Raw genomic sequence first — 144,179 nt, 5'->3', positions numbered from 1 at the left:
AACTAAGCATTGCAGGACTTGGAGCCCATTGGGTCACTCGTAATTCATATATGCAGGCCTCCACCTGCTGAGAGCCTGCAACTCCCCCAGGGACTCACGTGGGCACGTGACATGGGGCATCTGTGGCAGCCGGCATGAGGGAAGGAGAGGGAGCATTTTTAGGACTATGAAGCCTTGGGAATGAACCAGGAAAAGGTGGGAGCTTACACAGTGTTTGTTTTCTTCTTTCTGCTGACATCGGGGTTTCACGGGAGCTAGTTTATACATCCAGTTCTTTCCGTGGAACCAAGGATTCTAAGCAGGAAGCATGGGGACTACAGGCATCTAGGGAAGATAGTCTAGAAGGGTAGGAAGAAGGACACTGCATGCACAATTTCCTCTTCCTGGGGCCCAAAGCCCTGGGACCTTCTTCCTTCGGTCTCCAGACTTCCCCAGAAGAAGCTAGTAACTGTACACGTTGGACATAAGGCTAGCTAATGCAGCTTTGAACTTTGAACTTAGACACCAATAGTACATTGGAAAGGTATGTGTGTGACTGGTTTGCAAAGTGTTTGACCAGCGCTGTGGGATGTATGGCGGCCCCTAGCTGACTGGGGCTCCCGAGCCCTTAAAATGTGGCTGGTCTGAACTGAGATGTGCTATTGGTTTGATTTGAAGGGCTCATGACAAAAGGGGAAAAGAATGTAAAATGTCTCTTTGATATTTTGGGCGTTGGTTACATGTCAGAATGGTAAGACTTGGGATATGTTGGGTTAAATAGAACAGATTATTAAAAGTAATTCCAACTGGGGCACCTGGGTGGCTTAGTCGGTTAAGCATCTGACTCTTGATTTCAGCTCAGATCATGGCCTCACGGGTCGTGAGTTCGAGCCCCACCTCGGGCTCTGTGCTGGTCGTGCAGAGCCTGCTTGGGATTCTCTCTCTCCCTTTCTCTCTGTTCCTCCCAGCTTGTGCTCTCTTTCTCTCTCTCTCTCTTTCTCAAAACGAATAAATAAAAACATGAAATAAATTTTTAAAAGTGTCCTTCAAAGAGAATGCTTCTTCTCCCTCGCCGGACTTTAAAACATAATAATAAATTTAAAAAAATAAAAATAAAAATAAAATCCGTTCCACTTAATCTCTTTTACTTCGTAATATGACTACTAAGCATTTTCGATTCCGTATGTGGCTCACAGTATATTCCTATTGGACGGCGCTGTTTTAAGCAAATTGATGGGTCCATTTGTTCAAAGAGTCCCAGCTCCTGAAGGTCCAGCCACCCCCACTGTGGTTTGTCAACTGGCTGGGGACCCAACCTCTGGCTGATCACAGAGGAGTCAGCTTCTGTGCTGAGAGGGAGGGTGATGGCTTTAGGCGAAGAGAATTGAACGTTCCCTTCATCCCTCATGGGATCTGTTAGGGAACTCTCATCTCTCTTCTTCCCAGACACGTATCCTCACTTCAGCAGTAGAGAAGCTCTCCTTGTCCTTCCCCACCCCCGTAGCCACCTTATGGTTCCTCCCTGTGTCGAGAGCCAGAAACTCTTAACTCCCTGTGTTCTTCCCCAGCCGGCACCGTGGAGGGATGGGGTCTCCGTGAAAGCTTCTCGAGCTTTTCTGTCTTAGTGAGCTCTGAACTCCGTGTTGAGATCCTCTCCTCTAGATCAAAACACCTGTTAGGGCTCTACCTCTGACAGTAGAAAGTTCGTCCCTTATTAGCTTAGTAAGGACACAGCTGCACCTCTCTCTGTAGTCACTCAGTGCATATTTGTATGACATCTACACGCCCAGCACTGAAGAGAAGAGCTAACAGAACCGACATCTGGCTCTGTCTGCCACATTCGATGAGCCCCTGGCTCCTTCCTTCTGGGAAAAACTTGCTTCACGGGGCCCCTACACATGACTTTATCTTGTTTCTTCCCCTTTTTACTGTCCAGTCCTTCATCCTCTTAACTAGCTCCTAGCGGCCCTGATCTCTGAATATTGGCATCCCCTCGGTCTGCAGGCCTTGTCTTTTCAATCGTCACAAAGTCCCCACGTTCTCGCTCTGTTCCCATGGCTATAAATATAATCTGTGCACTGACAACAGCCCCTCTTCGTGACTTGGCCTGGTCCTAACCTCTCCCTTGGACCCCAGACTGCCATATCTGTCTCTCTCTTCAACATTTCCACTTGGATGTCTCATGGGCCTCCCCAGTATCACATACCCAAAGCTAAATTCTGGTTTCTCCTCCAAAATCTGCTGCAACTCGGAATAGGGAGAGAATGCATCCTTCCAGCTGTTCAGGTTACAAGAACATTGGAATCGTCCTCGACTCCACTTCCTCTCACATCCCACTCCTAGTGTGGCATCGAACCCTATCAGCTGTACCTCAAAATATGCCCACGTTCTGACCATCCTCCTCATCTCAGGCCTACCCCTTGGGTCGAGCCACTGTCTTCATATATGCGGGATTCTTGCACCAGTTTCCTCATGCCCCCCCCCCCCCTTCTGTTCTCCTTGCCTTTCCAGGCTGTCTATTCTCAAGTCAGAAGCCAGGGCAACCCTTGAAACATGTAAGCTGTAGCAGATGGTTCCAGTGCTCAGAGCCCTTCAACAACTTCCATCTCTCTCCAAGAATTTATTGCATCTGCCAGGCCAACCACGTTCTGCCCTGCTGTCTCCGGTGCGGCCACGGCTTTCCTTAAGCACCTGGGCCAAACGGCTCCCATTTCTGAGGCTTTGAATTTGCTCTTGTCAGAAAACTCTTCTCCCAGACATCTGCCTGGCTTGCTGCCTTACTCTCCTCAGGTCTCTGCTCAGATGTCACCTTCTCCAGGAAGCCTTCCCTGACCACCTCTTTAAAAGCAACACTCTATTGGGATGAGCACTGGGTGTTGTATGGAACTGATGAACCATTAGCCCAAAAAACCAAGAGCATAATTTACACGCTGTATGTTAGCCAATTTGACAGTAAATTATATTTAAAAAAATAATAAAGAAAGAAAGAAAGAAAGAAAGAAAGAAAGAGAGGAAGAAAGAGACAAACTATATCCAAAAATAAATTAGGGGCGCCTGGGTGGCTCAGTCGGTTCAGCATCCGACTTTGGCTCAGGTCAAGATCTCGCAGTTTATGAGTTCGAGCCCCGCGACAGCTCGGAGCCTGGAGCCTGCTTCGGATTCTGTGTCTCCCTCTCTCTCTGCCCCTCCCCTGCTCATGGCTCTGTCTCTCTTTGTCTCAAAAATAAATAAAACATTTAAAATAAATAAATAAATACATACATACATACATACATACATACATACAAGAAAAAGCAATGCTCTGCACCAGACTGTTATATACCCTCATCCTGCTCACTTTTTTCTCTGTAGTGCTCATCACCACCTGGTACGTTGTATATTCACTTGCCCATTTATTACATGCCTCCCCCAGGAACGGGAGCTCTCTGACGATAACGATGGCACCTTTTCATTCATCGCTGTCTCCCAGCACCCGGTACGGCCCCCGACACATTGCGAGTGCTCAACAAATACTTGTTGAGTACGTGAAATCAGAGAAATGGCTTTCCTTCAAGAAGATTAGAAGATTACGAGACAGCCACTAAATAAGTGCGAGAGTAAATACGTGTCATTGCAAATGGTAACGAGTGCTTCGAGGAAGCTAGCTGGCCCAATGATGGAGGACCTACTTTAAATAGGGTGGCCAGAGAGGATCTTCTGGAAAACAATGACGTTGAGGACAGGATTAGAAGGATGAGGTAGGATCAGCCCTGCCCATGTTGGGAAGACCATTTGGAAAAACAAACAACAAAAAACAAAACAAAAAACAAAAACACCCCAGCACATCCAAAGATCCGGAAGCAGCACTGAGCTTGACATCTTCAAGGAAAGGGGGCCGGTGGGTGGGTAATGAGAAAAATGATAAGAAGTGATCTTGAAGAGGCATCCAGAGGCCAAATCCTACACGACCTGGTGGGCTGTGGTGGGGATTAGATCTTACTCACGGTTTTTTCTGAGGCCCAACATGTTAGTAACACGTGGAGGGCAATGTCTGAGGTGGCGCCCAGAGATGGCATTTAGGCACCTAGACCATTAAGTGAAGCTTCTGCGTGAGGCTTCTCAGTTAGGAATGGAGTGGCCTTTATGAGAGAGCAGACCAGTCCTCCAACAGCAGGCTTCTCCCTCTATCAGAAGCAGCCCTCAGCTGCTCCAGCTCTTGTTATCTCATCCCTCTTTGATTACGTAGCCAGTCTGAGTGCCCACTCTGACAAAATACGGGGGACATTTCCAGTCCAATCGGCCTTGTCTCCATTCTCTTCCCTACATCCTCACACCTGCCCCCGGGCCTTTGCCCATGCTGTTTCCCTGGAAAGAAATACCCCGTGCCTCATCTGCGTAGCCAAAACCCAGCTCTACTCCTAAAACAACCACGAGGTCAGATTTATAAGCCAGAGTCATGATTTTAAAATTACTTTGTTGATTACTGCAGTCGGCTGAATAAAGCCTGCACCCCCCAAAAAGACACCCGCACCCTAATCTCCAGAACGCGTGGCTGTTACTGTAGGTGGCAAAAAAGAAGATCTCTGCACGCGTATGAAATTAAGGATCTTGACATGGGGACATTATCCTGGACAATTGGGATGGGTCCTAAATGCAACCACACGTATCCTTATGAGACAGAAACAGAGGGTGAAAACACACACAGAAAAGGGGAAGGCGGTGTGACCGTGGAGCCGGAGACGGGAGCGATACAGCTCCCAGCCAAGGAGCAGCAGCCTCCAGAAGCCAGAAGAGGCAAGATTCACCCCTACAGCCTCTGGAGAGACAGGGGCCCAGGTGACACCTGACCCGGTGATGCTGATTTCTGACTTCCGGGTCTCCGGAACCGTGACAAAATAAACTTTAGTTGCTTTAAACTCTCACGTTTATGGCAATTTGCTACAACAGCCACGGGAAATTAGTATGTTTGCCTTGCTCTCTTTACCTGGGCCTCTTGTCCCTCAGGCCCTCACCGCTTCCCGGTTGGTTATTTCTGGTGAATTGCTACGGACCCCTGTCCGTCTACACCTCTTGCTGCTATGCCCACGCATATTGATGGCAGACGACTTCACAGGTCTGTGGAGCTGTCTTCTTCTTCCTGCCCCCTTCATCCTAAAGCCACATGATCAAGCCAGCCAGTCGCCAGGAACATCTCCAGGGCGACCGTCTCGGCAGGCCCGGGCTAGCTGGGAGGCTAGTTCAGTAACCCGCAAGTGAAGTGATGGGGTGTGGACGAGTGGGTGGCTGGAGCCAGTGAGCTTGTTTTGTTTTTTGTTTAACTTTGACAATGCCAGGTGCCGGGAATTCTGGTGAAGAGGTAACAGCCAAAGTCTCTGGGCATGATTGTCCCCAAGGCTCTGGGGACCTCAAGTGAGAGGTGGGAGCCAACAAGACCCCATGGCGAATGGCTCCAGGGGGTTGAAGAAAACAGAAACACCAGGTTTTACACTTAAATCGCTGGGGAACTGAATAGTAGTGCTATACAGCAGGATGGGGGAAATTAGGAAGCAACGTACGTTTTGGAGAGAAAATTATTAATTATTTATTCAAAACGTTGGGCCTTCGGCAGGTGCAAATGACCATAGGAAGGTCGTCTCCTGTGGAAAGTCCCTTCCCCAACTCCGGTGTTACTGTTCCACCCCCCCCCCCCCCCACAGTCTGTGAGCTCCTGAAGGGAGGAGATCATGCCTTACTGTATCTCCAGCACCAAACACACACCAGTAGATGCTAAGTAAATCCATTTTAAAGGAATTAATGAATGGAATTGGACTCAGAGAAGAGGTGCAGGCTGGGGAGGACAAGCTTGGAGGACGCAGGCTGCTTTCAGAGGTGAGAGTTGAAGCTTTGAGAAATAGTACAACTGAAGCGGGTGGCCGTCCGATCTGCCATTGGTTGGATGCCACGATAATAGGAGGCAGTGCTAGGGAAGGACAGTCAAAACAATGTTTTTAAGATTTTATCTTGAAGCGATCTCTGCACCCAGCGTGGGGCTCAAACTCACAACCCCAAGATCAAGAGTCACGTGCTCTACGGACCGAGCCAGCCAGGCGCCCCTGGTAAAGCACAACTTTAATCTTTGGCCTAACATTCAGGTGTCAGAGATCACGATGATCAAATAAGGAAGAAGACAGGAGTCTGAGACATTGCCATCCATCCAGGACTTTCACAAAATGAAAAGTAATTTTTCATTTGCCAGTCAGTTCAAGGTTCACTCACCCTTATCACGGTTGTCACGCAGCATTATAATAGGCAGCAGTCAGGGACATAAAGGTATTCTGCGTGTGACGTGTCTGACTTCTGGGTACTGGTAATTATATTTTATGCCATATCAAAGATCTGGTCTACAAGGAATATACTTTTTTGTTGGGTATCGCTACTCTTAAAAAGCTGCTAAAAGCGTGGAGTGTGCTTCAGAATGCATTTCGGGGCACCCGAGTGGCTCAGTCAGTTAAATGTCCACCTCCTGATTTCGGCTCAGGTCATGATCTCACGGTTCATGAGTTCAAGCCCGGCATCGGGCTCTGAGCTGACAGCACTGAGCATGCTTGGGATCCTCTCTCCTCCTCTCTCTATGCCCCTCCCCTGCTCTCTTTCTCTCTCTCTCAAAAATAAATAAACTTTAAAAAAAAAATGCACCTCAAGTATGATTGTAGAAGGCTGCCCCTTAAATTTCCAGCAAGATCTTTGTTTCACTTCCTGCCAGCATCAGGATATGGGGGTCAAGTTCTTCTGAATGCCGAGAGATAGATAATAATCCTGGCTGTTTTTTAGACACTGCTCTTACCTTCATAGCCTGGACCTGTAATTGAATTACCCTGGGAATTTTATGACATATTGATTGAGCCTAATTAAGTCAAGGACCTGCTCTCTATTATCTGCCTTTGCAGCCTCTACACAGAACTATTCGATTCAAACAACATTTACTAAGCTACTAAGTACAAAGCCTGTGCTGAGTCTCTGCTAGACACAGAGATAAATAAGACAGAGTCCCTGTCGTCCCCAGTCCTGGAGCAGTTAGCGTTTATATACAGATACTCTTGCACAGGAAAACTAAGATAAATACTGTAGAAGAAATGTGGAGGGCCATCACGACATTTACCATTAATTATTGGGTTGAGATGGTAAAGATCCAAACTATTTGTTTGAAATAGCATTGCCTCTATCTACAGATTGGCAAACACTTGTTCTTAAAACAGGCCATAAGGAATACTGACTCACCTGGTCTTCTGTACTTTAGTTACTTCCTTCATAATTAACCCTGACACGTCCTTCTGGAAAGCGTCACTCCTCCGCTTCTGGATCCCTCGTCTGAACGTACACATTCATCACCCCAGCGGGGGTTATCTCCTAGGGAAATGCAGGAACGTCTTTAGGAGGACCCGGGGTAGCCTTCCTTCCTCTACTTACAGAATCCCTGTTGCACATCGTGATTCCTTGATGTCCGGTCTGACTGCTATGGTTCAGCATTCCCGTGTGTGGCTCTCCCAGCACCTTAGCGAAGACCGTGTGGAGCTGAGCTAACACCTTCTACAGATCTGCCCAGCTCCTTCTTCAGGAGACAGACTACTGTTCTTACATACCTGCACCATGGCCGCGGCTATCAGCCAGGCGTTCGAGAACTGGATGAAATCACCTTTTCAAACAGACATCAATCTACCCTCACTTTAGAGAGAAAATTACGTTTAAGGAAAATCATAGCCATGTTTCTAGAATACCGCTTTACATAATCCTGTCAAATAACTTCCAGGTAAATGGCACCTGGTGTGATACATATTTCTACGTGTGTATCTGTGTGTGCATATCTTAATGCCTATATGTATATAATATTATATATATTCGGTGTGTGTATGTAAACTTGTAATTTTAAACTTCACGGTTATTTTCAGAAGCGGCACCCGCAATTAGAGCCAAATCCAATCCAAGTAGGCAGTAAGTGCTTTGATTGCATCACACAGACTTCCAGACTTCAACTGTATGTGTGGTTAATTTCAAACGAAATTACCATGCTTTCCTCCACATATTAGCCTGAACAAGTCACTTACCCTAAATCTGAGATACTTTTGCAAAATGGCAAATCTGCCCTTCTGAATCTTCAAAGTGGTTATGAGTAACAAATAGAATGATGTTGGGAAAACCACTTTACATGAAACAAGGCAGTCAGGATGATTATTAGTCAAAAGTATCTTCTGGACCTCTGGGTCCTTCCTTTGCTGTCTGGAAGCCACCAGGCAATTTAGCTATTGTTGATACTGAGGGTGGACTTCTTTGTGTCTTTCCATTAAAACAACTCATGGTCTTGGACCCCAAACATCTCAGTCCCTAAGTTATTCTACTCAGGAAATTCTAGAACCTAACCTGTCATTTCTTCAAGAAGGGTTTTATTAAATGTTCCCCTGTGCCTGGCATAGCAATAGACCTTGGAGATGCTAAGACAGATAATTCGCAGTCCCTGCATATAAAGGGCTTGGAACATAGCCGAAAGAAACAAATGAATGAATGCAGTAAAAATTTTATAGGTGCCATATAGAAGCCTGTACAGAGAACAAAGAGCAGAGAGGAGGGAGTAGTTGAATCTGGCGTGGGCGGGAGTGTGACAGACCTTGCTGATTGCCTACCTAACAGTCGTGCCTTCCCCTCCCCACACCAGCTTCCACTAAATAGACTTGAAAGTCAAATGCTCTCTTTCTCACCCTCCCTACCAACTAAGCGCACATGTGACCTAGATGGGTTCAAAGAGATAAACTGCACCTTTGCCAGGTGGTTTCTGCGAAAGTGTTGCTTTCTTAATAAAAGGGTTCGTGGTAGATTGCATTTTTCAAAGACGGCCACGATATCTCCCACCCAGTGTGCTCTTCTTAATAACACGACTGTAAAACGCCTCCCATTAAGAGACAGAATCAACGTCCTCCACCCTTGACCCTGGAATGAGTTTATTTTTAGTCTCAGCCAACAGGGTGCAGTGGGAATGGCACTGTGACATATGAGGGTAGATCATGAAAATGCTATGCGTTTCCACCTATTCTTTTGGTATACGTGCTTCTGGAAGCCAGCAGCCATGCCGTGTGGAAGCCCAAGCTAGCCCCTGCCAAGAGACCTCACGGAGAGACTGTGCCTAGATGTTCTGGATGACAGCCCCAGGGAGGTCCCAGCCAACAGCACCAACCACGAGACACAGGAGGCAGGACATCTCTCAGTGACAGTCCATGACTGAATCGAGACTTCAAGTGTTCCCAGCTGAGACTTCAGACATTGTGGAGTAGGACAATCTTTCCCCATCTAGCATTCCTCTTTCTCCCTTCTTCCAGCCTTGATTCTAGGAGCTGAGCAGGGCGGGAGTAGGGGAAATCTTACAACCATGTGATAAAAGCATGATGTTTAGCGTGACGTTGTTGATCTGTTAAACCAACACCTGCAACTGTCTATCTCCAGACCTCCTAGAACGTGAGAAAAGTTAACACACCCTTGTGGGTCTAGGACACCGAATGCCAGATTCTCTGTTACTTGTAGTTAGAAGCACCCCTAACTTATACATGTGATCCCTGCTGGTAAGATCTGGTGGGTTCGTAGGAGATTAAAATTTGATTTTAAAATGTGGATGTCTGTGTAATCAGAATAAAAGTAGACATAGCAATTGTAGCCTGGTCTCCTGAGAAGTTTGGCTGTGAAGGAAACGAGGGAAATGAATTGGTGGCTAGGGGGAGCCTATGGGCAAATTTTATAGTCCATAAGGAAATACCTAGTAAAGCCATAGAGATTAAAAGCAGGAAACAGGGGCACCTGGGTGGCTCAGTCGGGTAAGCGTCTGACTTCGGCTCAGGTCATGATCTCACGGCTTGTGAGTTCCAGCCCCACGTCAGGTTCTGTGCTGACAGCTCAGAGCCTGGAGCCTGCATCGGATTCTGTGTCTCCCTCTCTCTCTGCCCCTCCCTCGCTCATGCGCTCGCTCGCTCTCTCTCAAAAATAAACATTAAAAAATTGTTTTAAAAAGAAGTTAAGAGAATAATGTCAGCAATGACTGTTACAGTTCAACCCTGCTCTCGCCCTCTCTGTCTTCAGCTAATCTCAAAGACTCTCTTGGGAATTTTTAAAACAGAGCTGGCTTCATGAGTGTGCAACCTATAGATTCACAAGGGCCTCATGCTTAGAAGGTCTCCATGTTTGACTTAATGCTCTACAGTTTCTGTGTTGAAAGTCTTAATACATTTTGAACAAGGGGACTTGTTTTCATTTTGCACTGAAATACATAGACGATACATAGCAATACATAGACGATACATAGCAATACATAGCAAATACGTAGACGATCCTGCCTAAGAAAGTTTTCTGTTCCCGGGGCGCCTGGGTGGCTCAGTCGGTTGAGCGTCCGACTTCGGCTCAGGTCACGGTCTCGCGGTTTGTGGGTTCGAGCTCCGCATCGGGCTCCGTGCTGACAGCTCGGAGCCTGGAGCTTACTTCCGATTCTGTGTCTCCCCCTCTCTCTGCCCCTCCCATGCTCATGCTCTATCTCTCACTGTCTCTCAATAATAAATAAACGTCTAAAAATTTTTTTCTTTTAAATAAAAAAAAAGTTTTCTGTTCCCATTACCCACTCCTCTGCAGTGCTAAGAAACAACTCGGACTTTTATTACCCATGGATCTTTAAGGGCAGTATATTCTGTTTTTATGTAACATGGACACATCCTCAGACGGCTATCAAGTCAGTGGTCTTTTCCAGGTGGGGAATTTTCCAGCCCCGTGGAATCCGCAGAGACTCCTACAGATCCTTATTAAAACCCTGCCATTCAGGTCCAGGGGCCCTCCGCCCAGCACCTGCACCAACACGGTTAAATGTGCTAGCAGACTGGGAAGCAATTCCTCAAGAACTATACCACCTGTCCCCCAGATGACCGGGCGGTTTAGTGGCCCACGGCGGACTAATACCTTCCATATGACCCGCTCAAGTATTCCTTCCGCAGCAATTACGAATCCTCTCGTTCATTCTCCCATCTACCCCAGAACTACAACCGTACCTGTAGAATAAGCTCCGAATCAATCCTGGGTACACACTTCATGGAGCAAAGGCTTGGTATGAAGTCTCTAGGGGCGCCTGGGTGGCGCAGTCAGTTAAGGGTCCGACTTCAGCCAGGTCACGATCTCGCGGTCCCTGAGTTCGAGCCCCGCGTCGGGCTCTGGGCTGATGGCTCAGAGCCTGGAGCCTGTTTCTGATTCTGTGTCTCCCTCTCTCTCTGCCCCTCCCCCGTTCATGCTCTGTCTCTCTCTGTCCCAAAAATAAATAAACGTTGAAAAAAAAAAAATGAAGTCTCTAAACACTTCAGCCAGTTAAAGGGGATCCTCTACAGATGGCATGACCTTCCTTGCCACACTCTATCTTCAACCTGAGTGTAGTTGACATGTAATGTTAAATTAATTGCAGGTGTATAATACAGTGATTCAACAATTCTAGACATCATGCCATGCTTGCCACAAGGGTAGCTCCCATCTGCACCATACAATGCTGTTACAACGTCATTGACTATATTCCCTATGCTGTATCTTTTATTCCCATCACTTATTCATTCCACAGCTGGAAGCCTGTATCTCCCACTCCCCTTCACCCATTTTGCCCATCCCCCCACCTACCTCCAGTAGGTAGGCAACCTCCAGTAGGTAGCCTCCAGATGGCTGTGGCAACCATCAGTTTGTTCTCTGTATTTAATGGCCTGATTCTGTCGTCTGTTTATTCGTTTGTTTTGTTTTTTAGATTACACACGTAAGTACACCTGTAAGGTACTTGTCTTTCTCTGCCTGACTTATATTTCACTTAGTGTAATCCATCCATGTTGTCATAAATGGCCAGGTCTCATTCATTTTTATGGCTGAGTAATATTCTATCGACGGACACTTGGGCCGCTTTCATACCCTAGCTAACGCAAATAATGCTGCTGCAAACACAGGAGTGCAGGTATCCTTTTGAATTAGTGCTTCTATTTTCTTTGGGTAAATACCCAGTAGTGCCTATGATGTTCCTATTTTGAATTTTTTGAGGAACTTCCATACTGTTTCCCACAGTGGCTGTAGCAATTTGCATTCCCACCAATAGCGCACAGGTGTTCCCGCCATACTCTTTATATTTTCTCTCTCTAGCCACCCAGAGCACTTCAGGATGTCTCCCTGGGGTCATGGATAGCTAAAAAGAGTCAAGCAAGTGATTCGATCAACTCTCACTGCTGTGGATTACCAAAACCCCATTGTCTCTTTCCTGTCTACACCGAGACTGTCAGAACCTGGGACTTCAGCCACTGCTCCTCACAGATACTCCATTTAGTGGGGCCAAAGGGACAACAGAATGTTCTGTGAAGCTGTCATTTTCAAGCCATCAGGTATGTGCCACATCTATAGGTTGAGAATTCCGGAGGCAGAGTTCACTCCCTTTATAGATACAGTCATGGCGACCGGGTTTCCAATCAGTTGAGTGGCAGGCCTACCACAAAACCCAGGCAATTTCTTAAAAACCAGGAATGGCAGCAGGGGTTCTGTTGGTGACAGTCAGGGTTCGGGGACGTAGCGAGAGGGCCTGCAATGGGTGCCCGTGAAGGTGTCCATGGCCCCGTCACCCCAGAAACAAAGCAGCAGACTACTCCCAAGAGCCCTCATCCTCCACCACTGGGTGGTTGGGGAGCTGGGGACACACACGGCCTGGCCGGACCCTAACTGGCCCAGGGACTGGTTAGGGGGAGGCACACAGTCCCTTCTGGCAGGCAGAGGTGGGTGCTGCTGACAGATGGAGCCGGTGAAGGCCGGAGCTTGCCTCCTCTCCCCTTACCTCTCCTGTGCTGAGAGAAAAGGCCAGGACGAATTTATGTTTCCACTTTTATTAGCAGGGCTCAGTAACCATTAAAAAAAAAAAAACAAATCTAAGCATTTGTTTTTAATTACAAATGGAGAAGTACTTAGCAGGAAAGCAGAAAGCAGAAAATGGAATTTTATCCACCCAGAGGAAAAGCTGGTAAAACACACACACACACACACACACACACACACACACACACACACGGGTATTTGATATATATCTGTGTATCTTCAGGACCTATTTCTGTGTCCACGACTGAGAGGCCCCATGGTTCAGTGCCTGCATATCACAGCAGCCTGACATAATTTCAGCCCAAATACCTTGAAGAGGCATATGGCCCCAGGCAGACTTTTCCAAATCCCATTGTCCTTTCCACCCACCATCCCACAGGCAATGGCTCACCTCTCCTTTCTCAAAACCCTGCACAAAACATCCTCCCAGCCCCAACCACCATGCCTCCCGACTTTCTCCCCCTTTTCTTTCCCTCTCAGCTCTCATCGCAGAAGCCCAAGAAGCTTTGTCTGGCAAGGCAGGTCCTTCCACAGAGAATGAGGGAGAAGGGAAAGAGACCTAGAGGACACAGTTAGAATTCTTTGCAGGCGACGAGAGGGAAAGGCTGAGATTGTAGACACCGGTAATCATTTTCGTGCCTTACATGTGCAGTCCAAAAAAATGCATGGTTTTCTACATCAGCAATATTCTAAAATGTAATAATTTTGAACAGCTTCCTGGTATTCCATGGTATAAATAAGCTATAATTTCTTTAACTGAGCCACTAGTAGTTTATATGCAACTTTCACATAAGGTCTGTGATAAATTTCACTGTTGCTTAAATCTTTACATATATCCTCAATTACTGACTGAGGATAAGTCTCTAAAAGTAGGGATTCTGATGCATTAGTTAGGATATTTCGGGCCACATGTGTCACATGCTGTGACTTAATTAACATACATGTATTTTTATCTGGGATAAAGTCAGAGCTGGTATGGTGATTTTGCTCTATGATGTCAAGGACCCAAGTTCTTTCTATCTTGTGGCTTTGTCTTCCCTAGATAGTGCCCTTGTCCATATGATCTGTATTCCGGACGGCAGGACAAAAAAAGGGGGTGGACGGGGAAGCGAGAGACCTTACATCTGTCCTTTTGAAGCTCAATCTGGAGGTCACCACATCACCTCTGCTCTCAACCCACTAGCCAGAACTTAATCACATGCTCATTCTTAGCTGTGGGGGAAGCTGGGAATATGATCTTTATTCCGAGTAGCCCAGCTAAAAATTTTATTACCATGGAAGAAGGCATTAATGAGCATACATATTTTTAAGGGTTTTGATATATGCTACCTTATCGGTCTGCAGAAAGACCATAGCAATTTACATCACCCTTGCCAACACAGGACATTTTAAAATACCTCACCAAATTAATAACTGAAGAAAATGATCGTTGTGCTGTTTTATTTTGCATTTTCTTAATTCCTGGTGATGTCTGCGCCATTTTTTCCTGTTGAAATACATCTCAAAAGTGGCTTCAGCAACTTATCCTAAATGCAGAGCGAAGAGGGAAGCCCAGATTTCAAGATTATAGACTCTCAGTAGGGCACGCCAGCTTGCCCCCATCTTCCAGGTCTGCTTTGTTGCAGACGATTCCAATCCTGGTTCTCAGGGGTGGTCCTTTTTTTTCTTTTTTTTTCCACCAGGTATGGACCTACTGTTGCCAAGTAGGTCTGCCCTTGGGTTTTATTATTTCAAAGACTTTCATGGCGCAGGGAGGCGGCCCCTTTGAAGCTAAGGGGGAATTGGGGGGGAATTACTCAACTTGAAAGGATTGTTCCTTCTGGGAATTCTAGTTAAACTGAGTTCACTGTTACCTTTGTTCATTTGGTGTTACAGCTCACCCAGGAACCCCAGTCCCAACTCAGTCTAGATAACCTGTTTCGGGGCCACAAAAACTCTTGCTGGGTCTGGGAGAGGTTCGTTGTATCTGTCAGATTATGCTGAGGTAACAAACAGTCCCAAATTTCACTGGCTTAAAACAACAAGGTTTTTTTCATGTTTACATTCCTGTCTATCTTGGGTCAGTGTGGGGAACTGTGTTCCAGATCACCCTTATCATGGGACCCGGGCTACCAGAATGTAGCCTGTGTACAATGTATACAATCTGGAACACGGCCGGTCACTAACGTAGAAATTCACTCACTGGTTCATAAAGACTTTCTCAGGAGTGACATACGTTACTTCTGCTCATATCTTATGGGCCAAAGCAAGTCACGTGGCTGCTTTTGACTGCAAGGGGGAGGGAAGTACAATTGTACCATGTGCTCTAAAGGCAGAGAACCAGAAATACTGGGGAGTGGCACTAATGACCACTGGAGTCCTGCTCCCATGAGGGTGGGGAGTGTACTTCCAGAGTTACCTTGGGTGGCTCCCTAAAGGGGTCTGTTTCCCATGGTCCTTCTGAACCTGTAGTCTTCTTAAAGACAAATCTTGCCCTACTCGGTTTGGATCCCCAGCAACTGGCACATCTCTTGACACATGGCAATTTCTCAACAAATATTTATTGAACGGGGAATGAGAGGGAGCACTATGCCTGGAATAGCTTTCATATTAAGTGTACTGGAGAGCATCAGGCCAAAATGCTAGGGAGGGAGGCCCATTGCTTGGGGACATGAAAGGAGCCAGAAATAACATGTTCATGTATAACTAAGAGGTGTGGATGAAATGGTGGGCGGCTAGCCAGAATGCAAGGATATTGACCCGCCTTTCTCACCATCACACACCCAAGCCTGTATCACCTTGACTCACCCACTCCCAGTGTGTCTGAGTCCGCGTGTATATCAGCTTCAGTTCCACTTATCACACAACACCAAGTGTGTCCACACAAACATGCACACACCTCCACCCAGCACTAGCTGATTATAAATGTCCTGTTCATTCTTAAAAGAAGCTTGGTAATAATCACAACCAGCTTGAAAGAAGCAAGAATGAAAAGCCAAAAAAGTTTCCATGACTTAACTCTTCGTGGGCAAGAGGACAAAAACAAATTCGTTATGTTTTCTCTCATTAATCTTGTAAACTAAACAAGCAATACGTGTTGCGTTAGTAAAAAATAATTTTGTTGCAAGCCGCCAAATCAATTCAGGCTAACTTAAACCAAAGACAAAATGAACAGAAGAAACTGCATACCCCTAAAAGCAAAGTAACTCCTAAAGCCTCAAGAAAGACAGAAGCTGAGAAGCCTGGGTGGCTTGGTCAGTTGAGCGTACGACTTTGGCTCAGATCGTGATCTTACGGTTCATGAGTTGGAGCCCACGCCCGGCTCACTGCTGGCAGCATGAAGCCCACTTCAGATCCTCTGTGCCTTCCCCCACTCACACTCTGTCTCTCAAAAATAAACAAACATCAAAAAGAAAAAAAAAAAGAAATGCAGAAACCAAAGTTCCAAAGACTCTTTTTTTAAACCTTGCCAACAGATGATACAACTCCACAAACCATCCTGTGTACCTGTGTGGAGATTCGGATGCCAGGAGAGTATCTGACTGGCCAAGTTCAGATGATATATATCCACTTTTACCCTGGGTGGGCTGGGGAAGGGCCAGTAGGAAGGGAGCAGGTCTTAGTTCCCAGGACATCCAAAATCACATGGACTGAAGGCAGGGAAGTTACCCAAAGGGATGGACACTGATTAGTACAAAAATAATAGATGCTTATGGCATGTGCTTATATTTTTTATGTAGAAAAATTTTTAAGTAGAAATGTATTCCCATTACAATTCATATTCTGGTATATAGCCTTCCAGACATTTAGCTAATCACATAGAATTTTTTCCTTGCAAAAACTAAGCCATACTGTGTACCCTACCCTGCAATTTGCCTTTTTATCCTACTTAAAATACCTTGTGGGAGCACCTGGGTGGCTGAGCATCTGACTTTAGCTCAGGTCATGACTCACAGTTCATTAGTTCGAGCTCCGTGTTGGGCTGTGCGCTGACAGTGTGGAACCTGGAGCCTGCTTCAGATTCTCTCTCTCCCTCTCTCTCCCTGCTCCTCCCCTGCTCATGCTCTCTCTCTCTAAAGTAAATAAACATTAAAAAAAAAAAAATACCTGGTGAAAACTCTATATAAATAGTGACAAGTTTGAAATATAACTTTTAATTCAGAGAAAGGAGATTCAAATGAATTGTAACCAAAGATAGTGACCAGTAAACTAGTTAATCAATGTTAGAGTAGGAATTTTGAAGTCATGATGCCTAGACTTCGTGTCCTACCCATGAACAACTACTACCAGGATATCTGATTTTTTATCTCACCATCGGTATATCTGTCTATCTACATACATACCTATCCATTAGCTAGTTACCTACCTATTTAACTTACAGATTAAGTTATGCTCCGGTAAAAAACAACGCTGAAATCTCAGTGGCTTCTTAAGTGCATTTCTCTATCCTGCTACATGTCTGGTGCAGGTTGGGGACACTCTGCTTATCCACGCACTTGGGACCCAGGGTGACAAAAGCCCCATTTCAAGCCAGCAGTGGAACAGAATACCACAAAGCACACCCCATTTCCCAACGCTTCGCCCAGAAGTGATACATCTTCTCACTTCTGCTCACAACTCATTGACCAATGCGAGTCCCATGGCCAAACTGTCACCAAGGCAGCGATCCTACTATGCGCCCTTACCATGTCTCCAGAAGAGCTAGAATATTTGTGAGTGGCAAGTAGCAAAGATGACCCTTGGCCTCTTTGAGTTTATAAACAATCTAGTAGTCAAAATTGGGCTGGAATGGAGAATAAAATCTTTCCCGATTTGCAAATCCTTTAAGAGGATCAAATGCTTTAACCATATTAGTCTGAGTTTGCATCATAAACCATTTCCCTTTCTATCCTAAACTATATTTCGTCTCTCCCTCTAATCCTCTGTTCATAGAACATCAAACAAAACAGAAAGTAAAGATGTCGACAGCTGGTGCTGGTAACTCCCACAGAAGACGATTTTGTGCTATGTTAAAAAGCCCAATGGTATTAATTCTAGGTAATCTAAAACAAAATAGGAGTAGTTTTGATTGCTTAAACTGTTTTTAAAACTATCCTGAGGAATTTAATATTAATATGAGAGCATTATTATCAGTGAGTCAGACCAGGAGACTACGAAAATAATACTGGTAATAATATATAGCTTTGAGCCAGTTTATTTCAAGTGTTGCCTAGTGAATGTAGTAACTGATTAAATGTTTGAGATCTTTTTATTTTTTTAAATGTTTGTTTATTCTTGAAAGAGAGAAAGAACCAGCACGGGGGAGGGGCAGAGAGAGAGAATCCTGAGTCAGGGCCCCATCTCACGAACGGGGAGATCATGACCTGAGTGGAAATCAAGAGTCAGACACTCAACCCACTAAGCCACCCAGGTGCCCCATGAGATCTTTTTAAACAAGTAATAGATTATATAGATTATGGGAAACTGTAGGGGCACCTGGGTGGCTCAGTTGGTTGGGCATCTGACGTCGGTTCAGGTCATGATCTCGCAGTTCATGGGTTCGAGCCCCGCGTCGGGCTCTGTGCTGACAGCTCAGAGCCTGGAGCCTGCTTTGGATTCTGTGTCCCTCTCTCTCAGACCCTCCCCGACTTGTGCGCACACTTGCCCGCTCTCTCTCTCTCTCTCTCTCTCAAAAACAAATATTTAAAAAAATGTTTTTAGGTTTATAGGAAACTGTATCTGGAGCCACATTGGATGGTGGGACTCAGGTATATCATTCGGTTACGTTTATTGATGGGTCCCAAGGGGCTGTAGCCTGGGGGGAAGAAAGATGGCATAGGGTATCATTGGAGGCTCACTTGAGCCAAGGACAAGTTGGGGACAGCTGGAACCAAGTGTACAGTCATCTGACTTAGGTGGAGGCCGAGATGGGAGCAAAGATAGCCAACTCACTGCTACTGGGAGCTACAGATTTCAGGCAGACAGCCTCCAGGAAGGCCCTCTGATGAGGCCAGAGACAAACGCTCGCTTATAACCAATCTCATCATCTCACTGGTGAAGGTGCAGCAGACGTGGAGGGAGTGACAAGGGAGAGATGACAGGACTCCAGGGGCAACGGTCGGCAGCCCTTGGAAAGGTGAGCTGAGCCAGCGGTCGGCAGAGCAGAGGACTCCCTGAGGCCCAGGGAAAAGCGCATGAGGATCTGGGCATGGAAGGATCTCTGCCCATGGAGTAGCGGAGGAGGATGTGTTCTAGGGAAAAAGCTAGAAAGGCCTACCAAAGAACCGAAGTTCATTGCAGAGGAAACTCTTAGCTGGGGTTTGGGGGCTGGGGTTTAGCTTCCTGGTGCTGTCTTCTGCTCACTGAACAGACAGGGAAGGTGCAAATGTCCTGTGTCACACACACTCTCTTCCGCAGACAAGTTCTCCCAGTCCTAAAAATGGAGGGGACAGGGTGAGGGAAGCGGCATGGACGGGGCTAAACTGGATTCAGAAAAACGCCGCCAGTCCCGCTACTGTTTAGTCCATCCCCCTGTTGGAGCCCAGAGGGTGTACGTTTGGTGATATAAATGCAAGTTTTCATCAAGTCAGCAAGTATTTTCTCAGTTTAATATAACAAGCAAATTGGTTAAGAGTCACAATTTTTTTTATTGCATCCAATAAATCAGATTTTTTTTTTGTAATTACAAAAGCAACACATGCAAATTGCAGAAATTTTTGGAAAAGCAGAAAATTACAAAGAAAAAATTTTAAGGGCTCATAATCTCACTGCTGGGAGATAGTTACCGTTAATATTTAATATGTTTCCCTCTTGTCTTTGTCTATGCAATTTTTAGCAACTTAGACTTTTTTAAACATTTTTGATTAAATGTTATATACAAAATGAATCCTACGTTTATCACTTTAAATTTAAATTTTTTTTTTTCAACGTTTATTTATTTTTGGGACAGAGAGAGACAGAGCATGAACGGGGGAGGGGCAGAGAGAGAGGGAGACACAGAATCGGAAACAGGCTCCAGGCTCTGAGCCATCAGCCCAGAGCCCGACGGACGCGGGGCTCGAACTCACGGACCGCGAGATCGTGACCTGGCTGAAGTCGGACGCTTAACCGACTGCGCCACCCAGGCGCCCCTATCACTTTAAATTTAAATATGGACACTTACCCTGAGGTAAAAAAAACTGGCACTATCACATGATCTTTGTGGTTCACTAACATTTGTTTATTCTTTTTCCTATTGTGAGTCCTTAAGTTTATTTCTAGGGGTGCCTGGGTGGCTCAGTCAGTTAAGCATCCAACTTCGACTCAGGTCATGATCTCATGGCTCGTGGGTTTCAAGCCCTGCGTCGGGCTCTGTGCTGACAGCTCAGCTCGGAGCCTGAAGCCTGCTTTGGATCGTCTCTCCCTCTCTCTCTGCCCCTCCCCTGCTTGCACTCTGTCTCTGTCTCTCTCAAAAATTAACATTTAGGGGCGCCTGTTGGTTAAGCATCTGACTTTAGCTCAGGTCATGATCTTAAGGTTCATGGGTTTGAGCCCCACGTTGGGCTCTGTGCTGACAGCTCAGAGCCTGGAGCCTGCTTCGGATTCTGTGTCTCCCTCTCTCTCTCTCTCCCCTTCTCTCACTCATGCTCTGTTTCTCTCTCTCAAAAATGAATAAACATTTAAAAAAATTTTAAAATAATAAACATTTCTTAAAAAGTTTATTGCTAATATTTCATTATTGTAAATTATACTGAAATATATATATATATATATATATATTTGCACACAAAACTTTGTTCACATTTCGAGTGATTTCATTAAGATAAATTCCTCGGAGGTAAAATCTGGGTCATAGACATAAACACTGAGGCAGTTCTGACTCATGATCCCCAGACTCTCTGGCACTCTTCCCATGGAGGGCTGGGGTCCATTTCCCTTCTCCTTGGATCTGAACAGACTTGTGACAACATGAACCAACAGACTGAGCAGAACTGATGCTGTGTGACCTCTGAACTTCGATGGCCAGAGCACTCGCATTTGGAGCCCTGAGCCACCACAGAGACAACCAGACGACCACAAGGCCACCAAGCTGAGAGGAGGCCAACCCACATGGAGGCCCAGAAAGGCACCCCCGGAGACAGTCCTAAGACCAGTCCAGGCACCAGACTTGGGACTGAACACACCTTGAGAAGATTCCAGCTGCCCAGCTTTCAAGCATTACCTGCTGAGGCCGCACAAGTCACAAAACAGACTATCTATCACTACCGTTTGATTCCTGATGCACGGAATCTGTGAGCTTAATAAAATGGTGTGGGCTTTTTTTTTTTTAGTGTTTATTTTTGAAAGAGTGAGAAAGAGAGAGAGAGATAGAGTGTGAGCCAGGGAGGGCAGGAAGAAGGAGTCACAGAATCTGAAGAGGCTCCAGGCTCTGAGCTGTCAGCACAGAGCCCGACGCGGGGCTTGAACTCACGAACGACGAGATCATGACCTGAGCCGAAGTCGGCTGCTGAACCGACTGAGCCACCCAGGAGCCCCGTTTTGTTTTAATAATAAAATGGTGTTTTAAGCCAAGTTTCTGGGTAAGCTTTCATGCAGCAATGGTAACTAGAACAAACATTTTCAGGGTTCTAGATCTATCCTGTCAGACTGTTTTCCGGGCCTCTTGGCACACCGTGGCCTCCCACCCAGATCTTACGAGAGCTCCCAGCTCACCGCACATTATCCACACTGACCGTTCACCTCTTGTTTTGTCTTTTAATTTTTGAAATGCTTATTCGTTTTTGAGAGAGAGAGACACAGAGTGTGAGTGGGTGAGAGGCAGAGAGAGAGGGAGACACAGAATCCGAAGCAGACTCCGGGCCCCGAGCTGTCAGCACAGAGCCTGACGCAGGGCTCGAACCCACAAACCGTGAGATCATGACCTGAGCCAAAGTCAACACGTAACCAAGAGAGCCACCCAGGCGCCCCTCTTGTTTGTTTTTAAATTTTTACTATGGAAAATTAATATGCACAATAGTGAGAAAACGGTATACAAACCAAACGCCCATGTGCCCATCACACAGCTTCAGTGCTTCCCAGTTTTGTTTCAACTCTTACCCTTCCCACTCCTATCTCTACCAGCAGAGCGGTTATATTTCTACTTCACTCTTCCTCAATTAAAGTATATTTGCTCCCTTGGTCACTGAAGACCATTGCTGGAAATAGCTCAGTGAGACAATCGACGACAGAGTAGAAAAGATCAGAGCTACTGCATATACCAAAGAGTTACCATGAGCGAGGCACCATTTCGTTGAATTTCCTTTTTTTTAAGTTTATTTATTCCTTTAAATAATCTCCATGCCAAACACGGGGCTCAAACTCAACGACCCTGAGATCAAGAGCCACGTGCTCTACCCACTGAGCCAGCCAGGCGCCGGAGTTGGGCACTGTTTTAAAACCCATCACCTATAATCACTCATTTAAGCTTCACAGAAACTCTAACAGGTAAGAGGAATTATCATCTAACAGGTAAGAGGAATTATCATCATCCCATCTTACAGATGAGGAAACAGAGGCACAGGAAATTAAATGACTTGCTCCAGTCTGCACAACTAGCTACAAAGGGGTAGAGACAGAAGTGGAACCTGGGCAGTGCTTCTCCAAAGCAGGCTCTCATCACTCTACGGCGTCGCTGCTCTTGAGAGAGACTAACTTCTGTGACTGATTAGAGCCAGTCAGTTCGTATGGCATAAAAACGATTCTCTGCTCCACCATTAACCCAGTTACTGGGGAGAGATTTGAAAGCTAGAGATAATACATGCTGCCATTTGACCAGATGGCCCAGACCAGACGGGTTGCTGGTTTACGTGTAGAGCCCCGGAAAGAAAAAGCCAGGCCAAAAAAGAGACAAATGTGGCACAGCCTAACAAGGTCAAGGTTCCTACTGCATATGGAGTAGGTCTTGTTCATATTAAAAGGGAAAAATACAACTTCTGGATTACCATGGAGCATGAAGCTGCCTCAGAGATCATTCCTCAGGAAATTATCGAAAAAAAAATAACAGAAATTCACGAGCAGCAGTCAAATGAGGAAAGAAGCACGTTCCGATACTATAAACCTCAAAAAGTATAGTTCCGATACTATAAACTTGGTCCAGGAAGGACACAAGACATGGGAGCCAAGCAGGCCGGCATCTTGGGAGGCTTGCTGACCGCCCCCCACCCCAGCTCCTCTCTCAGGGGTCACGAAATGCTAAGCACTGGCATCAACACTCAAATCTGCAAAGAGCCAGTCTGTGTGGTTATCTTTATCTTTTCTGATTGCAGGGAAAGAAACTCGCTGCTGGGGAGAAATTGGGTGAGACGTTCCACTGGAAAGCCACGGATGGGAAAGCTTCAAGGGCCGCCTTCTGAATCGCAGAAGGGATCCCAGGCCTGTGGAAACGGAGTCCAGCAGGCGGAATGAACTCTCTGAAATAGCAACACGCACAGAGCTCGGGGTTTCTGATGAAGAGGGCCCACAGCCGCAGCTGAGCCCCCCTACCATGCCCACAGGGCGCAGAAAAACAGGAAACACCCAGCCTGCCAATTATAGCACTTTGGGGAAAACAAACTGGTCTCAGATAAGGTGGGAAGGCAGTCACGAAGTCACCCACACTCCATCAGAGCAAATAGGGGGTTTGACGGAGCTGCCCGAACTTGAGCAAGATGAAAAGAATCAGCCCTGGCAAGGAGGCACCGGTGCCTGCGGGGCTGGGGGTGGAAAACAACAGAATCTGATAAAAGACACACACCACAGCCTGCGTGAACACTTAACTCCAGGAAAAGAAAGAATCTCCCTTACCAAAGTCTCAAGGACAAGACAGAACTGCCCAGCGATCCACAAGAGAAGACCACAGACAACAGGGATAGAAAGAAAAGAGCAAGTGATAGGATACCCATGTGAGACATCCTCTTAAGGCTCAGCTCAGGAAGGCTGAGACCACATTCCTTTGTGTGGTTCAAGCTCCAGCCTTAGGAACCTGGCTGAACCCTTCCGAGAGAAGGCAGCTATTTGAGTGCCACTGTAAATAGGTACCAGGTTCTTTTAATGTATTAAATCGTTGAATCCTTAGAGCAACCCTATGAGATAGACACTATTATCACCCCATTTTACAGCTAGGGAAACTTCGCCCAAAGGCACACAGCTAGCAAGATGGTCGGGATCCAGATTCTGTCCTCTTATCTATCGTACTACTCACCATCGTTTACTCAAAGAAAGAAAAAAAAAAGTTTTACTCTTCCTCCAGGGCTGGAGAAGCCCATTTTGTTTACCAGGTAGAACTAACCACAGGCTGCCCTGCCTGGAAGAAGAATTCTTTGATTTTCCTCTCCACTCCCAGAGTAGCTGGGAAGGAGCAAGGGGCCTGCCATGTGGTTACATTTTTTTTGTGTGTGTGCTAACCTTACTTGACATGTAACTAACCAGTTGAAATTAATCTGATTTCTATTAAGTGTTCAGCTCCGACTCTTAGGTAAGTGAAAATCCCTTCACCAACAGGTTTGGCTTCCTAGGCTGTAGACTACACCCATACATAAAACACCCACACGGGCACACACAGCTTGCAGCAGTGTTTTAACACAGATACAATTATGACTCACAAATAAGCATGGCTGGGGCATAAAGCACTCAACCAGAAGTTACATAAGCATGGATGTCATTAGATGTCATTCTATTAGAGCACAGTAACATGATGCATCATGGACTGGAGATTCAATTAACAGAAGGCAGAATAGGCCATTTATTGTAATGAATTCCTGAAGGGGGGATCCGTCTTGTAATCACTAGTTTACTGTGGGGAGTGTAATATTCCACCAATTAACCATAAGCTCAATAATAAGCCCAAATATTGCTTCCAGAGAGCCATCTGGTCTACAAACCAGTGATTTAGAAGCTTTCTATCTGGACTCAGTGTCTTGTGTTCTAGAGCTGGCTACCCTTAAATAATTCACACATGTGAAGGATGATGGATTTTTTTTTTTTTTGATAGTTCCAAGAAAGTGCCTAAGTTGTATCAAACTCCGGAAAGAAAGGCAAAGACAGGACGTTCAGCTCAGGAACTGGAGGGAAACATGAACCATCTACAGCATGCAGGGCAGCAAAAGCATTTGGCCCAAATGTGACATTCTTCTCCCTATTTAGGCCCTCTATCTTATTTGCTTCTTGATCCTTTTCTAAATTTTTTTTTTCAACGTTTATTTATTTTTGGGACAGAGAGAGACAGAGCATGAACAGGGGAGGGGCAGAGAGAGAGAGAGAGACACAGAATCGGAAACAGGCTCCAGGCTCTGAGCCATCAGCCCAGAGCCCGACGCGGGGCTCGAACTCACAGACCTCGAGATTGTGACCTGGCTGAAGTCAGACGCCCAACCGACTGCGCCACCCAGGCGCCCCATCCTTTTCTAAATTTTTAATGGAAGCATGTACAGAAAACTTGTAAGAAGAGGAAGGGTAGAAGTTGATTATGGTCCTACCACCAATGACTTACGACATATCAATATGTATTGTTTATTATGATTATGTATTATTAATATTATTGCCTTCTCCATGGCACACCCACCTGCTGGTTCATGTAAAGGTGTTAAGTATGAAGATAAAAAGGTGGGGAGTCCAAGTACCCTCATAGGGAAGGTAGTGGCTGCAAACTATATGGGCACAGGTAGAACTCCCTCCCCAAAGCATGTAGGCTTGGTGCAAGAAACGATCTCCCGTCCTGGGAGCCTCTGGGGCCATCCCTGAGGCAGTCTTGAGTGTTTAGATTTAATTTAGAGCAAGTCAGTAAGAACTACTACTATTTAGAAACATGATGGGCCTATAAGCACGTTAGGTGTGCACGTGTTTAGGGGGCAGAAGATGGAGGTACACCCGATTGCCAAACTCACCATTTCACTATCTTGTTTAAAACTGTACAACTGCTGCCCATCATCCAGGGACACTATGGGACCCTAAGTGCCCAGCGATGGAGAAATGGGTAAAGAAGATGTGGTACGTACACACGATGGAGTATTAGCCATGAAAGAGAAGGGAATCTTGCCATTTGTGACAACATGGATGGATCTAGAGGGCGTTATGTTAAGTGCAGTGTCAGAAACAGATAAAGACCATTGATCTCACATGTGGAATCCAAAACAACAAGAACAAAACCAAAACACAAGCACAGTGATACAGAGAACAGAAAGCAGGGGCAGGGGTGGGGGGCGGAGGCAAAATGGTGAAGCAGGTGAAAAGGTAGAAACTTCCAATTATAACGTAAATAAGTCATGAGGATGTAGTACAGTGTGGTGACCATAGTTACCGCATTGCACTTGTGAAAGGTGCTGAGAGAGTAGATCATAAAAGTTACATCACAAGAAAAAAAGTGTAACTACATACGGTGACCGATGTTAACGAGGCTTACGTGGCAATCACTTATGTTTTACACCTGAAACTAACATGTTATAGGTCAATTATATCTCAGTGAAAAAAATGGCCTATTTGCTGCCCATCATCCATTAGATACAATTTATATGGGCCCTCCGTCATCCAACCTCTGCCTTCCTCTTCAATACGGCCTTAGCGCCGACTTCCCCAAACTCAACAATGAACTTCATGAGGTTCCAATCACACTATTTTATTTCTCTGTATCTCTGCTCTTGCCCCGTCCCTAAACCCAGCCTCGCCCAACTATCTCAAACCCAAACTTTAGGACTCCTCTCCACCTTGCTTTCCCTCCAAAAACTTATCTGATCCTTCCAGACTAGTTTCCCCCCGCCCCAGTACCTTGTACACTGTAGGGTTTTTTAAATCATGCAGGTAAAATACTCAGAATAGGGCCTGGCATATAGTAATCACACCAGCGTATGCTATGCAGCTACCCCATCACATCCCATACTGTATTAGAAGCACCTGTTTTTATTTCTGTTAGCTACTGATCTCCTTGAAGACTCACAGGATACCTTTTATTTGCCCATCTGGGTCCACTCTACCTTTCTCCTTCCAGCTCGGCTCCAGGAGGCTGGCATATACACTTCACCAAGTGGCTTCCTCCCCGACTGGCTTCCGAGTGATTGGAAAAGGGCACCGTAGGGTAAGGAGAGTGAGGTCAAGGTATTGATTCCCCAGCTCCCTCCTTGCTAGATTGCCATCAGCTGACTAATGGCTTCAGGACTGACTTCAGCCCTTGACTGAAGACCACAATGTCAGGAAGCATCTCTACATAGCTTGCTAGTCCTTCTTGTTCTCCCATGTTCCAGCAGCCATACCTCCCAGCCTCACCCATGTCAGGGCTCAGGATACTCATTCCCACTATCACCAGCCTCAGGGGTCTACGCTATCCCATGTCGTTTCCCTAAACTCTGACTACGTTCTTCTCAAATGACCCAATTTGAAGCTCCGTCTATCTTCTGCTGGGGTCCTAACTGCTACGAGGACAGATTCTTATGTGTCTCTGGAGCCTCACATCCAGCACAGCGCTTGGCATACAGAAGGTGCCCAATAATGGTTAAATGCATGAATGTGTCATCTTGGCAGTGTGCCAGGGTCAGGCCCAGCTATGTCTGAGATAACAGAATGTGGTGGTAATTAGCTGAACCTAGGCTCACGGGGAGACAGAAGGAGGTGCTTCCAAAAGCACAGGTAGGGAAGAGTCTCATCAGACTGACTCATACATAATTGATTAGGACTAGAGAAAAGAGAACAGGGTCTGAATCTTCCTGGTGAATCTAAAACGGAAGTTTGCCTTTGGAATGTGAAGAAGAAACAATTGATGTGAAAGATAAGATATGGAAGATACAAAAAGAATTGTCAGGGGGGCGCCTGGGTGGCTCCGTCAGTTAACTATCCGACTCTTGATCTCTGCTGAGGTCATGATCTCAAGAGGCCGTGAGATTGAGCCCCGAGGGCTCTGTGCAGACAGCACGGAGCCTGCTTGGGATTCTCTCTCTCTCCCTCTCTCTCTGCCCCTTCCCTGTTCATGCTCTCGCTCTCTGTCTCTCAAAATAAATAACTAAACTCTTAAAAAGAAAAAGAACTGTCAATTAACAAGGAAAGTGGAGTTGACGTTAAGGGTTTTTTTGTTTGTTTTTGGGGTTTTTTTTTTGTTTTTTTTTTTTTTTTGCATCTTCACATATTTATGTCAGGGCAATAATTCTCTGACTTGGATGCACGAATGGAATTCAAATAAGCATTGTACTGAGACTTCCCACGTGTCAGGCATTGTGGTAGGATCTGGAGTCCTAGGAATGATTGAGACACGATGTCTATCCTTGCAGAGAGAGGAAGATGAACATATAACCAGGTCTTTAAGGCCACCTGGGAAGCATTATAGTCTGTGGAGAGTGCAGACAGACACAGGAAGGGTTACCCAACCCAGTCTGGAGGAGACAATGTGAAAGAAATCCACAAAGACTTCCTGAGGAGGTGAGCTCTGAGAGGCGTCCTGAAAGACAGCCAGGTAAAGAAGGGCAGCCTAGATTAGGGTGTAATTACAGTCAGCAGATGACAATGTCAAAGGGGTGAGAAGCTCAGGACACACACACCGACACCAAGCCCGAGATTCAAACACTACGGCCTCTTTGGAAACGGTTGTGTTTCACCATAGTTTTCATTACAAAAGGTAGCATTAAAACACTTTATAAATAATCCAAAGAAACCAAAAGAAACTTTCAGAGTGAAAATAGTCTGCTTTTGCCTTGCTATCAACCCCCCTGTTCTTCAGAGGTAAATCCCACTAGCGTGTAGAATAACATTTTGGTATATTAATCAGTGTGGTTCTGTCCTCAGTACTCGTTGTTGATATTTCTGATGTTTTTTTTTTTTTCAATTTTTTTTTTACTTTTTTAGTCATACTCCCGACATACACACACCATTAAAGCAAGACTATGAGGCAGGGGCATTACAGGAATCAAGATGGCACATGGCGCAAGCTGTGAATTCCAAAGACCTGTACTAAAAGTATGCTTGGGAATCCCAATTCTTGATGCAGTGTATCAAAATCAAAGCCCTGGCATATTTGCAGCATAAACAGCAGCCTGGAAATCGAATGCATGAGGAAGCCAACTTCTTCGCCACCAGAGATAGCTAGGAAGTGGAGTAACGGAAGGGACGTGACATGACAGAGGGTCTGTGTGAGTCAAGGTGAGGGCAGGACAAGAAGCAACGCCTCATACAAGAGGAGAGTCCACCCTCCTCCCTAGTGAGCAGCAGAGCCACCGGGGACCAAGGCAAAGTCTGCAGAGGGCCATTTGAGTAAGCAGAGCCAAGGAACACTTTAGTTGCTCTTCGGGTTGTCCTCCGGCAGGGACTGTCTATAAACAGCAGCCAGTTGGACAGCCATCAACTGTCCAGTGGATGCGGTGGCTGTTCATGCCTTAGAACCTTGCTCTTTCCAAAGGTTCAGGTCATTTATAGACCCCCAAGATGGAGCCAGGATACGTAAGAAGTGTTGATGTGGTAAAGCAATCCTCTGCATCCACACTGGGTGGCCTGAAGACAGCCAGCTCGAGACCTCTCTACCGCCTGGCAGAGGTGACCACAGCCCAGCAGACATTTGTACACAGGTGCAGATTATTGTTCAACACCCATTGGTCATACTATGTAGACTATTCCATGACTTAATAATTTTAACTTTCAGCACCTGGACCAGTTTGGGCAAAGTAAGTCCCCAATAAATATTTGTTGAATAAATGGGCAATCTAGGAGTGATCTTTCCATGTAGAAGGTACAGACTTCCATTATGCTTTTTATTTTATTATTTTTTTTTTTTTAATTTTTTTTTCGTTTATTTATTTTTGGGACAGAGAGAGACAGAGCATGAACGGGGGAGGGGCAGAGGGAGAGGGAGACACAGAATCGGAAACAGGCTCCAGGCTCTGAGCCATCAGCCCAGAGCCCGACGCGGGGCTCGAACTCACGGACCGCGAGATCGTGACCTGGCTGAAGTCGGACGCTTAACCAACTGCGCCACCCAGGCACCCCACCATTATGCTTTTTAAATGGCTGCACAGTACTCTACGATATGAGGCAATCTATTTAACTATTTCCCCACTGAAAAACATTCTGGAAAGTATTTCTGTAGGTTAGATACAAAGTACAACTGCTGAGCCAAGTGCATAGATTTTTTGATAGATATTGCCAAACTGTCCTCCAGTAAGGATATACCAATTTATACTCAGCAAAGTTAAATGATATGATAGCAAATGTTGACTGAGAGTTCACGTTACCCAAGGCAACTTCCCAAATATTCTGCATGGGTTGCTTAGGTTATTCTTTAAAACAGCCCTTTAAGATAGGTATTTTTTGTCATCATTTCACATTTTAGTTAGAAATGGAAGCATGGAGAAGTCAAGCAACTTGACCGAAGCCATGGATTAGTGGACTGGACTCCAGAGCATATGTCCTTAACCATGTGCCTCTCTCAGGAAGGGTATCTGTTTTCCCACATCCTCAGTGATAATAGGGGATTATGCACTCTGTCCATCTCTTATGAGATAATGTGGGTGAACATACGGGATGAGCTCAAACGTGGACGTAAAGGATAAAAGATTAGAGAGTTATTCCATGTGGTTACTTCTCTAGTAGACCCAATTTTTACTATTTTTGTGACTAAACAAAAAGTTCTAATGTTCTTGCTGACAGCGCGAGAGTATCAGAGAGGGATCTGAGCAGCAGACAGCAGAATCCACGCTAGCTTATTTCAACAGAAATGGATTTATCATTTGCTATCTGGGCTTACAGAAATTCCAAGAAGGCCAGAACCAAGTTTGGCGGCCACACGGCCAGGAACAACGCCACCGTGAGAGATACCCAACCACGCTAGGCGCCTGTCTGATGCCAGGAGACCTCTTTTCTGCTGCCTGGAGCAAGGGGCATGACGCAGGTGTGTTGGCAAGTCCTGAAAAATCAATCTCCACTGTGGGACCCTAGCTCCCCGTGGGCTGCTGCCTCATCTTGTTCACCCCACCTTCCGAGTCTCTTGTGGACGCTACTTGCAGAGGAGCCTGGGAATGGACTGTTAGCTTGCTAGCTTCTGAGGTATAATCCAGAAGGGTTTGGAGTCCTACACAAATGGCAGATCCTGCTACGAGCACACGTACTTTTTCTGCCCAAGCATTCAATGAAGTTTTGCCCTCTGTGAATAAGGGGTGGGGGAGGTGATCTATAAATATCTTTATTTTTCCTGTATTTTCCCTCTTGCAATTTGTCCTGAACATGAGGGCAAGGCCATGAGTGGCTCCAGATGGGAAGAGAACAAAGAGCGGAAGTGGACCAGTGAAGATTTAACATCCTCAAAGGAAGATCATCGATCACCTATTAATATAGATGTAACAATGGTGGCTGTTAGTGGCATTCATCCCCCCCTCCCCCAGAACTGACTTCTGTGCACTCTCCACCATCCCTCCTGTCTGCACGGCTACTACAGGACCTTTCTGATTCATGCATTCTCCTTAGGAGTCTTTCACAACTACATTTCCCCTACCAAATGGGACTGATCTAGGGATGGGCACCTGACCCAAACTAAGACAATGAGTGCCTTAACTGGTAGCTTTGAATTTGTGACTGAATTTGTGGAACCCAGAAGATATGTAACTGAAGTGCCGTTGGCAGACCTATCTCTTGCATGTAGAGGAGGAAGTCGGTCTGCACTGAAAGAAATGAAGCCAACCCAAATGAGGAAAGATGGTCAGACAGAGAGTTCCAGGAGGGTTTGAGCTTCTGGTTCAAGTGCTTCCTGAGACTCAACTGCATTATGGCCTTCTTGTGACTTCCTATGTCTGACCAAGTTTAAGACACCATCGGTTAAGAGATGCACCACCTTGTTCGCATGTATTTTATGTAAATACACTTGCAATCAAACCATAATGTGCTATCAAGTGTTAGACTCATCTTATTTCAGAGATATTTTTAAAAATTGTAATGCAAGTTTTAGAATCAATGAAATAGTTATTCAACTCTTCCTTGGAGTCTAAGCAAATTCAAGTTGGCTTGCTTGAGTTACAATCACAACTAATATATTATGGACTTACATAAGTGAGTGTAAGGCAAAGATAAGTTCTGACCCGGGAACATGAAAAGGATATGGAAGTAAGTATTTCTTAAGGGAAAACTTATTTCATGCAAGCGTCATAAAGAGCATAAATTACCCTGGAAGTAATTGCGATCGCCAGTATCTTCAATGTCATTTGCTCCTCCCGTGTTACTTAGAAGCACCGTAGTGACCCATCTTGAGGTGAAGAATGACTGACAGTAACAACACTTTCAAGCAAGTCAATGAAGGTGTTTTCCTATAATTATTATTCATAGATACAATTTTGAATATTGGTTAATATACGTGAGCATCTTCTCAAGGTAAAAGTTAGAAAGTCCTCAGAACCCATCCTCCTAATAGAATCAAATTGTTTTGTAACAACTAGTGATGAATGAGTGATTCAAACTGAAGAAAGCTTTGAAACTCCACAAATAAGCAAACTCTTCTTTGGTAACAAAACAATTTGGAAACTCAGATTTACCTTCGTCAGTGCAGGTAAACAAGGTCCTCTCTGAAGGTCTACGGAAATTTACAAACTATTAAAGATGGCTGCCCCGCCAAAAGGAATTTCTGGAGCTAAAAGAGAATTCATTCTTACAGATCCAACTGTCCCGTAGCCCACTTTTACTTTAAATTTGGCTTGTGGTGTTGCTGCAGCCGTAGTGTGAGCTGTGAACTTGCACAGTGTGCCAGATGGCAGTGGGGAGCCCATTAGGTATGCATCACACATCCCAATCAAAACTGAAAGAAATTATGCTGAGATTGAGGAGAGACACTCGAGAGTAAGGCAATGATTAGAATTTTCTGTATTTTTACAGAAGATTTCACATAATCATTGTCCATAAATAAACTCATTCTTATGATCCTGCAGACCCAAATCTGGGATAACTTCCAGAGGAGCTCCTCTCGTGCTTTGGGTCAGAACGTGCACGTCCTCATGATATTCATTAGAGAACGCCATAGAACTGATGCCCTTTCAAGGTTATCTCGAAGAGTCTGAGACTCAGAGTGGAGGCTAATGCATTAAATGTTGTGCCTTTCAGAGGAGGGCTGTTCTTTGATAGGTACTGGAGAGGAAATAGAGGAATTCAGTTACAAAGGAAGCTTATTAGAATCTTTGAGAGAACAGGCTTGATGAAAATAAATGGGAAATGCAGTGCACAAATACTGCTGATAGGAAAAGTCTAAGTAGTATTTTGAAAGGGGCTGAGGGACCCAAAGTGTATAAAATAACATTATCTGATTGTAAAGTTTATCATCTCTGAAATAAGATCTAAGATTGTGTTTGTCTCTGAACAAAATCCTGAGATTGTACCATAATCATACATTCCCAGTTATCTGCGGAGTAGAAGACATTTATATTAGGGCTTGTTCTGATGTACTCTCGGGAGAAAAGATCTTCCTTTTTGTTGCTTAAGGAGAGACCATCACTGTCAATACGTCCATGGAAGCCAGTCCCAGCTCCGCCTTGAGTTGCCTTTTTGGCAAGGAGTAAACAAATACGTTTTTCTAGTTCTCGGTTTCCCCATCTATAAAATAAGGGGGGAGGGATGCTCGTCTATCCCCACCCACTGGGATGCTGTGAAAACAAATGTCAGAAAGAGACATTTCAAAGGGGGAAATCTCTGTCTCAGATGAAGGGAAGAAAAACAATTCTTTTCTGCCCTGTCCCCAAATTTTCTGAGAATGCTAGACTAAATAGTGTGAGTCTAACAGTCTTTGGAATCCAAAATCATCTCTGAGGGGAACCTGGAGGGCTGCAGACAAGCGGCTGCAATAGCAGAAGCACGGAAAATAGTGCTGGTGCCTAAGGTGAACGTGGCCCTCCAGTTGTGAGGGATACGGCGTGTGTAGACTCCCTGTTCTTGTGAAGCATGCAGTCTAGTGCCCAAGGGAGCCCTGGAACTGTGCTTTGCAAACCTGCCTCTGCATCAGGATCACCTAGGAAGCTTCCCCCAAAACACCCAGATCTGCCTCTCCCCAGGTCTAGTGAATTAAAGCCTCTGGAATGGAGACAGTAGACTGGTAGAGGTGATTGGAAGACATCTCTGGGCTTCCCATTTGAACTTGATTCAAGGGTGGCTCTGCCATTATTTATGTTCAGCAAGATGTTGCTTGAACAGAGAATTCGACTTCTAAAGCAAAGCAAAACAAAACAAAACAAAACAAAAACCTTTGATTTAAAAAACCATAGGTCTGATGTGTTTCCTCAGAAGCAGGAAATTATTTCCAGAGTTTCTTTCGTCCATTCAGCAAATATTTATTGCACGCCCGTTGTGGCCCTAGGGTCTCATAACAGTCTACACCCATTTCCAACGTGGGGGGAAAGGAGTTCAGCCCCCACCCCGTCCCTACTTCAGATGCCCATGGCGAGCCCAGCTTGTTACCTGTGCTTCTGACCAACCAGCTTATATATACACTGGAAGTTCCAATGACACCCTCCTCGGGTCTCATTAATTTGTTAGAGTACCTGACAAACTCAAGGAAACATTTTACTTACTAGAATACTGGTTTATTATAAAAGGGTGTAACTCAGGAACAGCCAAACAGAAGAGATACTTAGGGGAAGGTGTGGGGAAAGGGCACAGAGCGTCCATGCCGTCTCCAGACCCAGCATTCTCCCCACATCACATCTCCATGGGCTCACCAACCCAGAAGCTCTTTGGTTTTCTATGAATGCTTCGCTACTTAGTCATAACTGATGAAATCATTGGGCATTGGTGACTGATTCAACCTCCAACCCTTCTCCCCACCCCAAGGTCAGGGGGTGAGACTGAATAGGAGCTCTGCACCAGAAATGCGGACAAAGACCAAATATATATTTCTCATTATAGAGAAAAGGACAAAGTCCCAGTTCTTCTGAAGCTATCATCAACATCAACTGAATATCCAGGCCCGCAGGTTGTGTTTTTCTAGGTTTTATTCTTTAACTGAACCAGATGTTCTTCTCATAATTCGACACATTCTTTCTTACTCCACCCCCTTTCCACCACCCTGTCTTCCCTCCAGAAAGTCGTTTCTATTTATTTGCAAACACAGATTTTAACGTCTGCTCATCTGAAGTATATTAGTCCCTGCATATCTCTGCCATTGGTTCTGAACCAGGCAGTGCATAAAGCAAGTACGCCTGCATAACATGTGCTTGTTCCCTGGCTTTATTTCCTTCTGTTTTATATTCAATATGACAGGTCAGAAATATGTCTCAGAGCAGGATGTTTATATGTACATACCTTAAGTAGATATGATTTGATGGGCGATGTGGACGTAATCAATCAATCGACAAATATTTACAGAGACATTCCTGAATGTATAAAACAATGTCCTCATTCCCAAGAAGCATATCGAGCTTCCTGTGAGGGGCAACTCTGAAATTATAACAGAGACCTACCCTCTCCCTGCAGTCATCTGAAAAAAGAAGGAAGGATTTTAAAGGTGAAGGGCAAATTATCTCCTCTTGTAGCCCAAAGCCAAAATGATGACTGCCGCATAGTGAATAGTTCGACATTAGCGTGCGTGTGTGTGTGTGTGTGTGTGTGTGTGTTGCAAGAACAGAACTAGTGGGTTCCTAGAGGGATAAACTTTTCACTGCTCCTGGTGGATATCTCACCAGCTTTGGGCAGGATGAAAGTGGTTAGCTCTAGATAAAATCAATAAAAGGGAAGGCCGTCCTCTGTCCTTTTCACCTTTGTTTTTCCTGCTCCCTCTCAGCTGGGCTTTCTCATTAGCACTGACTCCCATCTTCCTGCTCCCAGAACACTGTTACTCAAGGCCTCACTGTGCATCCTCCCTCCTTACCAGGATATGAAGGTAGTATTTGTACCCACCCCCACCTCCACTCATCTATAGGGTGATGATAGACCTTGGTGGATGGACCTTTATTCCTACTTGTTCCAGAGCATCACTCCTAAAGCTGGCTAGCCCAAGGGAGAAGATGACCTTCCTATAGAGAGGAGGACCACTGTCCAAGTAAGAATGTGGTCCAGGTAAGAATGCTGTCCATCTAAGGACATTATCCACATAAGGACATTGTCCACATAACAAGTCTACTGGTTTCCCCAACAACATTCCAAGCTCTTATGATTGTACTTTCTTTACCACCAAATTCAGCCTCTCCAATCCAGATTCTTTGACATTGCTGGTAAATTTTAGCAGATCAAGTAAATGATTCCATGCAAACCAGCCAATGGGACAAGACTCACAGAGAATTTAAACACTCATCTTTCGTCTTTCTCAGGTGTTTGAATTATTACAGTCTCTAAAGACAATCTCCCCTCCTTTGTTCTCTAGCCCTAAGAAATGACTCTAAGGGGAGGAATTTCAGGTTAGGGTAGTAAGGATAGGGGATATATTAAAATTAGAAGGCCCTTCACCTCATACTATTACATATAGGTCATCCCCAGCACAAAACTAGCTCAATGAAAAAAATTCAGCCACCTTCTTGCAGGTTTCTTCTGCAAGGAGGGAAAAAAATGCTTCAAGCAGCATTCATGTTTTATAAATTTTCTACCAGAGTTTAAGTTGGAAAGGTTCTCATACAACAATAATGTGTAACTATTTCTCTGTATGTTTCCAACAAAATAACTTCAGAGTTATAAAAAAAATTTATAATAGAATCTTGAGGGATATAATTTCAGGGATTAAATATTGACTATTTGCTCTTAAACCAAGGACATATTGTTTTTCTTTGACCTCTTAAATCCTCATTGAGTAACCAAAAGATAAAAATCGTAGTATTTCTGGCATTTCAGAAAAGCTTCTGTTTTGTTTTGAGCAACTTAAGATACAAACAGAAAATGTCATCCTGACCAAAAGCCTATGATCATTTTTTTATGAAGAAGTTGTTAGCAAAGGCATATACCTCTGGTATGTAGAATTTACCTGGTATATTGGTGTCCTGGGACTGCTGTATCTTCATGGCTTAAAAACAACAGAAATTTATTGTCTCACAGACGCTAAAGGTCTGGGATCAAGGTATTGTTGGGACCGTGGTCTTTCTTAAAACAGTATGGAAATCCTTCCTTATCTCTTCTAGCTTCTGGTAGTTTCTTGGCAATCTTTGGCATTTCTTGGCTTATAGCTACATAGTCCAATCTCTGTGTTCATCGTCAGGTGATATTTTCCCTGTGTCTCTGTGTTTTCATATGACCATTTTCTTATATGACCACCAGTCACATTGAATTAAGGACCCACTCTACTCCTGTATGACTTCATTTAACTTAATTAATTATATCTGCAATGACCCTATTTTCAAATGGAGTCACATTCTGATGTGGTAGGGGTTAGAAATTTGATGTTTCTTTTTTAGAGGGACACAATTTAACCCACAACACTTGGAATCTGTAATTTTGTTTGAGAATGACTTGGAAACCCGGTATTGTTTTCTGGGGAAACTGGCTACTTTGAAAGTGGTCCACTTTCAGAGCTGTGTGGATAGGCCACTGGGCTCCCCTTTAGAGTGGCATGGGTTGCAGAAGGATCCTTGAATCAAGAGTGTGAACATCTGAGTCAGAAACTCAGCTTTGCCATCTAGCACGTATGAGACTATGCTTGACATTATATCTCTGTAATCCTCTGTGTTAGAGAGGGTAAAAATACCTAGGTTTTTCAGAAGATTAAAGACACCAATGTATTACAGAGGGCAAAAGCACCTAGTCTAGCTGTGTATTGTAAATACATATATTTTAAAATTTCTTAAACAAAGTATGTACCCATATATTTCTTGTAAAGTTAAAATATTTTAATGTAAAAGCATAAGGCTTTATAATCTATGAAGTACTCACAAATTCAGATGTTTTTACATTTGATAAATCATATCCAATGTCTTAAAATCTTTAATATTCCATCCAAAGTGCCTGCCACTCATCTTAGATTCCGTTTGTGCAAATTAGTGGCATTTCAGGCAACTGTCCATCACACTGCTGTGGTTCCACATTCTACCTCTTTCTTTTCTTCCTCTTGCCTTCCACCTTTTACATTTGCTGTTCTTTTACTTTTCCTGTTTGTTTCTCTGAGGGCTTCTTCTCCACCCAAGGGCATTCCCAAAAGCACCAGGATGCTCTAATCCACCTGCCCACCCTGGACATTAGGTTCTATGTACCATACAAGAACATGCACCGTACAAGAACAGGTCTAGTGAGTACCTAGGGGGATAAACTTTCACTTTTCATCATGGATATCCCTCCAGTTTGGGGCAGGATGAAAGCAAGGTCAACTTTAGGCAATACTAAATGAAGGGAAAGATGGCCCTATGAGTTTCCAAGTATTAAAAGCAAAGACTTAACTAAGAAAGGCTTGCTGGACAGGCCTGAGTCACAGTGCCACCCCTCGAGTGGGGGTAAAGGGGCTCAGCTTCAACTAAATCACAAGGTTCCTGGCAGCAGGCAAAACAGCAGATGCTTTCTGTATATCTATACGTGAGTGTCACACACATATAAACCCACAGACATCATTTATCCAGCAGACATTTACTGAACAAGTACAGCGTGCTAAGTACCGGGAGACAAGGTTAACTAAAGAAAAATATCTGCTCTGAAGACGTCCACAGTTTCATGGAAGAGAAAAAAAAAACCCAATAAGAAAGCAATAGATTACCATCATAATTCACATGCTGTGGAAAAGAGGAGACATCTACATCTGCCTGGGTAGCCTGGTCTAATTCACTATGGTATCTTACTCAGATCAGAGGTTGGCCAACTTATCCTGTGAAGGGCCAGATACATATGTTCAGCTTCATGGGTTCAACTGTGTTGCAATGACTCAACTCTGCCCTTGTAGCCCCAAAGCAGCCATAGACGATATGTAAACCAATGGGCTTGACTATGCTCTAATAAAACTTTATTAACAAAAACCAAGCTTTGAATTTGATTTACTTTTTCATGTGTCGTGGGATACGCTCTTCTTTGGATGTTTCTTCAACCATTCAAAAGTGTAAAAAGGATAAAAATCATTCTTAGATCACAGGGTGTATAAAAACACACCGTGGGCCAGATTTGACCTGGAACATGGTGTGCTGACCTAGATTATTGCCATAGTCCCGGCCCCTCCAACACATTCCTCATTCTGCAGCCAGAGGAGTCCTTCTTAGACCAGATCTTATCACGTCATACATTGTCTCAATGACTTCTCGTTGCCTTTAGGATAAATTCCAAATGTCTCCATACTGGTTTATAAGGTACTCCACGATCCCCTGCTGAACCACTTTCATTTTTTTCAAGAGGCCATGCATTCATGTTCCCTGCTCCCATGCTATATTACCTGAGCAATTCCTATTCATTCCTCTATTTCCTCCTCCAGGAAGCCTTCCCTAAATTCTCACTAAGCCCAGGTGAGGTGTCCTCCTGCAGCGCTTTAAGAGCCTCAGGTATTGCCTCACGTCACGGCACTTATTATGTATGATTATTAAATATAGCTATCACTATGTCATTATTATTATTATTCCCTACTTGCGACTCTCTGTCTTAAGCTTGATGAAGACAACCTCTAAGTTTATCTGCTTCTCACTTACAGCCGCAGTTTCTAAATTGGAGTCTGACACAAAGTACATGCTCAGTAAACACTCTCCGGATGAATGAAAAATATTGCAGGGGGCGGGGGATGTGATCTGAGGAATCTACACGGAGGAGGTGTTCCCTGAGCTGAGCCTTAAAAGATGAGTAACAGTGTAGAATTTTGACAGACGGTGATGGGCATTTTCAAGCAGAGTAACATCTGTAGCAGTAGCGGAAGTGGGAGAGGCCATCTGAGGAACTTCAGGCAGTTTGGTATGGCTGGAGTCTTGTTGCCTGTTGGAAAATGATGGGAAGTGAGACGGGAGAGAGAACCTGAGAAACTGTAGGCTAAGATCAGGAATTCAGTCTTAACTCCTCAGGTCACGGGGAGTCTCAAAAAGACAAAGTTTGTCAGATTGACATTTTAGCAACTTCACTTAGATCTCATTGCCCAGTAGATAGTCTAGATCCAATTAAAGTGTCTGAGAGAAAGTAGACAAGATCATTTTGGCAGCAGACCTGGCTGGAGTTTGATGCCAATTTCATATTACGAAATAAATTCAGATTCTGCAGCAACAGTTCACAAAAGAAATAAAGACACGCAAATCAAGGATATGTTCATGAAAACACAGGGGAAGTTTCATACTTGAAACTCAGGAAAAATGGCCAAGTCGGAAATACAGAATTAGAAAAAGTCACAGCCTCTAAGTATACGTCATCTGGTTCACTAGCCCACATGTGCCTTTTTTTTTTTTTTTTTAACATTTATTTATTTTTGAGAGACAGAGAGAGACAGAGTGCAAGCAGGGGCGGGCAGAGAGACAGGGAGACCCAGAATCTGAAGCAGGCTCCAGGCTCTGAGCAAGCTGTCAGCCCAGAGCCTGACGCGGGGCTTGAACTCACGAACCATGAGATCATGACCAGAGCGCAAGTCAGACGCTTAAGTGACTGAGCCACCCTGGCGTCCCCACATGTGCCTATTTAAATTTGAATTTAAATTTACTAAATGGATGAAGGGTGTCAGAAGGTAAACATTTCCAGCTATAAAAGAAATAAGCCATGGGGATGTAATCTACGGCATGGTGACTATGGTTAATAGCACTGTGTTGCAAACAATAGATCAATCTTAAAAATTCAACTTAATTAATATATTTTCTAAATTTACATGCTAGTTAGCATATAGTGCAACAATGATTTCAGGAGTAGATTCCTTAATGCCCCTTCCCTGTTTAGCCCATCCCCCCCCCCACTCCCTCCAGTAACCCTCTGTTCGTTCTCCATACTTAAGAGTCTCTTATGTTTTGTCCTCCTCCATTTTTATATTATTTTTGCTTCCCTTCCCTTATGTTCATCTGTTCTGTGTCTTAAAGTCCTCATATGAGTGAAGTCATATGATTTTTGTCTTTCTCTGGCTGACTAATGTCACTTAGCATAATACCCTCCAGTTCCATCCACGTAGTTGCAAATGGCAAGATTTCATTCTTTTTCATTGCCGAGTGATACTCCATTGTATATATACACCACATCTTCTTTATCCATTCATCCATCAATGGACATTTGGGCTCTTTCCATACTTTGGCTATTGTTGATAGTGCTGCTATAAACATGGGGGTGCATGTGCCCCTTCAAAACAGCACACCTGTATCCCTTGGATAAATATCTAGTAGTGCAATTTTTGGGTCGTAGGGTAGTTCTATTTTTAATGTTTTGAGGAACCTCCATACTATTTTCCAGAGTGGCTGCACCAGTTTGCATTCCCACCAACAATGCAAAAGAGATCCTCTTTCTCTGAATCCTCAACATCTGCTGTTGCCTGAGTTGTTAATGTTAGTCATTCTGACAGGTGTCAGGTGGTATCTCATTGTGGTTTTGATTTGTATTTATGTGATGCTGAGTAATGCTAAGCATTTTTTCATGTGCCGGTTGGCCATCTGGATGTCTTCCTTGGAGAAGTGTCTATTCATGTCTTTTGCCCATTTCTTCACTGGATTATTTGTTTTTCGGGTGTTGGGTTTGATAAGCTCTTTGTAGATTTTGGATACTAACCCTTTATCTGATATGTCATTTGCAAATATCTTCTCCCATTACATTGGTTACCTTTTAGTTTTGCTGACTATTTCCTTCACTGTGCAGAAGGTTTTTATTTTGATGAGGTCCCAGTAGTTCATTTTTGCTTTTGTTTCCCTTGCCTCCGGAGACATGCTGAGTAAGAAGTTGCTGCAGCCAAGGTCAAAGAGTTTTTTGCCTGCTTTCTCCTCCAGTATTTTGATGGCTTCCTGTCTTACATTTAGGTCTTTCATCCATTTTGAGTTTATTTTTGTGTCTGGTGTAAGAAAGTGGTCCAGGTTCATTCTTCTGCATGTTGCTGTCCAGTTTTCCCAGCACCACTTGCTGAAGAGACTGTCTTTATTCCATTGGATATTCTTTCCTGCTTTGTCAAAGATTAGTTGGTCAAATGTTTGTGGGTCCATTTCTGGGATCTCTATTCTGTTCCATTGATCTGAATGTCTGTTTTTATGCCAGTACCATACTGTCTTGATGATTACAGCTTTGTAATACAGCTTGAAGTCCGGGATTGTGATGCCTCCAGCTTTGGTTTTCTTTTTCAAGATTGCTTGGCTATTCGGCATCTTTTATGGTTCCATACAAATTTTAGGATTGTTTGCTCTAGCTCTGTGAGGAATGCTGGTGTTATTTTGATAGGGATTGCATTGAATATGTATATTGCTTTGGGTAGTATTCACATTTTAACAATATTTGTTCTTCCTATCCAGGAGCATGGAATATTTTTCCTTTTTTTGTGTGTCTTCTTCAATTTCTTTCATAAGCTTTCTATAGTTTTCAGTATATAGACTTTTCACCTCTTTGGTTAAAAATTCAATTTATTAATCATACTAAGCTACATTTCCTACAATCATTAGCCACATGTAGCTAATGGCTACTGTATCTGACAGTACAGAATTATAGAACATTCCCATTATTGCAGAAGGTTCTATTGAACAACACCATCTAGACTGTGTTGAAATTACAGTTAAAGTCAAGACTGTCCAGGAAGTTCCACAAAAAGTTAACCATAGAACAGCCCTAGTACCTAGAAATTCCACTACTGGTTATGTACCCCAAAGAACTGAAAGCATGGACTTGAACAGATATGTGTAGGCTAACATCACAGCAACATTATTTACCATATCTAAGAGGTAGAAGTGACCCCGGAGTCCATCAATAGACGAATGGATGAACAAAATGTGGTATATACATTCAATGGAATATCATTCATCCATGAAAAGGAACAAAACTTTGATATCTCTTACAACACGGATGGACTTCGAAAACATGTGGAGGGAAATAAACAAGACACAGGACAAACATTGTATATATTACTTGTACGTGGTACCTAGATTAGTCAAATTCGCAAAGACCGAAAGTAGCATGGTGATTACCAGGGACTGAGGGAAGGGTGGGGGATGGGGATGATTATCTAATGGGTACAGAGTTTCTGTTGGGGATAATTAAAAACTTTCGGGTATATATAGTCACAATGGTGACACAACATCGTATGTGTTTGATGCCACTGAATTGTCTACTTACAAGTGGTTAAAATAATAAATACTGTGTTATATCTATTTTACTATAATAATTATTTTAAAAGTATCATCCAGGGAGAATGTATAGAACAGGAGGAGGAGAAAGCTGAAAAGAGATTTTTAAGAGAATAAATAAGAAAATGAAACCATCGAAGAGTCCCACAAAGTCAGGAGGGTCGAATGGGAAACCGGAGGGAATGCTGTCCAGAAAACCAAGGCAGAAAAGAAAAAGCAATTTGCTACCCACGCACCCATTTGTGATGTGCTACAAACAACATTCCCTATCTAAAGCCCCACAAGAAAGAGGTACAACCAGACTACCACGTATGGAGAGGCAGCTTGTGTTCCTCTGCTTCCTCCTGTTCTAGATCTCACGGGAGTCACTGCCTAAGTAAAATTAAGTATCTTGACTCCACTTCTCCCTCTCAGCTCACGTTTTCAAGTTCTAGCTGATAACCTGGAAAGAAAACAGATGGGCGAGGTAGGTGATGGGGATGGTTGCGTTACCGTATTGTATGCCTGAAACTCCTATAACGCTACGTGTTAACCCAGCAAAATTAAAATTAAACCCTAGAAAAAAAGGAAAGGTAAACCTGAAGATGGTGATGCAGCAGCATTACTCTTCAATCTCTCTTTACCCTCGCATGAAAACAGAAAGGACACCTAGATAGGAAAACCAGAAACCCACGAGCGATGTCGATGACAAAATTTGGTGACGGAGCAACCCCATGAGTCTCAAAATACAAACGAGTGGGAACAAACCACCAACAGCCGTTAGGAGCTGCGTGGTACCAGCACCTGCATCTGAGAGAGAAGGAGAGAACAGAGTAGTGCCTGAGGCCCCAAACCAGGAGAAGCCCCCAAAGAGCCAGGAGACCTTCACGGGGCTGCAGGCGGGGTGACATGGGAATGGCAGCTACCCCCCAGGAGCAGCTGAGAGCAAGAACGCTGGTAGGAAGGTCCGGAGGGACCGGAGCCGGCTGGCCTCCCCCTATCAGGGCTGACCCTCAGGGCTCCCCTCTGAAGATAGGAGACCCCGAGCTGGAGGTGCTGGGATCAGATCAAAACCGACCAGGACAGGGACAAGGCAGAAGAAGGAAAGGGAAGCTCTAGGCTAGGGATGGAGGAAATCTCGGGAAGTGAGCCGCCATCATCACGACAACCATCGAAGATGAGCTCTGTGAAGAGGCACAAGCGTATCTGAACCCTTCTCATTCTTCAAGACGGAGAAAGCGATTTTCACATACAGAAAAGCATTGAGGACCAATATCGCGGGAGTAAAAGAAAATAAGGAGCGCGGATGATCGCCAAGATCACAGAACAAAGGACAAAATGACATCGTGTGCCTTGGGTTTGCCAGAGGAATCAAACCTGGGTCTGGCCCGTACTGCGGATCCAGCTGCAAATCTGCAGGAAATGCAGGAGACAGAGGAACACGGCTAACGGCACCAGGAGTGTGCATTCTGCCAAATTCAGGTCCTGATGTCTAACGGCCCAAACTCTTTGAAAGAGTTCCTGGAGCTGCTGTACAACAAATGACCACACACTAGGTGGCTTAAAACAACAGGAATCTACTCTCTCCTAGTCCTGGAGCCCAGAAAGCTAAAATCAAGATGCCAGCAGGGCTGTTTCCTTCTGAAAGTCCCTGAGGCAGAATCCACTTCATGTCCCTCTCCTAGCTTCTGGTGACTGCAGGCAACCCTTGGTGTGCCTTGTTTGCGGGCCCGTCACTTCATTCTCTGCCTCCTGCTTCCATTTCTCCTCTCCTCTTGTAGAATAACGGACATTGGATTTAGGGCTCATCCTAACCCAAGGTCATCTCATCTTGAGATCTTTACCGTAATTATTCTGTGAAGGCCGTTTTTCTAAACAAGGTCAGAGGTCTAACTCGAAGGTTCCAGTGGACATAGGGAGGGGCCCCCGTTCAACTCACTACATGCTTCAAGGTAAACTGTAAGGAAAATAAAAGGATAGAAGACGAACCATAGATTAAAAGAAACTTAGGGGTGCCCGGATGGCTCAGTTAGCTAAGCGTCTGACTCTTGGTTTCGGCTCAGGTCATGATCTCACAGTTTCGTGAGTGCAAGCCCCGTGTCAGGCTCTGTGCTGACAGTGTGGGGCCTGCTTGGGCTTCTCTCTCTCTCTCTCTCTCTCTCTCTCTCTCTGCCCCTCCCCCACTCGCACTGTCTCTCTCAAAAATAAATAAATAACCTTTAAACAATAATAACAAAAGAGACTTTAAAAACATATCAACATTTTTTTTTTTTTTAATTTTTTTTTTTTCAACGTTTATTTATGTTTGGGACAGAGAGAGACAGAGCATGAACGGGGGAGGGGCAGAGAGAGAGGGAGACACAGAATCGGAAGCAGGCTCCAGGCTCTGAGCCATCAGCCCAGAGCCCGACGCGGGGCTCAAACTCCCGGACCGGGAGATCGTGACCTGGCTGAAGTCGGACGCTTAACCGACTGCGCCACCCAGGCGCCCCTATCAACATTTTTTTTTAATGGACAAGATGAAACTACAGTTCCTAAAGATGCATATTTGGGTGACAACACTTCGAAAAAAAAACAAAACAAAACAGGGAAGCGAAGACTAAAAACATCAAGCTAATGGTTACTTTTGGTGGGAGGCAAGGGGCTGTGACATGAATGGGACTTCAGATCAAGTTCCAGTTCTTGACCTGGGTGGTGGTTACAAGGGTGTTCACCTGATAGTAATTCATTAATCCACACATTTGTGTTGTCTGGTTTCTGTGTCTGTACTTTTTGTTTCAATAAAAATCTGTATTGAAAAGGCAAGGAAACACACACACCTTTGAGATCATACCTTTCTTTTCCACTCATCTAATTTGTCTCCATAGCATTACTTGTTAAGTGACCAGGAAGAGCTTTTGTAAGAGGCAATTTGCAATCACAGTACAGTCTAAATAAATGCTTATGCTAACAATGGTAACATTAGCTACTCAAAAGATACTACCTACAAGGGAATTTTCTATGCCACAGTTGTCTAAGAAGCCAGTTTATAGGGCAGAGATTGCTAGGTCATAGATGGATGCCCGTGTGGCTTTCTCCAAGTGCGTTCAGTGGACCACCTGCATCACAATGGTCCTGATTATAAGGCACATCCCTGGACTCCAATCAGAGATACAGATTCAGTAGATGGGATTGACAACCATGGTCTGTGCCTGAAGTTCACCCTAGATTTATTTAAAAATGCAAAAATTCTATCCAAACAGTACCTTCCTGCACAAAGAGCTGAAGACAAGAAACTACACAGGTATCTAAGCCACAATCTATAGTAACTATAATGGTCAATTTTCTAGGATAAGCACCTAGAAATTTTGTTATTAGTGTTTGATGTGGTAATGGCTTAAGGACACGTTCCTCTTCCTAACCAGGAAGATAAAAACAGAGAAGCTTATTTCTCTATGGGCAACTACCTGAATTGCACTACAAGAACCTTAAATTCTTTTTTTTTTTTTAATTAATTAATTATTTATTTATTTATTTTCAACGTTTATTTATTTTTTGGGACAGAGAGAGACAGAGCATGAACGGGGGAGGGGCAGAGAGAGAGGGAGACACAGAATCGGAAACAGGCTCCAGGCTCTGAGCCATCAGCCCAGAGCCCGATGCGGGGCTCGAACTCACGGACCGCGAGATCGTGACCTGGCTGAAGTCGGACGCTTAACCGACTGCGCCACCCGGGCGCCCCAAAGAACCTTAAATTCTTAAACTAATCTTCTCCAGACCCAAAAATTAAAGCCATATACTCTAAATCCAATGTGGTAACCAGACTTGCTTGAACTGGAATTAGAGGCACAATTTCATTTATTTTTTTCTTTTTAATTTTTTTAATGTTTATTTCTGAGAGAGTGTGTGAGGGGGAGAGGAGCAGAGAGAGAAAGGGAGACAGGATCCAAAGCAGGCTGCAGGCTCTGAGCCATCAGCATAGAGCCCAGCGTGGGGCTCAAACCCACCAGCCACAAGATCATGACTCAAGCTGAAGTTGGACGCTTAACCAAATGAGCCACCCAGGCACCCCAAAGAGGCACAATTTTAAATGTTAGATGTTCCAAAGATTTTCTAGGCTTACGATCAGTTTCTTTAATTTCCTGAACCTACAATTTTTTATCTGAAGACTTAATAGTGAATTGCCACAAAACTGTTTAATAGTACTGTTTCCTGGATATTACACATATCGATCTTATGGATGTTGGCAAAATTGTATTTTGAAATTGAAAATGAAGACTTTTGGGACACCTGGGTGGCTCAGTCAGTTAAGCGTCTAACCGGCTCAGGTCATGATCTCATAGTTCATGAGTTCGAGCCCCGCATTGGGCTCTCTGCCGTCAGTGTGGAGGCTGGAGCCTGCTTCAGATTCTGTCTCCCTCTCTCTCTGCCCCTTCCCCACTGGTGCTTTCTCTCTCTCTCAAAAATAAACATTAAAATTTTTTTTTAATTTTTTTCAATGTTTATTTACTTTTGAGACAGAGACAAAGCATGAACGGGGGAGGGTCAGAGAGAGAGAGGGAGACACAGAATCTGAAACAGGATCCGGGCTCAGAGCTGTCAGCACAGAGCCCAACACGGGCCTCGAACTCACGGACTGTGAGATCATGACCTGAGCTGAAGTCGGATGCTTAACCGACTGAGCCACCCAGGCACCCCAAAGAATTTTTAAATAAAAAAGAAAACGAAGACTTTTAGAAAAGATTGTAACATCAAACTTTATATATAAAGTACGAGCGTGTGTGTGTGTGTGTGTGTGTGTGTGCGCGCACATACGCGTGAATGAATAGGAATTCAGCGCTCGTTATGTTAACTGGCAGGATGAGAAGGGCCACGAAGATGACAAACACCCAACAAGGCGTTTAGACACAAGAATGGCAACTCCAGCTGTAGCTAGAAAAGGAAATAATGGAAAGAAGTCCAAAGTCATACAGCTGACTCTGGTTCTCCATCTCTAGGGCTTGAAGAAATTACCTGGAGGGTCTTGTTAAATGAGATTCTTGGGCTCTGCCTCAAAGGACTCTGACTCCTTAGGTTTGGGTAGAGCTCAGGAATCTGCATTTTTATAAACTCCTTAGGTTAAGTCTGGAACAAGTCATACTTTGAAAGATCTTCAACGGGGGTTACAGCCCAGGCTGACACTTAGTGTCACTGGTGTCCAGCAAGGAACGGTATCTTAGTGGCGCCACAAAACAAGGTGAGTAGCAGCTAAGAGGTCTGAGACTCAGGTAGGCCGGTTAACAGACCGCATTAGTTCCCCAGGGCTGCCATAATAAATTACCAAGCTGGGTAGCTCAAAACAGTAGAATCGTATTCTATCCCAGGTCTAGAGGCCAGCAGTCCACAATCTACAGGTTGGGCAAGGGGGGCTGCTCCCTCCAGGGGCTCTGTGGGAGATGCTACCCCTTGCCTCTTCCAGCTGCTGGTGGCGGGCGGCATTTCTTGACTTTCGTTCCAACCCCTCCTTCCATCTCACAAAGCCTCTCCTCCTCTCCGCACCTTTCCTCTGGGCGTCTCTTGTAAGGATACAGGTCATTGGATTTAGGGCTCACCCACATCATTCGGAACGCTCTTACCTTGAGATTCTTGACTCAGTTACATCTGTAAAGATCCCTTTTTCCAAATAAGCTCACAATACAGGTTCCAGAGATTAGGATAAACACGTGTTTTTGGTTTTGGTTTTGTTTTGAGGGGCCACCATTCAACCAGCTACCCAGGCCAACTCCGCAACAACCAGCTGTTGGGGGCGACTGTCAGAGCAAGAGGAAGGCGAGAGCTATCTGGCTCTCGTGCTGGATGAGCCTAACCTTCAAGGGAAGGTCAGGAAGGCTCAGACTTCGGAACCAGCCAGAAGTTAGCCACTAACAGATGAAGTGGGTAGTGGGATGCGCAGCGGAGCTCACTTTATTTTATTACCCGGAACTTCTGAGTCAGGATGCTGTAATCCCTACTAATCAGGACACGACTGTGCTCCCACTCTGGGACAAAGCCACGCTGCCGCAGCATGTGGACGTCCAGGGACAACAGGAAGACCGGAGGCTGGGAGTCAGACTGGACGACACAGAACTGCAAACCGCACCATTAAGTAGAAGCATAAACAGCTACCACTTACTGCGCACCTGGTCTATGCCTGGCACTTCACATTTATTATCGCCTCTTTTCATCGCGACCTTGTAATATGGGTCCTGCAACAGGGGTTCCCACTTACCATAGGAGAAAACAGGCTTTTAAAGATTAAAGTTATAGAACCAGTAAGTGGCAGAGCTGTAATTTAGCCCCACATCACTCTGGCTCCCAAGCCCATTATCTTTCTATGAAAACATGCTGCCTCTCCACAAATCAATAGACCTACCTCAAAGTTTCGCATCTCCTTTTCCAACACCTTCTCTTCTCTCTTCGGACCCTTCTCTCTACCACTTCATCCTGGGGTTCACCACCTGTTACCATGTCAAAACGTTTGTTTTCTACCAAACGCCCTGCATTAAAAAATATAACTTGGCTAATGTAGAGTAAGTATTTCAAAGCTTTCTAAATGAGAATCACAGGTGAGGCTCTGGATTGGGAACGTTTGCTCCTTTGTGATAGGGCCGTTATTCATCTTGACGTGACCACCCGTGGGGAGCTCTCGCAGGGATTTTGGCGCTCAGTTCCAAATCCGGGGCTTGTCTCTAATCTTAGAACTGCGGGTCCCCTCTTTCCCACCACCGAATGCGTGCCACCAGTGACGTTTTACAGGTGGTATTATCTGAGTAGGTACAGCACTGGGTTCCTCAGCAGGGACCCACAGCGGAAAGCTACAATGATGCAACAAGGTCCAGGAAGCTGCTGATAACACTACGCCTCTCGTCCAACCAGGAACTGATGCCCTTCGAGTACCACCTAATCTGCCCTAAAGGTTTTATGAAGTTTTATGAAAGAGCATCCATGAATGTCTGAGTACTAGGCCGTGTCCTGCACTAGCTTGCCTCCTTGCGCACCTGAGCCGGGGGCAAGCTTTAACAGTACTTTTAGCTCATTCTGTTTCAACCTAGGTAACAGGACTGAAAGTTTTAAGAAAGTCCTAGCCTGGACTGACAGATCTAGTCAGGCCTTTCCTAAGACTGAGTCTGTGAGTTTCTGTAAATTCTTATTATTAATAACAATAATAAAGTTTTGCATATGGGCTTTAAGAATCTCGGCCCTCATCACCCCCTGAACGCCAGTTTAGCAGCTATTTTGTACAATTCTCAGCGACTGGAATCGTAAACGATGACTAACTGACGGGTACACCTTTCCCCACAATCCTGCAGGCGTTCCTTTTCCTGTCCTGTCTCACAGAAGCAGTCTTCAATTTTAAGACCCACGAATAGCTGGCATCAGTACAGAAGTCCGTTTGACAGTAACTTAATGGACTTCTGGTGACAAATTCTAGTTTACAAAAAGAAAGAAAGAAAGAAAGAAAGAAAGAAAGAAAGAAAGAAAGAAAGAAAGAAAAGAAAAGAAAAAAAAAAAAAAAAGAAAGAGAAAGAGAAGAAAAAGAAAAATCTTTTAAAATGTTTCCGAATAGGTCTGTGTCGTTGCGTGCGTTTGCTTTTAGTCAGAGAACTTGGTAGGAAACCGAGATTGTAAAGCGCTTGGTGGTGCCTGGGCGTGCAGCGTTTGCTGGGAGCAAGACGTCATCGTGGGAAGCGTGTACTTCTTCGGATTACTGCTTGGCGGATTAGAAACCTGCAGATCAGTCCCAGGTTAGCCTTGATTAACTGCCCTGGGTGCTTCTGGGCCAGTGGGGGGCGGGGAAGGGAAGGGGGGTGTCTGCCGGACTCAAAACCCATACTCGTGGTAAGCTTTCGCTCAAAACATTTCAGAGTTTAATTTTTACTTAAACCCAGTCCCGGCTAATAATGAAGCTACCAGGAATCATCTGGAATGCTAACTAAACTGGTGCCCGCAGTCACGTCAGTCGAACCTTCTGCCCCCACGATCCCTGTCTGCCCACATGCTTCTGTCTATCAGGCTGGGCCTAGGGATCAGCTCTCGCGGCGGCATTGGTTGGATTTCAGGAAAAGAGAAACCCACGATTTAAAGGGCTCAGTTCCCACCTGCCAGGCATCGTCCGCATGGTCCAACTTGCCTTTGGAACATATTTGGGAGAATCTCCAGCTTTTGTTCATCTATTACACTGACTGGCCAAAGGAAAGAGAGTTCCCGCAAGTGTCCCCTTGGTCACCTTGACAATTTCTAAAAGCGAAACTTGCGCTCCAGACCGGATTGACACTGAGTCTGCGGGGCGCTGAGCGCCTGCCCAGGTCAGCAGCCCCCGCCCGGCGTGCGGGCGGGGACCGGGCGGAGCTTGGACAAGGCGTGGCTTTCCGTGGGAGAGAAGGAAAGGCTTTTGCCCCACCTCCTAAAGACCCTGCTCTCCCTTAGCCAATCAAGGAGGCCTATGCAAATGAGGCCCCTGTCGCCCCGGTAACCGTGATGCAAGACAGCCAATGGAAACCAGCCAGCCGCGGCCCTGCGCCACGATTGGGACTTAAGTGAGGAGCTAGAGGCCCAATGGGCTGTGGGAACGGTCCTCGGCGGGTTGAAGGGCGGGGATATGCAAATATGGTTTGAAAAGCCGGCGGGAAATCTGAGTTTCGCGGGAGGACCTTGGCGCGTAAACCGTATCCCTTCATTCATTGTCAGCAGCAGCTTCCTGGAGCCATTTTTCAGCTGCCGGCCGCAGCACCCGGGCTGCCGCCGCCGCCTCGCAATCCGTTGCATCGGCCGCCCCCGACGCCTCCATCCCCCCTCGGGGCCCGATATCCGTGCGGCCGGGACCCTCCTCTCTCCAGAGCCCCGATTATTTTTGGCCCCCGGTGCCCGTGCGGTGCGGAAAAATAAAAAGAAACGAGACAGAAGGGGCTCGGAAGCGCCGGGCGGGGAGGAGAGAAGGAGGAGAGACTTGGAAACTCCGACTGCAAATAATAAAAGAAATTGAAAACAATACATTAATATACCATAGCAATAAAAAGAGCAGGAGCGAGAGATGAGAAAGGGGATCCAGCCCGCCCTGGAGCAGTACCTGGTGACCGCCGGGGGTGGGGAGGGGGCGGCTGTCGTCGCCGCCGCCGCAGCAGCCTCCATGGACAAAAGGGCACTGCTAGCCAGCCCCGGCTTCCCCGCCGCCGCCGCCGCTGCCGCCCCGGGCGCGTACATCCAGATCCTCACCACGAACACTTCCACCACCTCCTGTTCCTCTTCCCTCCAAAGCGGCGCCGTCGCCGCCGGCCCCCTCCTCCCCAGTGCCCCCGGCGCGGAGCAGACGGCCGGCAGCCTCCTCTACACCACGCCGCACGGACCCTCCAGCAGAGCCGGGCTGCTGCAGCAGCCACCAGCGCTGGGACGCGGCGGCGGCGGCGGCGGCGGCCCTCCGGTAATGCCCTCCGGTTCCCACCGTCCTCCGGTTCCCACCGTCCCCAGCCCGGGCGGGAGGTGGGCTCGCACCGCGCGGGGTGGTGGGCGCGCTGCGGGCCGCCCCGGGACGGCGCAGGGCCGAGCGTCGCGGGCCTCGGCGGCCGCCCCTCCAACGGGGCTTTATTGTTAGCCTCGTGCACTGCCCCCCTGCGCCCGGAGGTCGGGGGGCTCCGCCAGGCGCGCGGGGCAGCGGGGATCGCCTTGGCGCGGACCACGTCAAACACTCCGAAACTTTTCGCGGTCCCCCCTTCTTTTCCTGCACTTTTCCCTACCCCCACCCTCCCCTCCCCTCCAACTCGAAGCTTCCTCTTTCTCGGGCGTAGGAAGGGGTCACGCCCCGGATGGAGAAGGGGGTGGGGGGGGGAGGGAGTAGTGAACTGGGGAGTGGGGGACTCTGGGGGCTGGAAACCGGGGGGACAGTTGGGGTGATCGCCCCACCCCCTCCGCCGGCCTCAGAGGCCCGCTGGCGGCCGGGGGGTCCCTGAGGCGTGCTCGGGGCGCAGGGGCTCTGCCAGGCTGCGCTTGACACATTTTGGGATCTGGAACTCCCGGCAACAAAGGGGTGGGGGAGGCGGAGAGGGGCGGTGGGGGAGGTGGGGCTGGAAGCCGGGTGCGAGCTGGGGCGTGGGCTGTCTGGGGGCGAGGGACCCGCGGGCAGGCGACCCGGCCTGGGCGCATCCTGGCGGTGGCAGCGGCGGCGCCCGCGTGGCCCGAGCGCCCGGGCCTTCCTCGCCGGGCCCCGGGCCTGCCCTTGACCCGCCTCTCCCCTTGCCCCTTCCTTCCCCGCCCTGTCCCCCTCCCCGCCCCCCGGCGACGGAGGGCGGGGGCAGCCGTGTTCCCGTCCCGCCGGCTGGGTCTGTCCCTCTCCCCGGGACCCGCCGGTGACGTTTCGCACACGTGCGCGGAGGACGCGCCTGTGACTGGGGAGGAGGCGGCGGCGGGAGGGGGCGCTGGAGGGGGAGAGGGGGGCACCCACTTCCTCCTGCTCGCCGGCTCCCTGGCCTGGGACGGTCCCGGCGCCCTCGCACCCGCCCCCGGCGCGGCCACCCTCCCTCTGCTCTCCCTAACCCCCCCCCCCCTCACCACGGGCGCCCGCCCTCGCCCGGCGCCGCCGGTCTGCTCGGCCCTCCGGGCCCCCTCTCCAGCCGGCCCCCCCACCTCCCCCGGAGCCAGGCTGGTTTCGGAAATGCCCTTACAGCAGCAGGTTAGTGACCGGGACGGCTCGGGGGCTGCCGCCGCCGCGGGGGGCACCGGATTCTGTTAGGGGCTGGAGCCGTGGGGGTAGGCGGTTGAGCGGGGTTTTGGAGTGGGAACGGGGGGTTGGGTGCTTGAGGGAAATGAGTAAGCAAGAAAAATCTAAGTAAGTAAATGCCCCGGCCTCCGGTTCTAGGAACCTCGGGCCGGGAGTGTCCGCCCCGGGGGGTGGGTATGGTGTTTACATGTATCTTTTTCTAGGGGGCCGATGGATGGGCGATTGAAAACCGGAGGGGGGGGGGGCTTCTCGCCAATGGCCGAGTTGAGCTCTGTTTTCTGTCTTCTTCCCTTGTGCTGGAGGGGGAGGGGGGCGGGTCAGAGGGTAGGGTGTCTGTAGGATTCCCAGGCCACCCGCCACCCCCTCCCTTTGTCCCTGTAATTTATAAAGCGCCTTTGAGAGATGATTTAGGTCAGTATGCGGCTTCTCTTTTTGTTGATACTCGAAAGAAGTGTGGCCCGGAGGTCTCTCCCCTTTCTCCTTTTTCTCCTTCATTCCCTTCCTCCATGGCTCCTGTCTTCACCCTCGTGGTGAGGCTTGGCCCCCACGAGGCTGGCAACCAACGAGAGTCAGATAAATGGTTGATAAATACCAGTCGTTGACCTCACCTTGTGTCAGTTCCAAATGGGTTTGTTTTTTGGAGAATCAAGATTTTGCACGGGTCTTTAAGAAAGTCAGCACATAGGCAGCACTTGGGGAAATGAGACGGGTCTTGGAATAACGAAAATTTCTTATTCCCATACTCTTTCCAGTTTCTCCCATGGCTGGGTCTTAACTGCTTTCCAGCCCCAGAGATACTTGCTGAGGATGTGTGATAGTCTCAAAGAAGCTCCTGGTTTTTAGTGACAAGGGTCTGCCAGCAGGGGGGAGATAGAGTTCAGTACCTACTTAGACACACTGTATCCAGTATGCTGGATCTCAGTCACAAGAATATTCCATGCTTTTGGCGTTAAATACTGTTACTTGGCCTGACCTAAACATGTTTGGATATATTTTAAGCATATTGGCCCCTTACACAGTTGTGTTACTATATCATAAACTTAACCCGAAACAACCAGCTATTGACATAATTCTTGCATTGGATTCAGACTTATGGGAGAGTACTTTTGACAATGGGAAGTTATCAGACCACCACCAGATTGCTGGTGTTTTGTTTTGTTTTGTTTTGTTTGACTCTTAGCCTGCTCTTGGAGCCTCCAAAACTTGTCTAGCCAAACTTCCCTGGACTTCATTGTATTTAAAGTGTAAAAATTATCCTCACTGGCTTTCAAGTTCTTTCAAAACTTTATCTTTTTTGCCATGAGATTATTATTCCAAAGTCATGAGCATTGAACGTGAAGTGTGATTTTCTTCTTATCAAAATTGTATTAGACTGTGATTCAAGTCTTGAAATTTTGTTGATCTTCTTTCCCTAAACCGGGAATGACAGCATGGGGATGGCTGAGTGATTGGCTGAGCAAAGAGACCATTTAAACACTTTGTGTCCAAGAAGAGGTTGAGAATTCTGTTCTGGAGGCCAGAGTTGCAGACCCAGCTGGTTCTAGTTCTCAAGAACATCTAAGAACTTAACGGGAGCAGATCCTCACCTTTTGGGGAAGAAAATAGGAGTACTACCTTACTGGCCAAGTCGCCTCTTATCATTTACAGGTTTCGTGCTCTTAGGCAAATAACTTAATTTCTCAAAACAGTTTTCCTCTTTTGTAAAATAGGAACAACAGCAATATTGCCGTTAAGGTTTTTTTGAAGGGTTAAATATGAGAATCCGTGTAAAACGCTTAGCACAGTGCCTGGCGAATAGTATAGATGCCCAATAAAACTACGATCCAGAAATGTTACTTCTTTTATAACTTAGAGCAATTGTATGGGACCTCGTGTACAGCCCTCCTTTGTTTACATGTATGAGTAAAATGGTTACGAGTTTTCTAAAGGGATATGTCGTTCCTTATATCCAATTAGTCTGGGTTTTTAAATCCACAAAACATGGCTGTCCCAGCAATGGGTAAAACGGGGGCATGTCAGTAGGACAGGAATATATAGAGATGGTGTTGAACTGCCTGAGCATGATCTTGTGCCTTGGGTTGTGATAAATTTAGATCAACTCATCCCCACTTTTTTTTGCCTGGGCTCCGCTCCTCCCATGACACCACGGACCTGCTAACTTTTGGGTGCAGTCTGTGTTGGTGGCGTTTGTAGGACTGAGCTGTCCGTCGTCACCAGGTCAGAGGCACGCTCTAGGGAAATTCATGTTCAGATGGTGAACTGTTGGAAATGGAAGAACTGTAGAGAACCATAGAGGAGCTATTTTCTGGAGCAGAAAGGACTTCATCATTTTCTCCCTCGTGGATGAAATGATTTCATCCAAGGCCTAGAAAATTTGGGATATATTAATGCAGGAGACAGTGGCCTTTCACATCTGATTTAATTTAATCCAGTCACAGCAGCCTGCTGATTACACTTTGGGAAAGAACCCACATGCTTGAAATTTCTGTGTAAGAATGGAGGAACCATAGACCATGTATATAGCTGGGACTGGTTTTTTTCCTGTGCAAGTATAAAAGAAAAATGCTGGGTTCCTGTGGTTCTATACTCAATAATCTTGCTTCTGCTGAGATACATGATTGATGCCAAGTTTAAACTAGGAGAGAATTTTTAGTCGCTACATACCCCAAAATGGAAGTTTTAATATAATGCGGTGCCCAGACGCGGGCAGTGCAAATAGCTCCACTATAATCAGTACCAAGGGCACCACTCTAATCATCCTCTGAGACAAAGCACCCTCAACTGTGGCCCTGTGAGCTAAGGAACCCAAGCTTGCAAACAGGGAAGGATTTTTTGTCGTTGTTGTTGTTTTTCTATAAGTCGTCACCTTGGAAGAGTAGATTCGGAGATTAATGCTGCTCTGTGTAAAGCTGCCTTGAAAACAGAAAATAATACTCAAAGCTTAGACCTGAATAAAAAGCAGCACCTGCAGATTTAGAGGCTGTGAGGGGAAAGTTGCTTTTATTCTTGTTTTTCAGAGGTCTGATGCAGTAGTTTCCTTTTAACTCTTCTGTCTTTATTGCCTCCCTAGAGATCTACCACCCACCCCTTTAACCCCTTTCCACAGGACTGGGATCCATTTGGCAAAGCTTCAGATAGTCTGCGTTCATTTTCTGGCTGGTTTTCTGATTTCATGGGATTTCCTTGTCTTCCACTTGGCCGGGCCAACCAGCTCCCATTCCTTTTTGAACCACCTATTTTCCCACCAACGTTTTGAAACCAGGATGAGTGAAAACCAACACTGGCTCGTGCTCATGATATCCAGTCCCGTGTCGGTGCCCGCGAAATCACCCCCAAAGTGTGCACAGCACGGAAGTAGATTTCGGTTCTTAATCAGATTCTCTGTTTCCATTCAGTTTTTAAAAAGGAACTTTTCCTGAATTCTTTGAGGTAGGAAGTATGTGGTTTAATGCATATTTTCATGCTTGTTCTCAGCTTAAAAATTGTGTTGTAGGGACCATAGTTACAACTGCTAAGAAGCCTTTTTTTCTACTAATCATTTTCCATGGGACCAGGAAGGGACAGTAACTGGGAAAGCAGCAAATATAGGAAACCACTAACTGTATCTCCTTCCTCCTACTCTGATCCTCTCTGTTGGCTTCAAAGAGTGACTTGGAAAATGTATCTTAACACCAAGAAAAGTTACACAACAGAAGGGCTTGGAAAAGCAACAGCAGAGATGGGGACGGGAAGCTCGTGTGTGTGTGTGTGTGTGTGTGTGTGTGTGTGTGGAGGGGGGGGAATACAGAGGGATAGTGCACAAAGGTTTGCTCCAATAAGAAGGAAATTGGTTTATTTTCTGTTGTCACTTTTGCTTCAGACACTTCCCTCCCTCCCCCCTCCCCCCACAAAGCAGTGTGTTTTTAGAACTAGAAGAATGTACAGGTTACAAGATTGCATTCTCAGTCTTCCCCGAGCCCTAACGGGGGGGGGGGGGGGGGGGGGGGAGGGGAGGGGGGCAGTCTTGGGGCCATGGCGGCCACAGTCATCTACAAGACCGCTTTGAACAAGAAGAGATAACGCCCATTGGTTGCCAGATTTTATCATGAGGCCCGTGCGCTTTGCTTTGCTGGGGAACCTGAGCAAAGCAAGAAGCTACTACTTAGATTTGTAAACTAAGGCAGGGGTTTATGTCAGCTGGAGGGTGATGGGAGAATTGACAGCTGATGGAACAAGGAGAGGATAAAAAGAAAAGAAAAGTTGACCCTTGAACAGCTTACACACACACGCACACACACACACACAGAGTAAAAAATCTGAGTAGAGCTCTTGACTCCCCAAAAACTTAACTACCAGTGGCCTACTGTTGACCAGAAATAACACAGTTAACACATCTTTTGCATACATATTGTTCACAGTGTTACAATAAAGTAAGCCAGAGAACAGAAAACGTTATTAAGAAAATCACAAGGAAGAGAAAATACACTTAAGAGTACTGTTTTTAAAAAAAAAAAAAAAGGAAGAAGAAGAAAAGAAAAATAAAAAAAAAATCCCTCATACAAGCGGACCCGTGTAGTTCAAACCTGCGTTCAAGGGTCAACTATACTCTACTTCAGTCTGCTTTCTGTTGCTGTGGCCCAGCTGTCTGGGGCTATCTGTAGGGTGTAGGCAATATTCTTATAACTTGACAGTCTCTAAGAATAATGCTTTAGGTTAGCATAGGCAACAACTGACAACTCCTGAGGTCTTGGTGTGAGTCATAACACTGAGAGCTGTCTGACCCAATCTGCTTCATTTTGCAGGTGAAGAAATTAAGCCCCAGTGGAGTTCAGTTACTTTCCCAAGGTCACAAGCTAGCTAATGGCAAAGCCAGGACTGAAACTGGAGACTTTGAATTCTTAGAGGAAGCCTCATTCACCAAGAGAAAGTTAACCGCGTCTCATGTGCTCTAGATGGGGAAATTGGGATGTGTAGAAAACTCCCTTTTAGGAGTGGTGACATTTTTTTTTTTTAATGGGCACCCAGGGAAGTCTCTTTTGAACAGTGGGTCTTGGAGTAACAACCCATTCTCAAAGATTCAGGATAAGCAAAGCTATTTTAGATGTTAAATGAAAGGGAATTTTAAAAAAAAATTTTTTTTTTTAATGGAAGGGGTGACTGGCTTATATAAAACATACTATTTTTAACGTTTTGTTATTTACAAGTTTGTTCTCTGTGTACGTGATGTTTTCTGGCACTTAAAAGGTGAAAGATGGACTTTACGGAGAATAGAACCTAAAAGGATTTCTGAAACTTTGTTCAGGACAGGGGCACACCATGGAGCTCTGGTACTGGAAGTTCTCTCTGGGCCATCCGCACCCTCAGTGGCTTGGAGTGGCTTTCACAGGCCCCCAGGTACTTGGCCGGTGACGCTGGATTAGATGCTCTTCCTGCAGCAAGACTTCTGGTTTAACAAAGTGACTGGCCTGTTAATTCTTGGCAGAGGAAGCCACTGTCCCCTAAAACCCAGAACTAATTTCATTAAAATGTCTTCTTTTACGCGTGGAACCGAGAAAGCTTAAAAATAGAATCCCTTCAAGCGCTGAAGCCTAAAAGTGAAACATAATCTGAGGTGGCTGTGGTTCCTCCACTCGTTAGGGGCTTGGATCTGTGGCCTGTCTGTAATCCCCAAAACAGAGAGGGGCCGTGGATAGAGATGGTCTCCCAGCCAGCGAGCGGGGGGCAGCACGATGCTGGCAGTTGTCATCAGTGAGACTCCTTTTCCCAGAAGAATGTTTTGGTAAACGGAGCCCGTCTTTCAGGGAGCAAGAAGCTGAATGCCCTTGGTCCTCCGGGCCAGCTCCTCCTGCCTGGCTCCCCTGGAGATCCTTTTGGCTCCTCCGGCATGCTCCTGCCCGAACTTGCTGAGAAGGGCTTCTCCACGCTCTGGTTTTCATGACCCCAAATGCTGTGGCTCCCGACACCGGAGTGAACTCCTGGCCTTTTGGGCTCACCCCTCCTTTGCCCTCTGCCATTTCTACTCCAAGGCTCTAGAGATAGAAAACCAGAGCTGTAGCCCCATGGCCCCAAACACCATCCCTTTTGAGCCCTTCTGGGTCTGGCAGGCCTTGGGAGAGAGGGAGGCCCATGCGTACAAGACCTCACCCTCACCTAAAAGATGAAAAGTGAAGGGTCGGACGATGGAGTCTGGAGCCAGAGTCCCTGAGTTCTAATTGTGGTTCCACCTGCCGGCTGTGTGGCCTGGGGCTTACCACCTGCTCTGTGTCTTAATGTCCTCACCTGTAAAATGGGAATAGCACCTACCTCCTGGGGTCGGAAGACGGAGCACCAGCCTGTGTTCGTTTAAACCCAATTCCACCTCCACAGATGGCGGCGATGGGCAGGAGGGGTGAGGCACGGGGCTGCTTTCTCCTGACGTAGCTGTTCGGATCTGTGGCTCTTTATAAGCTGTGCACTGACTTGGGAGAAGGAACGGAAAAATAAGCTCCTTATTACAATAGAGCTAGCAGTAGTAACGGCATCGTGACTAAAATCTTTATTTCTGTAATTAAATGTGTTAATAAAGTTGTACTTTTAACACGATTTCACTTTTGCACAGTAAACCACGGCGTAAGATTGAACGGCAGAAATTGGGGTGCCTGGGCGGCGGGAGGCCCCAGTGTAGGGGGTAGGAGGGGAGGGCTGTGTTGCTCTCCAGAGTCAGGGAACCGGCCTCTGGGCCTCCGTTTCCCCTTCTCAGCTTCCTCTCGACCCTCGATTTTTGTGTTAGGTCTCTTCTTCCCCCTCATCCCTCACCTCTCCCTCTGCCTGGCTTCTAGAAGGATGCCAGAATTGCAGCCTTCGCTGGCTGCTTCCGTGACGTACCAAATTAATTACCACCTCGTTCGAGGTACGGTGAAACCTCGCCTTTCCCGTTCTGCCTTCCCTTCCTCCCAGCTCGGGTCTGACCTGGCACGTGAGAGGCTGCAGGTGTCCCTCTGGTTGGTGCATTCACTTGCTCGTGGGCTCTTTCTCCTCCCACTCCGTCTGGCCTCTCTTGCCGCCCTCCTCACCGGCCCATCAAGTGCACCTCCCTGTAGCCCCATCGTCGGTGCCCTTGACTCCCTCCTCCAAACCTGCGAGCTCCAAGAAGTCGGTCTCGGTCGGTCAGTGGTGTTTTCATCACGTATGTCCCCACAGTGCCTTCGACCCCGGAGACTCAGATACTTGAGAGGCGCGCGTTCGTTAGACACCGCAGTGTGCCGGCCCCCCGGGTCCGGTTGGGGATGCAAACAAGTGTGAGGTGTGACCCGCCCACTCGCGAGTTTACAGCCTGTGTGGGGAGACAGGCTTTAAACACAAGGTGATTCGCAAGCAAGACTAAACAGGAGTCAGGAGCGAAACACGACTCTTCTAGTCCTCGGTTGTGCGGTGCGGAAGAGGACGAGCCCGCCGGCCGTGAGAGCGGGGAGGCCTGGCTCCCGTGGTCAGCAGGCTCGGGGCACACGAGGGTGCGCACCTGAATCATCTGGGCATTTCCCCAGAAAACCCCAAACTCGGGCTCTGCCCAGATTAATTAGAACCTGTGGGGGTGGGATCCCCACATGGGTATGTGTCCCAGATCGTTCTCCTGTGCGTTCTCAGGTGGAGCCCCGGTGCTAGGTGCAGACAGAAGATTGAGGAGATTGTTCAGGGCTAGGGAAGCATCCCAAGGCAGAGGTAGGGAGTAGAAGACAGGTCACAGACGGAGAGACCGTTTGGACTGAAGGAGAATAGAACCTAACATTGGATATGTTGGTAGAATTGGTCGAGAATAGAGATTGGCCTTGGTACCAGGGTCAGGCAGGGAGTTCCCTGCAGGGTAGTGGGGTGGGGATCGTGATGTGCGGGCTTTGCTTGAACAAAGAAGAAATGCCCTATCAAGAGGGGGCCGTGGGACCCAGTCCTAGGCAAGGTCTGCCAGAGGGTAAGGCAGGCCCTGCCTGCTGCCCGTCCTTCAACCTTAAAATGCCAGAAATCTACCAGTTTTAAAATGTTGGCTCGCTTAAAAAGGAAAATGTGCAAGCCAAACAAAATAGGTCTCTAGGACAGATTTGGCTTAAGGGCTACCACTCAGCAGTCTCTGGTCTATGGGATAATAATAGCTAATGTTTATCGAGTGCCTGCGTGTATGGAGGGCACCAAATTGAGTGCTTCACGCACATTAGCCCACTATCCGCATAACAGCCTATGAAGTGGGCATTATATCATGCTTGTTGACGTGGGAAGGACTCGACAGCCAGGGGTTAGGGGGCTGGCTCAGGGCCCCCCTGATGAGTGGGGCCACCTAAACCTGGCTACAAAGTCTCCGCTCATTCCTGGATGTTCTCCTCCGTGGTCTCTGACGCTGTACTCATTCTACAGTAGAGACTCAAGACACCCGGCAGAAAGAAAGAACCCAGTGTTTCCCTGAGCTTCCCTGATAATAAGAATGGCCCGTGGCACTCATTCCACGCGCTACCTCTACCCTCTCCAGTGAGAGAAATACCGAGATCTGATCTCCCGGGACGTGGGGCAAACACCGCTGTAGGTCGGGAAGCACCGTTCTCCGAGCTGGAGCCGGCCGCAGAATCCGCGCGCTGGCGTGAGGCTGGCCTCCACTCGTGCCTCGGTCGGAGGGACTAGCCCGGAGGCCCCGGGGAAGTGGGGCAGGTGCACTGGTACCCGACGCCCGCCCCCTTCCGGCGTCCCTATGTCCCTGAAGATGGGTCGGTCACCCAGGGCGCAAAGCGGGCGAAGCGTGAGGGGGCTCCGGAGGCCGGAGGACCTCGGTCGGGAGCGCCGAGTGGGGGCTAGTGCTGCACGCCAGGCCCCAGCACAAGCTGGGAACGGCGCGATTTGATACGCGGGGCGCCGCGCCCTCCAGGGAGTTTCTCTGCCCGGCGGGAGGAAGGCTTCTCGCTCTGTGGGGCCGAGGCCTGCAGGGAGCAGGTTACCGAGAGGACAGAAAGCCAAGAAATCTCCCCGGGAAGGGAACTGGGTCACACCCTCTAGGCTCTGGGCGCCGTAGGTTGAACGAGCCGGGAAGCGGGACAGCAGCGGTGAGCGTGCGGAAAGGCAGCACGGAAGTGAGGGACGGGCCGAGAAAAGAAGGAAGACTTCAGACTGTCCGGGGGTTTCAGTCCTGGGGCTGCCTGGACGGCTGCGGTGGAGCGCGGCCTCGGCGAGACGGTTATTTGGTAGGGGTTGGTTGTGAGTGACGCCGGAGGCCGTCCAGCCTTCCAAGAGGCGAGGGCTGCGCACTGGAAACGTGGCTTTGGCAGAGAGGTCATAGTGCAAGGCTCGATGAACGATGGCGAACCAAGAACTGATCTCCCTAACTTCAAAAAAAAAAAAAAAATTAATGTGGTGCCACAAAAACCTTTGTGTTGTTTTCACTTCTTGCTGTGCAATATGAAAACGGGACATCCATCAGGTTGATTTGGGGGATCGATACTGCCAGGGCTCGCAGAGACGAGCCATCAGATGTTATTTATTACATGCTTTACCAGGTCCGGGCCTGGCTTCTGGCTGCTTCGAGAAAGCCAACGGTTTGCAACCTGTCAGAGCCCAGAGCCAGCTAGAGGGTGAGAGTACTGTGCATAAAGAAAGGTCACATAATTCCGTCTTGAACTAAGATGGCTCTTTGGACCGTGATTTCCTAGGCTCTCTGATTTTGCTGGTTACAAAAACCAAAGCAACAACAACAACAACAAAACTTGAATTTTCTTAGGCTCTCGCACATTAGCCTTTAAAAATCAGTCTTTGAGTACTCCTCTGGAGGAAAGACTCCCTCTCTTATTCTGTTCCTCCCTGGCTCATACTCTGTCTCTCTCTCAAAAATAAAGATTAAAAAAAAAAAAAAAGACTATCAAGGTTGCCTCTGGACATTGCCACATGTCTCCTGGGGGCAGAATTGACCCCCACCCCCGTTGTGGACTAGTGTACCAGACCTTGAAGAAAGAGCAGAAACGGGGAATCACGGAGATGCGTCTTCTATATAAAGTGTACATTAACGTTTTGAAGTAACAGTAGAGATTTTCAAAGCACATGGTTTCTCGTAGCTGGACTTTAATTTTGGCATGCCTAACCCCCAGTGGAACCCCGGAGCTGTGCTCACCCTCTTGGTCTATGATACAGAGAAAACGTGCTGTGCACAGCCTGGTGAAGCTCTGTCTGGTTTATGGTCGGGCATGCTGTGAATCGGCCACTCGAAGCTTCCCTGTCACTTGGAGAAGAAAGGATCAAAGTCTGCAGTTCAGGGAAGGCCTAGGAAGTGTTGGCATTTATCATTTACTTACCTGGGTGATTAAGACAGACCTGCTCAGGACCTACTTCTCGGCATGGTTGTTGATCCCAGCGGGACCACGTTGTACTTTGATGATTTGGGCACACCACTGCCCTCCCCCCCGACCCCCGTTTCCCTCACTGGAATTGGGGTTCCTACTTCAGTCCCTGGGAAGGTTGAATGCCATAATGTGTGTGAAGTGCTAAACGCGCTAAACCCTGAAGTGTTTGCTGTCGTTGCCTATCTGTCGCGAGTGGTACCTTTCATTGTTAAGTAGAGCTTGCCTTCCAGCGCACATCAGCTCTTAGCAAATAAGGTGAAGTGGGTGAAGAGGTACAAGTTTCCAGTTATGAGACAAGTCAGTCACCGGGAATGTAGTCAATAGTATTGTAGTCACTTCGTATGGTGACAGATGGTCACCTCACTTACTGTGGTGAGCATTTCGTAAGGTGTATAATTGTTGAATCACTATGTTGTACACCTGAAACTAACATCATACGTGTCAACGACACTTCCGTTAAAAAGAAAAATAACAACAAATGCGCAGGAGAAAATAATCGTAAATGTATATATCAAAAAACAAATTAAAAAGGTGAAAATTTTTAGAAAAATAATGGCAATCGTCTGTGGAGATTGAAGAAACATCTGTTAGTGTATTATTAAGAAACTAGCAGAAATGAATCAAATTCAACTGAGAAGCATTACTTTGTACGAAATACTCGGTAAGAGAAGAAATGCGTAATAAACATTATTCATCATATGTAGTAATTGTGCATTCCAAACATTTTGAAATATACCAGTCAACCGGGAAATTTATATATTGTTGAAGACTAGATTGAATTTATAAATTAAGGGAAAAAAATTTTTTTGCACCGTGTTTATTATCGTTTGCAAGTGACGATATTAACTGTGGTACGCACAGAAGCAGATAACAAATAAATCAGTTCTACCTCCTTTTGAAGTGCCACAATTTGTTCCTTTCTACTAACCTAAAGAAAATGGATGCAGAATTAATACTGTAGTTCAGACTTCCATTCACACCCGCGTACTAAAACATGGGAAATCTGAGTTTTGAATGTTCAGAATTAGATGCTTCGGAAGGAATATGTGGGTCATTTACCTTGGATTCTAAAGAAGTGTTGACAGGGCGCCTGGGTGACTCAGATGGTTAAGCATCCAACCAGCTCAGGTTGTGATCTCACGGTCTGTGAGTTGGAGCCCCGAGTCGGGCACTGTACTGACATCTCAGAGCCTGGAGCCTGCTTCAGATTCTGTGTCTCCCTCTCTCTCTGGCCGTCTCTTGTCACACTGTCTCTCAAAAATAAACGTTTAAAAAAAGTCATTTTTAAACTAAAGCAGTGTTAGGCTGCAGGACCAGAAAGACCTGAATATGCCATGAGGAGGGCAGCTGGGCAGCCCTGGTGTGGACTCCCAACATTTAGCTGCACCCGGGGGTGTGTGGAGACCTTCCACCTGCTCACAAGAACCACCTGTGCTCCTCTCTCCCTAAGTCTGCCATCAGTGATGCCAGGATGGTAGCTTGTAATCGACCTTGGTGGAAGAATTTACACCAAGGAAAATGGCACATGCAACAAATTAAGGCTTTTTTTTTTTCCCCTCCCAAAGATCTGGTTGTGAAATACTGAAAAATGTATTCTGTTGTGACCATGAAAAAGAAAAAAAAAACTCTTAGCAGCCTGGTGCAAATGCAACCACAATCTCTTGCCCACTCCCACCCACGTGGGCCAGTTTCCACCACGGAGCCTACGGATTCGGTTGACGTACCTAGTAGATACGTACAGCACACCAGGTACGTGCCAGCCCCCGTTCCGGACGCCGGGCACCCAGCAACAGACAAAATTCCCTGCCTTTGTGTGGCTCAGGTCGCAATCGATAAAGATTTTGCCACATAAAAAAACGCAGCCTTGTCTTATCTTCGATGGGTTCTGGTCTGGTCTCTTAGAATAGTGGTTCTTCAGTATGTGGTCCCAGACCAGCAGCAGCACTCGGGAGCGTGTTAGAAATGCAGAATTTCCAGTCACACCCAAGACCCAAAGAGTCAGAAACTCTGGGGGGGTGTGGGGAGGGGAAGGGAGCAGCAGTAGTAGGTTAAACAGCCCCTACCCCCAGGTCATTCTGGTGCACCAAGTTTGAGAGGCACTGTTTGAGAAAAGATCCCTCTCAGCATAAAAGGGCTGGGGGAAAGCTAAGGCCTTAGCTGTGCGATTCTAGTAACAGAGCTTATAAGCGATGGTCTTGGGTGTATCAAGACAGTTCACAGCTGGCAGAACCCCTTGATCCCTTCCTGGGCCTGGCGTCCCTCCCTGAAACCAGAGGACTCCGGGAGGATCCTGCACGCCAAAGCCCAGAACTCAGTAACAGAAATTCTTAGCCTTCTTTGGGCTTTTCATCATCCAGCAAACAGGGAAACTGCTTCCCTCCCTTTTCTCCAGAGACTGTTGACATGTTTGCCTGACAAATATTTTCCTCCTTTTAATTCCTTCTCTCTTACGGTCCTCTTATCTAGCACCATTAAAAATCTTTATAACCAAATTGCCAGCCAGATGTACAAGACTTATCTGGAAGTGAAATGGTCAGTCTCCTCACATGTCTGGTAATTTGGGTATTTAAAGATATTGTGAGTAGCAGATGAAATGAGAGACCACGGGAAAGCGTCCAGCCTGGAGCTGGGCACAGAGTGGCCAGCCACTCGGTCACTGGCCATGCGGTTCCTGTCCCCTAGCCCCAATAAAGGCATCAAACAGATACCACACTTCTTTGTGCGAAAAGCTCGTGACTACCCACAGTTTGAATGAGTATGAAGAACCATCGTATACATTATAATCAAAATCACGGAATCAAATCCTGATTAGTTATGACTTTTATTTACAAGTGTAATTAAACTTAGAAACTAGGGGGAAAAAAAGGTGTTAACCTGATTCTTTTTTTCCGTGAAGAGGAATGAAAAAAGACCCTAATCAGAATGGCAAAAATTTTTCACTTCTGCACCAGCCCAAACCCTGGTCTGCTCCTAAGCAACCTAATTAAGTACTACCATGGTAAAAGGAGTGTTTGGGACGGAACGATAGTTTTCTTGTGATAGAAGGGCTGTGTCCTGAAATGCGTGTGGAAGATTATGTGGCTTTATTACGGCCCAGGTTCGTCTTGGTGGTTCTTCTAAAAGCGTCTCTCTAGCTATCTGGTGGGCAACTCCACCCCCTTTCCGTCCACCTTCAGCCAAAACAACTTCTGGTGACAGTGACAGTTAAGTTTGCCATTTGCGGTTGATGATATTACAGAGGTAAAATGAGGCAGGCGGTACTCGTTTCTTGCTTCCTGCTTTGCTGAAGAGTGTGAGGGTCAGCCTTTCTAAGCCCATGACTTCCGTCTGACGTTTGCTGCTCTGTGTCACAAGTGTGGCCAAGGTGTGTCCCTTAAAACGTCCGCCACCTCTGAAGGTCTAGCATGACTCAGCTACTGCCATCCTTCCCCAAACTAGCTCTGGGTGTGGTCCTCCCGTCTTGCCTTGTGGAGTAAAAGAAGTTAGAAAAGAGCCATGCCGTCTGTGTACCGTAGTTGAAGTTTATAAATATTTTTTTAAATGGATCTAGACACACATTGTCCCATTTGACCATAACAAGTGGCCACGTGAAGAGCTCTTTTGGGTCTTGCTTCACCTGTTGCTGTTAATACAGGACTAATGGTGTTGAAATGGTCAGCCCATTGGCTGTCCTTTTTAGGTAAGGTAGGTTTCCTTCTATCTGTGCACCTAAGAGAAGAGATCTCCCCTAGGAATACATGTTGGCCCCAACTTGGTGTGATTAGGAGCCCGGATCTATTGCTCTGGGGGACTTTTTTGTGTTGTGTAAGGGTTCTGAAGACTGCCAAGCCAGCATGCGAACTTCTCAATACACCCCAAGAAGTGTAACTCACGGTTACAGATACTGCTGTTGCCTTCCATTCCCAATCAGATGGGCAGGTTATGAGTGGAGCCAGGTTCAAGTTGAACGATTCTGTTAGTATCCAGCTGTAATAGCTCCTCTCTGGAGCATACCTGCAGAGGTGGGGCTTCTGCTGGCTGTTGAAGGGGCACCGTGGACACTGTCATCTACTCAGGTGCCCACTGAGGACTGTTAAGAAACAGTGACTTCGTTGCCTTTTTTTTTTATTCAAAACAAATTTTCTTTTTGATGTTTGTTTATTTTTGAGAAAGAGTGTGAGCAGGGGAGAGGCCGAGAGAGAGGGAGACACAGAATCCGAAGCAAACGCCAGGCTCCGAGCTGTCAGCACAGAGCCTGACTCGGGGCTTGAACCCATGAACCGTGAGATCATGAGCTGAGCCAAAATCAAGAATCAGATGCTTAACCACCTGAGCCACTCAGGCGCCCCTACCGTTTTTGCTGTTGTTAAGAAAATACTTGTTTTTAGTACATGCTTGCTTATTTAAAGAAATCAAAGACCGTCAGTGGAGTAAAGTTTAAAATACCCGGTCCTCCCACCTAGTCCTGCTTCCCTTCCTAGACGTAACCACAATAACAGCTTGGCCTTTCCCTTTTTTGTTAATTTGCAAATACATATTTTATATGAAGGTGCAAATTGTGGCTTGCAGTTTGTGCTTAGCAAGGCATTGGACGCATTTCCACCCTGGTCTTCATTCTGTCGCGGCTGCACTCTGCCCATTATATGGATTTGTCAGAATATAGTTAGCTCTCCTATAGTTAGCTCTCCCCATGCCATTGTGGTTTCGGTTATTTCTAATTTTAACTGTCCTTATACATGTTTTTGTACACCTGCGTCTTTCCATAGGTGACATTTCTATATATTGAATGCCTGTCACAGGGCACAGGGAGGAAAATGCAGGTAGATGAGGCCAGATCGCCCTCCAGACAGGCCGAGCCAGTCCTGTCCCCATGTCCCCACTGCCAGAGCGGAGCGGATGCCTGGTTTCCCGTACTCTTTCCAGTATTGGATAACATACGTCCTTTTATGGCTTTGCTAGTGATGCTAGATGGTGATCTCTGATTTTTAGTTTGTGTGTTTCTTGATCCTTGTTCCTACCATCACTGCTGCTACTGTTACTGCTACTGACTAATATTTATTCAGTGTATTTATGTGCCAGGATTGTTTCAAGCACTTCGCATGGAATTTACTGATTTTAAACTTCAACATCCCTCCGAATTTGGTATGATTACTGTCCTCATTTTACACACATAAACGTAAACATCTCTGACCCGATTTGTATCTCTGTGAATTGCCTCTTTGAATCCTCTACCGTTTTTGTTTACAAGGCTATTTATCACTTTCCTATTGAATTATTGGTACTTTTAATGAGTTTCAGATATTGGACTTTCTCTGGTGTGTGCATGCATGTGTGTGCATAGTAAATACTTTTTCCCCCTCTGTCATTTTTCTATTAATCTTATCTATGAAATATTTCTCTCTACCAAAGTTTTGCTCTTTTCTTTTTTAAGTTTATTTTGAGAGAGACCGAGACACTGTGAGTGGGGGAGGGGCAAAGAGGGAGAGAGGATCCCAAGCAGGCTCCACCCAGTCAGCAAAGAGCCCCACTTGGGGCTCTGTCTCAGGACCAGGAGATCATGACCTGAGCCAAAACCAAGATGCAGACACTTAACCGACTGAGCCACCCAGGCGCCCCCATTTTTTAATATATAAAACTACAATCTTAATAGTTTATGAAGTTGGTGGCTTGTTTTGGGAGGGTCTTTCCTAATCCCTAAATTATAACAATACTCTGTATTTTGGGGAGCCTAAGCATCTGACTGCAGCTCAGGTCATGATCTCACGGCTCGAGAGTTCAAGCCCCACGTTGGGCTCTGTGCTGACAGCTTGGGGCCTGGAGCCTGCTTCGGATCCTGTGTCTCCCTCTCTCTCTGCCCCTCCCCTGCTCATGCTCTGTCTCTCTCTCTTTCTCAACAATGAATAAACATTAAAAAAAAATAACAATACTCTGTATTTTCTTCTCCTGATTTAATAATTTTATTATTTTGATCTTTTTTAGTCTCCTTGGAAAGGTGTGTGTGTGTGTGTGTGTGTGTTACAGATCTAACTTTATATTTTTCCTAGATGCATAGCCAGTTATACTAGGGCACTCTGTTGAATGGCTCAGCCATTCTCAAGACTCTCATGATTTTGAAATGCCACTCTTGGGGCACCTGGCTGGCTCAGTCGGTACAGCATGAGACTCTTGATCTAGTCGTGAGCTCAAGCCCTACACTGGAAGTAGAGATTACTTATTAAAAAAAAGAGAGAAAAAAAGAAATGCCACTTTAGTCATATGAAAGAGTGTGTGTGTGTGTGTGTGTGTGTGTGTGTGTGTGTACATGCACGTGGATCTGTGTTGGTTTCCTTTTGGACCTTCTACTCCGTTCCACTGATACCTTTGTTTCCTCCTAAGAAAATAGCACACTGCTTTAAATACGGTAGCTTTATAGTATGTTTTGCTGTATGTAGGGAAGATCCTGCCCCCTCTCCTCTCATACTTGTGGTGTGTTTTTCTTTCCTTCCATTAAAATTAATTTTCAACATTGTACTTTCTTGCAGTTTTGCAGCCTGGGGCTCTGTCGCCCCATCCACTGTGAATTTAGGGCAATAAACGTACCGTCCGCCTATTGGATGGTTTTGCACACCAGAAGTGGCAGCGAGCGTCTCCCATATATTGTGTCATTGGACACAGCAGCCCTCCGTCTGTAGATGAGAAAAGTGAGGTTCAGTGCTCACGCAGTTTGTCCCAGGCTACACTTCCAGACGGTCAGTGAGAGACGCGGGAGTCCAGACCAAGTGATTCCCAGCCTCCTTTTTAACCACAATGGTAGCCAGGCAGGGTGTCCCCCCCGCCCCCCCCCCCCCCCCCCCCCGCCCAAGGTGTTTCCAGGGCCTTTGTCTGGGATGGGTTATCAGGTGTCTCCATGTCCGACGGGTGGTCAGTGGCATTTATAGAGCGGGTACTGTGTGAAACGGAAGGACTGACAAGAGCTCTCCTGAGGACTCCCATCTTGGGGCAGCAAGGGTTGAACATTTCAGCCTTGCTAAGGGTATCTGTTCCCACTTAGGACGTGGGTCAAGGTGGGACCACAGAGTAGAATACAAAGGAGAGGGGAAAGAAATGGTTCAGCAGATGCTTCTTAGGCCAGAAGTTTGGCCGTCCCTCAGCTCTGGGAGCAGCAGCAGGACCGGTGTGGAGTGCAGCCCTGGACCTTCTGGGGCGTTCTGGCGGGAAAGGCCGTAGTTACAACACTGGGAGCTTCTAGCTGTGTAGAACACGTGCGGACACAGCACACGTGTTAGCTCTGTGGCGGAGGAACAAAGGTCTTGGTGGGTCTGGAAGCCCGTGGCTGGAGAGGAGCATTCAAAACTGTGTCTGAATCCGTCTACCTGCCAGGCTAAGCCTTCCCTTTGCAGGGAAGTTGCCCCTTGATTCGATTTCTCTCAGATGCCTCCCGTTCTTGAGGGCGAACATCAGGAAGGTAATTTTCTCTGGAGAACTTCGAAACGGCCTCCCAAACACCCGTCCAGCTGAGCACCCACCGGGAGCCTCAGAAAAGTAATCCTGTTTATTAGTAGGAGTCTATTGATTCCGTGTGTAAAATGGACCCAGAGGCCTGTGACAATGAGTCCATTTGAAATTATAATTTAAGACATCTAACAGACTAGCTGCACTGAAATTCTACTCCAGAATATAAATGATGAGATGCTTAGTGAATTTCTCATGTACACGTAATTAAATTGGCAATTGGTAGGTCAAGTTTGTTTTCATATCCCAAATCACTTCATTTACCTTTCCTTCAGCAATCACGGGTGGTTAAGGGTGGAAAAACCGCCACTAAATCTTACGGGCCTTCCTAAAAATGTGTCATTGTGCCTCATCGTTCATTTGTTTGTTTAATCAGCCCTCATTGCCCGACCTCATGTTAAAAAACAGAAGGCACCTCATCAGAGAAGTCTCCTCTTGCACTGCATAAACTACAGTCTTAATTTTGTGAAAGCTGGCAAGGTTTCCTTCCAGATTGAGAGGTAAATGTATAATCACTTTATTATTTATATAGCACAGGCCACCCGGCCTTGTTTCTTATATCTGCAGTTATGGCTGGTGCTCCTTCCCAGACCTCCCTGTGCCAGTGTCTCTCTCTGATCACCACCCAGTGTCACCCTGGGACTGTGGCCACAGGTGGGCCTGCCCAGGCAGTGCTGGTGGTGACCGCCATGCTGGGAACTGTGGTGTCCTGTCCGTGGCTTCACCTCGGCTGACCTGGGTTCTCTGTCCCTCCCGGGGCCAAAGCCTCAACTCTGCCCACTCAGGTAACAGTTTCTGTCCACATTTCCTTTAAAACGTATTTTCACTTCTTCCTTCCCACCCACCCCCCTCAATACAACGTGACCCCGGCATCCTGGGTTTTTCCATTCTTGACAAATGATATGTCCACTGTAACTGTACCTCCGCTGTGCTGATATCTGTTGAAATTAGACCCAGAATCTAAATGTGGCTTCATGAAACGGTGGGTGGGACATTTTTCTCTTGGAATAGTCTGTGGTCTTCTGGCCCCCAGACCACGCGACTGTGCCTTCTCTGCTGTGATGTTGGGGGAGAATGGGGTAACAGGTGTCTGGAAGTGATTTAGAATTAAAAGTTCTGTATAAGGTGCGGCATTGGCGGTTTCTGCATCAGTGATAAATTAGAGAGATGTTCACCCTCCCCAGGCCGTAGTGACCCAAACTGCAAACTAATTACGTTTCTTACAGAAAAGGAATCCGGAACCTCCCTAGGTTTGCTCTGACAGCCACTTCTTACCCTGATGAGACTTTGTTACCCAAAGATTAAACCTTTCATTTCGGCTTCATGGACTGAGTTACCGAAACACTTTGTATTTGCTCCTTTTTCTCTTAGAAGTTTCCAAAGCATAATTTGGTCCAGAAAGTACGGCAAAACAGGCAGGTGACAAACGTGACTCTGTGCTGGAGGTGAGGACCAGAGTGCGCGGTGAATACTTCACCCGGAACAGGGGGGCTGTGCAGGAGGGAGGGTTTAGCCAGGGCCTGGGCCGCGGCAGGTTTGCTGTGTGGTCAGACTCAGGGCGCCTGACATCTGGCAGAGGTCACAGCCTGGCTAGACAAGGTCAGTTCTTTGACCTCTAGGCTCCAGATCCCTATCTGTCAAAATGCAAGTGATCTTCATAGCCTCCTTGTACTCAGACCTTCGGTGATTTTGTCCACTAAGCCACAGGCACCCAGCACCGTGGCCCCTACGTCTTTGGGGGCCTCGGGGAGGCTTCGCTGCTCCAGGTGGCGACGCATCTGCCACCGTGCATTTGGAGCACCCCTGGAGGTGACTCAGAGCTTGTGCAAGGAGGGAGCCCCAGAGTGCCAGTCACCTCCCTCCCACCACTCGCCACACCCCTCCCCTGCCAGACTTGATGTCTCTGACTTCTCCACTTTTCAAAGTCCTAAGGGTTAATTATGATGTTTACTATTTACACTGACGTTCTTGATAGTGCTGTTTCAAAGTGGGTGGCACCAGTTCATTTTCAAGTGTGAGTAGATCTCAGACTCAGGGCGTGGTTCTCCTGGCCTTTGAGTTGGGCCCCCGCTCCAACGCGGTGAACCTTAGGTGAATGTTACACTCGCCCAGAAGTCGCTGAATATCATGGCTCACCGGTGGCCAGGACTTTGGTCCTTTCCCTCCCACAGCCCAGTAAACCGCCTTCAGGTTCTTGCAACAGTTCTGAGAAATACTAAGAAATGTCATTTCCAGGTGAGGAAACAGAATGAAGGTCAGAGGCATTTAGTGACTTTCTTTTTCCCTCCAAGCTGAGAGAGGTGGTTAAGGGGTTGGACTTTGGAGTCACTTAGGTTGAAAATCTCATGAGCTTTGGGAACGTGGGCAAGTTATTTCACTTTTCAGGACCTCTCCGTTCTCTCATCCCCAACGTGGGGCAATGAACGACCTACCTCCCGGGCTTGAGATGGAGGGACTGAATGGGAATGCATGTGTGGATCACAGAAAGTGATCAGAAGGGTTAGCTCTTACTCTGTATGGGGAGCAAGTTGGAGAGACAGGTTAAAGACCGGTCTCGGGTCTAAATCTCCTTCGTATTAGCCTACAACAACTATCTGTATACAGAGATGATAGATAGACCTATTTATTTTTAATTATACTCTACATATATTCAGGACCATTTTGATCAGCATGGCTTCGGTGCAGATTTTGTTGGGAGTTCTCTCTCTCTCTCTCTCTTCCTGTCTCGCCCTCCCTCTGTCTTTCATTATTCTAAGCCCAGCACTGGTATTTTAAAACATTGCTGGAACTCAGGACTGTACAATTGCCAAGGAAAAGAAAAAGCCGAGACACTAAAGGTTCTCTTTGGCCAGGGGATCTCAATGGGGGACAATTCTGCTCCCATTTTTGGTTGTTATAACTGAAGAGAGGGAAGGAGGGAAATGCTCCTGGCCTCTAGCAGGTAGAGGCCAGGGAACGCAATTAAGCAAACAGGAAAGCGCCCCCTTCCCCGCCCTCCCCCCCACAACCAAGAGTTACTGGGCCCAAAATGTCCATCGTGCTGAAGTTTAGAAGCCATGCTCTCAGGTGATGCTGTCCTCCCATTATTGCAAAGTCCTAAAAATTCCAGGACCGTTTTCTCAAACCGTAAGGGGAGGAGGAAACTGGAGAGGAAATTGTTTAGTTCTTCCATAAAGCTTGAGGTATAGGAAGCTTCCAGATCCAGTCAGAAATCTTCTCAACAGCTTTTTGCGCGTGTGTCCCCCCTCCCCATCCCCAGTGCCGTTGATACATTTAATTTTTGTGAGCACTGAGTAAACAGTGGCAGGCTATACACATGAAAATGTTCTTACTTTTTTTAATTGCTCTTTTTCATACAAATAATACATGAGTTTTTGTTCTTAGGCCCCTGATTTCTAGGGGAACTTGAATCATTTGTTTTTGAACTTTTATTTCTTCCATATTGAGCTACCCTAGTTGTTAGCATGAGCCATCACTTCTAAAAGAATCCTGTCTGTTAGAATAGCGGCTTGTTCTGACTAGTCATGCTTTGAATGGTCTGCCGTAGTTTATCAGAGTTAAAACAGGAAGTTCATATTTTAAATAGAAATTCTACTTTTAAATTCTAATTTTGCTAATTTTCCAGTCTGGAATATTAAGAGGGGCAGGACTGCCACATAAAACATAGGATGCCGAGTTCAATTTCAAATTCAGATAAATGACAGAGGCTTTTAGTGTAAGTATGTCCCGTGCATCATTTGAGATATACTTATGATGAAAATTATTTGTTGTTTGTCTGAAAACTACAATTCAGCTGAGTGTTCTGCATTTTTATTTGCTAAATCTGGCAACCCTAAAGATAGGGCTCAGAGGACTGGAAAATACCAGGAAATACCACTCATGTCTGGCATCTCCCTGCATAACTTTATCTTGGATGTTGGACTTTACAAAAGTGTTCAATAATAAATCTCAGGCGACTGTTTGCCAAAAGGAAAGAGAGAAATTTCTGAGGGTAATTTAGAAACTTTGTTCTGCAGTCACATTCCTTGGTCTCTGAAGGTGGCTCGAATACGAGTTAGAAATCTCTTACCTGATGTACAGAAGTGCCCTGTATTTGACCTAAAAACTCAATTCCGGAGGCGAAAACTGGACGGGAGAGAGAATCCTTTTTATGGTTTGGCTTCCAGGCCTTACCTGAAACTTAAGTGAGAGTGTAGAGTATCTAAACTCACTCTGTTTGCATCATTGGTAGGTTCATCTTAGAGCCCAGAGGCCAGTTACAATAATGGGAACAGGCTGATTGTAAAAGAATTAGATTAGCTTTGGAAAATAGCAAAATAAACAAAAAAAGCCCAACCCAAGTTCTCATTAAAAATACAGAATTTGGGGCGCCTGGGTGGCTCAGTCGGTTAAGCATTCAACTCTTGGTATCGACTCAGGTCATGATCTTGGGGTTTGTGGGATCGAGCCCCGCATCAGGCTTTGCACTGACACTGTGGAGCCTCCTTGGGATTCTCTCTCTCCCTTTCTCTCTGCTCCTTCCTCTCTCTCTCTCTCTCTCTCTCTCAAAATAAGTAAACTTTTTTTTTTTTTTAATTTTTTTTTTCAACGTTTATTTATTTTTTGGGACAGAGAGAGACAGAGCATGAATGGGGGAGGGGCAGAGAGAGAGGGAGACACAGAATCGGAAACAGGCTCCAGGCTCTGAGCCATCAGCCCAGAGCCCGACGCGGGGCTCGAACTCACGGACCGCGAGATCGTGACCTGGCTGAAGTCGGACGCTTAACCGACTGCACCACCCGGGCGCCCCAAAATAAGTAAACTTTTTAAAAATTTTTGCAAGAGTCTGCTGACCGTGAGCATGCCCAAGTGAGTGTCCCTCAGCATTCTCTGGTGACGTCCATGTTTACCTTCTGGGAGGAAAGTGGCTGTCATGGATGCCCATCTTCACATATGTGGCCTCAGAATGGCTCTATCACAGACTCTTGCTGCCTCCAGCTGCCTTATCCACGTTCTTGCCTTCTGGAGGAAGAACCAGCCCGTGTCAGCTGAGGTCAGGTAGCTGTACATCCCCTCTGGTCCCACATGACATCGCTGTGGCCTGCCTCTCTTCGCAGTCCCCTGTGATGGCATTGGCCAGTGTCAGATTCTCCTCCCCACTCTGATATCTTGCTTCAGGTGAGTGTAGTATCACTTTTTGCTTCCTCCCAAGGAGCCTCTCTCATACCACGGTGCACACACACTAACCTACAAGTCGAGGGATTTACCATCCCTAGAGGCGACCCTGTGCCCTTTGGGAATGGAAGGAAGCCAGTGGATAAATGTCCCTGCCTTCTAGAACAATTCCGGGGGGGGGGGGGCATTCTGCAGGCCGCAGCAGAATCGAGCCCCTGTGATCCATAGCCATGACCTGGTTCACACGCCCTTAAATCATGCACCTGCCTCCTGCTCTCTGCTCCCAAACTCCTGCTTCCCGGGATCGCTTCCAAATAAACTACCTGCACCCAAGTCCATGTCTGGGTCTCTGCTTTTGGGAAGTATCTAATTTGAGACACCTGTCCTATTAGTTTGCTGGGGCAGCCATAACAGAATGCCGCTGAATGGGTGGCTTAAACAGCACATTTATTTTTCATAGTTTTGGAGGCCAGGAAGTGCACGATCAAGGTTGGGTTTAACCAAGGCCAACAAGGGTTGGTTTCGTCCAAGGCCGCTGTCTTTGGCTTGCAGATGGCCGCCCTCTTGCTGCCTCTTCACACGGTCCCCTGTGCGTGTGCGCCCCTGGTGTCTCCCTGTGTGTCCAGATCTCCTCTTGCAAGGACACCAGTTTCTATGGACTAGAGCTCACACGAACAGCCTCATTTCAACACGGTCTCCTCTCCGAAGAACCTGTCTCTAATGAGTCACATGGTGAGGTATTGGGCTTAAGGGCTTCCCCATGCACATTTTGAGGTGGGAACAAATTCAGCCCCTAACACCCGTGGAAGAAGAAAAACTCAATCTAGGATACAGGCTACCCCTTCATAGGTCTCCAGTTTGTAGCTGTTTTCACAAAACCTGTGTGTCTTGTCTCCCGGAGGGCTTTGGAGAGGTGGATCTGTGAACTTGGAGGGGGATAATGACGTTAGTCGGCTGTCTTTAAATTTACCTAGCAGCCTGTGTCTCCACTTCTGCCCCACACGTTTCTGGAGAAGGTGACGGCGAGGCAAGGGTGTCGCTAGCCTAAAGGAGCTTGCAGGCTGAATAGGAAGACAAGACTGTTAGACATACATCAGCAGAGGCCAAAAGTCTGTTTTAAGACCAGCTGTAGGATGCAGATGTGAACTTGGAAGTTCAAAGGGAGTTCAGTGTCCTGTCACTAAAATGGTCAGATTATTAGAGGCATGGTTGAATTCGGTGATTTATGGAACATCCACCCTGAAACCCTGTGATGGAGAGAACGCTCTGGCCTGGGGTACGAGAAAATGCGAGAGATGGAAGGAAGAAGGGAAGGGTCTGTAAGAAAGGAACACAGCCTCTTGCAGGGTCTTGAAAGAGGCCAGAGGGTTTGTGTGGGGGAGGGGGAGGGAGTAGTGAACCCGGTGTGGTATGGTCAGGTGTGATGAGGAATAGGGAACTTTTTGTATGTCTGAGCCAGGGGCCCATCGCACAGAAGTGCTTAAGGAGGATGGACTGGGCGGCATTGTGTAGGAGGGGACCCGGGGACCCGGGAGGAGAGGAGCACTTCAGAGTAAAATGAGTCAGGAGGTAGGAAAGGCCTGTGCCGAGAAGGTTCTTCCTCCTGGAATGGCCCCGTGACTCCCCCTGCGACCCTGGCTCCTTCCTTGTCCTCGCGGACCCCGCTGACACTTCCGGAGGGCCCTGGCCACCATCCAGTCCCCTTCATCCTGTTTTCATGTTTTGTTTTCCCAACACTTATCGCCATCTGAGGTTAGCATCTTGTGTCCGCCCAGCGCCTAGAATGGTGCTGCCTGTGCAGAGCTCCCATGGTGCAGAGCTCACTAGGCGCTCTGTGAATATTTGCTAAAGGAATGAAGAGGTTGAAGTAGGCCGGCCATCGGTGGACCGGCCGAGATTTGGAGTTTGGAAGGTCACCCAGTAGATAAGTCAGACTTATCTGTTGAACCGGCTCAAACATTTACTGAGTGCCTGTTTTGTGCTGTGCCTTGAGCTCATCAGATCTCAGGGGTCATGGATGAGTAGGACCTTACGGGGATCTTTGTCCAGTGCATGGTTCTTTTTTCAGTCAATTTTTTTTTTTAATGTTTATTTATTTTTGAGAGAGGGCGCAAGACCGGGGAGAGGCAAAGACAGGGGGAGACACAGAATCCAAAGCAGGCTTCAGGCTCTGAGCTGTCAGCACAGAGCCCGGCGCGGGGCTCAAACTCACGAGATCATGACCTGAGCCGAAGTCGGACACTTAACTGACTGAGCTACCCAGACGCCCCTGTCCAGTGTGTGGTTCTTAACCTGGGTCCTGATTGGATTCTAGATCATACTTATTTATTATTACTCCCTTCTAACTGGAAGTTAGCATTTCCTTCCACTATGAATCCACATTCCCTGGAGCCTGCTTCGGATTCTGTGTCTTCCTCTCTCTCTGCCCTCCCCCACTCACTCTCTGCCCCTCTGTCTCTCTCTCTCTCTCTCAAAATTGAATAAACGTTAAAAACAATTTTTTTTAATTACAGTGGTTTTTTTATACCTGCCACTGAATCTTTTTATTTAATGCATTAAAAAAAAGTACAGGGGCGCCTGGGTGGCGCAGTCGGTTAAGCGTCCGACTTCAGCCAGGTCACGATCTCGCGGTCCGTGAGTTCGAGCCCCGCGTCAGGCTCTGGGCTGATGGCTCAGAGCCTGGAGCCTGTTTCCGATTCTGTGTCTCCCTCTCTCTCTGCCCCTTCCCCGTTCATGCTCTGTCTCTCTCTGTCCCAAAAATAAATAAACGTTGAAAAAAAAAAATATTAAAAAAAAAAAAAAAAAAAAAGTACAAAGATGACTGTATTATAAATTTCTTTTTAATGTTTTGAATAGCCATGTTTCAGTACAAAGTGTTTCCTTTGTAATCCTGTGTTTTGTTTTAAGTGCATAAAAACATGAGTCTGAGAAGGTATCTATCTGTAGTTTCACCAGAAGGCCTAGTCCGTGGCACAGACACAAAAAAAGGTTAAGAGTCCTGGTGGAATTGTGTAAAAATAGAGGTCCTCTCACCTTGGCTTATATTGTATTAGTGAAGATTCCTATCAACAATGATCCCATCCCTTCTCTGGGCCTATTGATTGCTTTTGAATCTCTTTCTCCTTTTCTCCACCCACTCCCCCCCCCCCCACCCCCCATCTTTTGTAAATTTTGGGATGGACTTTCTGTGAAAGATTCTTTCTGGTTGCCAGAGGCACTCGCCTGGTCAGGACTGTAAGAGGCTGTTACAAGCCTTGAAGATTGAGCACAAGATCTCAGGACAGCTGGTCAAAACAAGCCCGTCCTGCCTTGTGGGAGGGACAGAGGTTTCCAAACGATCTTTTGGTTAGGATCTTAATTAAAAACAGCCTAAATTCACTGCAAGAATTTATGAAAGGAAAATACCCGGGAGCACGTCCCTGTCGTGGTATAAGGAAAGAAGCGCTCTTGGGACACCTGGGTGGCTCAGTCATTTGAGCATCCAGACTTCGGTCCGGGTCATGATCTCACAGTTTGTGAGTTTGAGCCCTGCGTCAGGCTCTGTGCTGACAGCTTGGAGCCTGGAGCCTGCTTCGGGTTCTGTGTCTCCCTTTCTCTGCCCCTCCCGTGTTCACGCTCTGTCTGTCTCTCTCTCTCTCTCTCTCTCTCTCCCTCTCTGAAAAATGAATAAACATTAAAAAAATTTTTTAAAAAGAAAGGAGCACTCTCGTGGGGGCGATCAGGAGGCTTGACTTCTGGTGAGCTTGGCACAAAGGAGCCAGGAAACCTCCGACTGGTTCCCTCTGTTTGTGATTCATCTAACTAGGGCATGGAATGGTCACTAGGATCTAAGACTCTCTGAACTTGAGGACACTGTGGTTTGTGGCATAATTAGATGCAGTTTATACTGTGACGTCAAGGTGTCGGAAGAAAATTTGCAAGTAATGCATCTGTCTCACTTCTCCTGTGCCGCTTACATCGTTAACCCACTGAAAGCATCTGAATGCCTCAGTGGATTTGTCCGCATCACCCCAAGCACATTGCTTGCTCGTTCTCTACAAAGACTGTAGAGAAACACTGGTTTCTTCCAGAATGCCTTTGTTAAGTTTAGCTCTTGTACCTTGGAGCTTCCCTTCTTTGTTTCGTTTAAGACCAGAAGGGGGTCTGGGAGCTGAATATCCCTTTCCTGCCCACCTGCCCCATTTACTGCCGCAAGCTCTCCAACGCTTGATGTGAACACTGGTGATTACACCACGGGCAGCACTGAGCAGAGCCAGTGGCTTCTGCCCTTCCAGATCAGCAAAGGTACAGGCATAGAGTCAGAGCCGGGCAGATGAAGAGGGGGAGGGGGAGTCTAGACAGTGACCAGTTCCAGGCACAGGCAGTGGAGGGGTGGGTACAAGAAATGGCGCCCAAGAATAAGGCGCCCGAGCCACAACAGTTGGCCCCCTGCCGTGGATGCCCTGCACAGCACGGGTGTGCAGAGGGGTGTGGCCTTGGATGAGCGAGGTGGTGATGGACCATTTCAGAGTATTTCATGGTCGTTTTTATTTGTTCTTCCCACTTTGAAGTCGGTCAGTGGTGTATCCGTTTTACAGAGGAAGAACTTGAGAGCTGGGTTGGTTATAACTTGCGTGTAAAATTAACAGTGAGCCCCAAGTATGTGGTAAGTTGAGTGTTGCTTGGCCTTTGATTTGATAGTGAGACCAGCCCACTGGAGTGTCATAAAAGTAGAAGTTTACCAAGCCAGTTTGTTAAAAAAAAAAAAAAAAAAAGAGAGAGAGGGAGCAATGAACATTACTAAAATTTGTTGAATTGCTGAAGACCAGAATTATAAAGGGATATAAGAAGTAAGAAAAATGGGCTCCTTTTGGTTTTTGAGAGCAATAATAATAATAATAATAATAATAATGGCTATTACTATTAGAGGTCTTTCCTTAGTCTCCTTTTCCTCTCCGCCTCCCCAAAGATAACTTTGTCAAACTCAGATTGTATATCAGAGGATTGTCTTCATAAATAAGGAGTGTTTGGGTTTTTCCTATTATGGTAAAATGAAGATTCTAGATCTTCCTCTTTCTCTGTACATTAGATGCTTTCCTGCGGTGGTAGCCGCTTTTCCCCGCCTCTCTTAAACAAACGAGAAAGTACCAGAAGTAAGAAAGCAGGAAAGTGAAGGAAACACGTGGCCCATAACTTAAGCCCTTGAATTCGAGTAAAGTTCAAACACAGATATGTATGAAAGTGTGACAGTTAAGTCCATTTAGGGAGTGGGAAGGCCTTTCATACCTTTTAAAACATCAGAGGTCAGTATTCCCGCGTGGGGTGTACTACTGAGAAATAGAAGTCTCTTGGTTGGACCTAGCTTGTGTGGAAAGTAAAACGTGTCATTGCCAATTACAGGTGATTGGTGATTTTGAATAGAATTTATCAGCATTTGAAATGGCATCCATTTCAAAGGAGTAGTGTTTGTCTCTAGGGAAGATCATTCTTATTCCAGCTTCCACTACCCTTGATCTGTGTGAAGAGTCTAAAAATTGATGCGAATCAAGTTTGGAAATGCAACTGACACAGTCACCTCCAGACAACATTGAATAATTCTAAAACTGTTGTCTATTGAGGTAACTCTTCTATTGGGCAAAAGTTGGTAAAGTGCATTTTAGCCTACCCTGTTCCTGTAGTTAGGGAGGGCGGAGAGCCATTGACTTGGAAAAGTTTCTAATATCCAAGAGGAGGAAAGAGAGTTAACACCAAACTCTGAGTAGGTGTGAACAGAAAAAACTGAGGCCACTCAGTTTTCTAATCAGCCTGATGTTGAAGGGATTTAGGGGTTCTCTGCTCAGTCTTTACTGATTAGGAAACTGAGTCTAGAAGCAATTCCTCTCGCCCAGGGTCAGATGGAACTCGTGGAAAGCAGCCTTTGTCACACTACTTTCCTGCACAATCCATATCCTCAAGCTGTGCCTGGGTATAAGATTTATTTAATGGCATGTGTTGACTCTAAGTCTGTCCGTGATGTTGAATACCACAGATTTGACTGGGTAATCTGATCTTTTTTATTTGCGTTAAGTTAACTTGAGCCTTTAGCACGGCGTGATGCAAAGGGCACTCAACTTGGACCCAGAAGGCTTGGGTTTAAGTTTCAGTTTTGACATTAGCTCTGCTTCAGCAAATTCGAGGGCCCTGTTTTCTTAATCCATACAATGGGAGTGACACCATTCACCCGACTAACCTTACACCGTTGTGAGGAGTAGTGGCGGAGGGCCTGGTAAAAAAGCACAAAGTGCTATGTAAGCGTGAGAGTTAGTCTCACACTTTGGTGATAAGCTAAAAGGCACACTTTCACATTTTGGCTAACTCGAATCTGCATAATCTTGCAGATTCTTTCCCTATTTTTACTCTGAGTGCTTTTTTCCCTTTAGAATTTCTTCACGCGAAGCGTTACAGCATCTCTCCGCATGCGAGCCTTGTCTCAAGGTGTGTGAACTTCAGGCATTACCCCCCGTATCCTTTGTCAGTTTGGGCCTATTGGAAAGTTTCGATACTCTACTCAGGATATGATAACTGCGTCCTACAAGAACATAAGACACTTCGGGATGTGTTCACATTTAACATTGTGAAAATCCAAGCGTGCTCTTCACTGGGGGAAAATGGAGGGTTGGGTACAGTTTGTGATTCTCCTCACCTGGGCACAGCCTTAGCAGCACAGATTGGAAGGAGATTTGGTAATTACGCTCTTTAGTTCTTCTGCGAATATAGCCAGTCTGGGCAATTTGGGCCCCAGAGTGAATTTTTAGGCATGGATTATCTGGTTAAGTTAGCCAGATAATTGCCAGCTGTCTCCTCTGCCCTCTGCTCTGTAGACCCCGGCCTGAATAATTGTCTTCTACTTAGTCATGCGAGCAAGTTGCCGGTTTCCATTTTCAAACAAAAACGAACGACATATTAGGATGGTATTTTAATTGAGCTATTTTTGCTGCTGATTCAAAAATACTCCACCCCATCTGGAGCTGCCCAGATCAGGACCCGTTAATTTAGTTGATTTGGAGGGGGGCGGGGAGCTCCCTTGTTGACTTGGGGAAAGACTTAGATATAACAAAAGAGATTTGGAAGTTGGTGGTATGGGTTCTGTGAAACGTTCAAAACTTATCTCAAATTCTGACCAAACATTTTGCTTCTACTAATTTTCCTAACTAAATGGAAACTCCAGCTGTATAAATAATGATTTTTGTTTGGAAATATTTCTTCCCTCGTTTTTAGAACCATCGGGGGAATTAAATTATAAATAAGTAGCAGCAAAGAACTGCTCTGTCAATGTGGAACAGAATGCAAAATTGCTCAGATTTTGATCTGAGTTCTAGAATGTAGAGACCACCCTTTAGCATGGGTTGACAAAGCAAGCTGTCCTTTGGGGAGGAGGAACAGGCTTATTACTCACATGTTCCTTTTTGTTTGTGTCTTTATTTCACATCTTAGTGTATTTGCTCATTTCTCTGTTGGATCTGATTTTAATAACTGCAGTTCCTTCCATATACTCATAACTGATTACAAATGCAGTGACGTGTCCTTCTACAACCTTTTAAGAAAGGAAAAGGAGGAAAAAGAAACCAGAGAATCCGCATTTCATTGACCTCACAAACCGTTGTCTTACTTAAGCATACATAATGGGAATGCTTCAGCTTATGACCAGCACTGATACTTTTCTTTCTGGATGTGTGGGCTTGGATTCTACATTCCAGTGGAAAAGGCACTGGCCCCTCAGCCTAGCCAAGGTGCTGTGCATACCCCATTATCTCCGCATCTCCCGGTCCCTTCCCCGAACTTCCTTGAACCCCCATTACTCCATACCATGGATTTACCCCATGTTAATACCCTATGGACTTCATCGTAGTTTGAACTCCTCTTTTGAGGGAATTGTTTTTACTGTAGTCTTGATTCCGTGAGTACTTAACCCAATGCATATGTTGTGACAGGCATATTACTGCCAAAGAAATCATAATTATTTAAATCGGTTTTCTAGAAAAGTCACAATAACTTAGGTTAATAGTGTCAACATTATCTGACATTGAACTTTTTTCCAGAATTACTCAATGGAAACAAATGGCCGCTGTAAATTTTTACCTTGGCCCCTGCCTACTTCTGATCAAGGCATTTATAACTAGCAAAGCATATCCATCGGTCCAAAGAGGAGAGGAGAAAATGTGGCACCCGAGTTGGGGAGAGTGAATGATTCACTCACAGGCACTTGGGAGTCTTGGCCCCTTTTCAGTCTCCCTGGCTCGTTGGTAGGGAGTCAATGAGACCAGTAGAAAAAGCCCACTTTTCCTACTTAGGATTTGCTCTGCTTTCTGGAACCTACTAGAGAAACTGGAGTTTTCTTTCCACAATGATCTTGGGGTGCCTGGTGGCTCAGTCATTTGAGCATCCAACTCTTGATTTAGGCTCAGGTAATGATCCCAGGGTCATGGGATTGAGCCCCACATCAGGTTCTGCACTGAGGGTGGAGCCAACTTAAGATTCTTTCTCTCTCTCGCTCTCTCTCTCTCGCTCTCAGCCCCTCTCCCCCCTTGCATGTTCTCTCTCTGTAAAATTAAAATTAAAAAAAAAGATTCAAAATGGTCTTAAGTGTTGGTAGTTACAGTCTATGTGAAAACTCATAAGCATGATTTCTTTTCCTTTGGAAGGGGAGGTCACATCCTGGAGCTACCAGTGGAATGAATACAGGACCAAGGATCATAAACCTCCTGCTTTAAGTCTGGTTTCCAGATTTATTGGAGCCTCCTTCTGCCAGGAGTAATTTCCGTGGCCAAGGAGAAGGAAGGGTGATCAGAGAGGCAGGCGTGGGAAGACCCTGCAATCCAATGTAGACAGGCAAGGGAGGGGACCTGCAGGGGTGAGGGCACCCTTTGAGAATCCTTGCTTTGTTTTATTGTGGTAAAATACATATAAAACTGATCACTTTTAGATGTACACTTTGGTGACATTAAGTACATTTATAATGTGGTGCAACCATTGCCAGTATCCATTTCTAGATTTTATTCACCGTCCCTAACAGACACTCTACACTCATTAAACAATAACTCTGCACTCCCCTCTCTTCCCAGCCCCTGGCAAGCCCTGTTCTACTCACTGTCTCTATGAATGTGATTACTCTATGTGCTTCCCGTAAAGGGAGTCAGAGTATCTGTCCTTTTCGTGTCTGTCTTATTTCACTTAGAGTATCTTCAAGATTAATCCCTGTTATAGCAGGTGTCAGAATTTCATTCCTTTGTTTGCTTGTTTAAGTTTATTTACTGAGAGAGAAAGAGAGAGAGAGAGCACTCATGCGTGCAGGGGAGGGGCAGAGAGAGAGAGAGAGAGAGAGAGAGAGAGAGAATCCCAAGCAGGCTCCACACTGCCAGTGCAGAGCCCAAAACAAAACAAGGCTCAAACCCACAAACCGTGAGATCATGACCCAAGCCAAAACCAAGAGTTGGGCGCTTAACCTACTGAGCCACCCAGGCACCCCAGAATTTCATTCGTTTTTATCAGCTGAATAATATTCCATCCATCTCTCCATGGGTTGTTTCCACCATTGGGTTACCGTGAAGAAAGCGGCTATGCACATTGGCATAGAAGTATCTGTTTGAGTCCCTGCTTTCAATTCCTTTGAGCATAGACACAGGAGTGAGATTGTTGGATCGTATGGTATGTCTGTGTCTCACTTTTTGAGGGACCACCCAACTTTTCCACAGTGGCTTTGCCATTTTACATTCCCACAGGCAGTATGCAAGAGGGAGATTGAGCCCCTCTGAAGGTCCCCCAACCCTGATTTGCTCACCAGGCCTCATTCTCTCGCATGAATGACTGTTTTTGCTCTCTGGCGGGTTGGCTTTGGGTGGGGAGAGGGGCATTTTTGCTTTGCCCTTTACTGGTTGAATATGTCAGCCTGTTTAGGAGGTGCAGGAAGGCTTCCTGTGGCTGTGGGGTCCGAGTGGTGCTGTGTGTTCGTGCCTGTAAAGGGAGCCAGCATTCTGAAGTGCGTTCACCCCGCCTCCTCCAGAAACAGTCTGCCTGGGAGTCTTTTCATTATTCTGGTAACCGGCTTCTTAATAGCTGCCGGTTCATCTAAATGAAAAATTTATCTTGTGCTGCTTACCAGAGGAAAGGCTCCTCACATGTCAGATATTATTTTACCAATTATCCTGGAAACTTCTGTCCTGTTTTATTTCTTAAAGTTCAGAGTTATTTGAGTTTCTGTAACATTCAGCTTTTTATGCCTTCTTATCATCACGTAGTAACAATCAATGAAGCAGAGTTTAGAATTATTTGAAATGCTGCAGCGCCTTCAATTGTATATGTGTTTGTGTACATGTGTATTTATACCCAGACACGATTCCTTTCATTGACCACTGTAGATAAAGCTTTTAGTTAACATTTAGGTTTCTCGATTCATCATTTTTATAGAAATTGCAAATCTACTCTTTTACTTAACCTCCGAAACATTTGTGTGAGGCAGGTGGCTCACGAACACCATTACCTTCTTTTGACAGGTAAGGGAACCCGTGTGTCAACAAGGCGAGTCGGACTTGCCCGAGAAGCCCCACTGGGGTGCAGTGTGGGAGGGGCAGTGTAGACGGGACAGCATTGGAGCTGCCCGAAGTGGGAGCTCCCTACGTGCAGGGATGTCTGCTCTCCTCTCCGGGATGTCTCTCCACAGACATGCTCTTCTCTGGACCTCGTTCTTTTTCTCTTCATAGACTTACCGTGTTGGATATGTACACAGATGCCCGGCACCCTAGCTCAAAGCTTCCCCAGACCATCAGCAATTCCCAGAGTGTCCACTTTGTCCATCTGAAATCCCCAGCTTGGCTGTTGACCACATCCCCTGAAAACTGCAGTGCTTCAGGTACTGCGTCTGCCTGTGGGGATTCCGGTAGCTTTATTGCCAATGGGAATTAGGTGACAGTTAAGTGCATACACCGATATTCCATGTCTCCCATCAAGTTGAGGGTTAATTCTTTTATTTATTTTACTTCAATTTCCTATCACTATTTTATCATTGCTTAGCTTTCAGAATGATAGAACACTCTTCCCGGCTAGATTTGGTAAGCTTTTTTAGAGATAGAAATTGCATATCAGGGTCTCAGTGGTGTCTCCTACACTCCTAGGTCCACCCCACACGTTTATGATTTGATATGGTGCATTTAAGCAAGGAGATTTTTTTATTAATGTTTATATATTTATTTTGAGAGAGAGAGAGAGAGCGCACAAGTAGGGGAGGGGTGGGGAGAGGGAGGGAGAGAGAATCCCAAGCAGGCTCCACACTGTCGGCACAGAGCCTGATGCGGGGCTCAATCCCACGGACCGTGAGATCATGACCTGAGTCGATATCAAGAGTCCGATCAAGAGTCTGTTGGCTCAACCAACAGAGCCACCCAGGTGCCCCTAGGTGCACTCCTGATTTGCAACAAGCTCAGTCTTTGTGAAGTACATTCATTCGAATCCTTGAGACACCCCATTTTTTCAGTAGAGCTTCACAGCTGACACCTCGAACGGACGAAAGGCTTGTCCGTTTCTTAGTTCCTTCACGGAAGGAGAGCACGTAGCATCTTGCGGGATCCCCAGTGGGCCATCCACCTCCACCTGAAGTCACGTTGTGGACCTGTTCCTCTGGCTTCTGTTGTATGTCCGTTGCCTGCCGCAGGGGTGTCCAGACCCCAGAGCAGGAGGGCAGCGTGCGGGCGGCTGACCCCACATCCCCACCTGGAAGCAAGGTCCTGGGAAAAGAAAGGTTACGTCAAACAAACAAGAACAACAACAACAAAACAACAGAAAACACATTTCCTTAGCCATTCAAGACTTTACTATAATTTTTAATGTGTATTTATTTGAAGAGAGAGCGCAAGCGTGAGTGGTGCCGGGGCGGTGGGGAGGGGCAGAGAGAGGGAGGGAGACACAGAATCCGAAGCAGGCTCCAGGCTCCACACCATCAGCACAGAGCCTGACGCGGGGCTTGAACTCACGAAACGCGAAATCATGATCTGAGCCGAAGTCGGTCACTTAACCAACTGAGCAGCCCAGGCGCCCCAAGACTTTATTGTTAAGTCTTGGGAAATGTCGCAGAGTCCGTCCAAAGTTTGCAGGAAGTCCCCCCCTCCATCCCGGGGGTGGATGGAGGGCATGTGGGACTGGGCTGTGGACCCTTGGCATTAGGACCGCTGGGCTTTTGTTCTGAGGCCAGGTCCCCAAGGGCAGGAGTCACACTGAGCCCCAGTCGGGGTGGGGAGTGGGCCGCAGGTCACAGGGAGGTATTCCTTTTGTGTAGGAATCAGAGCGTTTCCTCCATTTGCTGAGACCTACATTTCTTTTATGCCCACACGCATCTTACCGTTGGTCTCTCTGCATTGGTTTATAAAACCGTGGTACAACTTGCAGTCAGTAACTTCTGCAAGAGCCAAGGACGTTATTTTCACATCCCTCTCGGAGACAAATCGGGTATTAGAAAGACAGGCTCGGGTCTCCACTCTGCCGCTCTCTAGCAGACGTTCAGTTTTCTCATCTGTGACTTCTAAGTTTGGGGGGGATGAAATAACACTGCCCGGCAGGGCAAATCTGACTCTGAACAGAGGCCCAAAACATACTAACGGCAGTCGTTTTGCCGAAGGGGTAAGGGCTTACAGCTGAGGGCTCGCGCAGCACCTGCTTGACAGGCATAGATGGCTCTTGTGTCACAGCCCAGGCAGCACCGAAGGTCGGAAGCATTCTGACAGGGTCTTTGCTGACCCCTGTTTCTGGACCAGGAAATGAAAAATGGGATGGGTCACCCACCTTCTGTATTATTTTTGCCTGGATGGACGACACAGGCAGTTAGAGGGAAACTGAGAAGTTAGAAGTTTTCAAACAGATAAATCTGATTAATAACAAAAAAGCCGTTTCCTATAATGTCACTGTTCTGCTGCACCTTTATAAAGAAATGCAGCCACCTCAGACCCAGAAGATGACAGTCTTTTCAATTGTCTTTCTTGGGCAATATCAGGAGGCAGTGTAATAAGTTAGATTAATGGATTAGCTTGCGTCTTCTTGTCGGGCAAAATAGGTTGGTCCACAGAGCATAGAGGAGAGAGGAACCTCCCCGTGATCCTGTTTAATGTCACTTTGAAGGGGAATACGACCAGGCAGTGCCTGGTGTCCTGCAGCTTTTGACAGACGTGGGGGAAGGGCACCGCCTCTCTTGTTTCTTGCCCAACGGACAAATGAGCTAAGCAGTACTGCATTATTGTGTGTGTGTGTGTGTGTGTGTGACACACACACACACACAGGCAGAGCCAATAAGTCTTGCCATTTTGCTTTGTATCTGACAACCCACTGCCAACCCTCAGCACAGAAATGTAATCATAACCCCAAGCTACCGCTCTGCGTGTTTGGGCCTCTGAACTCAAACAGGGCCTGGAGGCAGTTCACCAATGCACCGGATTGAGACCCACAGCCATCTTCTGGGATTTTTTTTTTCCTTCCCCAGAGCGTGAGTGATTTGCACTGATCCGGTCTCCAAGGATAGGGGGGACAGGAGGAAACAGAGAATTTATTTTTTATATTATGTCATCTTGTGCCGAGACTGCTGTATAATCAGGAGCCGGAAATCTAAAGGACTAGGCTGCGAAGTCACTTTGTGCACGCGTTGGGTTACAGCACATCCATTCGCTGTCAGCAGTCACCCACAGAAGAACCCACAGTCATCGACATAATTGATGCTTGCCACTACACTGGGTTTTCAAGTGACAGAGGCTGCTGTCCGAAGCAAGGCCCCTCGAGCTCCGGTCTCTGCACCGCCCGAAGAGACCTTTGCGAGACCTCGGGTACCACCGCCGCCTCTCGGGGCTGAGCAGATGGAGGCCCGGAGAGGGGACGTGACTTGCCCAGGGTCACACAGTGAGTTAGGTCGAGGACTGGAGGACTGGTGCTTCTGGATGCTCTGTCTCTGGGTCTTTTCCACTCGACTTCCCGGTGATATGCTAGCTAGGATTTTACTCCAGGGTCATTCCTGAGGGTTGATGGGAAAAGTTTTTCACTCGTCCCTCCTCGTTACCTTTTTCCAGGTGGATCCCAGGTGGTAACTCTAGCTAAACGGAGCAGAGGATGTGCAAAGCTAGTTTGCGTGGTGGGCTTTTTTTGGTTGGGTTGTGTCATGAGTGCTGTCCGTGCACGAGAAACACACCATGGCTTGGAAACACGTCCAGAGGAATGATAATCGGCTCTCCAAGGAGCTAGTGCAGACTGGCATGTTCCCGGCCCACTGACAGATGTCCTTCTGGAAATCCCAGGCATCGAGAGGCATCGGTACAGGGGAGGTCAGCGCACCGGTTTTCTTCTGTTGATCTGTGGCAGACAATCATAGAACTGAGAACTCTGGAGCCTTGGCATGTGCCCAGAGTAAGTTAAGTGTGTGTGCCTTCATTTTTTGTGGGGCGCCTGGGTGGCTCTGTCGGTTGAGCATCGGACATTGGCTCAGGTCATGATCTCGCGGTCCGTGGCTTCAAGCCCCGAGTCAAGCTCTGTGCTGACAGCTCAGAGCCTGGAGCCTGCTCCGGATTCTGCGTCCCGCCTCTCTGTCCCCTCCTCTGCTCACGCTCTGTCTCTCTCTCTCAGAAATAAATAAACATTAAAAAATAATTAAAAAATTAAAAATAAATGTAAAAAAACTGTCACATTTATATGAGGTTTATGTTACATTTTTGCAAATTTTCTGTAACAGTCTAAACATAGGGAATGACTTTAAAAGTATGATGTTTTAGGAACTATGTAAAAGCTGACATCTCTTCTGGAAAACGTGGAGGTCCCGAAAACCCTCAGTTATTACTATGACTAATTTGTGTACCCCATGTGGTGTACTTTGTACAGTATCTAAAGGTGTTGCCTCATCTTTGGGTTAGATAAGACGCAGGCTTGAGACGTGGGGGAAGGGTGGATTGTATTTCTTGTCTGATCTGGGGAATTGTATATTCCTGAAGTCCACAATCAGGCGCTGATGTTGATTGCTTATTTATTAAAACAAAGGTGGGGGGAGGAAAGTGCCACAAAGTGAAAAGCATTCTGGGGCTAACATCTGAGCTTCACTTAAAAGCATGGGCTCCAAAGAAATGTAAATTCATTGGCTTAATTGGAAGAGGGTATTTATAGAAATTGAATGATCCAGTAAGACTAAAAGCCTGGCTTCTTTGATCTCCAGAGGCCTGCTGTAGTAAATGCTGTTCTGAAAAGCCCTTGCATGTAGAGTGGACTTTGCCATCCAGTGTCTGGCCTCCTGGAGGTCAATAAGTTTGGCCAAGCCCTATCACTTGACTGGTATTTACTAACTACTGTGTGTGTGTGTGTGTGTGTGTGTGTGTGCGTGCAGTGGCTTTGAATTGTGCTGCAAACATGCAGAGAAAAAAAAGTTCACATACGCCGAAGTGTCTCATTTATGATATAGTTGACAAGTTGATTTCAATACCTATTATAAAGGAACTTTTATAAGAAGGTACGCTTGAAAATCTTGCTCTCAAGCCTGTTCCCACCCCCCACCCCCCAGCACTGTCCTCCAGTACCTTTATAGGTCATCGTTTCCTATAACTTGTTGTGAATTCTTCCACTGTTCATGCAAGTTCAAAAAATTATGTATTTTTTATGTTTTGTCTTTTCTTAGAAAAGATAGCTATAGGTTATTCTCCACCTCGTTTTTACATTTAATGATACACTTTAATGAGTTTCCAGAACATACGGAACTGCCTGTTATTTTTTATATTCTGTTGTATGGATGTGCCATGGTTATTAAATCAATCTCCCATGAACAGACTCTTGGATTCTTTCAGCCTTCACCTGTTACCAACAAAGTGACACGCGTATCAGTTCGTACAGGTGCAGGTGTTTCTGTAGTTAACTGCAGGATGGAGTGGAATTTTGGCCAGAGGATGTGTGCGTGTGAATTCGTAGTGGTGTTGATTGCCTTCCTTAGGGCTGTGTCCTTTTGCACTCCTACCACCGCTGACGAGAGCCTCACCAACAGAGGAGGTCATCACCCGTTTGGTTTTTTGCCAATCTGATATGCAAAATAAAATATCGATATGGTTTGAATGTGCCTCCTTTTTTTTTTTTTTTTTAAAGTGTGAGGTTGGACATCTCCTATTTAAAGAGCATTTGTTTTGTTTTTTTGCAAACTGTATGTTCTTGTACTTATTCTTCTATTGGTTTGTTGACCTTTTTCTTATTGGTTTGTAGGGCTCTTTATATAATAGGGAGGTTAATTAGTTCTGAGTCCATGATATGATCTCCAAAGGCTGTTCTCAGTTTGTCATTTTCTTAGTCTTTGAGGTTTTGTGTACCCCATACAGACATTAATTTTCATGTAGCAAGGTTTTTTCCACTTTTTTCTTTTATGGCTTTCAGACTTTGAGTCTCTTAGAAAGCACTCCCCATTCGTGGATTCAAGCCCCACATCAGGCTCTGCGTCAGGCTCCGTGCTGACGGTGCAGAGCCTGTTTGGGATCCTCCCTCTCTGCCCCCACCTCGCGCGCTCTCTCTCAAAATAAATAAATAAACCTCAAAAAAATAAAAGGAAAGAAGAAAGTATTCTCCACTATTCCCCTCCCGCACACACATAGAGAAGTTGTCCAACTTGCGTGTATGTTTTTTGCAGAACTTCTATGGGTATTTTTTTTACATTTAAAGATTGGCTCCATTTGAGATTGAGCCTGTGTTTTGTAAAGTAGGCTTCGACATTATTCTTTTTCCAGATATAACTCAGTGGCCCCAACCACTTAGTTATAAAGCCCACCTTTGCCTCCCCTTAAATGCCACATTATAAACATTTTATAAGTGAAAAATAGCCAGTATTCCCTTGTGAAACAAACCATGGGTGAATTATTTTCTGGAAAGAATGTTTGGGTTCTTCTCTTTTAAGGCAGCCCTTCCACTTTCTCCTCCGAGAGTGACGTTTACTCATGAGTGAATGAATAAAGTTAACCGAACTCCTCCTAGGAGGAACTTGCTGTTTAGGAGAATGATAACATTTTGCCTCCTGGCATCTCGAGATCCTAAGACAGGACCTCATTTTCTCAAGGTAATTTGTCTCTTGGTCACAAAGCCTGAAGCAGGGCAGAAACATTTCTTTTTTTTTTTTTTTCGGAAACATTTCTTAATGCCACTCAACAATCACGCCATTTGCGAGCCCTTGAAAACGGGGGTTCTCCGTGTGGTTCCCAGGCCAGCAGCCTCTGCGTCGCCTGGGAGCTCATCAGAGAGGCGAATCCCCCTCCTCCACCCTCAGATCAGAGACCCTGTGTGGTGGTGTGTAAGGAGCCCTCCAGGGGACTCTGAGCTTGCCCAAATTTGAGAGCCATGGCCTTACAAGTTATATTTAGTCTCTTAATGGAAAATTACAACCCTGTAGTTCTGCCTTCTAGGTGGATAGGGTTTGGGCCTTATCTTCTTGATACAGAAACATGTAAAGACTCGCCCCAAACAACGTCTGTCCTTTGACAGTGGTGTTCTTTGAGTAGAAAGCTCCCCTGGGTTTTTCCAGAAGTCCCAAAGATATCTCAGGAATACTTTGGGCTCGAACATCTGACATCCAAAATTCTGCGACTGGGTCAGTGATTCCCTTTGTCCTATAATAAAAAACCAGCAAAACTGGTTTCTATAATATGCTAAGAAGTCTTGGAGCATTGAAGACTTGTCTTACCTCTACAAAAGCCTCATTGTTCCCTCTCGTCCTTTGCCCCTCTGCCTTTAAAAATAATTTGATATCAGAACAGAATACATATTTACCCCTGATGACTGTCGGCCACACCATAATTGTGCTTATTTATATTTGGCAGGTTAAGGCGGACTTCCCATAAACAGCAGTGTCTTTTGGGCCGAAGGGTTCAGCTTACAGCCGTGATTCTGACATGCGCTGGACTGTAGAATCAGCTGGGTAGCGTTTAAGAACCCTGCCACACAGACCATACCCATCCACCTAAATCAGTATCTCAAGGGTGGGGACCCAGGCATCAGACTTCTGAAAATTTCCTAGTCCGTTCCCAGTTTGAAAAGCAGGACTTGTGACAAGGACTGTAACCAGGAGCAGATACCGCAGGCGAGAAGGTGGTCCCCAAAATGACAAAGGCAATCAGAACGAGAAATCTGTAGTTGAAATTGCAGCTTGTTTGCAACTTAAATCACCTCCTCTTTGGGTGACTTTCTCATCTTCCAAAGAACCCATTTCTCTCTGCATCCTCTGCATTTCATTGTAATACACTTGCTGATTTTGTTAGCAGCTGGCAAAGTGACAGGGGGTCCGGATCAGCTTCGGGCTTTCCCAGTGGCTCTGCTTTGATGCATTTAGCAGGTTGATTCGAACCCCCTTTGGAAACTTTTGACCCCCAGAAGCATCTGCTGTCTAAGCCACCGTCCTTTTTAGACCTTTTCCCACCTTTCTGCCATCAGATAGTGTTTTGTCCACAGCAGTGGTTAACTCTGCCTCCTAGAAGCCCCATGATTTTATTAACTGACCCCCTGCTGCACAAGTTTCCTTGAAGGGAGCCATAGGCGGCTAAAAAGGGAGATAAGGATGGAATACAAAACTTTCTAAACATCCCGCTCTCCCTGAAGACAGGGCACAGCTCGTAATAAAGTAAGTGTTCTTTCGTGGTGGCCCTGGGGCAAGGGTGTCCCCAACGCTTTTGACCAGGGTGCCATTTGGTCATAAACCATGTGGTAATAGGGTGGGGACACAAAGAAATTCTCTCATCCCTTTTACGACTCCAGTCAGCTCTAGAACCAAACCCTTAGGAGCCCAAGGGAAGAGCTCACGAAGGATCCGAAGGATCTGGTGGGGGAGCGTGTGCCTTAGCCACACCTCAAGTTGAACAGTTGCAGGAACTGGGGAGGGAGCTTTGTGTTTGGCTACAAAGTCACAAATCAAGAGACCCTGGATATTAAATTTTTGCTTAGGATCCTACGATTTTTTTTTTTTAATTTTTTTTTTTTGAATGTTTATTTTTGAGAGAGAGAGAGAGAGAGCACGTGAGTGGGGAAGGGACAGAGAAAGAGAGACAGAGGATCTGAAGCGGGCTCTGTGCTAACAGCAGACAGCCCAGCGCGGGGCTTGAACTCACAAGCTGCGAGATCACGACCTGAGCCAAGTCAGATGCTTAACTGACTGAGCCACCCAGGCGCCCCCACGATGGTGTTTGGAAGTATATTTCCCTTACCTTGTGTTGGTAACTGTAAATCAAGTCAAATATGTCTGGTGAACTTAACACTTTCCAGGTGCTGGTCACTACACGCTGGGGCATCTTGCTCAAAGCTGGTACACACAAATGAACAAAAGAGGTGAACTTATTGGTGGGTGAGGCTTCAGAGACTCTCAGGGATTCTTCTGGTCTTCTGTTCACTTTGTACATGTGAGGAAACAGACCCAGGGAGGCTCTGTGTCTTGACCAAAGTTTCTTGCCATTACTCTACAGCCTGCCAGTTTAAAAAAGTGTTTTTAAGTTCTAGTTTGCAAACTGACTAAAAGAGCTATATACTAACAGGGTGGAAATAACACTCATTTTAATGTATCTGTCCCTAGAGTTTATTTTGTTCGCTTTTGTAAACCGCTCTGAGAGTATCATCATAAAAAACATTCTCCTAAGTTGGAACTTGATTCTAAGAGTCCTGTCTCTCATGCTCCCTGATTTTTATGAAGTGACTGTCTACACATGCATGCATTTTAGTAAGCCATACAAGCAGTGTATGAGTACAAATAGAAATCAGTTTTGTAAAAGTCTGTCAGTCCATTAGTTGAGAAAAGTGCCAACGTAATTACAAGATTCATTAATCATGTTTAATAAAACTATCGGGGCTTTTTCTTTGGATTGGTTAGTTTTAGTTTACAAAGCTAATGTTCTCAGATATGTAAGCTTCAGATGATCTGTAGAGATCTTGAAGTTTTATTTATCCCACAGATAAGTATTTGTGGGTTTTTTTTGTTTCTCTTTTTTTTACTAAGTAGGCACTTGTTTTGCATTGGTGATGATCAACTGCAAAATAGTTAAATTAACACTGGCCATGGGAATCTCTAGATGGATTCTCAGGTGAGCCCTCACGTGGCGTCCTTTGAGTTTGCTCAGGGTTATTCATCAAGAAAGCAATGCATTTCAGGGTTATGAACTCACTTTGCCCACAGGGGAGCTTTCCAGGTTGAGAACCAGCGGGAGAATCCTATGTATATAGTGGCTTCAGAGATGAAGACAGTCTCTCCTTCGTAAACCTCCATCCCTTGCCTACATCTGGAAATAAGTACAGATTAGGGAGGAATTGTTCTCCCAATCGTCAGGTTCAAGTGGAGTACTTTTTGAGATCCTTATGTCTCTGTTTAGTCGCCCTATTAACAAGTATCTGTTGAGGTAACATCTGATGCCTAGAACCATTCTAAGGTAGATAGGCTAGAGTTGGAAAAGGTAAATGGCTAGGAAAAAACGCGCTTGTGAAAAAAGGACGCAGGCTTTGGAGTGGCCACCTGTCTGTATGCACCACTCATTCGTGTCCCCCGAGAGAGCTCGTGAGCTCCATGTGAGCTTAAGACCCTATTCAGACAAATTGTTGCTTTTCCTGTAATCGTGGAGCTGCTGGATGGAGTCCGGTCCTTGATAAACTTTATAGTTTGTTCTTGGTTTCATTATTAAAGGTTAGCATTATCAACATCCCTTTCCTATATCGCACTAGACCCAGCCTTTTTTTTCAAAACTCGTTTAAAGAACATTTTCCTTTGTCTGTTCATTGAATTCAATATCCCAAAGTTTGTATATCTTCAGAGCTATTGTATCACCACTACTCCATCCTACATTTTTCATAGTGTTTATTCCTAGTGTATTCTTAGGATCTTCTTACATGCATTTGGAAAATGAACACGGTTTCATACACATTCAGTAACAATCTCTGCCGTAGGCCTTTCTGGTCTGATTTTTCTTCTTTGCCTCAAAGGTAGTGGCTCATTATAAAGTAGAAAATAGCCGGGGTGCCTGGGTGGTTCAGTAGGTTGAGCGTCCGACTTCGGCTCAGGTCCTGATCTCACAGTTTGTGGGTTCGAGCCCCGTGTCGGGCTCTGTGCTGACAGCTCAGAGCCTGGAGCCTGCTTCGGATTCTGTGTCTCCCTCTCTCTCTGCCCCTCCTCCACTCATGCTCTGTCTTTCAAAAATAAACATGAAAAAAAAAGAGACAAGCCAAGACCTTGTCCTGAACCTTCTGTGGGTAAGTCAGAGGCTCCGGAGTCATGATCTCTATCAGAATGCTTGCCCAGGTTAGCCCAACAGGGAGTTAACACCCGATTTCTGTATCAGAACCTGGGGGCTCATAAAATCGCAGGATGTAAGTGGAGGAATTTGACTGCTTTCAAAGAGTGGTAGCTTTGATGGCGGTCTTGTTTTGCCCTTACGTCAAGAGGATGTCTCAGCACCTGGCTGTCTCAGTCCGTTAAGTAGCCGACTCTTGATTTCGGCTCAGGTTATGATCTCACGGCTCGTTTGTGAGCTCGAGCCCCGCATGGGGCTCTGCGCTCAGCACGGAGTCCGCTTCAGATCTTCTGTCTCCCTCTCTCTGCCCTTCCCCCACTCATGTGCATTATCTCTCTCAAAAAGAAATAAATGTTAAAAAAATAAAATTTAAAAAAATTAAAGAAAGATCAAGAGGATCCATCTGTGTGTTCTCCACGTTGAGGGGTCTTTAAATCCTAGAACAAGCAAAAGCGGGCCCTACTAGAGCAGGACTCGCTGAAGCCAACACAGCCCGTGAGCCCCCCTGCCTATCTACCCAGCCTGATCTGGTCTGGCTCCTCTCTGAACCCTTCTCCTGGACCCATTCTGTTTCCTCCACTTGAGAAAGCTCATGGGTGGTCCCTTTTGGAGGTAAATTTCTACTCCTCATTTTTACGACAGTTGAAGTCTCATCTTAGGGCCAACACGTATCTTATCAGTGTAACCGTATTCACCTGCCTGGGACTCCATTCTATCCTTCAAACTCTGGGAGATTTCTCAACCTCAGGGTCATAGGTCTGTTGGTAAAACCCTCCATGACAAAGGAGCAAAATTTGCTTCTATGTGTAACTACTGCTTTTTTAATATTCTGTTTCCTGGATACAGGGCTCTAGGATGCTTCTCTGGAAGTTATTGGGAGAAAAACAATGGAGATAATGGAGGGTCCATCATCTGCCCCAGTCTGGGTGTTTGGGGGTGATTCCTCCACCTCCAGAGCTGCTTAATCCTTTATTTACCTTGTTGAGGGTCACATGAATTGGGGTTCTAAGTCAGGTTTTCCACAGTTGTTTTGTTCTTCAGTGATCCCACAAGGAAGAGCCCCAGTGAGAGCAGTGAACTCGCTGGGATTATTGGTGGGGACTCACTGACCCCAGTGACACCAGCTATGAAAACCAAGTATCACTCACACCAGTAGGTGAAGAGACTGTTCTCAGTCCTCCAGTTACCAAGACGCTATGTGAAATATGCTTCTGAATAGTCAGTGTATCTGAGGATTGATGTCACTATGTTTACATTAATTTTTTTTTCATTAAAACTTTTCATCCTCAGGACTTAAATTTATTTTGTAACTGGAAGTTTGTACCTTTTTTTTTTTTTTTTCCAACGTTTATTTATTTTTGGGACACAGAGAGACAGAGCATGAACGGGGGAGGGGCAGAGAGAGAGGGAGACACAGAATCGGAAACAGGCTCCAGGCTCTGAGCCATCAGCCCAGAGCCTGACGCGGGGCTCGAACTCACTGACCACGAGATCGTGACCTGGCTGAAGTCGGACACTTAACCGACTGCTCCACCCAGGCGCCCCAGTTTGTACCTTTTAATATCCTTCACCTATACATTGATTTTTTTTTTTTTTTAGTACAAAGACATTATCATCTTAACAAGTTAAAGGTTTGTTAGAGGACCCACTTTTCTGTAATTAAAATAATCTACAGTTGACCCTGTGCAGGTCAACTCTTATGTGGGTTTTTTTCAATATAGTATGGCACTCTTAAATGTACTTTCTCTTCTTTCTGATTTTCTTGATAACATTTTCTGTTCTATAGCTTACTTTATTGTCACAGTATAGTACATAATACACATGATATACAAAATATGTGCTGATCAACTGTTTTCGCCATCATTAAGGCTTCTGGTCAACAGTAGGCTATTGGTAGGTAAAGTTTTGGGGAAGTCAGAAGTTAATACGCAATGTTTGACTATATAGCAGGTTAGTGCCCCGACCATTTTGTTCAGAGGTCAACTGTATATGAAAGTACACAGTAAGCACTGGATAAATTTTAGTTTTCCTTTCTAAAACTTTGGGAGTTACCAAACTACAGGGAATGTGTAGAGAATTGATACTATAGAAACAGCCAATAATTCTAAAGTCTGAAGGCTTCCTTCCTTCCTTCCTTCCCTCCTTCCTTCCTGGCATCCATTCATTCTTTCATTGACCTTTGTCCTTTGCCAATCTCCATGGAGGCCCCCTGCACCCTAGCCCCCAGGAGCTCACCATCTAAGAACTTCTGGCCTAGCTGGCCCCACTCTTCCTACCTTTAACTTCCGGTTCCTCTGATTTCTCATAGTTTCTTTGGTGCCTAGGCTCTTATTGTGTTCTTAACATGTGTTTGTTTTGTTTGTATTCTGTTTTCACGAATTTAAAATGAATTACAGAGACACTGTATTCTGGCACACCTTCCATCAGTAGAGGGCCCTGCCTTCCTCCACCCTTTATCTTCCTCTTCACCAACAGACTTCCCTCGAGGCTTTCTCTATGTATCTGTCAACAGTGGCTGTTTTTGGAGACCATACTGCAAATACAGTTCTGACTTGCTTTTTTTTTTTTTTTTTTTCTTACTAGATAAAGCCAAAGGTGGACCTCACTGTAGAATACTGTGGCCTCATAATGTTCTGCAGTGTGGGTGTATATAATATAGAATGGTTTACCTGACCATCCCCCTGTTAATGGACAATAGACATTTAGGGTTGTTGCTGTTGTTGTTGTTGTTTTTTTAAGTACCCCCCCCCCCCGTTAAATATAATGCTATAACAAACGTCCTCATATGTGTCTCTCTGCATGTTTTTAGTATTTCTCTAGGATGAATTGATTTCCTGAAGTACGGTTGTGGGTCAAAAGGTGTTTACGTGTTTAAAATGTTAACAATATTGCCAGATTACCCTCCAGGTGCTTGGTCACATACCCATAATTCTGTCTTGCCAGCCGACTCCTACTTGTTTTTTAAAATCAACTATGTGAGGGGCGCCTGGGTGGCTCAGTCGGTTAAGCGTCCGACTTCGGCTCAGGTCACAATCTCGCGGTTCTTGAGTTCGAGCCCCGCGTCGGGCTCTGGGCTGATGGCTCGGAGCCTGGAGCCTGCTTCCGATTCTGTGTTTCCCTCTCTCTCTGCCCCTCCCCCGTTCATGCTGTGTCTCTCTCTGTCTCAAAAATAAATACATAAACGTTAAAAAAATTTTTTTAAATAAAATCAACTATGTGAAACATTTCAGATACAAAGGATAGAAAGAATAGCATCGTGTGGTGACATCAGTAAATGCAGTTGAAGATTTTTGTTTCCTCCCCAATTGCTTTTTCTCTTTTTTCTCTGTATTTCCTGTTTCTCACATACTTTTCTGTATATGGCTTGTGTGTGTATACTCCTATTATATATGTAGTACCCTAATGCTATTTAATAAGGTCTTAACTGTTTTAAAACTTTATGTAAGGACACCATGTTCATTCTGTGGTGTTTTTTGTTTTTGTTTGTTTTGATTTGTTTTGCTCAGAATTTGTGTGATTCATCGATGCCAATAACTATAGCCTGGTACAATTCTTGTTTATGCTTCCTTGTGCATATGTGCAGGAGTTTGTGGTGCATGCTGAGGGGTTGATGGTTTTCACTAAGTACGGATAAAACTTTTTTCCAGGGGGTTTACAGCCCCAGCCCCCCTGTGCACTAGCAAGATACAACAGTTTTGCATATTTGCAACACCTGGTATTTTCAGACTTTGCAATTTTTTGCCAATCTGATGAGTGTGAAAAGATTATTTATTTTAAATTTACATTTCCCCGATTATATCTTTTACTATTTTGACCATTTAGTGCCCTCTTTTGGGAATTGCCTCTTCTTATCTTCTATTTTGCTCGGGTTATATTCCTTTTTCCTACCAGTTTCTAATCCTGTATCTTTTTTGGATAATAATTCTTAGGAGGCTGTGTGCATCACACATATCTTCTCATAACCTGTCGCTTGACTTTATTGTGGTCTTCTGATGACCAGAGTCAATTTTAATGCAGTTTTTCACATGTATTATTTGTGTGTCTCTTTCTTGTTTAAGAAAAAATCAAAGCCAAATATTTCCTTTGTTTCTTCTCATCACTGTAAAGTTTGGTCCCTTCATTTAGATCTGAAGTTGAATTTTGTGTGTGGTTTGAGGTAGGGATCCACTTTTATTTATTTTTCTTCTCAGATAAAAAATTGTCCTGGCACCATTTGTGAAATAGTCATTCTTTGGTATCTACACTTGTGGTGAGCATAGCAGAATGAATGGGGTTGCTGAATCACTGTGTTGTACACCGGAAACTAATGTTGTGGTGTGTGCCAACTGGACTTCAATAAAAAACCAAAAACGTAAAACAAACAAAAAACAGTCATCCTTTCCAGCAACCTGCAGTGCTCCATTTGTAATACATGACATTTCCAGGTACATGTGGAATTGTTTCTGGGTTTCCTGTTCTGTTCTCTTGGTCTATTTGCCTATCCCTTTGCCAGTACACATTTCACTCATTACTGTAGTTTTAGCATACAAGTCTGGATATCTGGTAGGGCAAGTCTGTCGACCTTGTTCTTCTCTTCAAAGTTGTCTTGGCTGTTCTTGGCTCTCTGCACTTACCCCTACTCATTCTTTAGGTATGCTTAAGATTATACCACTTACCTTATGATGATACAGTTCCATTTCTTCCCTTCTCGCTAGTATGCTAGTATGCTAGAATATGCTAGTATTCTGCATTTTACTTATACCTATGTTATAAATTCCACAATATAGTTTACTATTTTTGTTTAGTCATTTGTCTTTTACAGAGATTTAAATATAAGGGGGGAAGAAGTCACATATTTGCCATGTAGTTACCATTTTTGATACACTTAATTCATTTGTGTAGATCCATATTTCCAGCTGGCATCATTTCCTTCTGTTTGAAGGTCTTCCTTTAATATTTCTTGTATTGTGAGTCTACTGGTTAAAAAAAATTCTTTTAGCTTTTATGTTGTGGGAAAAGTCTATTTGCCTTTGGATTTTGAAAGCTATTTTTGCTGGGTATGAAATTCTAGCTTGATAATTTACTTTCTTTCAGTTTTAAAAAGATGCTGCTGTACTGTCTTCTGGCTGTATTATTAAAAATGAGGAATCTCAGTTTTATTTCTCTGCCACATATTCCTCCACCCACCCCCACTAGCTTTGGAGATTTTTCTATCAGTGATTTTGAGCAATTAGATTGTGATATGCCTTATTACAGTTTTCTCCAGGTTTTCTTGTGTTTGGGATTCATTGAACTTGTTGAATCTATCAGTTTAAATCACTGATCCCTCCACTTAGCTTTTTTAACATGTGGAATGCAGTCACATTAACTTTTTTTATGTCTTATCAGCTGGTTCTACCATTTGTGTTGGTTTTAGGTCAGTTTTGATTGATTGATTTTTCTCCTAATGTCATTATGGTCATATGTTCATGCTTTCTTGGAAGCCAGGTAATCTTCTGTTGGATGATAGTCATTATTGGGTGCTGGACACTTTTGTATTTCTGTAAATATTCTTCAGTTTTGTTCTGAGAGGCAGTTAAGTTTCTTAGGAAGAGTTTGATCTTTCAGCTCTTGCTTTGTAGGATGGGACCAGAGCAGCATTTATTCTAGGGCTACTTTTGCCTCACCAGTACAGCAACAGCCTTCTGAATACTCTGCCTGTGCCTCTGAATTATAAAGGCTGCTTTTTGTTTTGGTTTTTATTTTTATTTTTTTTTTCTAGTTTGTCTGCTAGAAACGATTGAAAGAACAGTGTGCTTACAATTTTATAGTTCTAGGCCCTATGGGAGCGCTAGGCACTCTTTATTTTTTATTTCTTCCAGGCATTTGTTTTTCCTGGCCTTGGGTAGTTTCCTCACATCCATACACTGTATTCTGCCAAATTTTCAAGAGGGACCTTCTGAGGACTTCCAAGATTCTGTCTCTGACCAGTTCTCTCCTTTCAGTGCTCTGTCCAAGTTTAAGCTGCTTCGACCTCCGTGGACTCTCCGCTTCATCTCCTCAACTCAAGGAATTTTTGGCCTCCACCCAGGTTCCTCCTTACTTTGTTATGACCCAAAAACTCCCAACTCTCATATACAGGAATTTAACTTGACCACTAAATGAAAGTTGAGTGAATGGAAAAGTAGCACCCTTTGATCTTCGAGTCAGTTGTACAAGTATTGGATATTCCTGACATGACACAAGGCTACCAGATGTCTGCTTTCTGTTCTTTGCAATACTTAAAGTAACACTTCACTACGTTAAGAGGAAGTTCTTCATTTAGTTCTTAGGTTCATAAATCTTTCAAAAGTGCTCTTACTTCTTGGAGTCCATTTATCATGCTCCTATATGGGGACAGTTTGTGAAACTATGTCCACCCAGGACCAAGTGTCCTGTCCTTTAGAGCCATGGTAGTCATTAAACACATGCTGTTTTCCTGAGATTTAAGATGCTTGCACTGTGCTGCAAGCCATTTTACCAACTACATTCTGAAGTCATTCTCTGTGAACTCACTGGTTGAGATTCAGAATAGTTACTCCGATGTTTCTTTCTTTTTTTTTTTTTTTTATTAAAAAAAATTTTTTTTTCAATGTTTATTTATCCTTGGGACAGAGAGAGACAGAGCATGAACGGGGGAGGGGCAGAGAGAGAGGGAGACACAGAATCGGAAACAGGCTCCAGGCTCTGAGCCATCAGCCCAGAGCCTGACGCGGGGCTCGAACTCACGGACTGCGAGATCGTGACCTGGCTGAAGTCGGACGCTCAACCGACTGCGCCACCCAGGCGCCCCTACTCTGATGTTTCTACAAGAACTCAACGGGAGAAAGTTTGCCGAGAGATTTTTTGGTACAAGTCATGAAGAAATTAAATTAATATTATCTAAAACTCTTGTGTCAAACCCATAATAAGAATTTGTTTACAGCTCTTCATTAAACCTATAAGTTATCTCTTTAGCTATAAATCGTTGAGGATGTAAAAAGGAGTATCTTTGTGTGTTTAATTGTCATTGTTTTCTATGGATGGGATAAGGTTCAGCTATTCAAATGGACAGCTCAAATTTGCTTGTATTTTTAGTACCTCTTTTTAGTCCTTATGTATAACACCAAGCAGGACAGAGACATAATTCCATTATCCAAAAACATGATTGGCTTATTTCATAAAATCTCAGTATTTGGTGTGAGCAATGTAAGTATCCTTTAATAAAAACATAAATTGTAGGAGGATAATGGTTTATTGCACGAGTCCACACACTGTGACCCATGGGCCACATCTGGCCCCCGGCTTATTCTGTAAATAAGTTTTATTGGCATACAGCAAAACCCATTTATTTACGCATGATGGCTGCTTTCCTGCATCAAACAGGGCCGTGTCCGACAAGGTCTAAAATATTTACTACCTGGCCTTTTGCAGAAAACGTCAACTCCTGGTGTATTCCTTTGGTACTGAAGTGAGGTAAAATCCTAAGACCAAAAATGAGGAGTTGAAAAGGAACATCAAGATAAACTGAATAGTACTCCATGTAGAGTGTAGACCTGAAAGGGAATAATTAAGCTTGAGCATTGTGTGGGGGATTCAAAACCTTTTGCCCTCTCCATTTGAGAGACCACAATGGTTATTATCGAAAAGGGCATCCCAACATTTTTTATTATTAAAAATCTTGCTTATTTCCTCTTATTTCATTTGCATGACATTAAATCTGTGTCATTTATTAACCAGGCCCTTCTCTTGGGCTTCTTATTCATTTACTCTTAATTTGGTGTAGATACAGAATTAATCTGTAAAAGGTTTTTAGGGTTTTTTGCTTTTTAAGATCAGTATTCAATTATTGGGGTAGAGACTTGGGTAGGAAGGGTATTAGGGCTCCTGCTTCTCCTCTATGCAAAAGAAACCAGTGCCTTTGTGATGGAAGTGCCTGGCACCATGCCTTACATATGGTGAGTAGTCGGTATCACGTGCTGATGAATGAGAATTAAATACACAGACACATCTGGTTCAGAAAGGCAGATTGTTGGGGCGCCTGAGTGACTCAGTTGGTTAAGGACCGACTGTGGCTCAGGTCATGATCTCACGGTTCGTGGGCTTGAGTCCCACATTGGGCTCTGTGCTGACAGCTCAGAGCCTGGAGCCTGCTTCGGATTCTGTGTCTCCCTCGCTCTCTGCCCCTTCCCTGCTCAAACTCCGTCTCTGTCTCTCAAAAATAAATAAATGTTAAAAAAAAAAAGTATATATATATATATATATATATATATATATATATATATATAGAAAGGGAGGTCGTCAAACATAGTTTTCTCCTTTCCCTTGAAACCCTACGAAAATAATAGTAAACAGTTTGTCATTGTTGTTTTTCATTATTCACAATGAGAGTGGGGCTTTTAGCAGACCAGATCACTGGGCAGATTCCTGGAAAGCAGGGAAAGGATTGAGGAGTAGCGGTCAGTAAAGTAGAACAGGAAGCTATGGCGGAGAGAGCGTGGGTCTGCCTTGGAGAGCCTCAGGAGTCACAAAAGCAGAGGCAAAAAGGATGTTCCCATGAAGGACTTCCTTTAAGTAGGAAAAGAGGACAATGGAGAAAATAAACAGGAAACAAAAGAAAACTTCAAAAGAAGCAATTAGTGGTGAAGGAGAGACGCTCCTAGTCATAAAGAACAAGATGCTATAAAAAGGGATTGATCAGAGAGCAAAAGCAAAACAGATACTCTTGGAAATGAAAAATCTAGTTGCCCAAACTAAAACAAAACAAAACAAAACAAACAAACAAACAAAAAAAACGTAGTGAATGGAAGTTAGATTTGATGTAAGGATGACAGAAAATAGGAGCTTTAGAGGATCCCTCTAAGAGGAATAGGAATTCCCAGAAAATGAGAGAAAATGAGAGGGGATGATTTACAACATAAATATTTCTTCTAGCTCAAGGCCAAGCCGGTAGCTTCTAGGAGCCCAGGAGTCCCTCACACCGTGAGTGAGAAAAGTTGCACACCTGAACAGATGTTACGAAATTTTACAATAAATGGAAGACAGGCCAGGCATCTCTCAGAGAGGTTAGAAACCCAGTAGTTCCAAGGGAATGAGGATCAATGGCCACAGGTCTCTCACCATCAACACTGGATATAAAAAGCACTAGAACAGTGGCTTCTGAGTGCTGAGGGCAACCCATGTTCAGCCTGAAATTCTTTGCTTACCCAGACTATCGAGTGTGAGGATGAAATACACATTTCAGATATACAGGGACTCAAACGTTCCCTTCCGTACTAGTCTTCGGATGTGTCCCAGGAAAGCAGTCAACTAGCATTGGGCTCGGGAAACTGACTCTGTCGCAGGCAACAGAAGGCAACCCCAGCTGACTTAAGCAGCGAAGGAATTTATGGAAGGATATTGAGGATTAGAGAACCAGGCTCGGAGGACAGGCAGGAACCAGCAAGGACCAGCAGACAGAGCCACAGCCAAAATGTCAATCCACAGAACGAATCCAGTGGAATCACAAATCTGGTGATTTCTCCCGGGCTCCAGCAGCCATCGCCAGCCGGCCCGCTGCTTTGCCAGAGCCCATCTGGGTTCTGGGTCCGGAGTGGCTGCGTGTGCCTGTTCTCCCGCTGAGGTAGCAGGACTGGTCCAAGCTCTGGGGAAGCTGGGAAAGAGCACAGGGAGTCCTCTACTTCCATGATAGAAGGGCAGCTATGCCTCCCACATAGACTGATCAAGTGGGGAGTTTCCTAAGCCTGGGTGGGAAGGTGCAGAGGCTGGGCAGTCAAATAAAGGGACAGATGTCCCCTTCAGGCTTCCACACTGTACAGTGAGTGGAAAATCACAGAATGACAGCTTTGCAACAGGCGCACAGAACTGTCCGTCTAGGGTCTAGACAGCAGGAGGTACAAGTGTTTCAGGCAGGAGAAATAGTGGGGACTTGATAGAATGGGTAATATAATGGAGAAAAAGATGTGACGGATACGAAAAGGTGAGGTAATCTTCGGTTGGATGATAGTCATCACTGGGGGGCTGGACATTTTCATCCAGAAATAGCTGTGCAAGCTTATTCCTTAGAGATGCAGAGGTGACCACCAGGAGAAAGAATAAAATTGATTCCCCTGGGGAGGTAGCCATTACAAGCTGCCTGAACTAGTGGGTTTTTAAAAATCATGTGCATTAATTTCTTTTTAAATTGTCTTAAAGTATCCTGTTTTGTTTTGTTTTGTTTTGTTTTGTTTTGTTTTCTAAGTAGGCTCCATGCCCAACTTGGGGCTTGCACTCATGACCCTGAGATCAAAAGTCGCATGCTCTACCAACTGAGCCAGCCAGGCACCCTGTCTCAAATTCTTCTTTTTTTTTTTTTTTTCTTTTGATGTTTATTTATTTTGAGAGAGTGACAGTGTGACTGGGAGAAGGGCAGAGAGAGGGAGAGAGAGAATCCCTAGCAGGCTCCACACTGTCAGCACAGACCCTGGTGTGGGGCTCGAACTCATGAAACCGTGAGATCATGACCTGATTGAAGACCAAGAGTCAGACGCTTAACCGACTGAACCACCCAGGCGTCCCTCAAATTATTCTTAAAAACAAAACAAATGTCTGTAGAAAGGGAAGCAATCACCAGTTCATCAGTAAATGGCTTCGATTCCAGAAGTTCTGCCCTTTAGAAACATTCGTATGTATGTGGTTAGATTCCCAGACCAGTCTGCAAACACAAATTATAGTGAGGATATCCTAGATCTGTAGTTTAAAAAAAAAAAAAATGGCCAGGTTTGGGGGCGTTCTAGGCACCCAGTGATGGGGAAATTTAGCTGGGGCAGGGAGGCATGGGAAGGAGCACGTCTGAGAGAAGAGAGACTACTCTCCACTGGTGGTGGCTGGGATGCGGGATTTAAGGGGAAATCTTCACCAAGATAAAATGCACTCTTCTTGTTTCCACACGCCTCCGTCTGCGTTTCTGTTCAGTTCCCCAGTTCCTGGGAGACAGTTCGCTTTCTCATTAGGCTTTCTCACCTAATAGCTCATAGAGACGCTGCTCCTGTCAATTCTGAACTTGACCTGGCTGAGGAAAGCCGGGGAGGACCTTAGAGCTCTTCATCCTGGGTAACTTCATCTCAAGGAAAAGGGGACACTGAGTGTGGTGTATAACCACATGGCACGGAAGGGACTGTGATGTGGCCCCTTCTTCACCCTCTGCACCCAAGCCCCTCCCTACTCACCAGCACCTCTGAACCAGAGTTCTGGTTCAGCCCCTCCCAAGTCCCCGTGCTTCTGCTTATGCCTGGACAGCCTTCTGGAGATCCTGACACCCAGACCTTTCTCTGCAGGACAGAGCCCCTTGCCTTCCAGGATGTGGCTCAAACACCGCCAGCTCTTTCCACCCTCTCCAGACCTCCACCGTCTTCTCCGTCCAGCCCCCCTTCCTGCCTTCCTGCCCCCAGCCATGGGCTCATGGTGGCATTCTTCATGCATTTCCCATTATTTGCCTGGAGCCTCTCTTATAGCAGGGACCACCATGTTGCCTTTATAATCACCTGCCTGTGCAGGGCTGGGTACACAGCAGGCACTTAATAAATATTTAATGAATTTTAAAATGGTTAGCCAGATTGCGTTAGTATGTAGTCACAGCTCGAAACTGGGTATTCCTTTCTTGAAATCCTCCTGCCCTAACCTACTGACCTAAGGATGGCCAGAACCCAAGTGAGATTCATCTGTGGTCTGGTCTCAAACTAAAGATTCTCTCCATTGGATCATTCCTCTAAGGAGCTTAACCTGGCCTTTGTATCTTTTTAGCCTCCATATTTACTTCTCTTTGTCCTCTGCTCGAAACGCCCTGCCTCATCTTTGGCCATGAAACAAAACGTATCATGGATCTGGTTCTTTCCTTTGCCCAGGTCTCTTATTAACGGGGGTAAAGGGAGTTTATTTTAGGGTTCAGTTTGTGAACGACAGCAGGCTGTGCCTTTTTCTTGATTTAATTTTTTTCCTGTGGCTCAGCCAAATGGTAGATAAGAGCACCACTTCCCTCCCCGCCGTGAGGGGGGATGCCCTTCTGTTAGTATGGCCCATTTCTGCTTTGAACTCATACCCATACCTACTGAATGGTACAGAAGATTTTCAACAGTCTAAAATCCAAACCAGCAGCCTTCTTTTGTTTAACCTCCAATGGAAATTTTTGTCTTGTTATGCAAGGAACCCATGATCACTTTTAAATGATTTAGAAAGAAGAAAATAAAATCACTGTAATCCTACCACCCAAAGATTAATACTCTTAAACGATTTAGTGTATAGCCTTAGATATCGTTTCTTCCTATGTGTATAATTTCCCTACAAAAATAACATTTTACGTTCACACCTACTTTTCTTTTAAACTTACATATATAGATGCATATCATTATTAATTGCACAACCTTCCATTATATAAATGTACAATAACCTACTGAACTTTTCTTCTGATTGGGCATTTATGTTGGACATAGGTGGAAAAATATAAATATTCAAGAAAACAGCTGTGCTCTTTTCAATAGACAAATCCTAGAAACCACATCAATGTTCTCAGAATATACTCCAAAAAGTAGAATTGCTAGGTATAACTTTAGTATGTATAAAGACACATTGCCTTAGGGGCGCTTGGGTGGCTCGGTTGAGCGTCCAACTTCGGCTCAGGTCATGGTCTCAAGGTTCATGAGTTCGAGCCCCACGTCGGGCTCTGTGCTGACAGTTCGGAGCCTGGAGCCTGCTTTGCACTCTGTGTCTCCCTCTCAGTCTGCCCCTCCCCTGCTCTCTCTCTCTCTCTCTCTCTCTCTCTCTCTCTCTCAAACATTAAAAAATAAAAAAATAAAAAAAGACACATTGCTTTGTCAAATAAATCTGACAAACTATAAACATGAAGTCATTACCCCATATTTAACTTTACTTCTCAGAGATAACCTCCATTAACATTTGATGTGGGTCTTCCTCTATGGATACATGGAAAATTTTAGAGCGAAGTCTATATTTTATAGTTTTTTTACCCTTATAAAATCTTCATATGTGTCCTTCTACAACTTTAATTTTTCCCCCATATGTTTCTTGAAAATCTTCCCAAATATGTAGCAATTAGTCTCCAGCATATGTATGCGTATGCATGCACACATATGTGTGTGTATATATATATGTACATTCCACATACATACATACAAACCTTACAGGTTTGTGATGTCAGAGCTTTGTGCCTTACCTGCCAAGAGACTTTGGGAATTTATTCCTTGGTTCATTCAAAATAAATGAGTGAATTTGTCTGAGTGCATGCCGTGTGCAAGGCTACTTGAGAGCTGAGCTCATGGTCCAGGGAGGAAGCCTGGAGCATACACGTGCGTTGTGATGGCAGTCAGGCCACGGTAGCCCAGAAGTTGCTATGGCAACAGGAGGGCCATTTCCATCAGTCCAGGGAAGTCGTGGGCTCAAATCCTGGTATCTATGACTCACTAAGGTAAACCCTTACCTTCTCTGCCTCAGTGCAAGGTGGGCATAGTGATACCCACCCCACAGTGCCATCATGAATGCTTACAGTAGAAGAGTGCTGACTATCCATTAGCAGGTATTTGGTTAAGTAAACAAGTTGTGGCATATTAATGAATCCGGCATTATGTAGCTATGAAAAATAAGGTCATCCTGTGTTAATAAATGCATCATTGGTGTACAGTTTTTTGTAAAGTGCAATGGTCTCTGTATACATACTTATATTCACATAGATTGTCTAAAAGGAGATCAAAGGAACTTAATAGTCTTGCCTTTGAGGAAGGGGATGGGATCAGGAGTGGGAGAAAGAGTTGCTTTCCTCATAGACACGTTTGTGCTGTTTGAATTTCCATATTCCTTTTATTGTGTAAAGGAAAGTTTTTTTAAAGTCATGAATAAAATAACTTGGGGTGCCTGGGTGGCACAATCAATTGTCCAACTCTTGTTTTTTTTGTAATTTTTTTTAACTATTTATTTTTGAGAGACAAAGTGCGAGCAGGGGAGGGGCAGAGAGAGAGAGGGAGACACAGAATCCGAAGCAGGCTCCAGGCTCTGAGCTGTCAGCACAGAGCCTGACGCAGGGCTCGAACCCACAAACAGTGAGATCATGACCTGAGCTGAAGTCGGTCACCCAACCAACTGGGCCACTCAGGCACCCCGACTGTCCAACTCTTGATTTGGGGTTTTCTCTCTCTCTCTCTTGATAGATAGATTGATAGATTGATAGATTGATAGATAGATAGATAGATAGATCTGTCCAGACCCCACTCATGATCTTGCGTGCTGTCTCTCTCTCTCTCTCAAATAAATAAATAAATAAAGCTCTAAATTTATCATAAAGTAAAATGGCATCAGTTTAATATAACTTTTCAAATATTTTCATGTGGCAGTTTTTCACAATCCTTAAAGTGGTTATAAGCATGGGTTTGGAGTAGGCATATTTGCTGACTGCGGGATCTTGGAAAAGTTATTTGAGCATTCTAAACCTCCGTTTTCTCCCATAGAATGGGAAATAATAATAACAACTACCTTGTAGGGACGTTGTGAAAAGGAGATAACATAATCAAGTGAAAAGTAATTAATTACCATGGTGCATGATACATTATGAGCACTCAAATATCCCTTGAGTTCTAGCTAATGCTAGCATGCTAGATCTATCGGGACTCCAGGCTGCAAATAATGGTCACCGAAGTCAGTTTTCTTCTACGAAAAAAGGGAATCTGTTAGTTCATACAAAATGGAAGTCTTGGGTAGACCTGCCTTTGGTCATGGCTATTTCTAGCACCTCACTTGAAGGCATTGGGACTCAGGCTCTCCAGCTCTTTACTTCCATGTTGGCTCAGTTCCCAGGTAGCCCCAGGCTGACTTCCTACTAATAACTCCCAGTGAAAATAACCCAGTACTTTCTCCATCGTTTCTAACAAAAGTCCCACACTGGCCGATTCTCCTGCTTTGATCATAGGCCCATTAGCCAAGGGATACTGGAATACACTGATTGGTGGGCCCAGGTTACAACACTCACCTTTGAACCCTCGATGGGAAGGGCCAGCCTAAGATGTTGAGCAGTGTCAGGGTTTTTGCTCATCAGGCTTAGAGACAAAGAAACCACCTGAACTAAGAATTGTGGAGAAGTTTCTTCCCCAAAGGCAAAAATAGGGTCCACAGATGCCAGATGGGCAGAAACTATGGATGTTCCCCCCGCCCCAGCCCACTGCTTGGCTGCCTGACAGTTATTACTAATATATATATATAATTTTTTTTTAATTTTTTTTTCAGAAATTTAACATTACAACATCTTAGTTTGGGTTGACGTTCTAAAATTAGCACCTACTTCATTTATAATAAAAGCCACACTTGGTAATACCTCAGAAAGATGCCACGTGGGCGATCTACGTAACCTCTCTCCCATCCAGCCTTTATTCCTACTTGGGACCAGATGGCTGGGCCTTCCGCTGAGCACCAGATAGATGAGTTGCTTTACTGATAGGGGCCGTGTGATATGAAGATCTCTTTATAAACAGAAGAACTCAGCAGTTCAGGGAGATGGTCACACTCATAAGAAACAAAAATTGAGCTGATGGGAGAGAGATTTCCATCTGTCCTGGTGTGAGCAGAGACCGCCTGTACTGTTTAAAACCTCCCATGTAGTTGTTTGTTTGTTCGTGTGTTTGTTTTTACCAAGCACATGCGCCTAAATTTGTTAAGGTAATGCTGCTCCATGATGTATCAAATGTTCAGCCAGCTCTTTCCCCAGAGAGATTCCAGTTAGTGTGCCCGTCCTCAGGTCTGCGACCTAGAAGTCCTAAGGACTACTGTGTGTTCATCTCAGATCCAGTTCAGCCCCTTCCACTACAGCGCGGAGGAATGCTAACAGGATAGCCTGGCAGAAACGTCCATCTGGAAAAGGAAAATGACGCAGTGATCACCTCTCAAAGCGTGTCACCTCTACTTGGCAGGAACAGCTCGTGTAGCCGATATGACCGCCCCCAATTTCTACCCTCCAGGAGGATTTGCTGGGGCTGCCCTTCTTCCGCAGCTCATTTCTTTTTGGCGTAGATGTATAGGCTTGGTGATCTATCCCCTTAGAGGCTAAGATCCCATAGATCGTGAGGATTCTAGGACTTAAGGATTCTCTGGCAGTAGAAGTGCCCTTAAGATTTAGTAGATTTTCCATCAAGTATTTATTTTTTTTTTAATTTTTTTTTTCAACGTTTATTTATTTTTGGGACAGAGAGAGACAGAGCATGAACGGGGGAGGGGCAGAGAGAGAGGGAGACACAGAATCAGAAACAGGCTCCAGGCTCCGAGCCATCAGCCCAGAGCCTGACGCAGGGCTCGAACTCACGGACCGCGAGATCGTGACCTGGCTGAAGTCGGACGCTTAACCGACTGCGCCACCCAGGCGCCCCTCCATCAAGTATTTAGATTGGTTCAACTATCCAAAGTCACACAACCAGCCTAGTCCTGGTCCTTGAAGTTAGATCTCCGTTTCTTAGCAACAGATCTCTGGGAATTTCCCCAGCCTACAAGCTTACTGCTTTCCATGGGTCTTCGCCTCAAAGCAATTTGGAACAGTAGCCTGGATGGGGGAGGGAAAACTAATATGCCCCCAGGCCCCTGGCCAGTGAGCAATTCTTTATTGTGAGTGTTCAGGAAGAGTTTACAGACTTAGGAGCCCAAGAGTTCTGGGTCTCCCATTTGACTCCCTGCTGGGGACCTTAACATGGAAAGAATACAGTAGTGTACCTCTTGGATGGCTTTCTGTGGAGAGAAAAAGCCTCCGTAGCAAAGCTGTTCCCCTCTCTACTTCTAGGTGAGCCTCAGATGAAGCTTGCCTCTATCAGTGGTAACGTCCTGCAGGCCGCAAGAAGTGACCCACCCACCCTGCCGCTCTTCACTGAGGCTTTGATTGGCTAATGCCACTGAGAAGTCTGGGGAAAGACCAGCTGTTGTCCCCAGCATATGACTTGATTCAGAGTTTTGAGTGATGGCCTCAGACCCCATTCTCTCCGTGTCTTCACTCCACCTTCCCCTCTAGAGCCTCTGTTGTCGGGTAGTTTCTGGCTACTGTCAACCTTACTGGGAAGGCACAACCCCTTCTTGCCAGTGGTTCCAGAAAAATTCCTGAGTTGGCCTTTGTTCACCCAGGTTTGGTCATGTGCCATCCGGCCCAGTCACTGTGGGGGAGGGGAGGATGGAACACAAAGATCAGGCAGGCCCAGGCCACCTGTGTGCACAGATGTGCCTGTGCTGAACAGGGAGGGGGGTGCTCCCCAAAGACAATCAGAGGCTTTCACCTAACGAAGAGAGTGTTTGCCAGGCCAACCAAAACAACAGGCCCACACGAGGATTTGACAGAATATTTGGGAGGGGAAGATGAAGTTAAGAAATTTACTGAACGTCGTTCCTAGGCCTTGAGAGTGAACTTCAGCCCAGCATTGCCCAACAGAAAGATAACACGTGGGGCGCCCAGGTGGCTCAGTCGGTTAAGCGTCCGACTTCCGCTCAGGTCATGATCCCAAGGCTTGTGGGTTCGAGCCCCGCGTCAGGCTCTGAGCTGACAGCTTGGAGCCTAGAAACTGCTTTGGATTCTGTGTCTCCCTCTCTCTCTGCCCCTCCCCTACTTGCGCTCTGTCTCTCTCTCAAAAATAAATAAACATTAAATAAAAAAAAAATAGCATTTTTCAATTATTTTTATTTTATTACTTAATTAGTTAAAAACAAACATTTAATTTAAAAAAGGAAAGCTAATATGTGCCACAAATGCAAGCCACATAGTAAAAATATATATGAAACAAAACAGGTGAAATAATCATTTTAATACTGTCTGATTTAATGATATTTTAGAAAGCCAAAATATCATTTTGGCGTGTAATCTATATGAAAACAGTTGGTGATGGATTTTGCCCTTTTGGGGGGTGGCACGTTTTCAGAATCCAGTGTGCGTTTGACACCTAGAGCACACGTTGATTCAGATGAGCCACACGCGGCTGTGGCCACTGTAGCGACCAGAACGAGATGAACTGATCACTTTCTACAGAGAAGCCGGCGAAGCTCTTCTGTTTCTATGTCCTGAGGAGTTCTGTGAACTTGTGCGTCTCCTCATTAGGAGGATCTGCCCCAGAAATGAGCCTAGAGACACATGGCCCTGTGGGGTGTCCAGTCGGTACCATTCCTGTCTGGACACCTGTCACACCCAGACGTGGGCACACAATAATTACTTCAGTGATCTGTCTCCTCTCAGACTCTACGCGCTAGGGAGGCAGGGACTCTTAACCTATCTTGCTTTCACCTGCGTGCCCTAAGCCCAGTGCCCAGTCCGTAGACACTAGGTGGATATTTTTGTAGTGAAATTAGATCAGTGAAAAACTTGAAGACCTCCACGTGTCAGGTGTGATGACAGAATTGGAGACAGTAATACCAGGGGCATTTGCAGTATTTGTTATTCCGGTGAATGACCATTTGTAGTCTGTGACTAGTTGTGTTACTGTTCAATCACTCTCGCATTGAATATAAATAGAGAGAGAGAGAGAGTGATTGAACACCTGCAGAAACCCAGGCTCTGTGCCAAGCACTAGGTATACAAAGATAAGTGGGAAACGGTCCCTGCCTTAAAGGAAATGAGACACCGAGAAGTAAAATAACCCTTATATGCAATAAGTGGAGGATACAAATAAACACAGAGTGTTTGCGGGAGCACAAGGAAGGGGGTCCTGCCCAGATTAGAGATGAGGTCGGCGGCAAAGTTTTGCAGGGGAGAAGTGAGTTTATGTTCCGCGATGCCTGCTGTCGTCTTAGTGCCTTGCCCCACGCCTGGCACGTATGTTGAATGAATGAACGGATGAATGAGCGAACGAACGAACGAACAAGGTGGCTCCTGATCCTAATCCTAAAGGACCACTGGCTACGTCCTCCATCTGATGGGTGATCCGTTGCAGGTGAAGAGAATTGACATGATAGCCCGGCCCCCGGAGCCAGAACCTGGCTGTGGGGCGGGCCAGGGCCCCGAGTGCAGCAGAGCAGAGGCCTGAGAGCTGGCAGGTGCCCGCAGCCCTTGGCAGGGACAGGTCACAGACCGCCCCGCTCCTTGTGATGGCCCACGTGCCCAGTGACCAACGCTTGTGCTTTTCACATTGCAGGCCAAGCGAAGGCTGGAGCTGGGAGAAAGCGGTCATCAGTACCTCTCCGATGGCTTAAAAACCCCTAAGGGCAAAGGAAGAGCTGCACTTCGAAGTCCAGATAGTCCAAAAAGTAAGGATGCTCTCATCTCCTATTCTCCTTGGTGTGGGCTTCCCACCTTTCAAAGCTTGTGGCTGAGAGGATGCCAAGGTGTGAATAATGCTGGCATGTTGTGTCCTTTTTCATCTCTCTGTTCCTATCCAGAAAATTAAATACAGTGTCTGCAGATGCCCCGCAAAGGGTTTCGAGTCACTTTGGGACCTGAATACTGATTGGGGGTGGGGGTGGGGAGCCTCTTTGAATGTGTGTGGTTTCACTTTTCCACTCGGAATACAAGTTCTTTGTATGCTATACAAATTTAAATTCTACACCGTTCTATAATCAAATTTAGTTTTAACTTTCCTTAACAGACATGACTTTGGAGAGCAGGCTTAACTGGGGGTAGACAAACCGCACCAGGGTCGGGAATGTCTGCGCCAGCCTGAATCTCTCTAACTCAGCAGAAGGCAGTGTAAGAATTGACCGACACTAATACACTGCAGCTAGTTTTCCTTTCCATCGATTGCTTTTTCTGGGAGAGAGAAAAAAGTAGGTTGAAAACAGCTAAACAGTCCTTTATGTCTTTGGCATTTAACATAGATGCTAAATTAGACTTTGTTCGCTCCTCTCATGGAGTTTATGAATGAGGCAGTCCACAAACGGTGTGTAATGCTCAGTGAAAGCCTTGACCTGGGTACCTGTGAGAGAGTAAACACGATATTGAATAAGGACATTGCATTCAAGAGGGATGGGGCGATTCCACTGAAAGGCAGTTTCAGTATTCTTCATCCACTTGAAGCATTATTTGAAAAAGTGGTGAATAAGACACACACACACACACACACACACACGCACGCAGAGGAGTCTGCAAAGCCAGTTAAATTGAGTCTGTCTGAGCCCATCATCACACACACACACACACACACACACACACACACACACAGAGGAGTCTGCAAAGCCAGTTAAATTGAGTCTGTCTGAGCCCATCATGAAACGCTGGGGAGACTTTGCAGCCTGGCCCCATCAGGTTAGGCTCCCCATGTGCTGCTCCCCTGAGGCTATCGTGCTTTTTCATTAATTCAACAGATATTGTTGAACACCTACTATGTGTGGGATTCTTCACTAGACCCAGAGAGTAGGGGAAGCCAAAGTAGAAACTCCCGAGAAATTCACAGTAAAACGCTTTACAATCAAACAGGAACTTGTCCTGTCCCTTCCTCTTCTTTTTCTTTTTCTTTTTTTTTTATGTTTATTTATTTTTGAGAGAGAGAGACAGAGTCAGAGTGTAAAACAGAGAAGGGCAGAGAGAGAGGGAGACACAGAATCCGAAGCAGGCTCCAGGCTCTGAGCTGTCAGCCTGGAGCCCGATGCGGGGCTCAAACTTGTGAACCACAAGATCATGACCTGAGCCCAAGTCGGATGCTCAACCGACTGAGCCACCGGGCGCCCCCTTCCTTTTCTAATAAAGCAACTTCATAGCTCTCTGTAACTTACCAAAACACGACGGCAACGGCTTTGCTTCAACACTAATACTTGGGCTGCAGCGGGAAAGAGGGCTTGCCTACCTGCAAAGAAACCCTTCATTTCTTTACCTCTCCCCCTTCCCTGTCCCCCCACCCCCACCCGCTCGGCTTTTGTTTTTCTTTAAGCTCCAAAATCTCCCTCAGAAAAAACACGGTATGACACATCCCTTGGTCTGCTCACCAAGAAGTTCATTCAGCTACTGAGCCAGTCCCCTGACGGGGTCTTGGATTTGAACAAGGCAGCGGAGGTGCTGAAGGTGCAAAAGAGAAGGATCTATGACATCACCAACGTGCTGGAAGGCATCCACCTCATTAAGAAGAAGTCGAAAAACAACGTGCAGTGGATGTGAGTACGAGCCACGGCCCCGGTCCCAGGTCGCACGTCCACGCCCACACTCCATTTCCGCGGTCCCCTCCTCCCTGCCCCTCAAGCGGGTCCTTTGTCAGAAGCTCAGAGCTGCTTTGCACAGAGCCCTTCTCTTTCGATACTTTCAGAGACGAAAAGCTTGATTAGCCTCAAGCCAGGGGATCCTGGGATTCAGTGGGGGGGGGATTGGAGGGGGCCTGCAGATGTCAAGTAAGAGGCCGTTCATCTGCTGTGGCGAGGCCCACGTGTGTGCTCCCGTGGCAAATCTAAAGGCTGCTCACGCGTGTCGTTGGCTCGTCTCTAACAGGCGTTTGGAAGTGGACGACCGCTGTGTGTTAACACATCCGTGGGTATACACCGTGGCCACATTATCCTTAGCCGTGGCTCGACCAGCAGGCCACCTCACTTTCTGAGTAAACTGAGGCAAGACTTAGTTGCCTCGGTTCCTTCTGGAAAGCAGGGATGTTAACACTTACCACCCACACGTGTGATTACGTGTATGATCATGCTGCTTGTGAATTATTAGACGGGGCGCCTGAAGAGCCTCTATTTGAGAAGGAACTTTGAAAGCGTTGTGGGAAGGAACCAACCTCTTAGAGGGTAGCTTTGGAAAAACACTACCTCAGACACAATAAGATGAGCGGGTCACTTTTTGTACTTTTTTGGAATTTTGTGACGACTCGGTGACCCATTTTGGCCTGTTGGGTAGTGGCCTTTGTTCTCCCATAGAGCACACAGATCCGTTCCCTTAACCTCCTTTTCCTTGTCGGTGGTTGGTATAAGGCCCTCAGAAGCTACCTAGGCCTTTTGTACTTTTCGGATGATATTTTGTTGAATTTTGAACCACTCCTCATCTTTTCTTTCAAATTTTTCTCGCTATGTCTCTCCATCCTTCTTCCCCCTCTCTTTCTCTTTCCGCTCAGGAGGCATGTGGCAGGGAGGAGGCCCTCTTTTCGCCCTTTGAATTGGAGGCTTCTGAAGAAACAGGCCTCCTCTGGAGAAAAGAAACCTGAAAATAGCAGTGTTGGATTTTGGGTTGTTGTGTTTTGTTGTTGTTTTTTTTCCCCACTTAGTTTCTATGGTGTGAGAGGTGAAGGACAGTGTGGAGAAAAAAAAAAATAGGTGTATAAATGCTCCGATTTTAACAATTGGCTAACAAGCAGCGTGACCTTCTGTGTCAAGAGGAGACATTTAGGGCCGCCTGGGTGGCTCAGTCAGTTAAGCGTCCAGCTTCAGCTCAGGTCATGATCTCACGGATCGTGAGTTTGAACCCTGCGTTGGGCTCTGCACTGACAACTCAGAGCTGGAGCCTGGTTCGGATTCTGTGTCTCCCTGCCTCTGCTCCTCTCTCTCTCTCTCTCTCTCACTCTTTCTCTCAAAACTAAACAAACATTTAAAAAAATTAAAAAAAAAGAGGAGACATTTACTCAAAAGACCACTTCTCCCTTCCCTCCCTTCCACCCCCACCTCTGGTCCCCCCAGCAGCCATGATGAGTCTGTGTTTTGGTTTCCAGGGGCTGCAGTCTGTCTGAGGACGGGGGCATGCTGGCCCAGTGTCAAGGCCTGTCGAAGGAAGTGACCGAGCTCAGCCAGGAGGAGAAGAAATTAGATGAGCTGATCCAAACCTGCACCCTGGACCTCAAACTGCTAACCGAGGATTCAGAGAATCAAAGATATCCTTTGTGTCACCTGTTCCTTGGGGGTTAGCGCCTTCTAGATTACATCGAGAGTTGACAGGCTGACTGTTAGGCACAGGTAGAATTTTACTCTGGTTTCACCCAAGTCCATGTATATGTGTGTGCGTGTGTGCGTGTGTGCGTGTGTGTGTGTGTGTGTGTGTGTGTGTGTGTGTGTGTGTGTGTGTAAATCCACTTATCTTGGTTTTAGAACTCAGTATTTATGGAAAGATAGTCACTGGACAGTATCTCCTATCTATTTTGATAGCTGGGTGGTGACTGTGGTTTTGGGGTTTTTTTTGTTTTTTTAAGCATGTTATTTATGTGTGGTTGGGACATATGGACACACTCATAGCGTAAGGCAGCACTATTATAAGACATGTAAGGTGTCAGTGTTAATATTAATGACAACACCCAGCAGATTCATCTTTGGCTCCCCAGATTTCTGGTGGGCGTTAGCTGTCATGTTGGGGTTCTCACATTCTATTTTCTTTTCATCAGATATTGGAGGGATCGGAATTTGTTGAATCTGTCTGGGCTACAGCTGAAGGAATAAAGAGAGTAGAGAAAAACCACACTATAACTTCCCGTGCATTAATGCTGATTCATAGCACCAAGATTTCAGAAGCACCCCCACCCCACCCCCACTGCCCTGCACCGCCCCCACCCCCGGCCCCAAGGCCTGCGACATCTCAATTTATCCATTCATCTACAGACATTAGTCTCTGGAAGTAAGATTTTTTAAAGCCAGTTCTTGTCAACTGGCTGACAATCTGTTGGCCATCATGGGAAAACTTACTGTTCATCATCCCCCCTTCCAGCAAGAAGGGAGAGAGATTACTTCATTATGTTGACAAGAAGATTTTGCAATATTCTCAGTTTCTAGAAGAAGACAAAGCCAATGTTTTAAGACACCCCATCTCTAATCTGCGTTCCCCACTTGTGATCATTCCACATTACCCTTTATGGCTGATAAGCTTCCCCTTGGAGGGTGTGGGGACATATATTTTCCAATTCAGGCAGTATTTTGCTACTGTGATTGTTCGCTTTCTGTTGACCGAAAGATTCATGTTGTCAGCTGATGATTAGTGACATGGAGAAGAGGTGTGATGATTTGAACCCCCGGTGGTGGCCAGAGTGGGTTTATCAGGAAGGAACGCAGAATAACTCTAGTGGGGCTGCTTCCTTCATTGTTTAGTCGGGAGCCCCGTGGAGGAAGAGACGGGGTGGTTGTCCGTGATTGACAGCTCTCTGCAATGTGTAGCTTACGGCATGGTCCCCTACATTAGCTTTCTCTGGGGCCATTGTTCCGGAAACTGAAAGCTTCCTCGCGGGGAGCTGCTAACCCAAAAAAGCAAATTCAGGAGGGAGCCACAGCGGAAGTACTTTTAAATTTGTAAGATTAGAAAATGCGTTTGCACAGTTTATTTCAATTCGCCACTCAGTTCCGAATGTGGTACAGCTCGTTCACAAATGTGTTGAAACTTTCCTTCCTGCGGCATGTTGAGTAATTGTAGATGAGTTTTTAATAAGTTCTTGTCACACGGCTTTTTTTGACAGTGGGCTGCGGAATAGGTACCTGGCTGTCAGTTCCCCCAGCGTTCTCGGTAAAAATTCACAACAGTCAGTTTGCTTCCTTGATGAAATAAATGGGGACCTAAGACCTGACTCCCACGTGAGCTTGTCCCATCAAGCTCAGCACCGAATTAGCCGTTGTCTGAACCGTTCAGACTTAAAGAAGATAGTCTGTGAGGATGCCCCTGAAAGTATATACAGATACGAAGTGAATGTGCTTTACTCTGCACAGTACGTTCCTTAGCTTCCTTCAATTTCTAATAAAAGTCCACTGTTCTAAGAGACATTTCCTCCTGGCTCTCTAAACCCTATTTCTGTATTAAACGTGTCAGATCATTGACTCTATGTGCTGTATTACATTACCTGCAGAAAGGCCTTCATGGAGTTGTGATTTGCTGTTTTATCCTAGGCATTTTTTGTGGGCTAACATAAAAAATGCAACAGGCTAGAAGACATTGTACATTAATTATGTCACTCCGTGTGCCTTATAGAAGAGAGCTACGTGAGTTCTTTTACTGCCGAGTAAGAACGTGTCTCTCTAGGCAAGCTCGCGTGAATACTTTTATCATGTAGTAAGTACCATATTCTTTCATGATATCCTCTCAGGTTTGCCTGCCAGGGCACTCAAAAGAATTGTTCGGTGAGTAGAAGTCATTAGCCAGGGTACTGAAATACTGTTTGCTCTGTCTTCTAACGGCAGTGTTTCTCAAGTTTGTTCAGTAGCAGAGCCTTGGGAAGCTGCTTTTCTCCTCCTTGTGAACACTGAAATATTGACAGTTAATAATATCCTACAAAGGATGATTTTTGTAACAGAGAAATGATGACAGTCTTATCAATGGGCAGTGTATAATCACCCACAGCCCGGGTGCCCTTAAGAATACGGGCTGTCTGCCTGAGCAGTCTTCTGAATTCTTCCGCCAAAAGATCTGTTTGCTGCTACTCACTCATTCATTTGGGTGGCTGCTGACATTTGCAGATAGTCAAGCAGCAGATAGAAGTTACTGGAGTTTCAGAAAATATATGGGTATTAGCACTTACTTTTTTTTTCCCCCCCTGTAAATTGGGAACTGCCATCACTCAGTTTGAGTGACAGAACACTTCGCTGAAGTGTATGGAATGTCTGTGCTCCAGAGGAACCTGGCTAGGAAATCCCCGAACAAATTGGGTTTTGGTTTTCTTTGGGTAGTTTAACTATTCCGTTTCTGGGTTTAATATTTTAAGTAGCCATGGGCTTTTTAGAAATGGGCAGGAAAAAGCTGTGTATTTGTCTTGTGTAGAATATCAACCAGAAGATTCACGGGAGATCCCATATATTTAAAGATCTAGACGGAGACGCTGATATATTCTTCCAAGTCATAAAATACTTTATAAAATTGTTCCTTGCATCTGTTCTTTTGTCTTCTAAATGGTTACATCTGAGGCAATTCACTGGAAGATTTCCTTAACACTCCCTACGTTAGCTTACGTTACATATCAAGATATTCGAAAAATTAGTGGCCTTAAAGACCAAACTGTTATAGTTGTCAAAGCCCCTCCAGAAACAAGACTTGAAGTGCCTGACCCAATAGAGGTAAGGAGATACCATCTTTGTTCATCTGCAGAGATCTTTCTGGAATGCTTGAAGTTAAGGAATCGTGGAGTCGTGGACAAAGGGTGTATCCTCTGAAAAACTGGACACTTCCTTCCCATCTATTTTACTTCACCCGAACTTTAAAACACATCTCAACAGTTCATTATGCATGGAGTCCCCCAGAAATCAAATTTCACATAGCAGCATTGAACTTGGTGTATGGCTCCCTGTCCCTCTTGTACTTTTTGTTTCTCTGTTATCTGGTGGTTCTGACTGATTTGAACCGTTGGGGAATTTTATGTTGATTGCCCTGGACCCACCAGGAGTAGAGGCAGAAATGCTTTAATGTATCTCCCCAATTAAAAAAAAAAAAAAAAAGTAACCCCCCAACATATCTTGGCACATTTTCAGAATTTATCTTTTATAACATGTTTACTTTTAAGAAATCACATAAGGCTGTGGCTGAATTGATAGACTAGAATATTAGAAGAAAGTAGGGAGCATGTTTTTCTGATTGGTTTCAGATAATCTTCACTAATATAGGCCTGGACTGTAACTATAAGATAAAGAAATGTAGCAAAAAGGAAATGCATAGAAAATAAGAGAATGAAATTTGCAAGCTCCCATCTAGGGTACAGTTCTCACCTTAAATGATATTAATAGCTCTGTGACCCAGATGAAGAAGAATTTTAGATGTTAGTGTGCCGTATTCTCTTATTAAACTCTGCTCCTATCACGTAAGAATGCTGTTCATCCAGTGGTTATTAAAGTTCACATGAAAAAGCCCTGCCAGGGGCGCCTGGGTGTCTCAGTCGGTTAAGCGTCCGACTTCAGCTCAGGTCATGATCTCGCGGTCCGTGAGTTCGAGCCCCGCGTCGGGCTCTGTGCTGACCGCTCAGAGCCTGGAGCCTGTTTCAGATTCTGTGTCTCCCTCTCTCTGACCCTGCCCCGTTCATGCTCTGTCTCTCTCTGTCTCAAAAATAAATAAACGTTAAAAAAAAGAAAAAGCCCTGCCATATAGGAAAAACAACATGGAAATACTGTCTATGGAATATTTAAAAGACCTTTTAATAGTTGGCATAAAAGCAATATATTTAAAGAACACAGTTCACCTCCTCTAGGGCAGGGGTCAGCAAACTTTTTCTTTAAAGGATCAGGCAGTAGGGCGTCCGACTTCAGCTCAGGTCATGATCTCACAGTTCGTGAGTTCAAGCCCCACGTTGGGCTTTGTGCTGACAGCTCAGAGCCTGGAGCCTGTGTACCCCCGCCCCCGCCCCTTCTGCACTCGTGCTCTGTCTCTGTTTCTCAAAAGTGAGTAAACGTTAAAAAAAAAAAAAAAAAAAAAAAAGTTAAAGGACCAGGCAGTAAATATTTTTGGACTTGTGAGCCGTAAGTCTCTGTTGGGACAACTCAACTGCACAACTCCGCCTTTATGATAGTATGAGGGGAAAAAAAAAAAAAAAAAAGCCAGAGGCAATCCATAAACCGTGGGAATGGGCATGATTCTATGCCAATAAAACTTTATTTACAAAGCCAGTTGATGGGCTGGATTTGGCCTTCGGGCTGCAGTTTGCTGGCCCCTGCTTTTGATCGGAGTGGGCTACCAGTGAAGAAGCAAAATAAAGAATGAAAATTACCCTTACTTTCCATTTTTAGATGATAATTACTGTAGCTTTCATTTTTCAGTTTGGACTTTTCTCACTTCTTCTGTTTATAGAGCCTACAAATACATTTGGCAAGTACCCAAGGGCCCATTGAGGTATATTTGTGTCCAGAAGAGACAGAAACACACAGTCCAATGAAAACAAACAACCAAGACCACAATGGGAATATCCCGAAACCCCCTTCCAAAGGTAAAAATCCAGCTTTTTCATTTGGAAACTATGTTAAAAATGAAGGTGATTGGAAGGACCCTGTGTCAGAACCACACGTCTAGGCAAGAAATGAAAACTTTTGTTATTAAACGTTATTAAGGTAATTTTTTTTTAAGGCATTGGGACTGGTTACAGAATAAAATAATGATCTTGAGCAAATGACTCCTCCACCCTCGGATGGAGTCCCTCAGGCTTTTGCAATCAGCAGAAACCATTTGGTTAGTGTTTTAGAAAACCAACTCAAGTGCGGAGTGAAGCTGTGAGCTGTTGGGGTGAATCATCAGCGACACTGAAAGGCAACAAGTTTGGAGAGAAAAGCCTTTTGTCGACAGAAGTTGTAACTGAATTTCCACCCTCCCTCCCCGACCCCAGTGTGATGGGGACAAGACATGGGAGGAATAACCCCGGGGGGAGTCTAAGTTCTCCCCTCTTTTCAGTTTCAGACTGGGGGACGTGTATTTAATTTTTCTTCCTACCGTTTCCCAGTATAGCAGCAAGAATAGGAGTGATTTACGTGAATAGGTTCTGATCTAATACTGAGCAAAAAACAAAAAACACAGCACCTCAGATGGTAAAACGAAAGACCCCCCCCCTCCCTTTCAAAGAGCATATGTCTTATTACATGTGTTTTTAGAGGTATCTTTAAAAAGTTAGTTGAAAAAAGGCTAAGTTAAAATCAGTGAGCCCTACTAGGAAGCCAGTGTTTCACTATTGATACTTTGTTTTGTTTTTCCTTTAAATAGTGACTAACTGGGGGCACCTGGGTGGCTGAGTCCGTTGAGCATCCGATGACTCTTGATTTTGGTTCAGGTCATGGTCCCAGGGTCATGGGATCAAGCCCTGCATCGGGCTTCATGCTGTGATGCGTGTGGAGCCTGCTTAAGATTCTGTCTCTCTCCCTCTGCCCCTCTCACCCACTCAAGATCTCTCCCTCTCAATAAATAAATAGTGACTAACTGATAGCAGAACAAAGTGTTGGAACTTGTTAGCCTGTAATCTTTGAAATGACTTGTAGTCTTGTTTGCTAACAGTGGATGTTTCAAAAGATGAATGAGTTAGACCAGAACAGAGAAAGGCAGCCCGTCGCTGTGAACAGTTAGCACGAGATGGTCTGGACCGCACTGTCGTTCTGATCAACCTTAGCAGAGGGCACATGCTCTTATAACAGTGACGTGCATAATCTTCTAAAAAGTCAATTCGATTTGCTCCTAATTTATTTTTCTGTTTCCCCCATTTCTTTTTCCCCCTTTCAGACTTGGCTTCAACCAACTCAGGACATAGCGATTGTTCAATTTCTATGGCGAACCTTTCTCCTTTGGCCTCCCCAGCCAACCTCTTACAGCAGACTGAGGACCAAATTCCTTCCAACCTGGAAGGACCATTTGTGAACTTACTGCCCCCCCTGCTCCAAGAAGACTATCTCCTAAGCCTTGGGGAGGAAGAAGGCATCAGCGATCTCTTCGATGCTTACGATTTGGAAAAGCTCCCACTGGTGGAAGATTTTATGTGTAGTTGATTATGCATTGTGTGAACTCCCCTTATAAACCAATATTTTTTTATTATGGAACCAGAACATCTGTCATGCAGTGTTGTCCCTTCCTGCCTTCTTCCTCCGAGATAGTATCATGAAGTAAACTACAAACTTCAGAACAAAGCTGACATTTTAATGAATTTAAAAAAAATTTTTTTTTTCGTTTATTTGTCTAAACGCACAGTCGCAGGCGCCCTTGGGAAAGCCCTGCTTTGCCCCAGGCTCCAAAATCTCCTGGATGAGTCAGCAAGTGAGAAAATGTGCAATCAGGTGTCTCTCACCCGTATTTTTCTTCCCCCACCCCCTTCCCGGATTGGCTTGCTGTCCCTGATGGATGGGCTGTCGAATGGGGTCTGGCCACCTGGCCCACTCGAAAACAGCAATCTTCCTTAATAGCATTTCAAGCCGTGCCTTCTCCGCAGAATGCATGTCTTTGGGGTCTGCTAATATGGAACGGAACGGCAGGAACTGTAAACTTGAAGTCATGCAAAAAGTATGAAATGGATTTCTTCAGCTCTTCTTAGGAATATTTAAATTACTGTCATAATTCAGTGTAAGCTATGGACCGCGTGTCCCGCCAGGAGGTCGAGAGAACCCGCACAGCCTTTCGGATGAAGAACTCTGTTTTCTACTCTCTGTTGCAGATACAGAGGAACCATAGCGTTCTGCCACTCGAAGCTGTTGTGGATTTTCCTGACTCCGTTAACCACTCCCAGTCCCCCGCCCCCAACGTATTTGTCAGTTTAAAGTTGATTTGTAGCAAATGCTCACTTAGAAGTTCTTTGTGGATTGTTTTAGGCTTTTAAAAAAAAATTTTTTTTAGCCGCCATTGAAGCATTCCTGTGGCACCCATCACCATTTCAATTTAATTGTTTACTTTGAAACGGTTTTTCGCTCATTGGAATGATTTAAGCAGAGGTAGAGAACCTCTACTGATCAGAGCATCTAGACGCGTGGGACTGCAGGTGTAACAGCTTTGGCAAGAAGCACCAACCCCTTCTTGCTTCCCTTCCTGGGAGCGAGGGGGTCCTGGGGCTCGCGGACACCGGTGGCCCATGCGAGAGGAGAACCAGGTCAGATGACAGAGCAAGTCCCAGGGAGCCGCAGGTGTGGATCCCTCCGTCCTCGGGCTTCCCTCCTTCCCCCCCTCCCCGGGCCCCGAGAGTGGGGCAAGGGCTCTCTTACACTGCACTCAGGGAGACCACTTCTCAGGATGGGGTCAGATGGAGAGGCCTCCGGGGACAAAGACATCCCCGCCGTGTGAGTGGCATTCTGTGGGCATTCACTTAACGCTGGCGAGACCGGGGCACCCCCCCCCCCCACCACTGCCCAGGGGGGCTGCAGTCATCCTGGCCAGAGCCCGGCCCCCTTCCTCCATGAAGGAGTAAAGTTGAACCAAGGGAAGCCGGGAGGTGGGAAAAGAAGCGATAGAATGCCGGGGCGCCTCCCACTTTACTCTTCGGGGATGGTGTCCCCCAGTTGCTGGAGGCTTCGTGTCAGCCGCACATCCTCCCAGGTACGTCCAAGAATGGCTTTCCCGTGGGCCCCGGGAGCGAGCCTTCTCCCCCCCCCCACCCCACCCCCCACCCCCGGGGCAGGTGGCCTGGTACCTCAGATCCATTCCTTGGATACTGAAGACTGCAGGAATGAGGGAGTCACATAAGAAACAAACAGAAAACAAAACCCTCAAGATGAAACAAACGGTTAAATTGAAATGCTCTGTGCCTGACGCAGTAGCACTCGATTCCTGTGTTGAAGTGAATCGAGACCATCCCTTGGGAAAAACACAACAAGACAAAACAAAACAAAAAACCACGAAAGCCCCAGCCAGTTTACTCTAGGTAGATTTCCACAATATGCAAAGTGGTGGTGGGGTCAAAACAAATGACACCAGCACTTTAAACTCTTTGTGTGGGTATGCGTGGGTGTATGTTTGGGAAGGCAAACAAAGGTGCAGATTATTCTCGTTTTTTCTTCCTCGGCCTCCGTCCCCAGCCTCCTCCCTCACACACACTGGATTTGGTACAAATAGCGGTGTGGTCCGTGATGAAGCCTTGGGGTGGGGGAGGGAGGGGGAGCTTTGTGTCAAGTGCCTACTGGAAATGCACTGTGGGGTGTTTTCCTGTATGGGAAACCGTTTATGCCAAGCTTTCCCCCATTTCCCATATTTATCTCATCTGGTTAGCTGCCTCTGCTCCCAGCTTTGTCTCATTCTCTTTGCCAGCTGCACAAAGCTGATTTTTTTCCAAAGTCTAAAGACTGAGCTCACCTGGCTAGGTTGCTGTGTGTTCTGTTGACTTTCTCGCGAAGCCTTTGCGTGATGTAATAATGCCGTATTTATTGTTTTTAAAAGAGAAAGGAATACTAATAAGTCTTAAAGAGTTCCTTCACGCGTAAGATTTTTTTTCCCCCCAGTTAGTGGGCTTAACTGGTGTACCTTAATTAGATGTCCGTGCTGTGTTCCATTTGCATTAGTCCTTTTCTTTCTGACGTAGTATCTGGCGTACCCAGCGGGTTAGTACTACGGTATTTGTGTTACTTTAAGTACTAAGTCTGCAGGTTTTCTGGTACCATTGAGTTGCTGCTATTAATGCTCACACATGAAATGGCTGAAAGTTACAAATGTGCAAATTATGACTGCGTGAGCCTTACAAAATAAAGTGTATAAAGGGCAACACATGAGCTGTCAAACAGTGTTAGGTGTGTGTTCATATGTACAGATCTGTGCATAGCGGTCGTTTTATTTAAGTTGATATGTAGTCTACTCACATTTTCATTATCTAGCAATTTTGTACAAAAAAAAAAATAGCAATTAATTTGTAAACACTGCCAGAGTATTTTCTAGCTGGTTTGTAATTTTTTAAGAGTGTCATACTGCGTTTTCGTTTTTCGTCGTGGTTTCTGTTTCCGTTTGCGTTGTTTTCAGTGTAGATCTGTAAATAAAACTGCAGTATTTAAAGCTTTATCTTTCAGGAAAAAGAGAGTAAGAACTCGAGGAGTGCATGACAGCCTGTGTGTGAGAGGAAGGGTCTGAAGGAAGATGGCTTTGCAGTGCTATGGCAAGTCCGATGGTGGGAATTTCTTTTCCTACGGGGTACGTGATTTTGTCGAAAGGAAGTATCTCTCCCACAATTGGGAGTAGGCAAACTACTAATCGGTTTAGCTTCGTGTTGTATGCTAGTTTAAAAAAGAAAATATGTAATATAATGTAAAAAAAAAAAAAGCTTTTATGACGGATTTTGTAAATAGATTTGTTACAGGGTAAACCTGTTCTCTAGCTGTGATCTTACCACTTCAAATGGGTGTAATTTGAATAAATTTTGTATGGTAAAGGATCAATAAAATGATTTTTTTTTTTAAGAGTTCAGACTTGTAAATGGCTTTTCTTAATACCATCTCATGTTCCTATATTAACTTCATTTTTTGGGATGCACTTTAACAAGGGGAAAGGTTGCCCAGAAGCTGAAGAACGTCACACGCCTTACCCTTTATTTGGGCCTTGGGGAACACGGGACATCCTTTTCGAGCACCTGTAGTGTGCTTAGCACTTAGAACATGCTGTCCCTCTGGCTACCTGCAAAAACCACTTCCAGATATTGAAGGATTTTTACACTATGGGACAAGTCCAGTTTTATTCGTCATAACAAGTATGAAGCCAAAAGATTTTAATTCTCAAGATGGATAATTACCTCCCTTGTCCAAGATTCTGTATCTCTTGTAATACTGCCTAGGAGCAGGTTAGGAATTTTGGATGGCCATCTTATTATTTTTTTTTTTTTAATACTTATTTTTGAGAGAGAGAGGGAGACCCAGAATCCGAAGCAGGCTCCGGGCTCTGAGCTGTCAGCACAGAGCCCGCCGTGGGGCTTGGACCCACAAACGGCGAGATCATGACCTGAGCCGAAGTCGGACGCTTAACTGACTGAAACACCCAGGCGCCCCATCTCATACTCTTCATGCTCAGCTTATCATCTAAACTCCCAAACTGTTGTGTCTTGTACATATACACGCGCAATCAGTCAATCAATACGCAAGGGTATAAAGTTCAAAACCAAAACCATTCCTGCCCCTTCCCCCAACCTATTCACCCTAGAGGAAACCACAATTCTCAATTTTCTGATGCATATCCCTCCGGTTGCTTCCCAGGCAGATATACATGGGTGTGCACGTGCATGTGTATTTTAACATAAATCCTACCACGTACCCTCATCTGCGCTCCTGTTGTGTCCTCGCTGTAAATTCAGCCGTCTTTCCAAGTTTGTACTTACACACCACGTTCACTCTCTTCAAAGCCTGCATAGCATTCCAGTGGTTAAAAGTTTATTTAATAATTTTGTTTACCTAGGTAACTTTTTAAATTTATTTTTAAATTTTTATTTGTTTGTTTGTTTATGTATTTATTTTTAAATCGACATCCAAGTGAAGTCTGCAGGTTTTCTGGTACCACTGAGTTGCTGCTGTTAATGCTCACACGTGAAAAAGCCAAAAGTCACAAGTGTGCAAATGATGACTGCAATAATGATTTCAGGAGTAGATTCCGGTGATTCATCCCCCTACATACAACACCCAGGGCTCATCCCAACAAGTGTCCTTAATGCGCCTTACCCATTTAGCCCATCCCCCCACCCCTCTAGCAACCCTCAGTGCATTCTCTGTGTTTAAGAGGCTCTTATGCTTCGTCCCCCTCCCTGGTTTTGTATTATTTTTGCTTTCTTTCCCCGATGTTCATCTGTTTTGTATCTTAAATTCCACATATGAGTGAAGTCATATGATTTGTCTTTCTCTGACTGACTAATTTCACTTAGCATAATCACCTAGGTAATTTTCTATTTGGGAGATTTGTGTTCATTTTGCTATAAAGAATAACATGTAAGTTTTATTGAGTACTTACGTTATGCCAGGTACAATTTTTTTTTATGTGGTAAAATACACGTAACACAAAATTTAACATTGGTGACATTTGTACATTTACAGTCTTGTGCAGTGAGTTCCAGAACATTTTCAACATCCCAAAAGGAAACCCCATACCCGTTACCAAACCCCAGAGCCCTACTCCCAACCCCCGGCAACCTCTCATCTGCTTTCTGTCTGCACGCGTTGGCCTGTTCTGGATATTTCCTATAAATGGAATCCTACAATAAATGACCTTTCGGGTCTGCCTTTTTTTCACTTAGCACAATGTCCTCAAGGTTCCTCCGTGTTCAAGCCCTTGTCATTACTTTCCTTTTATGCTTGAGTAATGTTCCGTCGTGTGGATATGCCACATTTTGTTTATCCATTCGTCAGTTAATGGACATTTGGGTTGTTTCTACCTTTTGGCTATTGGAATGCCAGATACTATTTTAAGTGCTTTCTCTGAGTGCTCTATGTTTTCTCAAAGCATACATCACTAGCTAAGGTATGTATCTGTTATTTCTCCACTTCTAGAATGTAAGCTTAGTGAGGAGAGGAACTTCATGTTGTTCTCTGCTGTGTCCCCAGTTCCTAGAAGAGTGACTGACATATAGTAAGCACCTAAACCATATATGAGTGAGTTATTCCTATTTTGCAGATGAGTCTGGGGTTTAAAAATGTCACAGGGGCGCCTGGGGGCTCGAGTCGGTTGAGCATCCAACTTCAGCTCAGGTCATGATCTCACGGTTTGTGAGTTCGAGCCCCCGCATCAGGCTCTCTGCTCTTGGTTCAGACCCCACCCAGGGTCCTCTGACCCACCCCTCACCCCCACCGCACCCCCACCCCTGCTCTCTGCCCCTTCCCTGCTCTCGTGCTCTCTCCCTCAAAAATAAACATTTAAAATATCTAAAGAAATAGGGGCGCCTGGGTGGCTCAGTCAGTTGGGCGACCAACTTCGGCTCAGGTCATGATCTCGAGGTCTGTGAGTTGGAGCCCTGCGTCCGGCTCTGTGCTGACAGCTGAGAGACAAGGCTGCTTCGGATTCTGTGTCTTCCTCTCTCTCTCTGCCCCTCCTCCGCTCATGCTCTCTCTCTCTCTCTCTGTCAAAAATAAATAAAACATTAATTTTTTTTAATCTAAAGAAATAAAAATGATACAAACAAAACAAACACGAAGAGCCCAAAGACAAGGCAGTGTTGTGGTGAGCTTTTCGTCTGTGCTGTCTGTCCTCTTTTTCCTCATTTTGTACCTTGTACTGGACTCTTTTCTCCCCCCACATTTTTGCATTTCATCTTCTTTAGTTCTTGAGTCCCATTTTCCCAATTAGGTTGTCTGACCTGCATAGCTGCTACCCTACCCAGGCGCCTCCACATTTGGTCAGCAGCTACTCTGTACTCAAGCCTGTGGTAAAAGCTGAACAAAATGATACAAAGATACAGTCCTTCCTCCAGGTGAGCTGTTGAAGGCAGGGGTAGAGGATCTAGGGAATAAAAGAAGAATTGCCTGTATATAAAAGCAGTTGAAAAAATGTAGACAAGATACAACTAAATCAATTGTGTAGGGCTACATCCTTTTTTTTTTTTTAATTATTTTATTTTAACGTTTATTTATTTTTGACAGAGAGAGAGACAGAGCATGAACAGGGGAAGGGCAGAGAGAGAGGGAGACCCAGAATCCAAAACAGGCTCCAGGCTCTGAGCTGTCAGCACAGACCCCGATGCGGGGCTCGAACTCACAGACCACGAGATCATGACCTGAGCTGAAGTTGGACACTCAACCGACTGAGCCACCCAGGCGCCCAGGGCTATGTCATTTTAAAAGGTGAATATAGGGGCACCTGGGTGGCTCAGTTAGTTGGTTGAGCGTCCAACCCTTGATTTCAGCTCAGGTCATGATCGTGGGGTGGGGCGATCCAGCCCCATGTCAGGCTCTGTGCTGAATGTGGAGCCTGCTTAAGATTCTCTCTCTCCCTCTTTCTGCCCCTCTCCCCCACTTGTGCTCGCTCGCTCTCTCTCTCTCTGACATAAAATAATAAAAGAATAGAATAGAATAAAATAAAATGGTGAGTATAGGGCTGGGATGTGTAAATATAATTCAAAACCTTGTCTGAATATTGTTTTAGAAATGGAGTGTCCTCAAGAGAATTTAGAAGCCAGTCTCGGCAATATTAAGAGATAAAAAAAATAACAGAAAAGCTCATTGCATTCCCTCGTACGGTGTGTCCATGAAATCATTCATTGATTCATTTAGTCACGAAGGATGCCAGGCGCTGTTGTAGTTTCTGGAGGCCAAATAGAAAAAGGCATAGTTCCTATCCGCAAGAGGAAGCTTAGAGTCTGGTTGGGGAAGAAACATGTTTTAGCTGGAAGGAAACACTGGGGGCCAGATCTTAAATAAGCAATTTTTCTTTCTTTTTTCTCAAAACTTTTTTAAGGTTTATTTATTTCTGAGAGAGAGATGGAGCGTGAATGGGGGAGGGGCAGAGAGGGAGACACAGAATCCGAAGCAGGTTCCAGGCCCCGAGCTGTCAGCACAGAGCTCCATGTGGGGCTCGAACTCACAGACCGTGAGATCATGACCTGAGCCGAAGTCAGATGCTCAACTGACTGAGCCACCCAGGCACCCCAAGCAATTTTTCTTTCTGAAGCCATATTTGAAAGACTGGGAACAGCAGATGATTAGAGGCAGAAACAGACATGGAGGGAGGCCGCAGCCTTCCTACCCAATAGCTTTATCAAACAAGATTCTGACCTGGATAGTGTGGAGCCAATCCCCGGTCCCGGGCCCGGGCCCGCGCATGTAGGTACGAGAGGGGTTGTAGAAGATTGCCCAGCGAAGCATGACTCAAACGTGAATAAACCAATGGATTCATTTTCTAGGATCTCAGGAACTGGGGAGCCTCCACATAGACCTGGACTGCAACCCTGACATCATGAAGGCAAACGACAAGTTTAAACGGTAGGTCGTGCACTGAGACCTTTAGTGAGAACTCGTGCGCTGGCTATTGAGAATGCGTCCGCCAGGAGTCCGTCAGGAGTTAAAAGAAGTAGCATGTGTAGCTGCCACATGGGATGACCTAGAGAATGCACAAAGAAGGCTTTTCATTGTGCCTTTAAGTCCAGGATGGGATGGCTGAAAGACAGAGCGATTTATGAAACTATTCTGAAATGTCTACAACACTAAAAATTACAATTATGCTTGTCGTGTCTGTGAAGAGTACTGTCGAAAAGTTCTGGAGTGCCTTATGTTGCAGTGTCTGCGAAGGGCTGTGGAAAACGGGGGGATCCAAGTCCCGCGTTACCAGGAGTGTGGCTCAGGAACAAACACTAGAAACTCCAACGGTGCTTCCTTTGGGAGGTTTCAGGACTTGGGTATATACCGCGTAACTGGACGGTTGGAACTAATTCGCGGGGAGACCGTGGCGGTGTCTTCTCTTTCCTACACCCCCTTCAGGGATGGCCTGCATACAAGCCGGCAACGCAGAAACATGGGTATTAGAACCCAGGGAGTTAAGAGACACAAAGCAAACCACTAATCAAGCCCGTGTTTTTCAAGTCAGACAAAGCCGCGTCAACTGGTGACGATAAAATCACAGAATTTGAGCTGGAAGGCCACCCCATAGCAAGGAGCTGCTTTCATCATGTGACGGTTTAGCGATCAATTCTTTTTTCATCATCAAAAAAAAAAAAAGTCTCCAGAATCCTAATCCAACACTCTCTCTGCTACATCCATAAGGTTTCTCAGTTCTCAGACACGCACAACGGAAATCTGCCTCTTCCTAGTTTTAGCCCTGGAACTGGAGCCCAGCTGTCATGGTTAATTCATCATTTTGAATTAACATAGCTTCTAGAAGTTCCCCATCCAGATTGTCCACTAGCAGCGTAATCTCTTCTACTCTTCCACACCACGTTTCAGAGGCGGCCGCTTCTACATAGGAGGTTCCATTTCCCCCTTGAAAGACTCCGTCATCTCTTCCTGTGCAGACCGCTTGTCAGCTTCAGAAGGCTTTCCGATGGCTTTTTCCCCATAAGCAAAGTCAGGGGCATTTGCCTCAGCTGAAGCCTAAATTATGCTATGTATTCCATCCCTGCATAGTCCTCAGCACTGTACAGGGCTTTGTAGTTTACAAAGCATTTTCATATGCCTTGTCTGTTCGTCTAAAGCCATTTGTAACCGATGCCAACAACTCCAGAAGTCACTTATCAAGCTAAAAATGTCGGAACAGCGTACGGGCAGTGATGGAAAGCGAGGAAGAAAAGCATTTAGCTGTAAGCCACACTCTGGAGCCCCAAAGAGCAAGAAAGAATACTGTTGTTCCACAGGGGTGACCTGAAATAATGACATTAGTAAATAGAAATTAAACCATGCCAGCAAAGAGATCATGTTTAAGGGGATTAGGACTGAGAATGGAGGTTGTGTGTATTCAGAAATGGAAGGAAGCAGGACACCCAAGATGCTTGGAAAGAGCCACAGCTGAATTCTGTCCTTGGCAAGAAACCAAAGAATGGGTGTTCCTTTGGTCAAAGAGAAGACCATCTTTGTTGACTTTGCAATTGGGTATCTGTTAAGGGGATAAAATGAGTGTTGAAGACAAGGGCAGGCACAGGGCTGTACCAAAGGAAAGGAGAAGGTAGACGGTGTGGAAATAATTCTATTACCTGGTCCTGGGGAGGAAATAAACCAGCAAGTGGGGGCAAAAATTAGTCATAAGGGCAGAACAAAGAACCGGGTAGGACTTCTGCCCTGGCAATAATGCAGATGAGATAGCCAGGAAACCCTCCTGTTAGAAAACATCAAGATTGCATAGAAAAAAAAAAAATTATGTTGTTGTTTTGCTGAGATTACGGGAAATTCCCAATGGCCAGAAGAATAAAAAAGAAAACTGAGCAGAAAAGAAAGATTGAAGAACACGCACAGGGGACGACAGGTGTGCCTAAAGACAGACAGTGCTTTAATTGCCAATATTGGTGCTGCAAATGAGGGCAAGAAGTCTTGGGCCAACAGAGAAAGAATGAAGTATTGAACCTCAGACTGCCAGATTAAGCCAGAGAAATTGGAAGAAGGCTCTAATGCTTCAGGTGATAGTCATCTCCCTGGCTTTCAGCACAGCAAAATCCTCTCTGGACGGGTCTTTCACGTAGGACCACAGACTTGGTGCTCCCACCATGAGCTCACAGTCAAAGATCATTGAATACATAAGGAAACTAACCAGCATCAGTAGCAGAAGCAGCAATGATCAGATTTAGACCTCAAAGTTACCGAATATAAAATGAATATACATGAAATGCTTAAAGAAATAAAAGATATCAAAAAAATGAGTAAACAATAAGAGATGATCAAGCTAAGGAGGTCATTACAAACTGGAAAGTAAATCTGACACAATTACCAAGAATGTAGCACAGAGACAAAATGAGATTTAATATATATATATTAATCTATATATATAGATCTATATTATTATATATAGATAAATATATATGTATATATATATAAAAGTGTATATATATTAAAAGATAGGAGGGATTGGATTATTTTCTTCTGTAAAGAGCCAGGTAATACATGTTTTTGGCCTTGTGGATCTTAAGGTCTCTGCCAAAACTACTCAACTTGTCTGTGCAGCATGAAAACACCCCTAAACAGCATGTAAATAAATGAGCATGTGTATATTCCAACAAAACATAATGACTGATTCTAAAGCTTGATATTCGTGTAATTTTTACTAGTCACAAATACTATTCTCTTTTGATTTTTTTTTCAGCCATTTCTTTTTTTTTTTCAGCCACTTAAAAAATGCAAAAATTGTGTGTTGAGCCCGACCGCAGATCTAAGAGAATGCTGGCTATTAAGAAATGCAAGCATTTTGGACTAGGAGGCGATAAGAGAAATGGCCAGGTGATGTGGCTCTAGGCTTCCTATTTTGTTTTACTTTGAAGACACTAAACTCTTGAGGTTATGTTCACTTCAAAAAATAATAATAATAATATTTAAAAATACATAAATAAAGCAAACATTGTTTTTAGCTCACAGTTGTACAAATAAAAAGGTGGTGGGTGGTTTCTGGTCCAACACGGATAGCGTGGAAGTTGTCTCTCCTGTCCTCGCAGCAAGAAAAAAGCGGAACAATGTGAAAATCAACAACTCTCCTTGGATTCGTCAGAGGACTGAGATCCAGGACAAACCCCTCCCCTGAAAACTGTATATATGGAAAATGAGAGCATGTCTGGAGCAGAACTGGCCCTTGGAACCAGCAAGTAGTATGAAAGTCTAAATTTTTAAAAAATGTTTATTTATTTTTGAGAGACAGAGCATGAGCATGAGCAGGGGAGGGGCATAGAGAGAGGGAGACACAAAATCCGAAGCAGGCTCCAGGCTCTGAGCTGTCAGCACAGAGCCCGATGCGGGGCTCGAACCCACGAACCGTGAGATCATGACCTGAGCAGACATCGGTCGCTTAACCGACTGAGCCACCCAGGTGCCCCATGTTGTGTGAAAGGCAACATGTCTAGAAAGCAATTGACTAACTGTTGGGGTCTGAACGTTGAGGATAAAATCCCCCGAGGACCCTGTCTCAGGAGGAGCCCTCACGTGTACACCAGGTTTTCCTGCAGGACCTCCACCAGGTCCTCAGAGGGAAGGTCTAAGAGTATTTCCTTCATGCTTCTAGCAGGGGGAGGGGGAAACTAGCTGTTTTGAAATATGCCCACAGTGTTTTGTTCTCCTAAACAAAGGCCCTCGAGGAAAACGATTTTGCCAGATACTAACCCACATGGATTTGGTCAGAGCCTAAATGATGTGGGGAAAAGGACACACCCAATTCCAACGACTTCTAGTCTTCCTGCCCCAACAGTCGTAAGATCATGACATGAGCAGGAACTAAGAGTCTGATGCTTAACTGACTGAGTCACCCAGGCACCCCTAAAATTTTTTTATAGAGAAGTACAATTGATATTCTAATAGAGGAGAAAGACATAGAATCATACAAAATGTTCAATTAAAATGAGAGAAGAGAAAAAAGTGGAGGACAAAAGAAAAAATAATGAGGGCAGCCAACAGACAACAGTAACAAATATGGTAGATATATTTTCTTCAAATATAGTAGATATTGTTTCAACTACTATCCATAATCACTTTTAGTGTCAATGGTTTAAATACACCAATTAAGGGGAGTCTGGTTGGTTCAGTCAGTTAAGCATCCGACTTTGGCTCAGGTCATGATCTCACAGCTTGTGACATCTTGGGTTCGAGTCCCAAGTTGGGCTCTGTGCTGACAGCTCAGAGCCTGGAGCCTGTTTCTGATTCTGTGTCTCCCTCTGTCTCTGCCCCTCTCCCGCTTGTGCGCTCTCGCTCTCTCTCTGAAAAATAAACATCAAAAAAAATTAAATACACCAATTAAAAGAGACTCTCAGAGCAGATTAAAAAAACAAGACCATGTGTTATCTATAAGAAATCCTCTTTAAATATAAAGACAGATAGATTAAAAGTAAAGAGGCAGAGAAAGATATCCCAGGCTAACACTGATCAAAACAAAGCAAGAGTAGCTATATTAATTTCAGACAGAATGGAAAGTTATCAGCAAGGAAAGTTATCAGGGATAAAGAAGGGCGTTACATGATGATAAAGAGGTTAGTACTCCAAGAAGTGTAACAACCCTCACTGTGTATGTGCCTACCAGCAGAGTGTCAAAATATGTGATGTAAAAACTGATAGAAATGCAAGGAGAAGGGGCACCTGGGTGGCTCAGTCAGTTGAGCATCCATCTTCGGCTCAGGTCGTGATCTTATGGCTCGTGAGTTCAAGCTCCGCGTCGGGGTCTGTGCTGACATCTCAGAGCCTGGAGCCTGCTTCAGATTCTGTGTCTGCCCTCCCCTGCTCATGCTCTGTCTCTCTCTCTCCTTCAAAAATAAATAAACATTAAAAAAAAAAAAAAAGAACTGCAAGGAGAAATAGACAAACCCACTATTGTAGTTGGAGAATCCAGTACCCCTGTATCACTAACTGGCAAATCCAGCAGGCAGAAAATCATTCAGACACAGCCGAACTCAAATGAACCATTAGTAAGCTAGATCTAGTGAAAACCTCCAAAAATTCTCATCCAACAGCAAGCTTACATGGAACATTCACCAAGGTAGACTACTTTCTGGACCACAAAACATATCTTAAGAAATTTAAAAGAACAGAAATCAAACAAAGTATGTTCTCAGACAACAGTGAAATTAAAGTAGAAATCAAGAACAGAAAGAGAGGTAGCAAACCCTCAAATACGTAGAGATTAAACAACAGACTTCTCAATAACACATGGATCAAAGAAATTTCAAGAGAAATTGTTAAATGCTTTGTAATAATCACAAGTAAAAATGTAATTTACCAAAAATTGGGGGTTACAGCAAAAGCAGTGCTTAGAGGGTAATTTATAGCATTGTATGCATATATTAGAAAAGAAGAAAGATCTAGAGTAAATAATCTAAACTTCTACCTTCGTAAACTAGAAAAAGAAGAACAAATTAAATACAAAGTAAGCAGAAGAAAAGAAATCATAAAAATTAGAGCTGAAATCAATGAAACCGAAACCAAAACACTTTATAGAGAAAAGAAAAGAGAAGAAAAGAGCATAGGCCTGAATGGAAAATACAAATCTATAAACAACATGAAGATGACATAGAAGACAATCTAGGTCATCCTGTGTTTGGTAATGATTTTTGACCTGCCACACCAAAAGCACAATCCACGAAAACAATTCTGACAAGTCGAACACAGTTTGATGCAACCGTATTGGTGCCTCATACTTAGGTGGTGAGTTGACGGGTCTTGTTTTACGGTTACTCATCAAAACTTTCATGCTACTATCTATTACCACACAATTTAAATTTTTCTTTCCTTTTTAAAAATTTTTAAATGTTTACTTATTCATTCATTCATTCATTTGTTTAGGGAGCACGACCCAGGACAGGGAGTGAGAGGGAGAGAGAGAATCCCAAGCAGGCTCTACACTGTCAGCACAGAGCCCAACAGTGGGGCTCACGAACCCTGAGATCATGACCTGAGCCAAAATCAAGAGCCGGATGCTCAAGCGACTGAGCCACCCAGGTAACCCCTAACATTTTTTTCTTAAGATTGGGCCCCAAAATGCCCAAGAAGGAGACAGGTAAGGGTTTAACAGGCTCTTTGATGCCAAACTGGTCTTCGGAGTACCAAATGTGATCTTTTCGTCGCCTATCATATTGCTAATTAATTATAGAGGAATAACGCACCGCAGGTTGAGGTCATCTTTTTTTTTTTTTTTTTTTCCTTGCTGTGCACTGCAGGAAAGGCCTCGGACTGAGAGGTAAAACGCGAGAATTGGGTAGCATAAAGAGAAAGGCAAAGCTTTACAATTCATTATTTTTTTTTAAGCCAAGAAACAAATCAGAAAACAAAAAATTCCAAAGAGAAGCAAGGAGAGAGAAAAAGGTCATTTTGCCGCACCAAGACCACAGAGTGCTTTGCTTAGCTCTTCTTTGAAGTGCTGATGTGTGCGGACAGAGTGCCAGGAACCGCCCTTGATAAAAACTGCTTTTCCTCCAGGCCCCTCGTCCAGCTGTGTCCAGTCACATCTCAAAGGCCCCGGGCACGACTTGCTCCTAGGTAGGTGCCAACGGGAGACAGGCTGATGAGAGCAGGGGTCTCCGCTGCTCCTGTGCTCTGTGCCCTGCAGCTTCCGTAGTTCATTTCGTGAAAATACCAGAGGGGAGGGGAGACCTGGAGCGCGGAAGACCGTTCGGAGCCGTGCTGCTGCTTTGCTCCTTCTTGCCTCTGTCTCGCCTCCAAATTCCGTGGCTCATTTCCTATCATCTTTGCTTTTCTCTTAGTCCTTCGCTCTCTGAGGCCCACTGTGTCTCAGGCTATCGCAGCCTGTGCGATCTCGGCTTGGATGCACCTGCCCTTCACCGCGCGTCCGCTAAGCCCAAATCCCCTCCGACCACCCAGCGCTAGTATTTGGCATCGCGGACCTTACTCTTCCCGATCTGGCTATCGCAGAACGCACCTCATGGAAGAACAGAGACGAAGCAATATTCTATTAAGTATTTGTGGGGGCGCCTGGGTGGCTGATCAGTTAAGCGTACAACTCTCGGTTTTAGCTCGGGTCGTGATCTCGCGTGGGTTCGAGCCCCACATGGGGCTCTGCGCTGATAGCTCGGCGCCTGCTGGGGATTCTCTTGCCCTCTCTCTCTCTGCCCCTCCCCCTTGCATGTACATGTACGCTTTCGCTCTCTCTCTCAAAATCAACAAATAAATTTAAAAATTTATATATTTGTGGAAACAGGCACCCAACTCAGTTTAAAACCTTCCTTAGGACTCTGCTCCTTTTTACCCTATTTATTGTACTTTGGGGGAAGATAAATATACCTCATAGATACTTTTTCATCCTTTGATTATTTAGCCTCTTAAAATTACAAAGATACTCTTCATGGGAAAATGACCAATTTTTTTCTCTCCTATTTCTTTTGGCAATTATTTGGCATCACTGAAATAGTACCAACCTTTTAATGGAATTCTACATCATTTATGAAAGCTTCTCTTAGTTTAGGATGATTATTTTCCTTACCAGGGCAAGGGAGTGACATAAAAGCAAAGGAAATGGAGACCATCCTCTGGCCTCTTCCTATCACTTAAAGCTGCCACACCCAGGGCCACTTACTTGCAGGAGGCCCAATGAGCATGATGTGGAAAGCCTCCACTCTCAGGGATAAGTTTTTTTGTTTTGTTGTTGTTGTTTTCGGTTTTTTTTTTTTGAGACCGAGATAGAGAACAAGCAGGGGAGGGGCAGAGACAGAGGGAGACAGAATCCTAAGCAGGCTCCACACTGTCAGTGCAGAGCCCCACATGGGGCTCGAACCCACGAACCGGGAGATCATGACCTGAGCCCAAACCAAGAGTCGGATGCCTAACCTATTGAGCCACCCAGGTGCCCCCACGAATATTCGGTCATGAGATCATGACCTGAGCCGAAATTAAGTCAGACGCTTAACTGACTGAGCCACCCAGGCACCTCCAGAGTTAAGCATTATAATAAAGTTTCTGTTGCTTCACTGATCAAAAATAGAGTAGTTTCAGTGTAACCTCCCAAACATAATTATACAGTGGCATAATTAAGGAGACTTTCCAGACTATTTGGGAAAATTCTAATGCTGCCATGTGTATTGCAAAGATTCAGATATCATGACCAAGACCCTTCTCCGGGCTCTGTTTCGGCTCTGAGTGACTCTTTCTTACTTTGGCTCACTTTCCATCTCTACCACCACTAGACAAAGGGCCTCTTCTAGAAGTCAATGTTTTTAAAGATCTGAGGAAAACAGTATACATTTTAAGATGGTAGAAAAAGAGCAGTTTAAGCTGGTTTAAAAAAAAAAATGCCTAGAAGTATTTTAACGATATATTGCAGCATCGAGCACTTGACTCACATGATGCTTTGAATGGTAAGAGATTGATATGTGCCGAGTTTCTCCTAAAACGGTAAAGAGGAATGCCAGAATGGAAGGGACGTGGGGATCAGATCCTATGATGATTCTTAAAAGTATATCGACTGCTCCTTTCACAATCATTCAAACTGAAAGATGTTGCTCTTTATTCTGTGAAAAGTAGATCAAGAATATTTCAAGCGTTTGCTTCCTTTCCTTACTAATTCATAGTCTTTCCATACAGTGCTGTTAAATAAAATACGCTGGAAAACAAATTAGTGAGGGGAACCCTTAGGCAGTGCTGGTGGGAATGAAAATTGGTGCAGCTGCTATAGGAAACCGTATGGGGGTTCCTCAAACAATTAAAAATAGAACTACCATATGACCCAGCAATTGTGCTTCTGGGTATTTATCTGAAGGAAATGAAATAACTATCTTAAAAATATATATGCCTCTCATGCTCACTGTAGCATTATTCATAATAGTCAAGACATGGAAATACCAGAGTCCATTGAGGGATGCATGGATAAAGAGAATGCGATCTATATTCAGCCAGAAGAAAGAAGGCAATTCTGCCATTTGCAACAGCAAGGATGGCATCTGAGGGCATTATGCTAAATGAAATAAGTCAAATAGAGAAGGACACACAGAGAGCAGAGTGGTGGTTGCCAGGGAGGGGGGTGGGGAGGCAGGCGAAATGGGGGAAGGTGGTCAAAAGGTACAAATTCCAGTTATAAAGTAAATAAGTTCTAGGGATGTAACGTACAGCATGTGGACTGTAGTTA

General features: G+C 45.4%; 1 protein-coding gene and 2 long non-coding RNA genes across 5 annotated transcripts; 1 reads left to right on the top strand and 2 right to left on the bottom strand.

Moving 5' to 3' along the window:
• Positions 1-5,229: 5,229 nt before the first annotated feature.
• Positions 5,230-11,076, bottom strand: LOC123609672. Of its 2 annotated transcripts, none has more exons than XR_006717883.1 (3): positions 11,007-11,076; positions 7,216-7,344; positions 5,230-5,917 (listed from the first exon to the last, which is right to left on the bottom strand). It is a non-coding gene; the product is annotated as an uncharacterized LOC123609672 (long non-coding RNA). The 2 variants fall into 2 exon arrangements; XR_006717882.1 differs by lacking the exon at positions 11,007-11,076 and adding an exon at positions 10,918-10,962.
• Positions 11,077-38,612: 27,536 nt separating this feature from the next.
• On the bottom strand, positions 38,613-52,033 carry LOC123607972. Its single transcript, XR_006717016.1, has 4 exons — positions 51,925-52,033; positions 50,957-51,817; positions 49,231-49,354; positions 38,613-39,576 (listed from the first exon to the last, which is right to left on the bottom strand). It is a non-coding gene; the product is annotated as an uncharacterized LOC123607972 (long non-coding RNA).
• Positions 51,766-130,423, top strand: E2F3 (E2F transcription factor 3). 2 transcript variants are annotated; one of them, XM_045497249.1, is made up of 7 exons: positions 51,766-52,275; positions 116,872-116,983; positions 118,600-118,819; positions 120,355-120,513; positions 123,547-123,661; positions 125,379-125,514; positions 126,789-130,423. In XM_045497249.1, exons 1-7 carry the CDS (start codon positions 51,889-51,891, stop codon positions 127,049-127,051), a joined length of 1,392 nt encoding a protein of 463 aa, XP_045353205.1. In that variant the 5' UTR covers positions 51,766-51,888; the 3' UTR covers positions 127,052-130,423. The 2 variants fall into 2 exon arrangements, with proteins under 2 accessions (XP_045353205.1, XP_045353206.1); XM_045497250.1 differs by having other exon boundaries at positions 51,811-52,275; positions 118,618-118,819.
• The last annotated feature ends 13,756 nt before the right edge of the window (positions 130,424-144,179 follow it).

The sequence above is a fragment of the Leopardus geoffroyi genome, chromosome B2, assembly GCF_018350155.1.
Source record: "Leopardus geoffroyi isolate Oge1 chromosome B2, O.geoffroyi_Oge1_pat1.0, whole genome shotgun sequence".
Classification (NCBI taxonomy): domain Eukaryota; kingdom Metazoa; phylum Chordata; class Mammalia; order Carnivora; family Felidae; genus Leopardus; species Leopardus geoffroyi.
The sequence above is the reverse complement of the archived record's forward strand: the minus strand, read 5'-3'. Positions and strand labels throughout refer to the sequence as shown.

What these genes read in the sequence shown, in the direction of transcription:
- E2F3 (XM_045497249.1), top strand. Translation starts at nt 51,889, where the DNA reads ATGAGAAAGGGGATCCAGCCCGCCCTGGAGCAGTACCTGGTGACCGCC. An exon ending in GAGGATTCAGAGAATCAAAG is followed by an intron (nt 120,514 to 123,546) that starts ATATCCTTTGTG and finishes AACACTCCCTAC; the next exon opens with GTTAGCTTACGTTACATATC. An exon ending in CCCGAAACCCCCTTCCAAAG is followed by an intron (nt 125,515 to 126,788) that starts GTAAAAATCCAG and finishes TCCCCCTTTCAG; the next exon opens with ACTTGGCTTCAACCAACTCA.